The sequence below is a fragment of the Abramis brama genome (genome assembly GCF_963993115.1).
Source record: "Abramis brama genome assembly, chromosome: 10".
Taxonomy (NCBI): Eukaryota; Metazoa; Chordata; class Actinopteri; order Cypriniformes; family Leuciscidae; genus Abramis; species Abramis brama.
In genome coordinates, this window is record NC_139972.1 from 17,922,038 (window position 1) to 18,066,216 (window position 144,179).

Here is a 144,179-nt window from a genome sequence, read left to right on the forward strand (position 1 = left end):
AATTCGTACGAATTCATACGACCTCACTCGTGCGAATTTGTAAGATTTTTGCTAAATCGTACATATTTTACGAGTTGCCCAATTCATGTGAATTCATACGAATTACCTACCCCTGACCCCGCCCCTAAACCTAACCGTCACTGGGGTTTAGACAAATCGTACAAATTCGTACGAGTGTGGTCGTACAAATTCATACGAATCGGTCACATTTTACTCACTCGTACGAATTTGTCCGAATTGGTCGTGAGATAGCGTTGTCAGTGAAGTGCTTTATTTGATTGCGAACCTGCCTTAAGTTTTTTGATGTGCGCATAATACTTTTAATTTGATTATTTAATCATGTAATTATTCTGATGATTTATTTAAAAAGTATTTATTTAATCCATGGAACAGGCTACCTTTTCCACATAAAATAAAACAAAATTAGAATTATGTTCTGACAAACACGTCATTTACTGAACTGCAAACGACACTTTTGGAACTCTTGAATGAGGCAGAACTCAGAAAGGGAAAATATGTGGGAGGTATTTCATTCAGATTCATTCGCTGGTCATTCAGTTTACTGCATCGGCCTTTGAGAGCAAAACAAAATGTTAGAGTGGCGAGTGACAGGCTGCTACACAGGTTGCAGGTCCTGAACGGCTTCGTTCTCGAAGCGGCGTCTGCGTGCCCAGCGCTGTCCGGTCACCGCTCAATCGTTTTTGTCCACTAGTGGCACATTCCTTCCTCTTGGCCAGTCTTGTGTTTATTTCCAAGGAGCAGTCTTTTTCCCAGGTCCCTCTTGGCCTCTGAGCGAAGGCTTTTGGCAGAGATCCACGTTGCACAAAAGGCCCGGGCATTCCAGCTGTCTGTCTCTAATCCCTAGTGTCAGCTCATGTTAATGTTGCAGCGTGAAATCTGAAGGCGCAAAGCGGCGTGGAATATTAAAAAACCATCGTCAGAATTCCTCTGGAAAGGCAACTAGTCTGTTGGTGGCATTAGCGAGGGCTGGTGCGTTGCCAATCTTGAAGATGAGGGTTTTTCGAGGCATAGGAAGTGCTTGCTGTAGGTGTTTGAGGTGACGAAGGACAGGAAATTGATGAACGCTGTCCTTGGTGACTTGCTCCGGTTCAAGAAGAAAAGGGAAGAAAGTGACTGACGCAGGACTAAAGCAGCATTTCCGTTTTTTTTCTCTCTGCCCCATCAGCCTGGAAAAACAGACAATAGACAAATGACACGGCTCTGCGGACGGCTGATTATCTCACATCCCTTCGCCTCATATCTCTCCCTCCCCACCCCATTGCTCTCTGAATCCTCCATAACACCTTCTAGAGCGAATCAACCTGCGTGCTGCTCCAATCACAGTGCAATGTGCTTTATTTATAAACAAATACATTATTACAAAAGTTAATATAATAATAATAATGTAATGCAATCATTTCTTACAGTTTATTACAATTTATATTATAGTTTTTATCCCAACTGGCTGCAACTGTGACAAGAATCAGGGCATTTTGTCAATTATTGTGGTTACAATTGTGCATGGTAGTCCCGTCCACAGTGAAATCTCATTGGTCTACAATCCCATTCCTCGTAACTGCATATTAAACATCAAAAAGCTTCTGATTGGCTGCATGTCACACAGAATTTGTGCCTTTAGAGTTGACAGACAAATTACTTGTTGCTGGAAACTAAAACCTTTGTGTTAGGACAGTGTTCTACTGTCTAATAATAATATAATAAAACATTAAAAAAAAATATGATCAAACTCTTCAGAAAGTAACACTATTATTAGTATTATTAATAACAATCAAAAAAATTACAAGATTACAATAATAATATGATTTATAATTAATTTATATATAGTTGTTTTTCTATGCTGAAAAATCCCGTCCCTCTTGTCTCACAGCAGATTGAACACTGGAGTGCAGCTAAATTGACATTTTGTGTTTGTCGGCTGTGTTTTGATAGCAGAGCTGTGTGGAGGATGATAAAAGCGGGCTGCTCCGGGTGGTCAGGTAGAGTGGAGCACAGGGGCGTAATGAGGATGACATGCAGGAACAGGGCACAGAGAGAGAGAGGTGGAAGAGATGCAGCTGAGCTGCCGCTGACTGCTTTCTGATGACTTGTCAGCTTAGGAAGGACAGGCTGTGTGGTTGGGTGGGTCTCATTATCACATCAGTGTTATCTTTCTCTGTTTTCATGCAGCAGGCAGATCACACCCCTGTGAGAGGATCAGACCTGACACACACTCACAGAGGCATGGTGTGCTGATACATGTATATTTTCTCTTTATTTATTTCCTATGAAATGCTCTTCCTTCCTTGTTAATTTCCTCATTCCTCGTTTATAAGAAGAGTGAGGTAAGATGTGTCACTGTAATAGCACACTGCATAATTTTGTTAAAAGTTAAGCAGTTTTTTTTTCCTGTTTTGCAAGTGAATTTTCTGCATGGCGTAATTTGTTGTCACGAAGTGATAAATTAAGAATTTTTCCTAAAAACTGGGGTAAAGTGTGTCAGATGCTTTGGGGTAAGATGTGCCAGTGCCTCAACTAATAGTAAGCTTTGCTTCAAAATGTAGTAAACACTCGTAACAGTTTACTATATTACAACAAACAACCTTTGAAAAATGTTTCAGTACATTCACATATTTTGAATATTAAACTTTGTACTTGCTAATTTAGGAAAAATAATGGCCTGCAAAAAAAAAAAAAAAAAACTTAAAAAAGGGATTAATAAGTAGTATTAATTTGAAAAGATAGTTAGTATCTTATCGTATCGTATTAGTCATTTTTAAAGATATGTTTCTATTGTTGATGTGAAATTTTAAAAATACCCCTTGACATGAGCAAGCTATCATTAGACTTTTTTTTGTTTTGTTTTGATAATTCGTATTTCTACGGTCTTGTTTTATAAATGCTTTCTTCTAATTTCAGTTCATAACAGACATCCTGAAATGCATTTGTTTTATCCTGAAATACCTTGCCTAGACTTGCCTTACACACTGTAAAAAAAAGTTGCTGCCATACATTTTTTAAGTACAATCAACTTGGATATTTAAGTCATTTCAACTTAAATCACATTAAAGCAGCGCTATGCAGTTTTGGCAATTTCTTCGCTGTTTTCTCGCTTTTTGCTCGCAGGTTTCTCTATAGAGCTCCCCCTACAGCTTCGGAATAGATATTTGACAACACTGTCGTCAAAACTCGTTGGCGACTCGCCCCCCTCCCATCTTCTCCCTCCTGTCAAGTGCATTTGTTTTCAAAGAAGCCGGCGAACGCACGGAGCCATGTCCACTGAGGTATGTATGATACACAGAAGGTTAGCATATAAATGTTTATATAGTGTATGTGTGCAGTGCCGTAAAGCAATTTGTTACATCGCGAGACCTGATATCACGCGATACTTCCTGACGCTGAGGCCTGCCGGCCCGCCGGCCCAAAGTTACAAGCAAAAATTGCTTTACTTATTTTGATGAGTTAAAGCAACGTAAAAACATATGTTGTCATAACTTACTGATCATATATTTTTTTTACAATGCAGTAAGTACTGTAAAGCATGGCACAATTTACCCCACTCTCCCCTGTGATTTGACCTAGACATGGTCAAACTGTAAGAGTGCCATCATGTATGTTTCAAACACAATCCTTTCAGTCGTTCTTGTCTCATGATGGTGAAGACAGTAAAATGAACAAAAGTCAGCTTTTCCTTTGGAAGGGGTTTCAGAAATGGGATTTGTGCCAACTTTGAGACTTGGAGGTGCATTCACAGCAGGTAAACATAAGCGGACAGATGTCCGTTGGAGCGAGACTTCCCAGCAGTCTCAGACGGGCGGGGCAGGGGGCGTCTCTGCTCCGCGCACGGCTTTATCATGTTTCCCTCCGGCTCCAGGTCTTTGTGTGGGATGTTAAGAGCCTAAGTCTAGAATGCCAAACTGTGTTCTTTACAGTCAGCTATCTGTCTCTCTCATCTCTGGCCTAGATGAGAGCACCATTACTACCTGTTCGAAAACAAGAAGAAAAGAGGGGAGGGGGGGAGCGAGGCAGAGCGCAAGGACAAAGCTGGGAGCGGAGCAGCAGAACACAGTGTCTGTTGTATATGGGTGCAGGCTTGGCACAAACAGTGGCTTTTCTGTAAAACTATCCCACTCCTCCCAGGCCTCTGACTGGGCTCTCAATACTGCCTTTGTCCTTTCACATCACCAGTGACATTGAGAAGCCAAATCTAGCAACACCTGGCCCCTCGCAGCCTCTCTAGCGCACGCAGTCCAACACGCAGCCCGGTTTCACGTCGAAAAAGACGTTTATTTTGTTAACCAGTTGCAATATTGTAATGGGATCGAGCTCTGAAAATCTTGTTTTCCTTATGCTAACTTTGCCATCTCATCTTAAAGGCAGGATATGCTGCATAATTGATGAGCGACTTTCTTTAAATCTATTTAAATATAAGATTCCAGTATTTCTAGGAAGTCCCAGTCCAAATCAAATATTCGTCGCCGTCACAAGGTTGGCCGCTGAGGCACTTTCCAGGTCGGCTGAAAGTACATTTGCATATTGAATGTCTTGTGTCCTTCATGCTATGTCATATGTCGTATGATTTTTTTTTTTCTTCAAAAATGTTGCAGAAGAGCAAGGACAAACAAAATTTAATTAGGCCTACATTTTTATCATAGTGCCGCTTTTCACTACAGATATTGTAAAACTTTGATCAGAGTGCCAAGAATGGGTACAACACCAAGGCCAAGAACTTGAATTATTTTCCAAGGTTGCTTAGAAGAAATAATATTAATAATAAAAATATACTTTTTATACAGCGACGAAAGGCTCAAGGCGATACAGATACCTTCATTTAGAAGGGTTGTTTTTACAAAAAAAAACGGAGGAAATTCAATGGAATGTGGTGCAATGCCAGATGTTCAGCATTCCTGAAACCGTTGCATCAGTCTCATGTAACATATTTAGGGAATGTACTCTTGATCATAATTGATGGCATACTGGAACAACTGGAACACAGCCTGTATATTTCTTGGAATAAAACTGTGTTTTCCCTGATTAACAAGGTAATTTGGTCCTGTAGCTTATAATAAATTGGAACGGCTGTAGTGCGAATGCAAAGAACTTTTGTATGAAAATAAAATTATTGAACAATTACTTCAAAAGAGTTCCCCCCCCCCCTCATCTGGTTAGAACGGCTGCAGGAGGAAAGGGGGAGAGTTAACCGAAGTTTTTGCTGTGCAATCCGATCTGTTGAACACGGAGGGAAGGAAAGATAAAAGGAAACAGAAGCGCTGTTAGAGTCTGTCTACAGGAAGAGCCTGATTAGAGGTGAGTCTGCAGCAGTCACATTGGCTGAGGAAACAGCCAATCACAAGGGCAGAAGCCGCTCTGCCTGTGGCCAACCGTCTCCCTGCGTGTCACTTCACTCAGAAACACAATGTGTCTGCTATCAACTGTATTCTTGATCACAGTACGAATTTACTTCATGTAATTCATGTCACATGTGGTGTTTCTACATTTCAGGTCACGTACTCTCAGTGCATGTATTATTAATGGATTTAATAGCTCACTGGTGTTTCTTGCAATATGCATGCTCATGAACATTAATAAAGCAAACACACGTGTTTGGGAGTGTTCTTCATTGAACTGTGAAGGAATTAATGACACAAGGGTCCCTGTATATCACACAGTTTTGACAGGACTCGCAGGCATTATAATTACGTAGTTATGAGTGTTTCTTCAATTACATCTCCCAAGGGTTTTTTTTTTTCTTGCTTAAAGATCACATTAAAATAGTTTTGGAAACTTTTTACTATGCTGTCATTGCTTATTTTTGTTGCCTTTTATGTATAAAATATGAAAATACATCATAAAAGTATTAATTATTACCTTTTAATTTGATTAAAATTATATAATTTTATAATTATATATAGGCTATTTTAAGTATGATCATCTAAAACAGTGAAATGATCATGAATATTAAATTAAAATTATTCATTTAAATTATTAGGAGTAATTGTGAAAATAATAATACAGTCACTCAGTTTTGTAAAATTGTAATATATATATATATATATATTACGAAAATACAGTCAATCGGTTATAGCATCATTTCCATCCCAACAAACAATTTCTCCCATCCAAACACTAGAACATTTACATACATAAAATTCTAACTATGAAATTAATCTTAGCGGAAGCTTTTATTCAAAACAATCTTTAAAATTGTAAGTTCCACCACTAAAATGTGATGGACATGACACTGTGATGGAAACTAGGAACTGCGGAAAGTACTTCAAGAGGGTTTGTTTTCATAAAAGTGCCCATAGTTTGCAGAAACGATCTTACAGTTTCATGTTTTCTGAAAATAGCAAACGTCTGCTTGAACAGTTAAACAACATGTCACATAGAAAATACTTTTCTGGTCTGGGAGGATATTTTTGTCAACCCTTTCTTAGAGTTACATAATCCCTCTTTCACTTATTGTGTATAATGTTGTTCAATGGCCCACTCTGCTTTGCCAAGAGGCCATCGAAAAGTGTTCCCTTCCAGCTTTGCCATGTCAAAGTGGGAGCTTTGCTTAGGGCCACAGTACACCCATTCATGTGGCAACCGAAAGTCTAGCCAGCAGACTGTGTCGGCCTGTATCACAATGCTGGAGTGAGCACACATGTCAGCTATCAGTCTCCTCTCTCTCAGGCTCAGAGTTGGCAGTGCTGAGCGAAAGGGTCAATTTGCTGCATTAATGCCATCGGAAGCTGGCGCACACTCATATGGCACAGATTCCAGCCCCACTCGCTCCCGAACACTGTGCGGGCTCAATCCCCCCCCCCCCCCCCCCCTCCCCCCAGACGTGGCCTGCTCACTGCTTCAGTAAGTCGCTGGAATTAGGGGATCAGGGGAGGCAATTTGGTGTTTTCCTAAAACTCGGAAGTTGGCAGCAAGAGCTGATAAAGGGAGTGCCGGAGATATTAGTGAGAAGCAGAGGCCTCAGACGCAGGTGTTGTTGGAATAGATACACGCTCCTGCTCACCTTACAGATGACAGCCAAGGACACTGGTGGAAATGGACGGTTATATAAACATTATGACTGCGATTTTATCCACAGCTCATTCGGAATCGCATGACCCCCTCTGAACACCAGCACAAGGCTGCAGTTTGATCTGTGGGTCAATGGCATTGTGTTGTTTTTCCTCCGATCTATTAATTTTTTATTTTATTTTTTAAAACATTAAAAATGTCATTCTTACATATGTGAGATGAATACACTATTATGCGTATTAATTAAAAAAATATTTTAAAAAAATTATATTTTGATTTAAAAAAATGTCAAGGTGATCCATTATCATAATGAAGACTAAAGCCTCACTAAAAAAACTAAAAGATAATTCAGGCAGAAAAACCTTATTGCATAGTTTGGCATAAATATTTACAATAATAAATATTTGGAAAAAAGGTCCACAAGTACATGCAAACATGCCAGACAAAAACAACAACAGGAAACAATGTCATACAGACGACCCTATCAGACCCTCATAATCATCAAGGTCAATAAGTCTTCTCAAATATCAGATAATTTAACATTTTTAAGACAAAGCAATGTGTCATCTGGTGCGACTCTCTGAAAATGTATGAATTAATAATTCACAATATTTGTAAAAAATAAAGTACTTTGAAGAAACATTTTTGAAAACAATCATGACCAATAATCAATTACTTGATGGTTAGACCACAATTTTAGAGTCATTAAATTGAAAAACTGTATGAAACCAGCATGAACACAAAAAGTACATTTCATGTTCTTCATGGCACACAAACAATTTCTTTTTCTTTTTTCTGTATCATGGATGACCCCCTGTACCAGCCCTGGGCTGACCCTGTTGAAAAGACCCCTTTAAACCATTTGGTTTAGCTGGTGAACCAGCACAACCATGTTGTTTAGCATCAATAAAATGGTTAAATGGCTTGCTGGTTAATCTAGTTACCGTACCTCCACCTGATGAAACTGCTTTCTCACAGCAGATCATATTTATAAATCACTCTTGCACTGCACACTATCCCCACTATCATATTCATAAAAACTGAGATGTTTCCAATGACTCTGTCTTTCCCATCTCGCTTTCATTTGTTCTCCTTCACCTGCTCAAAGCAAAAGCCTTTGTGTTGCAAAGAATCAGAAAATTGCAACGGAAATGCTTTGCTGACCACAGAACAATAGCAGACCACACCATGAGGGTTACAACAAATGTGTCTTTTATGAAGTGAGGGTGTCATTTGCTACAGTAGGGTGGGGGAGACGGAGTTCAGGCAGTGAAGAAATGACAATATCTACACTGTCCCGGCAGCGGCAGCAGGGCCGAACCAGGCGCCGCCACGGCTGAGCACCAAAGGAGCGACTCATAGGAAACATCCATCAACACATTCACTGAGAAGGGGAAATAATCATGTTTCCTATGTGTTGCTCATAACAATTTGTCGAAAGATGGAGGAAGTTAGGCTACATCCGGATATATTTGTTTCAGGACACTCTATGTCCACACCAGCATTTTCTACTTTTTCCAAAAATTGCTTGTTCACACTGAAACATCTGAAAATGCTTAAATCATCTTACTGCTCTTGTGTAAAATCTGATAAAAGCTCACTGAGAGTGGTGCAGGTATAACGTCAGAACCCGGAAGTCTATTTCTCCGCTGGTTACTTCAAGATTGTCCTATGCGGTTTTATAATGGGGGTTTTCAATTTATGAGTAAAATAAAGCCTGTGGTAAACATAACTTGACGATACTTTGACGTTTTGTTCTACAACGTACACTACACACTTTTAAACTGTCCAATCAAGTGAACATAACTGTTAAAAATTCACGTTTACACTATGGGCGTGTAATTTACATTGTAGAACAAAATGTTACAGTATGGTCAAGTTATCTCTAGGCTTATTTTACACATAAATCGAAAAAAATAACATTATAAAACCCCATAGAAAAATATTTAAGGAACCAACGGCGAAATAGACTTCCGGGTTCTGGCGTCTTACCTGCACAACTCTATTCTTTTGGTATTTTATTAGCAAAATATCCCACCACTTACTTAAAATCTCTATTCCATGTATGGTCTAAAACGCAAATGTCATCACGTTTTGACGCAGGGCAGCAATTACAAGTAAATATTCTGTCAACTTAGCAGAAATGTAATAAGAAGATTGAAACATTTGTCTTTTAGCAAACACTATGAAAATAAATAACAGTGAAAACAATGGAGGTACAACCATAGATATATGGGTACAATATGCGCCATCGTTTTCAAATACCTATTTTCACAGTTACAATGCGAAAACAGCATTTTCAAATGTCTCCACTTGGGGAAGCGTCTTCAAAAAGCTCAGTTTTCGTTGGACAAAAATGCGGTCACAGTGTGGACAAAAGGCCAAAACGTAGAGAAAAAGTCTGCAAAAAGGTCCTCAAACACTAATCCACGTCACAAATATGTCTGTATGCATCAATGTATCGCACATTCTGGAAGAGAAATAGAATGTGCCAAAAACAGACAGTAGGCCTAAGTGTTGATTTTTGTTCAACATAATGTGCTATAAGAGGCTGAAAGTGGCTGGGGGTATTTTTGGCACCACATTACATCCTCATACTGCGTGTTAAAGAGGTGCTAACTATACCTCCATTTGCCAGAAGTCCTCTGTAAATATTTACAATTAATAATAAAAAAAGAAGAAGAAAAAAATCTGCAGCCAGCCCAATAAACACAAGATGCCTAATACATGGGAAAAGCTTACAGAAGATTAATGTGCTTTTGAAAAAGTGTAAATAGCAAAGAGACGGCTGTTTGTTTGAGAAGTCATGCCAACGGTCCAGAAAAGAGGATGGAGCTGGTATCAGGAGAACAGGCTCTTGTTTGTCTTTCTCACGCTCGTCTGCGAGCTAGCAATGTCCCGAATGTCTGGACTCATTTGGCTGAACCTAAAAGGGACAAATAATGCTTGAAACGAAGCACTCGCCAGTGTTATTTCTGGAAAGTAGCAGGTAAGGCACACAGGCATAATGGTGTCCGCGGTACCTGCCTGCACTTCAGACGGGATGTCGGGATGTCGGGATGCCACTGCCTGAACCCGCAGCTGGGCTGGAGGTGGTAAGCCAGCTCAACTGTGCCCAATGTTTGTGGAGATTTGGCCGGTGCTGATGGAGACTAGGTGACACCTCTCCCAAGCTAAACATAGCAACCTGAGCGGGGCCACGTGTAACAGGAGACAGAGCAGCCCTGTGTGCGCTTCAAAGCTTCGCCATATGTCGGAGAGGCCCGAAGAGGGAGAATTTACAATTTGTACGTCAACTAACCAGTTCATCGACAGTAGATGAATCAAAACTGATTTTGCCCCAGCGTCTGTTCCGATACAGCTGCTTTCCACGTTGCTTAGCTTTGTCCTGGGAAGCATTCACTAAATCGACAGGGAAGATGGGATTGAAAAGAGAAGGAGACTTAAAGGGGGGGTTGCAGTAACTACATTGTTTGGGAGTGTTAAGTTCTTTTTATTTTGTGATGTAGTTGTCCGTAAGCTCACAGTTTGCACTACTAAGGAGTCCTGTTGCTAGGAGAGGAACAGCGCCGTTCACTTCCATTGGCTGCGAGGACCTGCGCGATTGTCCAATAAAAATCGCTAATAGACTTGGACAGAGTTGGCTATCCAGGCACAATTATGTGTAAAAATAAGACTTTAGGGCAGATTTGAAAAGGGGAAAAAAATGTTTTGTTTTGTTTTTTTCATTCAATGGTCAATTTTGAGATTTTGGTTTATTTTGCTTCCCAAGTCTTCTTTCAGACTATAGTGGAAAGAAAACATCCAAAATACACATTTGACTGTTTATTTGATTACATTTATTTACATATCTTTAAAAACCTCAGTAGCACTTACACCAAACTTTACAGTTTTATTTCTATCCATTTTCAAGGTTTTTACTGAAGGGTTTGTTCATATAGCATTTGCCTCGTTTATAATGTTTTCCTAAAGATATGTTTTTTTTTAATGGTGGTATTTTCTCTAAAAAAAGAGATATCCAAACTTCCCTCTGTAAAAGCATTTAACTCGGATTTAATCAGATGAAGCCACATTTGCTTATTTAAACATAACGTTTCGGAAAACTCTTATAGATGGTCGAAATTTGATATGAAATGGGGAAGGAAATCTGGTGATATAAAATGTCGGGTGTTTCAAAGCAAACCCTTGGAAAAGCATTTTCTCCATCTCTTATACTCCCAAACCCAATGCCAAATCCTTTCAGACTTGCACTTAATGCCCCTTATTTGGTGTTGTGACAGCAGAGCTCCCAATCACAAGAATTTATATGAAAGGGTCAAGGAAGTTATATCGCTCTTGAGCCGAGAACAACCGCCTCCAGCACTAGGCACAGAGGGAAGTCATGGCCCGTGAGACGAAGGGCCAAATTCCTGTCAGAAACACTAAAAGTAATTTATATTTAGATTTGAAAATGTAAAAGAAAAAAACCTTTTTCCAGAACCACTTAAACTGACATAACACAGAAGGTCTCCTACAAATTAGCCCTATACGACTTACTTGGTAACTTCTTGTGCCAGACCTGCCCTTGACCTTCTTCTGCCACCTGGCTGGTGACCTTTCACCTCTAGGAGCATGCGGTTCAAGAGGCTCCTGGTGTTTTATGGAAGGACTGGATGCTGAGCACACAAACACAGGACACATACAGGCACACAGGGACCATCAGACCTGTGGAAAGAGCTCTGGTAAAAGACCAACCATCAGTAAATCTGAACAGGTGCTTCGTTTCTGCAATATCATTTCTGCATTTCTTTTTTTTTTTTTTTTTACAATAAAATATAATATTTTATAAAAAAAAAAGTACATTCAAATGTTTTATTAAAAATAAGTGAAATAGTGTGCAAAAATGATGAACTTTGAGTAATAACTGCTGTCAATAATGAGCATTTTAAAATGTGTAATAATTTTACTATTCTATCTTTTTTTTTTTTTTACAAAATTTGATAAAACCACAAACAGCTGGTCTGGTAATGAACTTATAACTTAAGAAAAATTAGATGTCACATTTTATTTTTAAATGTTGGTAGAGGTATAACAGATAAAAAACAGTAAATTATATAATAATCATTATTATTCATTTTTAAATTATCTGTACATTAAAATATGTGACCCTGGATAACAAAACCAGTCATAAGTTGAGCCAAAAATACATTGTATGGGTCAAAATTATCGATTTTTCTTTTTATGCCAAAAATCATTAGGATATTAAATAAAGATCATGTTTCGTGAAGATATTTTGTAAATTTCCTACTGTAAAGATATAAAACATTTATTTTTTGTGAGTGAATGCAGCACAATCGTGAACATAAATGGACAACTTTAAAGGTGATTTTCCCAATGTTTCGCTTTTGTTGCACCCTCAGATTCCAGATTTTCAAATAGTTGTCCTATCCTAACAAACCATAATCAGTGGAAAGCTTATTTATTTTGCTTTCAGATGATGTATAAATCTCAATAAATAAAAAAATGTACCCATGTTTTGTGGTCCAGGGTCACATATCATTAAAATGGTTTGCAACTTTTTACAACATTTAAGCAAAATAAATAAATAATAATAATTAATTAAATTAATTAATTAAATTAAAGTCCATTAAAAATAAATCATACAACATTCATGATTTAGTGCAAAGGTTACATCTCTCAAATCCTAAAAATATCTTACATCTGTTTTCATAAATAGACTTTTTTGTTGTTATTTTTTTAGTTGTGGCATTGTTTAGTCTCAGATCAAAAACATATTAAACAGTATCTCTAATGAAATGATGAAAGCTGAAGTCTTGAAACACAATCCGCACTCTAAGAGTCGAAAAGTGACCAAACAAGCAAAGGAAAAAGTGAAATGAAAACAGCGTGTTTTGTGCTGGTGCACCCACTGCTGGTGTTTCCTTTTAAATGCAATGTCTAGTCATCTTTATGATCCTTCTGCCCTGATTGTTGTTCATAGTCATATAGTTATTTTTAAAAACATTTATATAGTTATTTATGAAAACAAAAACAATGCACAGTAAAATCAACAACATTTTAAAGGGATGGTTCACCATCATGTCGTTCCGAACCCGTAAGATTGCAGTTCATCTTCATAACACAAATGAAGATATTTTTTATGAAATCTGAGAGCTTTCTGTCCCTCCATTGACAGCTATGCAACTACCAATTTCAAGGCCCAGAAAGGTAGTAAAGACATCATAAAAATAATCCATGCGATTCCAGTGGTTTAACCTCAATTTTATGAAGCGACGCGAGTGCTTTGTTTGCGCAAAAAACAATATCTTACAGGGTTGGAACGGCATGAGGGTGAGTAATTAATGACAGAATTTTCATTTTTGGGTGAACTATCCCTTTAAGTGTCAACATTTAAGCAGAAACAGAAAACAAGACAGAGTCATTTCCACTTTTTCAGAGGATCTATTTTTAGACGTGGACCTTTCTGTCTGACCTTTTCTCTAAAGACACAGATCCATTACCACATTGACCTCATGTAATTGTTTGTCCCAGTGCAGCTTTGGCATTGTAAAACTTAACGGTCCTTATCTGTACACACTAGACAGCTCACATCAATTACCTTCCCGTTACAAACATCAAAGTAGCCACTACATTACGCTGACAGTGTAGCACCAATGGAAATCTGCTCAAAAATCGTCAGCTTAGAAACATTTCAAGAGTTTGAGCTTTCTAATAAAAGAGATCACAGCTTGTCAGCTAATAAACATTAAAAAAAAGAGATAATATTAAATGTCAAATAAAAATTTAAGAAATGTCTTCTGTTTACTGTTGGTAAAGGTATTATGCAGGTAAATATTAATAATACTAAATTTAAATATTATTATACATTTTTAAACTCTGGATGCATTTAATAACAGCTGATACTTTAGATGAAAAAATGTTAGTCATTTACAAATTTGTTTGAAATATAGAAAAATATGCATATCTGTGCAAATGTTCACAGATGAAGATGTTATGCTTTCTCTCTTTTTTTCATGTTGTCTCGGTTTAATTGTCTAGCTATGAATAATTCTGGTTTTTGTGATTTGTATAAACAGAATAGAACAGATTGGTTCACACAAAGCACCAAAGTTCATACTCCTATGGAAACAGTTAACTATATGTCTTCTTTTGGTATGCCGGTAGTTGTTCTCACCAAACAGAAGGAATAACAGTACAGTAAGTACGTACAGCACATATTAGAGTGAAGGTGAAAAAGTAAACTGAGACATGAGAGACATCTGCTGGTGGATAAGGGACGCTGCAGCATTATTATTTAGACTTTTTTCAGGCCCAATTTGATAACATTTCATGTAATTTGCTTTTTTATTGTTACACTGTCATTGTCACATGCTAAACTCATTCTAGAACCCAAATCAGCTGTCTGAATACCTGAAGGGCTGCATTTAAAACAAAAAATAAATACATAATATATTTAGCTTTTTTTTTTTAATAAATATAAATTTTGAACCAAAAAAAGAACTCAAAAACATTTAATGCAAATAAAAGATTGAAATATTTCTATATTATCTAATTATTGAATTAGACAACATAATTGTAGTAGGTTATGTTAGCTGGTTTAAGCTAGCTACACAACGCTGGCAAAAATGGCCCTCATGATCTACAGTCAGAGTCACTATTTTAGCGCATGCATGTTTAATTACTCAGAGATTAATTGTTCTGACAAATACAGGTTAAAGAGAGCAGCTCATTGAGCAAACGAAACGCTCTCTGAAGCGTTGAGCTGTGAAACCGCGAGCTGCGCGCTCACCGTGACGTCACGAACGCAACATCTGTGCTGGAGGAGTTTGATGTGAGGATAAATAAAGAGTGACAAGTTCAAATAAACAGAGACAGGAACATGCCTTGCATAAAGACATCCCACCTCTATAAACATGTCTAATTGTGGTTCAAATAAAGCCCACACATCAATAAACACCGGGCAAAAGGGCCAGAGGCTGAGGCAGGGAAATGAAGCAAACTGTTTTCTTTAGGTTTACTTATTTACAGAAATGACTTATTTCATATAATGTGTCATCAAGAATAAATAAGTTGATTTGAGTCGATTTTTCTGGAGATTCCTAATTATTCCTTTACAGCAAGTTTACTTATTCACACATGCACATTAAAGTCGGCATTAAAAGACAAGAATCTTTTCTCAATATTTTTCCGTTGGGAATTAATTGGATGGTTGGATCGTTGTGGTTTGCTATTTAGAGGTGCAGGTGTGATGTAATTTTGAAGGTCAACCCGGAAGTTAGTATCACCCTGGTTCCCTCCACAAAAACCCATTAGGATTTTTCCATTGGCTTTTGGATTTTTGCAGAAAATAAGGTCTGTGACTAACAAAAGCTTATGATTCCTCCTCGTTATGTTCATCATGATAATCTACACAAATGAACAACCTTTATTAATTTCGAAGCGTAAACCAGCAGAAGTCTATGCTAAACGGCTATAAACGAACCCTATGTAAACACCAGTCGCATGACTTCAACGTCACCATCCTAAGCTTTTCGACAACAATTTCAGTCTTTGTATTAAAAAAAAAAAAAAAAACAAAAAAAAAAAAAAAAAACCTTTTCCTTGAGTTCGAATCATATTAGTTTGCAAAAGCGTGATTATAAACCCATTGAGTTACACAAAGCAAGAGAAGTCAGATTTAACATTTTCCACATTTATTTCAGCATAAGTGGTTCATAAAACATCTCATACTGTACCACTTAAAATATTCTTATCTTTAAAACCCTCAGTAGGCAGGCAAGATTAAATATTTAAACATGGCGGTGTCCAATGTCACTGCTATGTAAAAATGTTTACATCTTATTGACCAAAAAAAACAAAACAAATGGGTTTCAAACTGGGCATGACAAATATCGCCACAAATGGTTGCGAGTAAAGAATACAAACAAGACAAAATAAAAATGGTGGCTCAGGATTCACACAAGTGCTGCACTGGAACTTTTAAAACATTATACAGTGGTAATTCACAATATGTCGATACACACATTTCCTATCGCACTATTCCTGTCTTTATACAATTTTCAATTTCCTGTGAGTGTGTACATGTGTGATCACATTGACATACTGCTACATACTTTACTCAGTGTGTTGTAATAAGGCAATGTGGTACTGAAAGAAACAGTTTTACTAAAAACAGCCGCATCTACCAACTGAACAGTTTTGCTTAATGCCAATTAACAATGGGTGAGAGTATCATTAATAATGACCACAAGCATTTAATGTAAACTGGCCATAAACCTCATTTAAAATCCTTGAACACAAATAAGCAGGGGGTAGACCGTAACCATTTTCCTTTTTTTCTGGTCACCTCAATACAAGATACAAAAAAAGAAGAAGAAAAAAATACATTCATAAACAAATCTTTAAGCAACACCCACAATTCAGTTAAAATGAAACATGGATTTAACACATGTACCTCTTCACAACTGTTCGGGAAGGCAAGACGTCTGCGCTACCCTCTGCTTTTCTTAAGCTTGGCACAAGAGACTAAGATGAAGCCTTCTGGTTCGCTCAGACAAGAGCTGCACAGGCTTCACTGCAATATGGAACTACTGTACAGCACAATAGTCTCCGAATTAAACACACTGCGCTGCCTGTGGCAGTGTGACTGATATCGCTGGTACATCTACATTAACCCAGTTCCCTGAGAACACTAAAGGACTAAAACCATGGCAGCACACAGGATATGCAATAATATTCTTTGCTAGATAAAATGCGTAGGATAAATCAAAGGAAAAAAGCAGACAGTGAACATAAGCAATTTTTATGGACTGAGCATATGACTTAATGTGAACTACACTAATAACCTATATTGTCTTCATTTTGGTCATTCTTTTCTGAAAATAGCTGATAAAACAACCAAAATAGGTAACAATTTTCACATTTTCAAAAAGCAGGGAGAATTTTAAACCTATTGCTGAGCAAGGAAATTAACAATGGATACAAAGTGTAAACAAGGTACCATGGACAAATGCAGGCCTACTGACAAAGTGACACAAATCGAGCATACGGTATGCAACAAAAAAATTGGATCCTGTGCAATTTACTGTCAAGAGCCTACGTACCGCCTTCCCTTTTTATCAGCATTCATTGGTCCATTTTCATCTGTATACATATGAGGTTTGCTTTCTAGTTTTTTTTTCTTTTGTGAATTTTTGCACTGATGTACCCATATCTAGATACTTGTTTTGGCTTAAAGCAAATGTAATGCTCGTGTGAGAGTTTGTACAATAAGGGTCTTTTCCCTGTTTAGTAAGTCAGCTGACAAACTCCTTCACAGTTTGCTTCAGTTAATGCCTACAAAGTCCAATACCCACATATATTATATATAAAAAATAAGTTATTGCGCATCCGAAAAAAGTGCATCTTATATTTAAAAATATCTCTTTCGCTCCATGCTTTCTTTTCTTCCTCGGGGTCCAGAAACATAAATCCAGCGTTTTTCTAAGTGACGGGGAGAAGTCAAGAGGAAGGGAGCTCTGCAGCTTGAAGGTGTGCCGGATGGGCACGTAAGAAAACATGATGAGGATGAGGAAGTGGAGTGGGAAGTGAAGGAGGAGGAGGAGAGAAAGAGTTGTCCAGCTATGCAATAACCATGGGAACGTCATCTGAAAAGCCACTGATCATAGGAGCGTCTTCATCATCGTCACCTTCAGAAGAGAGGGAACAAAGAAACAACATTAGCAGCTAATTTTCATAGTGTGGAAAAGTTTGTGCGCCTAAACTAAGCTGAATTGAAATCAAGTAAATGCTACGGAACTAAACTGAATTGAAGCGATCAGAACTCTTATTGAATTCAGCTAAGTTTTAGCATGTAAAACTTCGTGCTTAATAAAGTGAGCTGAAGTGAAATAAACATTAGTCATGTGACCTGAACCTAATTAAAAGGGACCAGAACTGAATTGATTTGATTTGAAAACAAGTTAATGCAACTGAACTAAACTGAATTGAAGTGAACAGAACTGAATTCAGTTGAACAAAGTGCTTAAGTGAACTAAATGGAAATTAAATTACATAAGTGAACTCAAATAAAGTAAACTGAATTGAAACGACAGAATTTAACTGAACTGAAGTGAAATTAAATAAATTGAACACGACACACCTGAAGTAAACTGACCTGAATTGAAGTAAACAACTCAAGTAAACCAAATTGAAATAAACTCAATTCAAGTAAACTGAATTAAAATTGAGGCAACTAAAAAGTGAACTAAAATGAAGGCAACTGAGCTAAACTGAATTACAGTGAACTGAACAAAAATGAAGAGACTAAAAGTCAACTGAGCTAAACACAAGTGTACTAAACTAAACTGGAGTCAACTGAACTGCAGTGAACTGAACTAAAAGAAAGTCAACCGATTTAAACACAAGTGAACTTAAGTGGAACTGAACTGAAATGGAACGAAGTGAACTTGAAGTTAACTGAGCTAAACTGAACTGAAACAAAATGGTCAACTGATCTAAACACAAGTAAACAGAAAAACAACTGAGCTAAACAGAATTAAAATGGAGTGTAGTGAACTGAAGTGAACTGCATTGAAGCTAACTGAACTAAACGGAAGAGAAGTTAACTACAGTAAATTACACTTCTCTGAAGTGCACTGAAGCAAAATACAGACTTCATGAACGGTATAGGACTCAAGCTGGTCTTACCCAGCTCATCTCCTGAGGAGAAAATGGCAGAGCCCAGGCGAGAGTTGTAGTGGCTGTTAGCGAAGGCGGTGAAGTTGTGCTGTAGCCGACGGTGTCTGAGATAAAGCACCACCAGGCCTCCACACACACCCACCAACAGCAGGAACAACACTGGAACAACCACCGCCGCCATGTCTTCGGATTTACCCGACTGAGATTTGGCATCATTCGGCCCTGAACAATGACAAATGTGTGTCAGGATCAACGTCTGGCCAAACAAACAGCCACAGATATATAGGCAAAAATGTTTAGTGTGTAAAAGCTCATGCCTGCTGCTTTGCCCAGTTCGTCATATAACAGCACAGCCGCCTCTCCACACAGCTGGTTGTTGAGCAGGCAGCGCGCCCGCACTGAGAACGTGTAGTTATGGCCCACCAACAAGCTGTTGATCCTGAAGAACGTCTCCGTTGTGTTACCCAGACACATAGTGGAGTTGGTGACACTGTCATGCACATACACCTCATAGCCCTGAAGAGTCAAGCGATCATTAGCGAAGCCAACAAAAACAAGGAAATGGAAAAAGCCAAATAGGAAAGATGTTTCAAACATGTTTCTTTGGGATAATGTGCACCAATAAATCATGCACAATAAAACCAGAAATGTTAATTGAGTAAATAGTCAATGTGGATTTTATGTGGACTTTAAAGGTGGTTTCTAACCCTGCTTTCATTGAAGGTCCGGTCCTTCACAGCCAGGCTCTTCCAGAAGAGGAACACATGATCCTGTTCTTCTAAGATTTTGAGGGCTTCAGGTGCAGGCAGAGAAACTGTGTGGAATGGATAAATATAGGTTTAGAGCAAAACAACAACAACAACAAAAACACCATGAAATAATTTATTTACTTATAGCATAAATACACTGCCATTTAAAAGTTTGGGGTCAGTAAGATTCATACTTTTATTTAGCATGTATGCATTAAACTGATTAAAAGTGACAGTAAATACATTTATAATGTTACAAAAGATTTATATTTCAAATAAATACTGTTTTTATTAACTTTCTAATCATAAAAGAATAAATGTATTAAGCAGCACAACTGTTTTCAACATTGATAATAAGAAATGTTTCTTGAGCAGCCAATCAGCATATTAGAATGATTTCTGAAGGATCATGTGACACTGAACACTGGAATGATAATGCTGAAAATGCAGCTTTGTCATCACAGAAATAAATTACAATTTAAAATATATTTAAACAGAAAACAGTTATTTTAAATTCTAATAATATTTCACAATATTACAGTTTTTACTGTATTTTGATCAAATAAATGCAGCCTTGGTGAGCAGAAAAGGCATCAGTCAAAAACACAAAAAAAGAACCGACCTTAAACTTCTGAATGGTTGTGTAGTGATGGGAATGGAGGATTTGGTTTAAAAAAAGTTAATGAAAATGTGTGCCCTTAATATTTTTATAATGAAGAAATTGTGTTATAAACGCAGGCTCTGCTACATCGTGGGCTGAAGAGGTTGCAGGCACTTCACTGTGTGCCACATTATATGATTGCCTCTCATACCGTAAATTACATAATAAAGTGTAAGTACTATACAACTAATATTAACACATTAAACACATTTAGATTTTCACTTTTTTCAGTGGGGTCTGACCTAGGAAACTGTTTCTGTGAGAATATTTCAGCAGTTATGTGTGTCCTGTATGTCGACTGAACCAGCAATGCTGATCATTGAATTGAATTAATCATTTTTTTTTAGTCAGTTCTATTGGCCAAATGCGTTTGCATTTGTTTTTGCTAAAATCTCCGCCTCTGTGTGTACCGACAGATGAAATCCTTCAGGCACCCATGACCTTTTTTATGATACAATGTTTCAGGCAAGAAAAGAGATGACTCTACCCGTGTTGAGTGTGTAGCTGGCCTCTTTGCTCATGTTGAGCAGCCTGATGGTGATGCTGTAGCGTCCTCCAGGCTCCAGACCCTTCAGCGTGTACTCCACCGTGTTGTTCTGAGTGTTCACCTTATAGTCCCGCTCCGTTTTACGAACCGTATCTCTCACGTGCACTGCATACGTCTGATATACACACAAAGATGCTTGAAACACCCCCATCCGACATAACTAAATCATGAAAACATTTAAATTGACTTTGTTTTCATACCAAAGGACTGCTGGGAGAATCGAATGGCGGCTGCCACTTCAGAGTGGCCTGCGTCTTATCCACTCGCACTTTGTGCAGGTTTCGAGGTGGAAGTCGCTCATTGGGGATCATCTTCACTACAGCAAAGTCTGATGGAGGACCCATGTATGGAGAGATCACCCTCACCTGAACAACACACACAGTCACTTCATCTGGACATCATGGTGCCAAAACGGATCTTCAAAGTGAGGGCGGATACTAACCAGGAAGAGGTATTGCTCGTCGCTGTCAACGATCGCAGTCAGACTGGTGGAGGTGGTATTCACCCTGTGAGGTCTGCGGTACAGGTCCAGGAAGGAGGTGGCGTAGAACACTCCATACACCTGCGAAATCAGAAGATGGTGTCTCACTAGCCTCTTTTCAGCTTAACGGTGTGGTCACATTAGCGCAATTTCAGCAAAAAAGGTCCATTATCTATTGCCAATAGTGAAGCAATGTATGAAGCAAAAGCTCACACAGAAGCCACTTTCAAACCAAGCAGCTTTCTATTAGTCAACGCTGCGAATTTGCGTGACTAAACCAGACGCAAAATCTGCTTGAGGAAATCTTTGTTCCTCAAGTGATAATTTAAATCTTAGTACATACTAGTTAGACATACAGTTAGTGTGACCAATGAGTGCTTTACTTGATCTCATATCTTACAGTGTTTATAGTTTTCTTTTCTTTTCATACTTTTAAATACACAAAGTAGAGCTGCATGATTAACTGTTAAAAGACTGTGATCTCGATTCAAACCACGCAATCTTATTCCTAAATGACAATGATTCGACTATGTCCATTAAACCTTGGAGAAGTACGATCAAACAGCGAACATTCGTAGGCGCTGCCTGCAGTTGTCATGTATAGGTATGAAAAGGCTTCACAAACAGACTTTTCAACCAGTTACAATAATTCAATTTATCACATTAGTACTGGGATAAAAGTTTAGAGTAAATCACCTTGAACTTAACTTGACACTTTACAAAGATTGTATTAACTACATCGTTACACCACTAGGTGGCGATAAGTGAATGTTAAAAATGTATGTGTCATTGGATCATTCATTCATTCAAGAAATTTGTTCAAAATCGCTGATTCATCCAGTAAGAAACAAGTGAAGTCTTTATGATTGAATCATTCATTTAAACAGATTAAAAAAAACAATTCAAATTGACTAAATATTTTTATATAGACTGCAGCAATTAATATTTTGTCAGAGCCTCTAGGAATTTACGTTATTTTGTTTGTCTATTCAGAATCGTGGGAAAATCGTGTTCTCTATTTTAAACAAAAAATCGATTCTCAATTTATCCAGAATCGTGCAGCTCTAACACAGAGCTTGTATGAATTTGGAGCTAATCCGTGTAAAAGTCTTATTTTTTTATTAAAAGTGAGCAACTCAATAGTCTGAGTTCATATGAGCACCTTGAACATGAGCGAAATCTACATAGTGAACTTTTTCACCCTAACGCACAAATTCCTATTGAAATTAGTGGATTTCGGCCTTTAAGTTTCACCTATAAATGTGACCACACACTTTTATGAGCGTTTATTAAGTGTTTATGAGTTAGTCTCACCTCAGCTTGAGGGCCGGTCCAGTTGCAATCCACAGCGGTCTGGTTGAGCGCTCTGGCCTTCAGTGACGGCCCGGGAGGTCTTGTGCCTTTGGTCTGCTGGCGGGACAGAGCAGTAGGACTGTCTCCATCATCCGTGTGAGCCCACACCGCCACCTCATACTCCATCCCTGCTGTCAGGTTAGTGGCTATACAGAAAAGAGCACACAAATTGTATCTTCTTCCAGAAACACTGACAGGATGTTTGATGACTGTGAGGTGTTTTACCTTTCAATGTTCCCGAGACAGTGTAATTCCAGCTCTCCTTCACATGTTCATCAAATACCCACGAAATAACGACAATGTAGTGCTTCAAGTAACAGAGAGAGAAAGAAAGAGATCAATATTATATTTACATTCGAAGGAGGTCATAACATAATCCCTGCACAGAGAAAAAAAACAATCTAACCAACCTGGACCTTATAATCATTGGTGATTGACAAAGTCATTGAGTCTTCTGTGATGCTGGTGATCGCGACATTAGGAGGAGAGAGAGCTGAAAGACACATTATTAAAGAGTCATGAAACACTACAGCATTTTTTTGTCAAAACATTAAGATAGATACAACTAGATATTTATGCAATATATAAAACATTTGAGGGTAATATTTCCAGTAAAATATCTGTATCGAAATACACAGTCACCAGTCTACTCTGACAAGATCATTGAGATATAGTGATATAATGTGAAAAGATATTGTAGGATAAGTCTTTGATCATACCACTAATCCTTATTAACAGATATGCTACCATTTAGGCTTGGTTCAGTATGTTTTTTTTCTTCTCCTATTCAGCAAGGATGCATCAAATTGATCAGTAATCACTGAAAGTGACAGTAAAGTAAGTGACAGATATCACATCACATTTCCAGTGATATTAAATTACAGATACATATTGACCTGTTTATATTTATGCTGAAATGGGAGTTTACATGACACTCAATCTTGTTCCAACCATCCTATCCACATTTTTTCCTGAACGCGGAAGTCTCGCAGCGAATTTATCCTTTGCATTTCCAGTTATATTAGCATATTTTCCGAACTGATAATGCAACATTAAACCTATGAAAATGACTTTAAAAAGCACATGGCTTCATAGTGCCATCACTTTACAGTGTCGCAATGACCGTCTATTGTCAGTCCCTCACTCGTCGAAGTTTAATGAGTGCGTAGATGACATGAATCTACATTTAAAACAGATGGGCGCTAATATCATACATACAGCTCCCGATCGGTGAAGTTCGGGTTGGTTTTGTCCTCAAAATGATGAGCACGCACATAACTTTTATGGGGAGTTTTTTAACTTAAGTGCTTCAAGCCATGGTCGTAAAATGCAAGGCATATGGCGCAGTATATGGACATTCTTTTCAGATTTGCTGGTGCTCAAAACACATACTTTCCAAGGACTACTTCAGTCTATTGCTGATCTTGTGGCAGTCAACAACAGCACAGCTTGCAACCCTGCGCTCATTTTAATTTTTAGTAACAAAAAGTTTCAGTTGAATTAATTCAGTTGCTCTTTTTACCCCGTTTTAACAACGGGTTAACTTCCTATGAAGACTGGAACAGGACAGCATACAAACAGTTAGAACAACAAGTTAGAATCCATCATGTGCTCATCTTTTGCTCAGGAAAAAGGTGGATAAGATAAAACATGTCCAGCAGGGGGAGTCAGCACTCTTCTGTGAAGGTTGCTTTTATATAGTTTCCTTACCTTTTTGAGGAACTATGGATTTAATTTCTGTCCAGTTTCCTACGCCTCTGCTTGTGACGGCAGCCACCTGAGAAACAACAGATGAACACAGGTTAGACGAAGCGATCTAGATGATCTTGTATCATCAACAGAAGTCCACATAAAAATAACTTTATACAAGTTCTTGAGTGTCTCACCCTAAATCTGTAGAGCGAGCTGGGCTGCAGGTTCTTCACTTCTGCACTGGTGCTGGTGCTACGCTGGGAAAACCACTCAGCGCTGTCCTTTTCACTGTACTCCACCTGCACAACACACACAGCCAGTTAGATGCAAGTAGGCGTTGATAAATGCTATAAAGAACTGAAGACATCTTCCTCACAATATACTCCCTGACGAGTCCATGTGTTTTATCAGGAGGGTTCCAGGAACACAGTACTGTCCCGTCCTCAGCATTGTCACAGCTCAGCTGCAGACCCTGAGGAGGGTCCGGCACTGCCATACAAACACAGACGTCAGACACAATGAAGCAACGGAAGACAAAACATATCCCCTCCATGTAAATCTGAGTTGTTCTATGAGTGATTTTAGTGACTGTGCTGCTAATGTAGACTTACATCCTTCTGGTGTGCGTAGTGTGAGAATTTCATTGGTCCTGTGCTGTTTGCTGAGACACTGAGTCTGAACCTTCACCTGGTAGGTGGTGTCCGGCATCAACACGGTCAAAACGGCACTGCCCTTATTGCTGTTCGTGTCCATAGACGTCCACTGCTGGATACCCACCTGCCTAGAAAATAAAATAAATACAACCTTTGTTATTGTCCCATGTGGACCCTAGGTCTGTTTCGCATATTTGATGTCTACGTTTGTTGATTGATTTTAATGTAACTTAAAGTTAAAAGTGATTTTAACTATAATGTACTTAAAGTGTGCACATAGCACTAAGAGAATACAAGTATTGGATCAGGACTCAGGGTCGGCAGATATTCAATATTAAATGACTCGGATCGGGGGCACAAAAAACTTAATTGGGACATCACAAAACAAAACAAATAAAGGTTAATGGTCTGTGATATTTGGTTCACAGTTGAAATGGTCCACCACCTGGAAAAGCTTAATAACCACAGCTGTAGATGAAAGCTAAATTTACCTGAAGTAGATGATAAAAGAACAGGATGTTGTAGGCATATTTTTGGGTCTTGACCAGGTGAGCATCACAGCACCGGAGAAGTTGGCGCTCCACTGTAGATTTTGAATCTTGTACACCAACATATCCACTGAGAAGGGTAAATCAGCATGAACAGTCATTACTGTGGTACAATGCAGTCAGCAGATACAACATGAACATCTCTCAGTGTCTCACCAGTGCAGTTATTCTCGTCACTTTTGTCAGAACAGTCTATGAAGCCATCACACCTCTCACTGTTCAGCACGCAGGCCTCGCCATCCGCACAGAGAGTACCGTTCACACAGAGCAACGGACCATGAGTGGCTGAAATATAACGGAGAGTTAAGAAAGAAAAGGTTGCAGGTACAAGGCATTTTTGGTTGAGGCTAAGCAGTGTAACAATGTTTGTGTTATTTCAGATTTAAAGACTTTATTTCTATTCCAAAATGAGGAAAACGGTAGTAAAGAGTGAGTAGGTGTGTCAAAATGTTACGACACTTACGGCAGTTGGTCTCATCAGATCCATCCTGGCAGTGAGGGTGTCCGTCACAGCGCTTCCAATCAGCGATACAGGTCGCAGGCTTCAGGCACAGGAACTGATCTTTAGAGCAGCGGCCCGATGGAGGAACAGTTGCCACTGGAGTCACAGAGCCTTTGACTAAGCAACAGACAGAAGCAAGACACCAATATAATAAGCCATGAAAAGAGGCAAGGGTTAAACTTATTTTACATTTAAATGCCTCCCTATGTGAATTTTTTTCCCCATTCAATAAATCTCATTCTCTACGCTGAATAAGTATTAAAATACTAGCTTTTCTAATACTTGTTCACTTGAGATCTGGTATTAAGAATTATTTTATTTTAAATTTTGAGAACTTTGAGAGCACCAAATTAATAAAAAACCATCCTGTTTTCCATCATGTGCCGTGCATGTTTTCCGGGAACAATCATGCTCCGACTCAGACCACAGCAAACATGACCATTGTGAAAGCCCTCTAAGATATTCACTTATTTATTAATATGTTTCTAGGGACAGTATTATTGAGTTACAACACTTAATATAGTATTATATATATATAGTTTATAAGTGAATTGTATAAGCTCTGGGAAAATGAAATGTGGCGCTCTGGGACTGTCCTATCACCCACTGAACCAGTTTGAGCTGAAGAGCGTGAATTTGCATGTATGAACATGAGTGCCGAATGTCACATTATTTAAAAAAAGAGTTTAATTAAACTAAGCTTAATTTATTTATGCAAGCTAAAACATGTTATTGATGCAAGCTGAAACATTATCGGTAGAAGCTAAAAAAAGCTAATATATAAAACCAATATATTATTAAATGAACATGTCTTTCTGAAATAAAAGAGCAGAGAAGGCACCTGTAGGACAGCCCACTTCATCGCTGCCATCAGGACAATCGGCGTAGCCGTCACACACCCAGGTGTTCACAATACACGCGCCAGAACCACAGCGGAAACGATTAGGAGCACAGGTAGCTGGACCTGGCGCAGGTGTGTGAGGAGATCCGCCACCTGTACACAGACACAACATAATGCATCGTAATTAATCCACTGAGCATGTGTCTTTTGTTGGCACTTTACAAACTATACAGGTCTAAATTATGTACCTGAACATTGAGATTCATCAGACCAGTCACCGCAGTCATTTTCCCCATCACACTTCCACCAGGCAGGCACACAGCGGCCGTTCTTACACTCGTACTGAAAATAACGTGAACAGCCAGGCTCCTCGGTTGGGGAAGCTGAAACAGAAAGCACACAAACTCATTAGAAAACAAGCGCAGAAACTAGGTGAACAGTCCTGTTTGAAACTAGTCCCAAGTGTGACTGGATTGGACCTACTGATTTATTTTACTCTCTGACTGGAAGTCTGTAGCCTTCCATAGCCAAAATTCTGTCTAACAGCATGAAGTCAATGTGCAGCGTGACGCATATAAATTCAACCTAGAATTTGACTTTTGGCCTCTTGATCATTGTGGGAGTTATTGCTCACCACAGTTGGCCTCGTCCGAGTAGTCGCCACAGTCGTCCATGCCGTCACACTTCCACTCGAGGGTCACACACATTCCATTGGAACACTGGAAGTTGTAGCTGTCACATGTTTTCTCAAACTCAGGGTTAGTTGCTGTGGAAGAGAAGAGAACAAATCAACTCATTACAAAACACTGCATTGGCGTTCTATCCAAAGTCCACGTTTAGGCCTGTCAATTGATTAAAAAATGGAATCATATTAATTACATGATGTGCTGATTAATTTAATTAAATGGAAAGCACGTACATATTCTTGCTGAGATATTATGAATAAATTATGAGACAATAAATTGTGGCAGACGAGAAAAAAGCAATAGACATTGCAAAAAGTGGCATAAGTTGTAGGTTGATTGCTTTTTTTTATACACAATTTAATAAAAAAAATTATAATTAGTTTATCAATAATATAATATACACTCAACCGTTCAAAAGTTTGGAGTCGGTACGATTTTTTTACAGATATTGCATATGATGCAAATTGTTAAAAAGACTTTTATACTGTTAAAAGATTTATATTTCAAATACATGCTGTTCTTTTTAACTAACCGTCAAAACATCCCTGTTTCCACAAAAATATTAAGCAGAACAACTGTTTTAAACATTGATAATAATAAGACATGTTTTATGAGCACAAAATCAACATATTAGTATGACTTCTGAAGGATCATGTGACACTGAAGAGTAATGGCTTTGCCATCACAGGAATAAATGACATTTTAAAATATATTAAAATAGGAAACAGTTATTTTAAATTGCAATAATAGGAATATCTTAAGGTATTTACACTTGGAGCATGATTAAATGGGTACATTATGAAATGTTTATTTATTAATATAATTAATTGCACTAACTTAACATGTTAAATGTAGAGTCTCCGTTAGAACACATAAAGGACTTTTAGCTAATTCCTCTAGTGAACGGTTTATAATAATCACATTTCAGTTAGCAAATTGTTGGACTCACGGCAGCCAGCGTATGCTGCGTCCTCATCAGATCCATCAGCACAGTGTCGTGTACCGTCACACACCAGAGACTGGAACAGACACTGCGCTCGGTTTCTGCACACAAACTCCATATAGTGCGCACAGAGGGGACCTGCAGGAACAGACCCTTAGTATTACCTTTATCTAGTTTCAATGTCAGCACAACATAAAAAACAACCTCAATTAAATAAATAAGGAAGCACATACCGCAGTTTTGCTCATCAGCGCCCCCTGGACAGTCCTCCACACCATTGCAGTGAGCACTAGCGGGCAGGCAGGTGCCGTTAGCGCACAAGAACCCGCTGCACTTTTCACGCCCTGCCGGACAAAACCAATAGATGTCAAATTACACAGAATCATACATGAGACTTTACATCATACATGAGACTGTTCAGACACTTATGTTATTTTTGGAGCTTGACAGAACATTTGATGTTCAAAAATGCACTGTCTTCCAAAAAAAAAGAATAATCATATAGTTTACTATGAAACAAGTGAGGTGAGTACGGCAGTGTTTGTGACTGACCACACTGGGTAGGGTCCTCGTCTGAGCCGTCCTGGCAGTCATCATCTCCGTCACACACCCAGCGCTGAGGAATGCAGTGACCCGTGTGGCACTGGAAACTACTGCTCTCACATGTGTGGTGACCCACTTTATGAGACAGAAAGAGGAAAAGAAAAAACGTTAAGGATGTAGACGTGACATATTTCACTGCATATTTTATGCACCTGTGAGTAAATGAGTCTCTCTCACCAGTACAGTTGGCCTCATCTGACCAGTCCCTGCAGTCGTTGTCCCCATCACAGCGCCATGCGTCCCGAATACACACGCCTCTTGCACAGGTGAACTCTCCCGGTCCACACTGGTGAGACTCTAAAAAGAAGGCAGATAAAATATCAGCGCTCCATCCAAGTTATTTTAACTGAACAAGATAAAACATACATATACAATATAGCTAAAAAAAGTCTCTCGATGATGTTTAACATTGCAATGATTTTCAAGATATTATTAATATTGATGTATTTGCTCTGGAAATGTGTTGTGATATATATTTTTTTCAATCCAAGGAAGTCATATCAAACTATGGAAGCCCTGAACCGCAATGGAAAAAAAGAAAAAGAAAAAAAAATCCATAAAACTTTAATCTCGAAATGCTCTATTTGTTTTTTAAATTAACAGAAGAATATTTTAATAATTTGTATTTATATTAATATAACAATTTATACTCATGGACAGCAATATTAATAAAATACAAAAAAAAAATTCCATGAACATACACCACATAGACTTCCCTGAACTTCAAGTGTTCACAAATTAATCTTTTAATCAGATTTATTATTTCACTGAAACAAACAGTTGACAAATAAATTACACTAAAAAAAACTTTTGCTACTGAAGTTAAATTAATTAATTTATATATTATATTATATACTATTATAGTATGTACACATTTTTTTGAATTAGCTTTAGTTTTTTTATATTTTCAGTTTTTATTTTAATTACGGTTTATGTATTAGTCGTTTTGTTTTAAAAAAATATTTCTATTTAGCTTACTTTTTTTGTTTCAGTTTCAACTAAAAACATTTCAATTAGTTGACAAGGAAACATTTCTATTTTTTTATTAATAAAAATCGATTACGTATATTAGATTTTATTTCAGCTTTATTTCAATAACATTTTTTAAAGTTTTAGTTGACAAAAACAACACTGATTCAGAGACTATAATTTTTTTAATATCATAACGTTTTCATATTTGCAAGATGGGGCGTGATCTCTAAACTGGTCTGTAATGCGCTGTTAAGGAAACTTAATGATCAATTACAAAGTGCAATAAAATATCGCAATACCACTTAATTTTAAACCAACAGCAAAATCCTCTTAGATACATCTTGAATATTGGATATATCACCAAGCTCTAAACACACGCATACCACAATGCTCCTCGTCGCTGTTATCACCACAGTCATCCTCATGGTCGCACTTGAAGGCCAGTGGAATGCAGGAACCTGAGGCCACACAGCGGAACTGAACCGCAGGGTCACAGGAAGTGGAGGCTACAGAGAGAGAAAGACATGAAACTCAACATTCGTACATTAACGTTGTTTTATATGAGACAGAGGTGGCGGGGCTGATGATGTCACTCACGGCACCCCTGCTCATCACTCATGTCGCCGCAGTCGTTGTCACTGTCACACTTCCAGATGCTGCTGATGCACTTCCCATTAGCGCAGCGGTGCTGGTTCGGCAAGCAGGTGTGCTCTGATGGGCAGCAGACAGAAAAACATCAATAAAATCAAACTCACTTCATAAAAATGATTTACGATTTAGAGCTATTGATATCTGCCACTTTTGTTTCTGTCAGACCTGTCTTAACACATGTATTATTGTGGAGCTGGTATCCACTGGGACACTGACACTGAGGCTCTCCTGAGGGCAGGATGGTGCTGGAAACTCCGTCGGGACAAACACAGTGATGCTTGTTTCCAGGCTGGGGAAGACACAGAAGACTGCATGGCTGATCCACACAAGCATTCTGACCTACAGGGGAGAAACATTTTTTTTTTTTTACTATTTTTATATTTTATGTCAAAACAGAGTTCTGTGGATTTTTGTGTCTGTTAGGTTTAAGGCCATCAAAGTTATAGTTTACTCCTAAAATACTCCTGAAAAATAGGTCTGATATAGGACGCCACGGTTTAATAATAATAATTTGTTACATTTATATAGCGATTTTCTATTCAAAGTGCTTTATATGGAAGGGGGGAATCTCCTCAACCACCACCAATGTGCAGCATCCACCTGGATGGTTGCGTTGTTTCTGCTGCATATTAGTTCATTTAGTTTTAGTTTTGTACTTAAACTAAATGAAAATATAAATGTTGTCTTAATAAAATATGTTTTCAATATATGTTTTTTATATATATATTTTATTGAAATTTAGGTTTATTTCATTTTAAGTGATGAAAACTTTTAGATGGTTTTGGTTTTTGTTTTAGTTAACGATAATAACCCTGTGTTCTTGTCCACTAAAATGCAAGAACTACAATAAAAATCCCCCCGCCCAATTATAAATATCACTGAGGAATTTATTGGAATTTATATATTTTAAAATCAAAAATTTAAAATTGTTTTTATTTAGCATTCATCAACAATACAAGCTGACAAGTGTGGTTTTGTGTAGCTGTTATATAAATTAAAGGCTACTGGCTATTACCCTTTCATGCCGTAATAATTAACATATTTTCCTTATGTTTCAGGACGACTGTGTCTCCTTAAGAACTGACCTTTGTTCTTTCCCTTGTAGAAGATCTTGAGATCCATCACTCCTGTCAGTCTGCCCACTATCAACTCACTGTCTGGTGAGCCTGATTTAGGTGCTTTGAAGATTCCCATTCTAGACCAGTCATCCCAGTACAGGTCATTCTACACCAAGACCAGTTCAATAATGAGTTTATGATTATCAAAGAAGGTTTGATAGAATACCAGTTGCAACATTCCCAGAAAGTGATAAGACTGGGCCTACCTTAAAAACAGCAATGGCATAAGGATGAGGCAGGCCCTCCATTACCACAGTGCGGTGGCCTCCATTAAAGTCTGCTCTTTCAATGCGGTCTCCATATGCCTCCGTCCAGTACAGCCATGATTCATCTGCCGTTATGCCATTGGGCCAGCGAACTCCCTCGGACACGATGCAGGAGATGTTGGATCCGTCCATCCAGCTGCGGTAGACGCCCGCCGCGCGATCGCCCCAGTCTGTCCAAAACATCAGGCTAAGAGAGACAGCACATGCAGCTTAGTACTCAGGGAGCAAAAGTTCGGCTAAGGAAAACAAAGGGGATTATGGGAACACCGTACCTCTCTCCTGGCATGAGAGTCAGGGCTCGAGGCTGTTCCACCACTGAAGAGTTGACCAGAGTGCGTCTCAGGTCTCCATCAGAGTTGGACACCTGGACGAGAGACAGTGTGAGGATGACTACATGAACGAATGTCTGTAACTGATGTTGCTGTAGTTGTTTTAACATTTGATTACCTCGATTTTTTGAGCACCGGCATCCACCCAATACAGCAACCGGCTGATGGGGTCAAATGACAGCGCCTCCACGTTTTGTAGGTCCTTTTTGACAATCACTTCTTGTCCAGAGCTTCCATTCAAACACAATCTCTGCCCAAAAACATACAAAATGCTTATAAATTGCTTTTAAAATTTCTCTTATATATATATATATAAGTAAAAAAAAAAACAATTAAAAATTGTATAAAATTGGGAAAAATATTTTAAAAAGCTGATAATTATTTGTTATGGACAACGACTGAAATGTTAATATTTTGTATTATTTTGTATTTTATAATACAACATTACAATTTTAAACTATTTTGTCTTAATACATTAAAAATAAGACACTAAATAAACTCATTTTAAATGCTTTAAATATTTATGCTTTAGGCATCACAAAGTTATAATGCACAGCATCAAAAATGTATAATCATTTTGAGATCTGCTATTTTACAGTTTAAAGACATTAAAGTGTCAATAAATTATAAGTGTTATTAAAGATTAACTTTAAGCAAAGGTCATCTAAATATAACAAATAGGAGAAATAGATGTAAACAACTGAACACCAATTAAATATACAATATCAGCCAACACAATAAATAACAAATTCTCAGTATTCTCAAATAACAAAATATCAGTCAATAATAACCAATATATGGCACCGATATATTGTGCATCCCTAAAAAGATGTTTATTCACCTGAATGGTGTCCAGCGAAATATCAGCCCAGTATAGGCAGTTCTTCTCATAATCAAAGTCCAGCGCCACCGCCTCATGGAGACCCGAGAGGGGGAGCGGCTGGTCTGTGCCTGTGGCCAGATCAAAGCGGTGGATGGAGTTCCTCAGCGCATACAGGATAAACTCATTACTCTCTAAAAGAAGAAGAAGGAGGCAAGAGTGTTTAGTTAAGAGATTTCGTTGAGCATTTCATCTCAAAACCACTGGCGCTAAAATGTTGTTCCTTGAGAGTTGTTCCTTGCTAACAGCCTCCACTCTGGGAAGACTTTCCATTTTCTATTTCATTGATAATCTTAAAAGAAATCTGATGGCACATAAGTCACATCACTTTCTTTTTCTTCCACTGCTTCAGATTTGAGCTTTCTGAAAGGGCCCCTTATTTATTCCCAGCATCCTCTAGTCTGAGAGGCAAGCCAATCAACACAGCCACTGAAGCGTGGTCAAGTGGCTGAGCACCACAATGCCAGAGAAAAGAGGCAGTCTAGACAGTGACGGCTCTTGAACAGCTCGGTGGGAAGATGGGTTTTTGATTACACTACAAACAATCCTAATTCGATTTTTAAATCCCATCTTTAGGACTGACAGTCCACATTACTGTATGCAATGTGTTAACGGGATAGTTCACCCAAAAATGTTGTTTTCATTTACTAACCCTCATGTTGTTCCAAACCTGTATGAGTTTCTTTCTTCTGCTGAACACAAAAGAAGGTATTTTAAAGAACGTTGGAAACCAGACAGTTAACGGCACCCATTGTCCTCCATAGTATTTTTGGTAACACTTTACAATAAGGTTCATTAGTTAACTACATTAGTTAACATTAACTAATAATGAACTGCACTTATACAGTATTTGTTCATCTTTGTTAATGTTAATTTCAACATTTACTAATACTTTATTAAAATTTTGTTAACATTAGTTAATGCACTGTGAACTAACATGAACAAACAATGAACAGCTTTATTTTTATTAACTAACATTAACAAAGATTAACAAAAACAGTAATAAATGTATTGCTCATTGTTAGTTCATGTTAGTTAATACATTAACTAATGTTTAATAAAGGAACCTTATTGTAAAGTGTTACCGTATTTTTTTTTCCTACTATGGAAGTCAATGCCGTCAAATGTTTGGTTACCAACGTTCTTTAAAATATCTTCCATTTTAAAAATATCTAAAATGTCCATTTCTGGGTGAACTATCGCTTTAAATCTATGAGGTGCCAGAGTAATGACTAGGCATCATCTTGTACAACAACAGAGTAGCTTTCAATGCATCTGTCCATCATGACATCTCACTGCGTCATTACACATTTATGCATTTATTATGGACACACATTCAGGTACAGTTGCAGACATTACTGTGATTTGTATATGAAATGTCACATTGTGTGCTTACAGTGAAATACATTTCCAATGTATTTTTTATGTGTTTTTTGCTACCAAACAACTAAACAGAATTATTATGAAAAATTAGATCAAGAGAAAAAGTGAAGGTCTAACATTATTCTATATCTTGCATCTGGTTACTATGTCATAAGTGAAAACAAACGACTACATAACACAGCATTTCGAAAAAGTCCACCAGTGAAAAACAAGATGTTTTAACTTCAAAATGGAAAAATCAAGAAAAATATATAAATCTCATTTAAAATTTGGTCAGTTTTGATGTTTTGGTTATTGCTGTGGTTGATATAAGTTAACAAGAACTAACAATGAAAACTACTTCTATAACTTATAGTTAAGTCTTGTCTTACCATGTATTTGTGGAAACGGTGATAAAAATAATAATTCTGAGTTCTTTGATGAATAGAAAGTTCAAAACAACAGCATTTATTTGAAACAGAAATCTTCTGTAACATTATAAATGTCTTTACTGTCGCTTTTGATCAATTGAATGCATCCTTGCCTAATACAAACTTTTAAAAGAAATCTTACAGACCATAAACTATTCATTTATTTATTCATTTACAATTTCATTTCTCTGACTTGAGGTTTTTCTGTGAAGTTCTTTTTTTATAAGTTTGAGGCCATGTTATGAACTGTGACTCTAGAACTTCCTGTTGCATCCCATAGGACTGTGTGGTGTTCCATAAAAAGAGCTCAGATAAGATGATTGTGTAAGCTGAGGAGGAGGTTCTTACTGTACCTCCCACAGGACAAGGCAGCATTTCTCCATCCAGCCGAGCTTCGACATCTCCCCCGCTGCAGCTGTCTCCAGACACCTTCCTGTACCTAAAGCGTCAGATCACACAACTTGACATCAGTGGAAATCATCTTCGAAATTTCAAATTTCTCTTCTTGAAGAATTTAGTTCAAAAAGTTGACACTAGGTGATGCTGTAATTACACATCAATGAATTTCGTTGCTTCCATATAAATTCACCTCTTTCTGTCCAGATGTTTAGGTAACATTTTGAGAAGTACCAATGTTCCAAGCTTATTTGAAATATGCTAATTCTTGTTTTTCCATGATTTGAACTGTAGGAAATTAAATAAATAACCACATAAATAGCAGTATTGATGGATTTTTGTGTGCATAAGAATCATTAAATATCTTTATCAGCACAGATCTATGTTTTCATAAACATGCCCTTAAAGGGCAAGCGATTTTTTTAGAGTGGTCTCAAATGTGTTAAATCTCAGTAGTAATTTTTCAATATCCCTTTAAATAGATCTAGATTAAGTTCCACAGTGAAATACAAAAGATAAATAGCATAAATTGTCCTAAATGTTAAATAACAAAAATGGTTGAAAACAGATACAGTCCTAATATATCTGAGCGTCCCTAAATAATCGTAATTAACATTACTTCCCCAATTTCCCAGGAATCATTTTTAATAGTAATTAACCTCCTCCAGCTCACATCTCAACTGACTGAGCAAGAGATCTAAACTCATCCAGCTAAATTCGGTTCATGTCCATGTTCTAAATAAATCCTCTCCTCTCGACTGCAGATAATGAGAGGAGAGATGCATGGTGACACAGCAGTGGCAGATCTAATAATGCTCCCGGGCTGCTGCTGATGGTGGCGCGGCGGCTAACAATCCGTATCCAGAAGGACACAGAGCCTATAATGAGGATTCACCCCTTTGGACTCTCTTTTGTTTCGCTGTTTTACAGCACTGAATCACAACAGATGTGATTTGGCTTTATAGAGAGAAAAATGCTCTTTAAAGTGACCTCTACAATCTAATAATAATAATAATAATAGTAAGCTCGAAAATATATAATATATATATTTTGTAAGTATCCACCTAATTTAATATAACAAAAATACTGTTGATAATCAGCCAACTCATTTCAGAAGTTACATAAAATACATAGAATACAATTTTCAGGAAAAAAAAACAACCTGGTAGAAGTCTTATTTTGACGAGACAATGTTTATCTGTGACAAAGTATATTAGTGACAAGGTGGAAAAAACTAATTAAATTCGCTCTGGTTCAGTATTGTAAGATAATACAACATGAAAAGAGGTGAATATTTTTTAATTGGTAATACACTAACGTTCAAAAGTTTGGGGTCGGTAAGATATTTTAATGTTTTAGAAAGAAGTCCCTTATGTTTACCAAGGCTACAATTTACAAATTACAATTGAAAATAACTGTTTTCTGTTTTAATGTATTTTAAAATGTAATTTATTCTTGTAATGGCAAAGCTGAATTTTCAGCATCATTACTCCAGTCTTCAGTGTCACATGATCCTTCAGAAGTCATTCTAATATGCTGATATTTCTTATTATTATCAATGTTGAAAACGGTTGTGCTGCTTAATATTTTTGTGAAAACTGTAATATATTTATAAGAATTCTTTGAGGAATAAGAAGTTCAAAAGAACAGCATTTATTTGAAATAGAGATCTTTTGAAACATTATAAATGTCTAAACTAACTTTTGGTTAATTTAATGCATCCTTGCAGAATAAAATTATTAATAAATAATTTTTTTTTTTTTTTAAATCACCCAACTTTTGAACGGTAGAGTACATAATCATAATGGTTGTTAGCAAGGATGGATAACCACATTCTCACCCTTTGCTGCGGCGGTAAGTTGTGCCCACCGGACAGGGAACTGGTGGGGCATACACGTTTCCAGAAAACTCAGGATCAGGTATGCACACCTCGAGAGCCAGATCCTCGCTCAGCTTAAACCCGTAGTCACTGGGAACAGAGAGAGATGAGCCAATAAAACAGAGAAAATTGATTGCGTATTCAGGTGAAGACAATGGCAACATGAGATGAACGTAGACCGAGGGGGTCTCAGCTCATACCACTCGTAGTCCTGACGAGTGCAGGAGCAGTTGGACAGAGTGACGGGCCTGTCGAAGTCCTCGCCGTTGAAGCAGGTGGCGTGAGGAGAGCGGCGCTTGTACACCATCTCTCTGCCGAGCAGACAGCCATTTCCTCTCTCGTCAGAGGGAGACCACCGTTTATAGTCACCCTCGGAGCACGGCACACCTAAGCACACATAACATCACATGTAGAACCACAAAAAGGAGTTTGCCAAAACAAACTTTGAATGTTGGCTTGACAAACCATTGACTGAAAATATAAAAAGACTTAACTGAAACGAACAAAATATAATTCGATAACATGTTGGTTATTAAAATTGTAAACAAATGAATTAAAAGATAATATTGAAAACAAAAACATATATGAAGTTTTTCCCAGTACTGAAATTTACATTTGTTGTTATCAGAGCGCAGCCGTGTTCAATGACGTCACTGGCATGGTACCACTGTAGGCTACTAACGTTATGTCAGGCTACTCTACTGCAACTCTGACTGAACTGACTGATTTTGACAGTGTGGACAGAGAACTTTACAAGTTAACACTAAAAATAGCATTTAAGTAAGAAATTGAATCATCAAATGAAATAATAAAACTGCATATTCTTCACTGTATGAATGAAACGTGTACTGATTCTTATATAGACTGCTGTCACTTTAAGAACTACAGTAATGCAGGGATCTAGAATACACGATTTCTTACAGATGTTTACATTAACTTAAGACAAAACTAACTGTTTAAGTGAACCTTGTGTACACTTTAAATGCAATATGACGATAAAGAGAATTTAGTTTAGTGCACGCCCTGTGACAGCTGGCTGTCTGTGCATTGCCTTTAGGCGTGTGCGCTCGTCAAATTTAAACTGGCAAGGCATGCCGCCGCGTCTCTCATACAGTTTGAAAGCGGCTGAAATCACACTAACAAGTATCTTGCGGGTGTCGTCGATGGATATTGCTTATATTGGATAACATCCTCGTTGTCGGATTAATATAGCAAGGTGATCTACGGTGAAGGTGAACATCACGATAACCATTCACGGACCGTTGAAGCTCAAAGATGGCTGCGCCCTAGTAACAAAACAACAAACTAACATCACTGTTTTCCCCCCTTGTAACTACTTACGCAGTTTTAAGTGTCCTATCACAAATAACAATGATAACACATCACCTTTACTTCCTATTTCGTTTTAGTTCCCCTTTAAATTTGAAGGTTATTTACTCTAGATACAGTTGAGGATCTATTTAGTGTTAAGTGTTGGATACTACTGTATATATAACATTGCAAGTGTGGTTGATTGGCTGTTAGGCAGTTGCTAGGGCATTCTGGGTGGTTGCAGGGGAGTTGGCCACTGTTTTTGCTAAACAATTGTTTTGTGGTTGCTATACTGATGCAATGGTGTTCAGAGCGGCTCCTTAAAGGGATAGTTCACCCAAAAATCATTTACTTCATTTACTCACCCTCAAGTTGTTCCAAACCTGTATGAATTTCTTTCACAACTTGGAACAAATTGAGGGTGAGTAAATTATGACAGAATTTTAATTTTGGGTTGAACTAACCCTTTAAAAATTAAGTCATAATTTACTCACCCTGTTGTTGGTATAATGTTGTATTGCCCTACTTTCTTTTATGGACCACAAAAGGAGTTTTTTTTTTAATGGATCTTTCTGTGATACTTTTGCATCTTTTTTTAAAAGCTTGATGCTGGTCACTATTCACTGCCATTATATGGACGAGCACAAGCACAAGGGACATTTTTTAAAAACCCTTCTTTCGTGGTCCATTAAAGAAAGAACGGCATTCGGCATTAGAACACCACCAGGGTGAATAAATGATGGCTTAATTCTTTAAGAATTTTTCTGTTTATATAGAGTATTCAGGTTGGCTGATAGGGATTTTGCTAGATGTTGTGAGTATTTACAAAGTGGTTGCTAGGTTGCTTTGGATGGTGTACCAGTTATAAGTGCATTGTTCTCTTACCAAGCACATCACTAGCGTTGACCTGCACAATGAGCCAGCTGTGTTTCTGGTCTGCATAAGAGCCGAAGACAGTGAAGATGGTGCTCTTCTCACCCGGTTCAGTCAGCAGTTGGTACACATATACATCCTGCTCGGAGAACTGGAACTCCTTCCAGGTTTCCCCCTCATTAGTACTGAATCTGAGCCAGCAAAAGACAAGACACAGCTATCAGTAACATCCTAAAGCCGGATAATACTCAATTTTACTAAAAGAACAGCGACATTAGATCCTTAAATGCTAACTGACTTGAGTGTTCTGGTGGAGCCGCCCTGCGCGATAGCCATCAGGATCCCTCCGTGATCTCCCCAGGTGTAGAAATGAGGACCAGTCAGGGCCTAAAGAACACACATATCTGTTACATGGAACAACACACGCTGGGCAGCAGCGTTAAACATTTTTTTTTTAAGGGGGAACCAATGGCATTCTGGCTCAAATGGTGCCCTAGGTAAGATAATACATGGCAGAAAAAGTCCTTAATGTAAGATAGGATAGTCTAGAGAAAGGGGAAATGGGTTCAAATACTGACTTAACATTTAAAAGCAACAAAAGTTAAACCAAAGTGTTGTAAAATTAAAAGTAATTAAAAATAACATCAAAACAGAGGAAAAAACTCAAAGAGGAGAAATGAAAGTAAAATATACATAAATAAAATATTAAATAAATGCAAAAATACTATCAAATCAGAGAAATGAAAGTAAAATATCTAAAACAAATCATTTATTAATTGAATTAATTAATCAATTGGATAATACTCGGACAGATTTTGAAAGTTGCTGACTATGACGGAGAAAGGCCCTAGTGTGTGATAAAACTAGTTCTCACCTCTCTCCATCTGACCCCTGCACTGCTGGATACATACACATTGGGTTTATTGGCCAGATTCTTTCCCACAGATCCTGTACAGAAAAAAAAGTAGAGAGGAAAAAAGACAGTCAATATTTACACAGCATCTGGTGTCATATCTCACAGGCCCCAATTACAAATGATATCAGGTGACCAGCTGACAAAAGGACAGCGTTAAATACAAATGTAAATGAGGTATTTATGTTCTGTGATGTAAACCGAATGAGAAATGGTCACAAGCGCATTTGACCACACCATAATGGTGTAGATGCTAATGCGTCCCTGTAAACAGTGAAAGACAGCCTACTCAAGATTCAGATCAAAATAGCAGGACATTAGCACAAACAAAGAGAAACAAACCCAGCAAAAAACAAGATGTCAGATGCTTCAGTCTTGCCACTGTGACAAGACGCCCAGACACGGATACTGTCTGTCACCTTCTCTCTTTTCGCAGCACTGCAATCAGAACCCTAGTTGTCCTTTTCTCAAAGACATTGTCATTAATTAATTTGGGGTGTAATATACTTCATTTACATTCATCTACTTAGGAGATATGCAGCACTTAACTTTTTTTTTGTGCAATGAGAACAATGTTGAGGTGGCGAGACCGCTTTCGGCTGGCTAAGACGAGGAGTGCGAGGGTGTGTTTGTATGTGATAATTAGCCAGTGGGTGAAGTACAAATAATTATCACATCTGCGCTGGAGCGATAGCAGCCGAAACGGGCAGACATTTTCACAAGCCTCCTGTGCCTCTCATCTTCATGCATGCACATTATCTAATAATCATTTAATTAAAGGTCTGGCAGTGGCTGGCAGAAGGAGAGAGAGGGATACAAGAGGGAGGAAGTGCCTTCCAAACTGTGCAAAGAGGGCAAAAATCAATGTTTTTTGCCAGGCATGAACTCAAGAAGTCGGGTTCATGCACTTGCTGCCTATCATTACAGTGTGTACTGCATTCTCTGAAGGGACCTATATGCACTCGGTTAATAAGAGCAGAGCAGAGCAGCAACAACAGGGACACTGTGGTGCTAGTATTTCCTCTTTCTTGCACATACGAGAGAGGCTTTAACCACAAAGCACAGAGGTGGTCATGTGGCCCACCTGTTGCCATGATGAGGCCAGGTGCAGACTCTTTAGACAGAATAGGGATCCTGCGCAGCTGAATATTTAGCAGCTGACTCCACCGCTGGGCCAAGTGCAGGGAACAGCCATTGTCCAACTAAGAGATGGAGAGGGGGGGAGAGAGAGAAATAGTGAGCATGGTTAATGCTAAAGATAAAGAGCACAAACAGCTCACTGCAAGCATTACAAAAAAATTCTACTTCCTGCTGCAATTGAAAAACTTGCTACTCTAACTCACTTTCTGCAAACACAAAACCACAGTGTCATAAACATGCTTGGCGTCACGTATACAAGAAGCATGCAAAAAGAGGACATGGTGGGGATGATAATTTAAAGGGTTTTATTTAAAATAATTTTTATTACATTTTTTTTTTTTGCCAAAAGAACATACATATATACACATACATATACATATTAGGGGTGGGCGATATGACCTAAAATTAATATCACGGTATTTTTCATCTTTTGAACGGTGACGGTATAATATCACGGTATAACTTTTTTTTTTCACCAATAAAGAAATTTTCATTGATTTACTCCTTGATATTTATTCCTTTATAAGCAGTTATATATTACTGTATTCTAAATATAATTAGCCTATGTTTTATCCACAACTTTAAATGCTTTAATTTAGGCTATTTTGTAACAGCGCCACAGTTTAGCGCACCACGTAGAACACTCGGGAACCGCACCTGTGGCTGGCTGCACTGCTGCTTCGTGCTCAGTAAGGAATATAGGTAGTAATCTCTATGTGTCTGTCTGTCCGTTTGCATTTTGATTATTTCGAGAACCGTTCATCCAATCGACTTCACAAGGGAGTGCAGTGTCGCATTTGGTGCAATATAGACAGACACGCGAGACGCGACACGTTCAGAATTAATAGTAAACTACAGAACAGCGCGAGCGGGAAGCGGCGCACCTCACGCGAGCAGGGCGGCTATATTCTCCGAGAACGGACACTGCACTAGTGATATAAAACGCACACAGTCTGTTAATTAAGCAATACTTTTAAGGTAGTCTAATATTTTTCTGACTAACAAATTACTGACACAGTAAAGGGTAGATTTAAATAAAGAAAAACGAAATTTAAATAAAGAAAAACGAAATTTAAATAAAGAAAAAAACGAAATTTAAATACAGAAAAAATGAAATTTAAATAAAGAAAAACGAAATTTAAATAAAGAAAAACGAAATTTAAATAGGCCTAAAGAAAAACTAAATTTAAATAAAGAAAAAACGAAATTTAAATAAAGAAAAACGAAATTTAAATAAAGAAAAAAACGAAATTTAAATACAGAAAAAATGAAATTTAAATAAAGAAAAACGGAATTTAAATAAAGAAAAACGAAATTTAAATAAAGAAAAAACAAAATTTAAATAAAGAAAAACGAAATTTAAATAAAGAAAAAACGAAATTAAGTTTGCCTAAATTAAAAACGAGATTAATTTAGATTGATAATAACGGGTAAAAAGTCTAATACATTTTGTTTATTCTATTTTCCACAATGTCAAAGCAACAGCAGCAATACAAGCTCAGGCATGCACTTCGGTTCATACAAACTCCGCTGTTCTGCGCTCTAGCCAGAGAACACTCTTGTTGCAGGAACACTCAGGCGTCGGTTCTATTTCTAGCATGCACGCGTTTTCCGCGTGGCTCGAGCCGCGCCTGAGACGCGTGTCTCACGCAGGCAGTGTGCAAACTCCAACCTTTTAACATGGGAGCCGAAATAAAAACAGACACCCAACGCAGCTGAGACTCTCACGCCAGCAGCCAGTGTGTCGCCGGCCTTATTCAAGCGCGAATGAGAACCGTTTCGCGGGGGATCCCAGGTGTCAATAAAACAAAAACAAAAACGTTTTTTCGTTGTTGTTTTATAAATGCTCTGACAATTGTTTAATAAATGTTCAATCAAAATGCAAAACATCGCGTCTTTTTTTTATTTTTATTTTTTATTTTTATTTTTTTTAGTCGACTAATCGTTGTGCAGGACAGGACTTTGGTCGACTAAGCATTTCTTTGGTTGACTACAGCCCTAATGTAAATGCAGCCGTTCAAGGAACATAATTGATTTATTACGGTATTGACGGTATTAGAAAATCCATGTCGTGGCGCAATGTCACACCGGTGATGACTATGACACCGGTGTACCGCCCACCCCTAATACATATACATATATATATTGTCTATATATATATATATATATATATATATATATATATATATAGTGTATGTATGTATGTATGTATGTATATATATATACATATATATATATACACATACACATGTCAAATTCATATATATACAAAATAACCAAAAATTTAAATGACTATATCAACCCAATATTTAATATCTCTGCATTCCTAGTAATCACATATGCCAGCAATGATCAATCATGAATATTTGTAACTGTGGCATTTTGGGTAGTGAATGGTCTGAATGGTCAGAGGGAAATCACAACTTGTGCTGAAGAGCAAAAAGTGAGTTTCAGAAGCAAATCTGTATAGAAAGAGCGTCCACATAGGATGTGCTCTGATGTGCAGCCGAACGGGAGCTGAATTAAATGGATCAAATCACAGGGGTCACAAGGATCATACTTTTATATGTTGGACCATTATTAATAAATGAGAAAGCCGCAAAACAGTGAAATCCTCCTTGCTCTTGAGTACTTGGCTGATTTATCTAGTACCAAAGTGGCCAAAATGACCAACATCCCTAATACCTGGCAGTCTATGGTTCCTCCCAGGCTGTCGGCCTCAGGTGGCTGCAGAAGTTCCCAGGTTCCTCCTTTATCAAACGTGATGACCGATCGCATGTTGTCCTCTGTGACTGATCCATTGATCAGAGTGGCCACAAACACACCCCTAAGCCCCTCGACCCGGTGGAGATCTGCAAACGGCTCGTTGGCAAAGTACCTTTCAAATACACAAAAACAAAAATTTAATGTGCCATGCCATTCATATCTGCCAAGAGAGGCGCTCTTTGAAAATGCCAATGGCACGCGAGCCAAGCGCATCTCATCTGCATTCCGCACTGCAGTAATTGCGTCTCTGCTCTCAGGCGGCCGTGCTGAGCTCAGTGGTTTGGCTGTGGGTGAGATCCCGCTCTGCTGCAGAGTTAAACAATAGCATGTCCTTGGGAAGCCGTGTAGGAATGATGGATTGCTTTTCTACTGACAGTGTGAGTGGAGGGACCGGTGGGCGAAGACATAGTTCTTGCATTATAGAGACGAGACCTCACTAACCTGCTTATGGGTTAAGACGTGGCGGAGCCAAAAACAGATTTACAGCACCGATGAGGGGCCGTCACTAAACCGAGAAGAGTTCAAGTAAAGGTGACGAGACCAAGAGCTGCGTAAGACTTAATGTGAATTAATGAAGTGGAATGTGTTCCTGGCTCACAGGCCCTGTTTACACCTGGTATTAAGATGCATTTTGGTCGATCGGATCACAAGTAGACGAGGTAGACACATGCCCGTTTACACCTGGTGTTTTAATCCGTCTCTTTTGTCCACTATCGATCACTTCTGTCCTGATTACTTCTAGGGACGGTCTATGGGCGGGTAAAAGTATGTGGGTTTTTTCAGATCTTTCGATCTAATGGACCAATTAAGCTTGCGCAATTTACATATGAACGTGCCAGGAGAAGACAGAAAAACACATGGAGAGCAGCAGCTTTCGTTTCAGCTCTGAAAGCCGCAAGACTACATCGAACGCGATGAATATGTGTTAGAAATCGGGAATGGTGAGAGAACATTGTGCTTGGTACATTTTTCATCTTCAAACCAAACTTGGGTCTCCAGCCAACAAAGTTTAAATCCTGTCTGGCTAGCGTGCTTCCCATAATATTTACACATTATGTCAGTAGGCGGAGAGTTAGGCGTTCTTTTGTGGCTGTTCGAACGCATTTAGCCACTACAGTCCATAGTCAGATTGTACGGTTAGAGAGAAGTCAGTTGGTCTTTTTTCTTTTCTTTTTTTTGCAGTGACACTAAAAGTAGAAAAAACTTTAATTTAGCTGAAAGTTTTCAATATTAGCTAATTTTGTTAAAAGTTTTAACTGTGGGTCAGTATGAAGGAATTATTACTTTTAATTAGCAAGGATACATTAAATTGATTAAAAGTGACAGTAATTTTTTTTAATATTACACACATTTCAAATAAATGCTATTCTTTTGATCTTACCTCTCATCAAAAATATTAAGCAGCAGAATTTTTTTTTTACCCCTGCAGCAAATCAGCATGTTTTAATTATTTCGGAAGGATCATGTGACAGTGAAGATTAAAGTAATGATGCTGAAAATTCGGCTTTGCCATCAAAGGAATAAACTACATTTTAAAATATATTAACATGGAAAACAGTTATTTTAAATTCTGATAATTTTTCACAATACCTTTTTTACAGTAATTATGATCAAATAAATGCAGCCTTGTTGAGCATAAGAGACTTCAAACACATTTTTAAAAATGAGGTCAAAACCATTGACCTCTAAGGCAATACAAAGCATTTAGCATTTAGGAGTAGGGTTAGGGATATGATTGTTTAACAGAAATGTTGTTCCAGGACCAACAAACAAATGTCCTTCTTGGGTAAATCACATTAATGGTCACCGTGTCTGTGGGCAAGCAGTGTTTAGCAGCTCAAACAAATGCACACACACTGTGATGTTCAACTGTACCTGATAAGCGTGTTGCTCCCAGAGCCATCAGGGCTGAAGTACAACACATTCTCTAGGGACAGAGAGAAGGACAGGCCCTGTGTGTCGGAGATGTACAGGTGTGTAACACTATTATTGTGGTTCACACACACGAACACCTGGTCCTCAGAAGCATCTGCTATGTAGTACTCCTGGCAGAGAGTGGAGAGCAGGGAATCACATAAGACAGGTAAACAAACATGAAGCTTTAAAAGTCATGGCCACAAATCTACCCGAGACTAAACGAAGCTGACGGCACTCACCGTGATAGGGTGGCGGGTGTTAAACTGAGCTGCTCTCATTGGCTGCCGGTTGTAAGAAACCCACAGCTGGACAGACTGAGACTCATGGCTCCCAAACAACGTCTGTGGAATGACACAATAACTATATGATCAATAAACTACAAAATAAGCATTTTAAATATTTTATTATTAATTTAATAACATTAACATACATTTTACTGAATAATTTATTATTATTTTTTAATATTCTCTATATTTATTCTAAATGTAATAATTGCTGTTTATAGCATTATATTTATGCAGAGATGTTTTGGTAACTGAATGTTAATTTTTTTTTAAATAAATTTTTAAATGTAATATTTAAAATGTATAATTTGAATATTGAATATATAAAACTTAATAATAAATACAATTATTTAAGTTTTTTTAATTAAGATTTAATCATTAGAATGATTAAATTAAATAAAAAAAAACTGAGTACACATCCAAACAATAAATGAAAAAATCGACTATTCAAGTGAATATCGTTAATCGGTCGAGTGGAAAAGTGTGAATATCTGCATGTTAAAAATTTGTTTTGGGTTAAACAGATTATCATTATATATCTAGTTCAAATGCAGCAACAAAGTGGTTTGTTTTCCAATGCTACACAAAACGGGGACAAGTTGCAATAAAATTTATTCAAATTAAACAGCAGAGAGTCATAAATATTTTATAAGGTAATCTAACACCATCAGCTACCATAAACCATGGGCCATGGCATATATTCACTATAAACAAGGTCTGAATGGCAGACAATATTAGCATGGAGGGATATGCCCCATCAGCACTGTATTCACTAGGGTCCTGTACCTGATATCACTTAATAAGGACTACTGGGGATTTGTCAGTCACTCATTTGTACTTCTAAAACTGCTGGTTTTCCAAAGATAAAAGAGATAGAAAGCTGGTGCTAGCAGCACTAGTCTAGTCAGTGTCCCAGCAACCTAGTTATGTCTCTGTCTAGCATTGTCTTAAATGAGCAATGCGTCATGAAGGGACGAGTACTATCACTCGTTCTTCCCATCTTGAAGTCTTTTCTTTCTCTTTCTCCCCTCAGGAAATCAAAGCTTCAATCAATTTTGAAGTTCAGACTGCTCAATCAGTCTTTCCCTTGTACTGTCACTGTAATCAAGCCATGGGCGAGTAAGAGTTACTTACATCAGCCCCACAAACACAGAAAAATAAGCTGTAAATTACTCTCTATAATAAACAGATTACATACAATCAGACAAAACCTTTGAGACAAAAGATATGTCTGAAACCACTTAGTCAAAACCCCTCATTCAATATCCACTACATAGTGAATGAGTGAATTCAAATGACAAAAAACTACTTAAAATCTGATCAGGCCATTCAGACTGAAACGCAATTTCAAAAACTGCTTCTTTAAAATGACCAGATTTCAAAGCAATTGTTTTCTTGCTGTGTAGACAAGAAGTAAAGAAGTAAACAAAGACGCCATTAGAGGTGATAAGGCAGTAATCGGAATAAAAGCAAATTATATTGATTATATTGCAGCAGGGCCAAAATTGATCGCAAGATGGAAGCAGTAACGGGGTAAACACAGGGCAAGGGATTTACTGGGTCAGTGTAAGAACAACAGGATGTCAGATAAAAGTGTATTTATAAGCACCATCATCCTGAATAACAAGTTTAACCACTTCCTTGTTTAAATGCACAAAAGCTCTGTGTTTTCCTTCTCAGCTCTCCGCACTGCCTCGTTTTTAGTCACACCATTCATGGTATTGATTTATCTCGCTGTTAACGGCTGTCTCCAGGAACAGACTGCAGTGTTGTGGAAGGAGCCAAAACACAATCTGGCATTAGAGAGCAAAGGCGAGGGAGATCTCTCGAAAACAGACGTGTTGCCGGGAGAGCTTAAGAGAGCAAAGTGTGTGATAACAACAATCAAATCACAAAGCTGCAACAACCAGATCCAGATGCCAATACTTGGACACAGTACCATAATACCATAATAATCCCATGTTATAGTGTAACCAATACATTACATACATACTGGTTTAAAAAAATGATTGATTAGCTTATAAATTACTGATTATTTTATATAAAAAGATTTAAACAAACATGAAATAATAAAAATATGTAGTATACTTGGGCTATATATGAAAATACATAATTTATTATATACATGCTATACAATTTATTATACAAATATTTTTATTTATTAAAAAAATTCTAGCCAATTAAATATTTCAGGTTTTAAAAATATTTCAGTAAAAATATACAATTATATTTGCTATTAAAATTTTAACTTCCATTTCCATTGGTTTTCAACTTTGGAAGTCTGGAAATCACACATTTAAAACTATCTGAATCTTATTATTATACTTATATAAAATATTACGGTATTTTTAGGAAAACATTGTAAATAAGACATGGAAATTTTAACAGTAATTATAATTTTGTCTAGTTTGACTCACCTCTATATAATATAATATAATATAATATAATATAATATAATATAATATAATATAATATAATATAATATAATATAATATAATATAATATAATTAGGGCTGTCAAAAGATTAATCGCGATTAATCACATCCAAAATAAAAGTTTGTGTTTAAATAATATATGTGTGTGTACTGTGTAATTATTTTGTATATATAAATACACACACATGCATGTATATATTTAAGAAATATTTGCATACATATACTGTATATATTTATATATAATTTATATTATATATAAATATTTTTTTTTTTTATATATAAATAACACATTTTTCTTAAATATATACATGCATGTGTGTGTATTTCTAGATACAAATTTAATTATACACAGTACACTCACATATATTATTTAAACACAAACTTTTATTTTGGATGCGATTAATCGCAATTAATCTTTTGACAGCCCTAAATATAATATAATATAAAAAATTAATAAATAAAAAAAAACACCACATCATACTGCCACAATTTAAGCAAATGATATGCAAATAATGCAAATAAATTGTATTTCGATAGCATCATAACTGCCACCTTCCAGGAAGGTGCAGAGTTGCTACACAGGTGGATGCACAGTGTTTTTGTGTGATTGAGCTGTTAACCAATCCTGTCAGGTGGTCAGAGATCAGAAATTTCCCCTCAAATTTCCATTTGCATCTGACACTTAGATCCAACCTCCAATTTTAGCTCTTACAGAATCATTAGGCATTTACAGGCAGTTATCCACAAACAGCTCCTCTGAGAAAACTGTCATCTCTCATTCTGCTGCCATGCCATCCAAGTGTCCCTGACTACAAACTTGACAGCAAAAATTCGCCTATAAAAGCCTTCTATTCTTACATGGCAGCATGAATGGAATAGTTTCTGGCACATCCGGCCCAATGAATATTTGGCTTTGGAGTCACTTTGCCTTCTTTGTGGAGAAAGCATTTATCTCTGGAACAACAGCCGTACTGTGCTGGCAGTCCCTCTCATCGCTTAGTCTGGAAGAGAGATCAGACTTTCAAGCATGAGTGAGAATGTGTAGATGCAGCAATGTTGAAGAACACAGTGTGGGAAGTTCTGCATTCTATAGTGTCACAGCAAAAAGTAAACAATATTTTGTCCAAGTTGTGAGTTTGCAGTCTGCAATTAAAAGATAATCTAAACAATAAAACTTGCTATTACGTTGTATTTGCTGGCAGCATGCAAAAACATAGGCAGTACAAAGAATAAATTACTATTTAGAGTTGGTTCTTTTAAATGAATCAGTCATACCAACTTACAAACTTTGGGTTTGGCTGTTTAGCATAGCTAAATCTATCCCTTCCTGTATTACAGCATTAGTCCTCATTTGAAGCAGTCTAACTGAACCCATCAAAACGGTTATCAAACTGACATCTGATTCATACTGACAGGATGTTTATGGAAACGTGTGGTTAAAGATCTACATTCATAAGAGTTTTGTTATGAATGGTATTTTAATTAAACGCATTAAACTGAGACCACTTTAATGCCTACTGACACGCCAAGATCGTGTTTAAAATCACTTCCCATCCTTCTCCCATGAGCATCTTTCTTTATCAAAGTTCAGATTACACCCTGAAACCAGGTTATCGCTAAAGCAGCTTGCAGGGCTACAGGGAGGTGAGGATGTGAGAAGAGAAAAGACTTAATTATTATTAAAGATTTCTATGACATTATGGATAAATCCCTCAGATGAGAGGACCTTGGTTTCCACGGCTTTAATTAGTCTTAGAAGCTTCTCACTGCCAAAGGCTCTTGTGATATTCATTATGGTAATCCTATTAGCCAAGCTGCAGATAGAGGGACTCAACACAATGAGAGCAAAAGAGTGAGTCAGAAAGAGACACAGTGACGGAAAGAGAAGAGGGTAAAAGACTGAAAAAAGAAAGAAAAAGACTGACATCAATGTCGTCCGACTGGCAAGACTGGATATGGTCCAAAACCTAGTGAACGGCCTCACTGCCTACCATCTACATCAGGGATAGACAACTCCGGTCCTGGAGGGCCACTGTCCTGCAGAGTTTAGCTTCAGCCCTGATAAAAACTCACCTGCCTTTATCTATTTAGTAATCCTGAAAACACTGATTGCCTTGTTCAGGTGTGTTTAATTAGGGTTGGAGCTAAGCTCTGCAGGACAGTGGCCCTCCAGGACCGGAGTTGTCTATCCCTGATCTACATAAAGAGCATCCTAACTAAAATGGCATCTCAAATGACTAATTTAGAACGTTACACAAGCAGCAACTCACAATTGATTCAAATAGAGTTTAGTGTTAGCATGTCGCTAAGCTAACCAAATGATAATCTAATACGAAAAATATACATACAACACACAAACATTGGGTAAAATAATCAGTTTTTAACTATATCAATCTTTATCAACACTTGAATGATAATTGAATATATATATAAACCTATCCTGCACGGGTCCGATTTTGTAAATCCGCACCCGCCCGTACCTGCAGTGCTTAAAACCGCATCCGACCCGTTTTCCGACAGCAGCACTAATTAAAATCCATACCCGACCCGCTTAAAATAGAACCGACACCCGACCCGCACCCGAAATAAATTCAGTTTAGCCAATCACATTAGACACACTTACAAAAATGTTTGTCGCCAGGTCATACAGAAGTTATTACACGACAATTAACACAAGGACAACTGCCGAAGCTGTCCAAAGCCCGGTACATGACCACAAAACTGAGTAGCCTTATAACATTTTACCAATTGAACAGACGCGGCTACAACACTATATGCCACGCAATTTCGTCTAGCCTACATCAGACAATTTTGGGTTCAAACACGCCCTGCACACCACACATACTTAACAGTGTTAAATTTGAAAAATACTGTTCGATAGAACTGCTTTGTTACCACAGTTATCTGCGTGCTTCCTCAGCGATGAAGTTCCACATCTGCAGCTATCCAACACGAAAATGCAGCAAAGCCTTTCAAGTCAAGTCAAGTCAAGTCAAGTGTATTTATATAGCGCTTTTCACAATACAGATTGCATCAAAGCAGCTTCACAGCATTAAACCAAAATAACACAACAAGGTTGTTTCTAGTGTAAATTTATTGATTGATAAAATTAAATTAATATCCCCAAAATATCCCCAACTGAGCAAGCCAAAGGCAACAGTTATTTCACAATAATTTCTTCAGATAACTCCAAATTTCTCCCACACACTGGACTTGAATTTTGATGACGTACTGTCGACAACTTTACAATCTCCACTAGCTATTCTTTTCTTCAACTCCTCAGCATCCATCTCGACGACTGCAAGCAGATCGCGCGCGGTTATGATGAATTTTTAAAACTGAAAGTAGCCTAGGTAACGTTATAGATCCTGGGAGGGCGTGGGCACAAATAAACTGATGTGGATTTTAAATTATTTTATCAACTTGAAATACAGGCATATTGTTGTAGATGTGTTCCTAAAAATATGCATATATTTTTACGTTTGCATGTGATTGTTTTAAACCCATGTTTAGACCCCGTGTTTCCCCCGTGTCCGACCCGACCTGCACTCGAATCCGATACGGTTGGATATTTTTCACCCGTTTGAGCAAAATTTGCGGGTACCCGCACCCGTGCAGGACTCTAACAGTGTGTTCACAGTCAGTCAGCGTCAACGCTTCCCATTGACTTTGAATGGGTGACGTCAAGCGTTGCCGAAAAGAATTGTGGATCCGTCGGCGGCGCTTCACTGGCGTTGCTCGAGGCAGAAGTTGAGAATTTTTCAACTTCTGCCGCGAGCAACGCCAGTGAAGCGCCGCAGACGGAAGCGTCAGCCAATCAGGATCGCTCTATGCAAATACAGTAGCCAGGCGGCAGCCAATCACGTTCACCGTAGGCCGGTGACACACTGGCTGCGTGGCGTGAGCGTGGCGTTTCTGTTGCGTGTCAGCTGCGTGGCGTTTGCGAGGCGTTTTCCATGTCTTTGCACACCAGAAGCGTGTCTGACGCGGCGCTGCTGCTGCTAGGTGACATATGATAAGCCTCATTGGTGATATATTTGACATATGGGGAGAGAGTTGTGGAAGGCCTATACTTGATATTAAACAAATATATAGCAGCAAAGACAACGTCGGCAGTGTTGACGGCAAAATAGGCTACAGAATATTTCGTTCTGTATTGACAGGTGCAGTATTTGAAAATCGATCATATTTTTTTTTACATTACATTTACATTTGCATTTGTCAAAACCTAGACACTTTCAAACATCAAAATGACATGTATTAATATGTATTCGTGTCAAAATGACATATAAACATCTTTTCCTATTCAATTTTGCATGGAAACGCTTCCAAGACGCTTGCGTGTCGCGTGAAAAATAGGCGTCGGTTCTATTTCTAGCATGCACGCGTTTTCCGCGCGGCTCGGCAGTGTGCAAGCTCTAACCTGTTAACATGGGAGCCGAAATAAAAACGGACACGCCACGCAGCTGAGACGCTTACGCCACACATCCAGTGTGTCACCGGCCTAATATAAACATTTCTTCCTCTTCTTCTGCCAGAGATTTTTTTTCATCTTAAAGGGATAGTTCACCCAAAAAATGAAAATTCTGTCATTAATTACTCACCCTCATGTCTTTCCAAACCCGTAAGACTTTAATTCATCATCGGAACACAAATGAAGATTTATTTGATGAAATCTGAGACCTTTCAGATTTTGCAATTGACCTCCATTGACCGCTACGCAACTGAAACTTTGACGCTTCAAAAAGTTCATAAAGAGATTGTAAAACTAATCCATATGAATTGAGCGGTTTAGTGCAAATTTTTCACATAGTATGAATAAACATTCATCAACTCACAAATGGAAATGGAAGCTCAAGCACGTTCGCTTGATGTGAGAGAACCAATGAGGTTCATTCTCTTGTGTTATGCAGCACGTTTGAGCTTGTGCAAGAACCAATGAGGTTCAGAAAATTTGGACTAAACCGCTCAATTCATATGGATTAGTTTTACATGAACTTTTCGAAGCGTCAAAGTTTGTTGCATAGCTGTCTATGGGGGGACAGAAAGCTCTCAGATTTCATCAAAAAGATATTAAAGTCTTACGGTTTTGGAACGACATGAGGGTGAGTAATTAATGACATAATTTTCATTTTTGGGTGAACTAACCCTTTAAACCAATTAGACCCAACAAACCGGCTTAGACTAATTTAAGCTGTTTTTTTTCCAGCAGGGGCAGCTTGTGATGTCTTAAAATGCTGTCTCTGTATAGGCAGACCCTCTAAGAATTGAAAGAAAGTGTTTGTTCTGTAAGTGAGCGAGCGAGAGACTGAAAGAGAAAGGGGGTTGCTCTAGGGGTACGTCTGGCCAGCAGGGTCAGGGCCAGGACACACACAGGCATCAACAAGCCAAGGCTCTCAACAAGCCTGTCACTTTCTCTCTCCTCAAGAGTAGAGATATTTACAACTTGCCCAGCCAGACAAATTCCAAAGAGCTGTTGCTCTGGCCTATTTACTATTTGTCTGTCTTGTCATAAACCTCCTTAGGATAATTTTGTTTAATGCGCTATGTGGACAACCAACGAGCACTGCAAAGAGTTGAATGGTCTGACCATGAAAACCACTAATTATCCTGTTGTAAATCCATCCACTCAGCAAGTGAAATATCCAAATCCGTTAAAATATTAAACTGAAATGTGGCTCACCAAAACACAGGGAGCAAACTTCCCACAGCCCTTTGTGGAAAATTCAGAAGAAAAAAAATCACTCAGAAAGCGAGTGTATATTGCTCCTTTCGTATTTTCGTCTCGCGTCAGATGGCCTTTGGACAGTTTAGCCTAAAATTTTAATTCTGTCAATTTACTCACCATCATGCTGTTCCAAACCAAACTTTTATATTTTATACTTTGGACAAAAACAGTTTATATCTTCTTCTGTGTTCCAAACCAGAAAGAAAGTCATATAGGTTTGGAAGGACATGAGGGTAGGTAAATGATGACAATTTTCATTGATGCATTTGACATCCCTTTACTTCAACAAAACAAGAACAATGGAAGCAATTATAAAACTCTTTTGGTGCCGTTAGTATGGCGCAGTGTTGAAGATGGGACCATATGGCGGCACTGGGCAGCAAAACGCATACAAGTGGTGCATGAGTGGTTAGAAGCACCCGAGGGAAACCTAGCCACAACTTCATTAACGGAACATAGATCAGAGCTGTCAGGCAGGCACGCCGTCCAGGGCCGCGGTTGTGCCATCCGCGCAGCAATGCTCATAAACAGCCCTTAAAACTCCCACGGAGTCTCTGGCTTTCTGAGGCCGCAGATAAATTACACATTTCTTTCCAATTTAATGGGTGACTTGGGTCTGCTTCTGCTTTACGCAACCTGGCAGTGCCATGTGTGACCTGACAGATGCCTCATCCAGTTCTGGGCAGTCAGACGTTTGCTGTGGGATGAGGTTAGTGAGATGCCAGCTGATGTGGGGTGGAAATGATTAACCACTGAATATACTCAAGGGTGAGCGCTACACTGAAATATAACACTAGCTGCGGTCAGCATAGACATGAGGTCTAGACAATCATTGTTTCAGAAACCAGGAACTATGCAAAACTTTATGGAGGCATATTAACTGAAAACAAATACTTTAAGCTGTATTGTGTTCCCAATCTTGGATGTGATGCTAATAAGAGTTTGACAGATACAGCTTGATTGATGACCTGTGTTGCAGGGCTGGACTTACAATACAAAAAAACAATCACAATACATTGTTTCTGCTCATGACAAATTCTGAAATAATGCTAGAGTTTACCTTAACTAAATTACAAAAATATATAAATAGTCCAGAGAGAGTGAATCTGCAGGATTCACATTTTCAGAGTTTCGGCTTGTTTAGATGACATTCTTAATTCATAGATCTGCAAGGAATTATATAAACGCACAAATAAAAATTAAACAAGGTCCATGGTTTTAAAATTCCAATGAATAGAGTGTTGCAGGGATGATGTATTTTTGTAGGAAATCCTAGAAGTTACTGTAGCGTCATCCTAGGTTCCTTCGACAGAAAGCCAATAGGATTTTTCCGTTGACCACTGGACTATTGCAGAAAATAATCTCTTTTACCAACAAAAGTTTATGATTCTAACATGGTTTGTTCATAAAGATAATCTTCACAATTAAAGAAAGTTTTTATGAATTTTGAAGTCTAACAATAGGAAGAAGTGAAAAGATAAAGATATAAACAATCTACACCACGGTTGCATGACTTCAACGTCACCACCTTTGCTTTTCCCACAACTCTTTTAAACTTTATAATCTTTAAATTAGAACGTCTGAGTTGGAATAGTTCACAAGAGTGCAGTTATAAACATAATGAGGCTGTAAAAGTGGACTAGCGAGTAGAAGAGTGATGACGTTTAATGTCCCTGACAACCTCATTAGTCCCATTTCAACACTTGTTAGCAACTGCCTTTTCAAGAGACAGTATATATATATAAACGTGTATTTAGTTCAATACTGCAACTAATAGATAAAAATAGTTCAGTGTAATTAAAATTATTGGATTAAGTTGCACATAAAAATGTGTGAAATATATATAAAAAAAAATAAAAATATATATATATATGTATATAACATGTGCAACTTAATCCAATAATTTAAATTACACTGAACTATTTTTATCTATTAGTTGCAGTATTGAACTAAATACACGTTTATATATACAGTGAGGAAAATAAGTATTTGAAAACCCTGCTATTTTGCAAGTTCTCCCACTTAGAAATCATGGAGGGGTCTGAAATTGTCATCGTAGGTGCATGTCCACTGTGAGAGACATAATCTAAATAAAAAAATCCAGAAATCACAATGTATGATTTTTTAACTATTTATTTGTATGATACAGCTGCAAATAAGTATTTGTACACCTGAGAAAATCAATGTTAATATTTGGTACAGTAGCCTTTGTTTGCAATTACAGAGGTCAAACGTTTCCTGTAGTTTTTCACCAGGTTTGCACACACCTTAGGACTGGTGGCTGTAATGGGTGTATGATTGATTGAATGAATTAATAGTTGCATTTGAGTGGTCAAATACATTTTTTGTATATTTTGTATTGTAATTCACCTGCTCAGGGACTGCAGATGGAAACTAGCTTAGGCTAAATCTGGTGCAAGGCATCTTTAATTAATGTTTTTTGCACATTGTCCCTGTTGAAATAAAATAAACAAACAAACAAACAAACACTGCAGGAGGGATTTTGGCCCACTCCTCCACACAGATCTTCTCTAGATCAGTCAGGTTTCTGGGCTGTCGCTGAGAAACACGGAGTTTGAGCTCCCTCCAAAGATTCTCTATTGGGTTTAGGTCTGGAGACTGGCTAGGCCACGCCAGAACCTTGATATGCTTCTTACAGAGCCACTCCTTGGTTATCCTGGCTGTGTGCTTCGGGTCATTGTCATGTTGGAAGACCCAGCCTCGACCCATCTTCAATGCTCTAACAGAGGGAAGGAGGTTGTTCCCCAAAATCTCGCAATACATGGCCCCGGTCATCCTCTCCTTAATACAGTGCAGTCGCCCTGTCCCATGTGCAGAAAAACACCCCCAAAGCATGATGCTACCACCCCCATGCTTCACAGTAGGGATGGTGTTCTTGGGATGGTTCTCATCATTCTTCTTCCTCCAAACACGTTTAGTGGAATTATGACCAAAAAGTTCTATTTTGGTCTCATCTGACCACATGACTTTCTCCCATGACTCCTCTGGATCATCCAAATGGTCATTGGCAAACTTAAGACGGGCCTTGACATGTGCTGGTTTAAGCAGGGGAACCTTCCGTGCCATGCATGATTTCAAACCATGACGTCTTAGTGTATTACCAACAGTAACCTTGGAAACGGTGGTCCCAGCTCTTTTCAGGTCATTGACCAGCTCCTCCCGTGTAGTTCTGGGCTGATTTCTCACCTTTCTTAGGATCATTGAGACCCCACGAGGTGAGATCTTGCATGGAGCCCCAGTCCGAGGGAGATTGACAGTCATGTTTAGCTTCTTCCATTTTCTAATGATTGCTCCAACAGTGGACCTTTTTTCACCAAGCTGCTTGGCAATTTCCCCGTAGCTCTTTCCAGCCTTGTGGAGGTGTACAATTTTGTCTCTAGTGTCTTTGGACAGCTCTTTGGTCTTGGCCATGTTAGTAGTTGGATTCTTACTGATTGTATGGGGTGGACAGGTGTCTTTATGCAGCTAACGACCTCAAACAGGTGCATCTAATTTAGGATAATAAATGGAGAGGAGGTGGACATTTTAAAGGCAGACTAACAGGTCTTTGAGGGTCAGAATTCTAGCTGATAGACAGGTGTTCAAATACTTATTTGCAGCTGTATCATACAAATAAATAGTTAAAAAAATCATATATTGTGATTTCTGGATTTCTTTTTTTAGATTATGTCTCTCACAGTGGACATGCACCTACGATGACAATTTCAGACCCCTCCATGATTTCCAAGTGGGAGAACTTGCAAAATAGCAGGGTGTTCAAATACTTATTTTCCTCACTGTATATATAAAATCAACATTTCTCGTCCGCCTTGTATTTATTCTTTCATCGAGCTTGTCGCAACGCATTCTTGGTTCGCTTTCTCTGTGATGGCTACAAACAATGCTGCCTTAGAATCTGGCCGAAATTTGGCCTCTTAGGAGGAAGCATAACTAAACCGCCTACCTTCTGGAACAGTCTACGTACAACTGCTGTTCACAGACACATAATCAGCAGATGCTTTTTTACAAAAAAACTTACAGTTCATGCATTACAGGCTGTGCCTCCTGGGGTAATTATTGTGTTTGAGGGCACAATGACCCAGTGGGAATCTAACCAGTAAGCTTTTGGTTACCAGCCCAGATTAATAACTAGAGTCACCTGTCTGAATTACCCTTCTGTCATATAGGGCAGAAGTTCAGTGTTGGCTAAACACACCAGGAATCCTCCTTATCCGATTCCATGGCTTTACATAAGCCTGTTATCACTGCCTGTTCATCTTGAGCGGGATCGTTCCTCCAGCTCTTCAGAGGAGTGTTTACTCACACTCACAGGAGAGGCATTCAGCTGGAGTTGGCACGGATCTGACTCTCGGCACTCTCCACATTTCCAGTTTTTGAACTCTAGCTCAGCGCTGCTTATTCTACCCTTCTTTTGCTATTTAAAAGCATGAAGCTACAAATTATTAATGGTTGGAATGTACCCTTACCCTGGTTGTGGTGGCAAACATGTACTTGTCCCGTAACTGGAAGCTGTCCACCTTCTCTAGGATAACTTGACGGTTTTGCTCGAAGAAGTCCGTGCTGCTGAGGATGATGGAGTCTCCCTGGGGCTCGTGGCGCTGGACAAACACTGTGGTGGGGTTGTCATGTGGCTCTACACCCCTAGGGGATTAGAAAGACTTGGACATTCATATTTTGGACATACATTAACACAATGTTTTTGTTTTGTTAAGCATACATTTATGTTCCATTTTATGTTTAAATGGTTTCAGAGAGCAACCAATTCCATATTAATGTGTCTTAATATAAAACACTACACTTTCTTGAACACCAAATCAGTATATTAGAATGAATTCTGAAGGATCATGTGACACTGAAGACTGGAGTAATGACTGCTGAAAAATAAGATTTGTCATCACAGGAATAAATAATATTTAAAAAATATATTAGCATAGAAAACAGTTGTAATAATATTTCGCAAAATTACTGTTTTTACTAACATTAAAGACTTCTTTCAAAAGCATTTAAATAATCTTACTGACCACAAACATTTGAACATTGCTTCAAAAATAATATACAATATTACAATAATAAAGTAACATGTTTTCTATTGTATTTCCTAATGACATGCAATGTGCTACAATGCAAAATCCGTACAGGGCATATGCAGCTACATTTATCATACGTGATCAATAGGTACTTCCACTTGCCAAGCCAATTCAAGCAACTTCACACCTAACAACTTACACTGAACCAAATTTCCTCGCCTGTTTTCTGCACAATGTTACTGATAAATTATTCAGGGTGCGTGTGGGAGATCGAGACTACAGACGAAGGAATGGGCAGCAGTTTCAGATAAATGGATGAGAGAATCTCTCTCCACTCTTGACCAACAGCTTGAATTCCCTTCCTCTTTGAAAACACAGAGAGGTGCTGATTGTTCAGACTGGCTCTTAAATCACCAAGCTAGAGGATAAAGGGATTATCTCGCAGGGGAACACAAACACAAACCTCGCCCGCTTGCTTTCTATTTCACAACTGGGAGTTTAGCACGTCGAGCAGCGGAGTGAGAGACGGATAAAAACAGGGGCTTACAGCTCTTTTAACCAGCCCTGCAGCTCCGCCTTTGGTTTGTCTAGATTAAAACTGAAAGCCAATTGAGAACTCAGAGAATACAGTCAACAAACAACACAATTCACACCCAGAAAAACACAAACACAAACTGAACTGAAGGTCTGTTTGCTGACCTTTAAAACAGTAGTTAAGCTGTTTGGCAGGACTTCCTTATTCCTTCTGACTGCTACAAAGCTAGAAATGTATACGTTTAATTACGATGCAGCAATATTACAATTCTGGCCGACACCAATAAACCAACAATTCTTAGGCTAATAACTGACACAAAACACAAGCCTTCAAAAGATTGGAGTTGACGAGATGTTTTTGAAAGAAGTCTCTCACGCTCAAGGGTGCATTTGTTTGATCAAAAATACAGTAAAACTGTAATAGTGAAAAATTATTATCATTTAAAATGACTGGTTTCTATTTTAATCTAATAAAAATGTAATTTAGTCCTGTGATGGTAAAGCTGAATTTTCAGAATCATTACTCTAGTGTTCAGTGTCACAATAGCCTTCAGAAACTCTGATATGCTGATTTGCTGCTCAAGAAATATTTCTTCTTATTATTAATGTTAAGAACAGTTGAAAAACAAGAAAAGTTCAAAGTAGTTCAGATTCATTTAAAATAATGTGTCATTGCTGAAAAAAGTATTAATTTATTTCCTTAAAAAAAAAAAAATCTCACTGAACCCAAACTTTTGAATGGTACTGTAATTTAGTACTGTATGTTTAAAAAAAAAAAAAAAATTAGACTGTTTAAATGCTACAATTGAATTTAGGCATCACAACATTATAATGTGCTGTATAAAAACTGCATATTCATTTTGAGATTTGCTAAAGATTACATTTATCAGTGTACATTTTTAGTGCTTTTAAAGATTAATATAACTAAGTAAACTAAATGTTAAAAAAAGTAAATGAGCAAGAACAATTACATTAAAAAAATTCTTATTATCAGGCGATAACCGATATGGAACTGATATATCATGCATCCCTAAAAGACATCCAACATCTGACGCAGGTTTGATTCTGGCTCGCAACACTCCCTGATCACCCTCTCTAAAGACCCTCTCGAGGAAAAGAAAACATCTGTCAAATCGGAAAAAGGGAAGCTTGAAATGTGACAATCCTAAGCCGGGCACAGTCTGAGAGAGCTCTCAGAGCAAAGAACAGAAGGGTTATCGCTGCAGTGATGGTGCAGTCGGTCTCTGAGCTCTCGAGTCATTTGTGTAGGGCCATCGCAGAGGGTCTTTGATGTTGTCTCCACAGTCACTGACTGCCACTCCAGCAGATGAAATGGGTCACGGCTGGTAGACACAATCAATTATTCATAAGGCCGCAGTCTGAGAAACATCCACAGCCGACTATTTCCCAATCAAGCAGTCTGTCACTCTGGACGGCAGCCCACATGCTTGAAAACACTGACCACTTCCTTTATATCTTCGACTATTCTGTTGCAATAATGTGCAAAACAAATTTGTTCTGGCAGAGACACTTAAAGACATAATTTGAGCTAAAGTAAAAAAGAAAAAAAACGATAATCCCGTCTGTGATGAATTGGAGTCATAACATTCTAATTAGCTCCGGTCTTCCGATTGGATCATATCCTATGGCATAATGTTTACGGAACAGGATAGCAATAAGAGCCACTCTGTTATTTCTATTTGCTGCTTGCTTTCGATGCCAGTGCCTGATTGTGCAAACACTGAGTGCTGGCTGCAATCCAAAGCAAGAGTTTCACATTCCTACATAAACCTGCAAATTGAGTGAGACAGCACAGAGCATTGAACCCTCTTCAAATTACAAACACTGTTGCAAAATTCCTGTATGGAAGAATGTGGAAAGCAAGAACTGGATTTGCCATTTCGATTGCTTAGGATATCAACGAGCTGCAAACTCACACCCTGTTCTTTTAGACAGCAATCAAAACCACAGTAATGAGCCATGTATGAAATGCTATCTGCGCAGTGGGTTGGAATATCTCACAGACAAAAGGGGAATCAAAGCAGATCACACGTACATGTAGAGAACTGTATGTACAGTATGTCAATCCACAAGCTGCTCATAAACGAAAGTAACTAAATTACTATCGCTCAAAAGCCATTACTCCAGGTTTCAGTGTTATTCAGAAATCAGTGTATACTTAAGCTACTACTTGAAAAAGGATACTAATAATAAGTGGTCACACTTTAGATTAGGGTCCGATTCTCACTATTAACTAACTATTAATTACGACTTTTCCTCAAACTCCTTATTACTGCTTATTAATAGTTAGTAGTTGTTACATTTAGGTACTGGGTAGGAATTGGTTAGGATTAGGGATGTAGAGCAAGGTCATGCAGAATAAGGCATTAATATGTGCTTTATAAGTACTAATAAACAGCCAATATCCTAGTAATATGCATGTTAATAAGCAACTAGTTAATAGTGAGAATTGGACCTTAAACTGAAGTGTTTCCTAATAAGTAGATAACTGCATTTAAGCTATTCACAGCATTCAATTCATACTAAATATCAAATATATATATCTGTGTGCATGTGTCTATCTATGTGTCTATCTACCTATCTGTCCATCCATCCATCCATATATATATATACATATATACATACAGTAGTCAACAATTGAAGTGGATCAAAAAAGTTAATCAAAGTTGTCCTAAGACAAGACCATGTATTGTTCAAAATTCATGTATAACTTTGACTTAAAATGTTGACTACTGTGTGTGTGTGTGTGTGTGTGTGTGTGTGTGTGTGTGTGTGTGTGTGTATATATAATTTTGTACATTACTACAATCATGGTGGAATAAAAGAATGTATATTGTTTTTTTAAACTGGTTCGTTAAAAACGAATGAATTGTCGAACTAACCATTTTGTTAAAATGAATCAAAATTCAAGGCAAGCATGATTAACCATGATTATTTCCTTAATTTGATGAGACAAAAAACAGCAATGTAGCATTTTGTTACCGCTGCTTGCAGGAAAAATAAGTTTTCTTCTAGAAAAGCTAATATGTTTTTAATATACAAAAACAGATTTTGTGATGGACACATTCAGAACACCCTCAAGGTGTTTGATCTTACCAGAAGTAGAACTTCACATGCTCCTGAATCAACACCCACGTCTCACCAAAGTCATCTGATTTCCACAGCTGCCCAATGGAAATTAAAAAAAGAAAACAGAAAAAAAGAGAAGTCCTTAAGAGTCAGCAGTTTCGGTTATAACATTTAATATCTTTAAACATTTGTCATGAACCAGCTTCTCACATGACAATTACGGCTGATTTCCTCAAATCAAAATATGCTGCTTAGTGCAAAATTCAAAAGGGCAATCTCCACAAATAGCTGAAGGCTTAAATGGCAGTGCCATTCATCTTATTAAAACTGGACACAAGATATACAAAATAGCACAGTACTGAAGGAAAGCATCAGTGATCATACCTGTTTATTGGGGTGAGAACCGTCATAACCAAGGACCAGGTTAGGCCTCTTACTGTGCAGCAGTAAGTCTGTGGGCTTGAACAGGATGGAGAAACCCTGAACACTTTTACAAAAGTCAAAGGTGTTCCACAGGTAACCGTTCGTGGTGTCAGTAAATAGGTACTGCAAGGGGAAAATCAGAAAAGACATTTAAAAAAAGAAAAGTAAATTCAGCACAAACAAAACAATTATAGGCATAGTTCATCCAAAATAAAAAATATTGTCATCATATACTCAACCTAGGCCTGGTTTCAAAGACAGGGCTAGATAAAGCCAGGACAAGGCCTTAGTTCACTCCGGACATTCAGTAGCTTTTATAAACATGCCTTAGAAAAAAACATTATTACTGGTGTGCATCTTGAGACAAAACAATGGAACTGGCATATTTTAAGATATGTCAGTGCAAGTTGTTTTCAGTTAAAACAGCCTTGTCTGTGAAACCAGGGGATTATGTTACAAAAAAACATTTTATTGTATTAAAAAGAGATGCATGGCATCTATTTTCCATACAATGAAAGTAGATGGTGGTTTATAATGGCAAGCACCAAAAAGCACAATAAAAGTAGTCCATTTGACTCAATGTAAAAAATGTGCAATGTAAAATGACCAGAATATGGGCCTGCATGTCTTAAAGACCTAGAGTACACAACTCATATAGACTGTTTTTATGATGCTTTTTTGTCTTTTTATAACTTGGCATTAAAAAAAAAAAAAAAAAAAATCACCATCCACATTCATTGTGTGAAAAAGAGCAGCCTCTACATTCTGCTAAATGTCTTCTTTTGCTTTCCACATCATACAGGTAGGGAACATTAGGGTGGTGTTTAACCTCTGTAGTGGTTGATGACACAACAGAAGATCTATAATTAATAGATATTTATTTCAGGCAACTGGCACCACGAGAACATCAAAGCATTTTAAATATAGTAAAAAACATATTTTTTACAATATGAATTATTCAGATTATGCACTTCTGCCATTCTAATCTCCCTCCCTTCTCTTTGATCTTTCATTTAAGAGCCTTCCCAATAAACTTTGTCCTCTCCATGGCCTGGTTATGGAAGCAGGGCACTTTCTCTCTCCAGATTCAGAGGCAATGAGGACTGGGACTGAAACAGTAACACTCGACTTAAAAAGAAACCTAATGCTTTACTGAAATATGAAAGAATAGGTGGAAAAAGAAGAAAGAGAAAGTAGAGCATATGGATCTCCAGCATTAACCGTGACCATCATCAGACTATGTGACACAATGCCAGAGTGTTCTGAGTGGTTGCTTAGCACAAGGCCAGGTCAACACAGCTTCGAGAAGTAATAACACACCTCTTCTCAACAAGCCAAACGATAAATAATAATTCATAATTATATTCAATATTATAATAATAGTTAAAAAGTAAAAACAGAAATAATGTTGGTTTTAATTATTAATATTATTACATAATAATAGTTACTAAAAATAAAGTGAATACTATATTAATTGAGATCAATATTCATGTTATAATAATAAGTCAATAGTGAATCATTAGAAAATCCAATCACACTTGCAAGTCAAAGCCACTATAAAGAGATCAATCAAACAAACAGGTCCAGTATGTCTTCAAGGACTATCAGCTCATTATTTACAGTTATTCACATGAGATTTTACGTCAGGATTATTACTTTAAATGCATTAAAATATTCCACAACAAACAGCACAAGCACGTAGCCAATATCTCTTTTAATTATCCCATCGAGACTCAGAGTTCTTTCTACAGTGGACCGACAGTGCAAGTTACTCTGATCACTCAAAATGTAATTAAACAGCCCTGTTTTGCTACTAAGAAGTTGTAAGCTTTGCAAATGACACTAGTAATGCTTTAGCTTCAATCCAATCCAATGCAGCAGGAGCAAGCGGCAGCTGCAGTGCCAGCCACATCATTGACTCCAGATGAATGGTCACCGTCTGCTGCCGTCAGCCCCTGCAAAGACGCAATGCAGAGTCCCACAGCGGTTCTACCACATCTGCAGCTCCTCACTCCAACTCCCATGAGCCTTTGCACCCCCGTAAAGTCTCAATGGAGCAGTTAGTTACGGTAGGTGGCAAGGGCAAAGACTAAGGATGCAGCTCGTATTTTTACCCAGCCCTTGGAGTTGCTCTCTTGGATAACACCATCTGTGGGTGTATATCCGATTGGAGTGGTGGAAGGTCACAGCTGCAGATGGCCAGGAAGCGGTTTGTGTCACAGCGGTCTTGCATGACCTCGGCTTAAACTCACAAAGACAAGACAACTCAAGTATGTCACACTGATAGTCCAGCTAATGTCTCTCACACACTTACTCGTTTGTTGTCAGCAGGGCTGTGGTAAAACTGTGAGATGACCTGTTTCTTGCCCTCCTGGTCCCCAGGCATTTGAAATTTCTCTGATACGTCGGTGAAGGTGGTTCCATAGTCATAGGACACGTACACCTGTTAAATAAACAATATCAAATTTTAACCACATACACCGCAGAAATTGTAGCTCTGGTCCAAAACCTAGGAAGCTGCCTTGTTGTTTACTGTCTGTTTACATAGGCTGCTGCCTTCTAAGTCAACATGGCAAATGAAATGAAACCATTTCATATGAAACTAATTTGGTACTTACTTAGAAAGCAACTTCTTATGTCACAAAAATATCACTTTATAAGTTAGCTACAAATGAGACACTGTTTACAACTGAATCCAATAGTTTGATGTTAGCATGTTGCTAAGCTAAAAATATCAACAACAAAAAAAACAAAAAAACTCCTTTCGTCACAAAAATAATGCTCCTTAATTTAGCACTGAATCCAAGTTTGATATTAGAATGTTGTTAAGCTAATAGCTTGATTTTCAAATAAATAATTCATATGGTCAAAAATAATGTTCTTTGTGTGAAATGTGAGACTCTGCTTACAATTGATTTCAATTCAGTTTGATAGTGTTGCTGAGCCTACAGTTTGATAATCAAATTTTTCTTGGGCACAATAATCCATTTTAATTTGATTCAACTATGTTTATCAATATTTGTCAGTATTGGTTGTTGTTTCTTCATAATCAACATTTCTTTCATCGCTTTTTTCGCATGTTAGTTACATTTTTATTGTTATAATTATATTGTGAGATGGTTTAGGTGGCATTATTGTTCTTTTACACATTTACAATTGGCAGGGGAATGTACGTTTTATGAGACCATGACAAATTTCCCTCCGAGGACAATAAAGTGAATATCATTTCATTTTATTTCATTCATGTCCACCACCTTGGATGCAAAATTTCACAGATTGCATTGCAGTGCATTCTGGGATTGTATTCTCCAAAAGAGGATACATGTGAATCTGCTAGAATTTGGCTCAAAGAATGTAGCAGTTAATCTTTTAAAAATAAACCATCATCTCAGTTCATACAAGAAACTCGTCTGCATTTGGAGTTCTTTTTGCTTTAATTTTCTTTGTCTTGTTTTTCACAAAGAACACCTGTAGAGCACTTCAGAGATGAGCAGATAACCGCTCCAGCACCCCATAAAGTATAACCGCACCACTTTTGTTCTCGCATTTCCATTAGATAACACTTTACATAAAAGCTTTGCAATTATTGAAAACTTCGCAATTATTGCCATGCAGATAGAAAAATACCATTCAAGGTCACAAAACAGTCTTTTTAGGCCTTGAGTTACATCAGCAGGATTTAAGATGATATAATAAAAGTGCAGGGAACTGAAGAACAGAGGGAGGCCTTTCATCTGTATGACTCCTGTAGATATTCTTGGTACCTTATGGCGCTTTTCCACTGCATGGTACGGTACGGTACGGCTCGCTTCGGCTCGCTTCGGCTCGCTTTAAATGGTAACACCTCTGTTGAGGTTCCAAGCGTACCGTACCTATACTAAAATGTGACGTGAAAACACTGCAGATCACTGATTGGTCAGACAGAATCATCACTACCAGCGTCCGCTAGATTTAAATAACCAGTAGACAACAGCCAACGCTGTAGCGCCTGTTTTAAAAGTATTTGCTTTAAAAAAATTAAAAAAATTTAAAAAAGAGTATAAACTTCAAAAAAAGAAATGGCTGAATCGTGGTCAGTGGACGAGGTGCAGACGTTCCTCTCGTTGGTTGCCGAGGAGTGGATGGGGAAACACGGAATGAAAAATTCGCATTTAATATGATGATATCATGGCAGTAGAGACGGCAACTATAACGATCAGTCCCACCCACTTTGAAGCGGTACTAACTGCAGTGGAAAAGCAACCGAGCTAAAGCGAACCGAACCGTGCCGTACCGAGTCGAGTCGTACCACGCAGTGGAAAAGCGAAGCGAGCCGAACCGTTCCGCGCCGAGTCAAACCGTACCGAGCCGTACCATGCAGTGGAAAAGCGCCATTACAGCATATAGTGTATATATATATATATATATATATATATATATATATATATATATATATATATATATATATATATATATATATAGTGCCTTGCGAAAGTATTCAAACCCCTTAATTTTCATCAGACCAGAGAGAGTCCTTAAGGGAACACTTCCCATAAATCCTGATGTACTTGTTACATCATAAGAAGGATGGCGTCTACGCTAATATTAGTCTCTCTGTTTATCCCGAGGTTTACTGCAGTCCGCAGGATCCAGGCCGTATCCAGATCTGATGAAGGACCTGCGCCTGGACACGACGACAACGCAGTCCTGAAGTGTCAACTAGTCTCTCCCCTGTGAAGGCCTCCTTCCCTTCACCTCTGTACAGATAAAACGTTGTCAGGATAATTACGGTTCACGTGGCTACACGGAAGCGATAATTAATTCTTTATTATACATTTTTAAGGCAAGACAAGTAGTTTGTTGAGGGCTGGTTTGTAAAGGACTACACGCCTGCGCACATACATATTCAAACGCGCATACCTATAGACTAAACATGCGTTTTTGAGGTTTGCGTAGAGATAACCTTTTTAAAAAAAAAATTAGGCTTGCACCTTGGAATCTATTTCAGGGTTTGCATTCTTGAGCCACCAGGCACTGTTTTGTGTGGATGAGCATTAATAACTTACTAAGTTAATAACTAATGATCTTTGCAACGGAAGTGAATCAATCAATCAAAACAAACTTTAGCTGGACAATAACTTTATTCTAGAGCTGCTGTATAGCCAAAACAATCTCTGTTACTGTAATTTCCTATTATCACTGTAAAGCTGCTTTGAAACAATCTATATTGTTAAAAGCGCTATATAAATGAAGGTGACTTGACTTGACGTGCTTTTTTGCAAATTCCAAGTGGGTTTTCATGTGTCTTCACTGAGGAGAGGCTTGAGTCTGGGCACTCAAAGCCCAGATCGGTGGAGTGTTGCAGTGATGTTTGTCCTTCTGTAAATTACTCCCATCTCCATATATGATCATGAAGCTCAACCAGAGAACCATCAGCATCATGGTCACTAGGGATGTATGATATTTCGGACACCATATCGATATCGGCCAATATTTTTTCATTTTTAATGCATTTCAAAATGGCTATTTCAATGTAAGGGGACCCGCGGTGTATGTAGATAGAAATGGCTCATTCTAAGGTAATGCAAACATAACGGTTCATTATGTAAGGTCTTTATACACCACTGAAAACATAGTTATGATATTACATTTCTGTCAACAGATCATCCTAAATATTACACAATGCACCTTTAATGGTGAGACTTTTGTTTTTGTAATCAGTCTCTCAATCTAAAAATAAGAATTTAGATTTATCGGCCAATATATCGACATTCGAAATAAAGAATTATCGGTATTGGCCAAAATATCCATATCGGTTCATCCCAAATGGTCACCACTCTAACCAAGGCCCTTCTCCATCAATTGTTTGGCAAGGAGGCCAGCTTTAGGAAGAGTCCTGGTTGTTCCAAACTACTCCCATTAAGGATTACGAAGGCTACGTGCTTCTGTGAACCTTCAATGCAGCAGATTTTTTTCATAGTCTTCCCTAGATCTGTGTCTTCTTGATACAATCCTGTCTCTGAACTCTAGGGGCAGTTCCTTTGACCTCATGGCTTGGTTTTTGTTCTGATATGCATTTTCAGCTGTTAGACCTTTTATTGAGAGGTGCATGCCTTTCCAAATCATACCCATTGAACTGAATTTCCCACAGGTTAACTCCACTCAAAGTGTAGTAACATCTACAAGCAAAATTGAAATGCTCTCGAGCGAAATATGTCCCAGAAAAGGGTATGAATACTTATGCAATGTTATTATTTCAGCTTTTTATTTTTAATACATTTGCAAAGTAATCACAAATCAGTTTTTTGCTTTGCATTATGGTGTATGGAGTGTAGAAAAGGTAAAGTAGTTTAACATAAGGCAGCAGCAACATAAAAGAAAATGTGAAAAAAAAACTAAGAGGTTTGAATACTTCGCAAGCCACTGTATATGTCGGAAGTAAAAAAAAAAGTAAAAAAAAAGAAGAAAAAAACATTTGATAAGAAACTTTTCGAAATGATCTAGGATAAAAATGGTATACTCACGGAGCTGGTCTTGGGATCGGTGGCACCAACGCTGTCTCTGGCTAACGCTACTATGACGTTGCTCTTTTCCCCAGCCCAGTGGACGACCATCTGATTATGAGAATCGTTCAGGTTTGCCTGTGAATGCAAAATATGATGAACAACTAATCGAAATGTAGCTGACTAGCTTTAAGTGGATTTTGCTTTAAGTGGAGCTTTAATTTATTTTGCTGTGGTCAGACAAGCATCCAGGTTTCCACAGTACAAATCAAGCTGTCAAGGCATAACACATCACAACTCACTCAAAGCTTATTTTCAAAGACGTGTACCAGTTTCTGGTTCTCTCACTGGGTAATTATCCACCAGAGTCATACTGCATTTGTAATATCAGCTAAAATGAAACTGTATTTGACAACCTTGAGTTTGTTGTGTATACTGTTATAAAACACTACAGGTGTGTCTCTGGCACTTAAGGCTGACAGCCTTTGAGAAAACAAACACAACCTCAAATACAAAAAAAAAACAGAGCGAGCTGAGCTAGACCACAACGGCAGGGAAACTGAAACTATTGGCTGCGGTGTCCCAATCTGATCTGCTGAACAAAGAAATGTCTCTCATCTTTTCATGTCCATCCCCCTCTTCTCTTTCCACTAAGAACAGAACTCATCTTTAATTCAAACTTCTGCATGAGGACTATGGCATCCTCAAATGGGTTCTACTCCAATATCTCCTGTCAGACATAAAAGAGAAGCTACAAAAGGTTGTTTATGTAAAGGAACAAAAAGCTCTAACACCACTTATTTTCCTGTCTGAGGAACAAGTTGTGGATCACTGGCAAACAACAAGTTTACTTAACATTATAGACAGGTCACATTACAGACGAGACAACCAAAAGCAGAAGACATTCAACATAAGAAAAATACTTTCATATGCTATAGCATTTTTTTTTTTTAACACATCATAGGCAAAAGAGGCATACTGATATTCATTTGGGAATGGTTGTTTTTGTAACGTACAAACAGTGATTCCTCAAACGACCTCACCTTGAATGTACAGTCATATTTTTATTCACCATGACAAGGCAGTAAATCTCCCTGTCTTTTAGGCCTGCTTGGCAAGCAGCATGTTAGTACAACTGAGAGACTTTAGGAGACTGACAGAGCTGTTACGAAATCTTACAGCAGTGGTTTTACATATAGCCTCAAAGACTAGTTTTATTTTACCTCTATTCATGAAATATGACAGCTGTATAATCCATATTTTTCCTAAAAGGTATTAAATTTAATTTAACTCGCATAATAAAGTATGTTACTTTCAAAATGTGATGCGTAACAACATTTTTCAACAATGTTCCAGTTTATTAACCTGTCCAACATATTTATTTTAAACTCTTCAAAGTAGAGGTATATTTAATCACATTCTATCTGCCACCAGTCAAACAACCAGTTTGCCCAGTTGTCCGAAACTCGTACCATTGCTGTAAATGTTACAGTTTAATTTTTGCTTAAACAAACAGAACAATGTTTAGATGATACAGTTTGGGAGTTTCTGGAGTACTAAAAGCGGCACTTACAAATAAAAAGAAGGAATCGATCAATTTATTATTAAAAAAAATGCACATTGAAAAGTAAAAAACTTTTAAACATTTAAAATGAATTAAATATAACAATAAAATAATACATTGATAACTCATTTTAATGCAACCTTTAAAGTGCTTTTTTTTTTTTTTTAAACATTGGCTTTTCTTAATCCATTTGCCAACTCTTTTCTTTTTTTAAATTACCTGTGTGCAAATGTTTTTTATTCATTAATTTGTTAATCAATTAAAAAAAAAAATGCCATTAGACAGTTCATTGAACACCCATGGGAAAAACCAATGAACGTTTGACCAAATTAGCGTGGAGAAAATGTCAATTTGTACTTCGAATGGTTTATGGTTGACACTTGGTTTTATAACAGCTGATTAATCTCTACAAACAGTTTCGTTTTCATCTCATCAGTACGTGTAGAAGAGCTTTTCCCACCACTTTGCCAACAAACACTGTAAAAGAGCAAATGGTTGCAACCTGATCCATTTCGGCCTGGCAAACTCTTGGGTCTGCTTATTCAAATAGAGTTAAATGCCTGTCTGCAACTTCTGGTTATCTTGCAAATGGACTTTCTGCTAATCTAACAGTGCCCTCTTTTAAACTGACACCGTAATATCCTGAAAGCATCAACAGTAAGACGAGTGCAAATAACTTAATATTCCTTCTCGCTAGATGAAAAAGCAATGAGAGACAGAAAAAATTAAATCATTGAATTTTTTTCAGTTTCTTATGTATTATTCAGCAGGGAAACAGAAGGAAAGGAGGCAGAACGAGAGAGTGGAAGCACTAGAGCACCTTGGCCCATCGCTTCAAGCAACGCACAGCTTGAAACCATGACATCATCTCTGCAGCACTAACGTTTGGGCCAACAGTTCAACAACTTGCCTTTCTGGCAACCAACCATATGAGTTTCACTTTGAATATGGGTGAACCACACATTTAATAACACTGTGGCCGTAACCAAAGGAAAACCGAGGAGTCATTATCCTGTTAAAGGCTTAAAGTACAGTTAAAGGACTGTTTCATTATTGCAGTATGGTTAAGTTATGGGACCATTACAGCGATGTGTTATGCTAATGAATCAACATACTAAATCCATTCGCACATAGTAAATATACTGAAAAGAAAACTTTTCATTCTCCTTTGATTTTCACATAAAACATAATAAGTCATCTTAAACCAATAATTGCTGACAAGAAATTATATTAGGTTCATCTATAATTTTCTTGTTATGTTTATGTTGTGTTTCAGGTTGTGTTCGTACTTGCCAGGTTTGGTTTGACTAAAACAAACTCTGGTGCGATTGCTCTGTTAGTGCGGTTCATTTGAATAGGTGTGAACGCTGCCTTCCTAACAAAAGTGGGTCTCGGTCCGCTTCAAAACGACCTCTACTGCAGAAAGACTGAAATATGAATATATATATTTTTCGCCCTGTAATCGGTACAGTTATAACTGTAATCGGTACAGTTCAGTTATCGGTACAGGCAACGAAAACGCTGTCTCCTTGCAGCAGATCTTTGTTTGTGTGTGCACAACGGAGAATTTCCTGCTGCAATTTTGACTCCTTTACACGTTTTATAAGCTCTTCACGAGTTCTCAGCTGGTAAAAATTCCATCACATGTACGCACATACAACAAGCGCATTTATTCCAGCACAAAAGCATTGTATTGGATGTTCCGTCATAAAATGAGTTTTCTTTTTTTGTATCTTTAGGTTTGGTCTTAAAGGGGTCATATAATGGTACATGCACTTTTACAAGTTGATTGTACTGAAATGTGTGTTGGCAGTGCCTGTACACAACCATCATAAAATGATAAAAATCCATCCAGTGTTTTTTTTTTAATCTTCTTATATGTTTCCTCCTGTCTCAAATCAAGCTGTTCGATATTGTGACGTCACAATATCGACGCCCCTCCCACGATGGCTGATTGACAGAAGCGTTTCAAACACAGACCCGCCCTCGCGCCCTCGTGAGCGAGCTGTCAATCATAGCACGCGCCGCACGCTTCATGATGAATGCGGCTATTTTTACACTCAGGGTACATTACGGCATGTTTTCTATGTACGACGTTCTCAATATAATTCATAATCCCACGTTTATAATGAACAACGCGTTATGGTTTTTGTATTATTATTTTAAACGGTGTAAGCACAGAACAGAGGGGCGGGGTGAGCAAAGCTCATTATCATTTAAAGACACATGCACTTAAACGGCGTGCTGAAAACAGAGCTGTTTTTGACCAGGTAAAATGAGTGTTTTCTTACAATACTAATGAGAATTTTTAATTAAAGTATATTACAAACTTTTAATTTAGACCCTAAAGAATCATATTAGCTTGTACAAAAATGACATTATATGACCCCTTTAAAAATGACAGTGTGAACTGTCAACGCTAAGCGAACCAGAACTAAATGTATCATTTTCTTTTTTGGTCAGGCCCAAAAGAACCAAAAAAGATTATATGACTCATCTGTGTCCGTTTGGTTTCACCTCGAGTTTAATGCAAGAAGACAACTTCAGGAAAACCGAAAGTAAACCAGCAGGCTGTTCAGAGAAGTTCCAGTAATGCTCCACTAATTATAAACATATCCACCGCCCTCCATCTTACTTCCCTAGGGTTTTAAACTTTCTTATCACAGAAAACAAAACTAAAATACTCTGCAAGTAAGGCTGCTTAAATGTCGTACGTGTTTGAACAGGAATACTAATGGAATCCAAGTTGAATTAGGGTCATTTGCATCATTATTTACAACAGGAAGGCACATAATACAAAAAAATATATAATATTGTTTTACCATAACTGGCATACTGTCAAAAAAAATATTACCAAATAAGATTAAATACTGACTTTACATGACTCATGAAGTAAGTCCAGGCTTATCCTGCGAAAGGTGAGGGAATGTCAAGTCTCATTTAGATTCTGGGTAGTACTCTATGGTAATGATTCTGCATTATACTTTACACATACTAGAACAAAATTGCATTTGCTTGCCAGCAGTTTACTTAACGTGGCTTAATATACAAGGGAACAGAATGGATCAAGATCCAAGGCCCATGAAAAGAATTACAATTCCTGGAAATCTTGTTTTGAATGTATAACATTCTTCTAAGAACAAGTATTGCTTAATCAGGGCTGCTGGGTCAAGATTTTGAAATATTTCCCATTCAATTATGAAAGAAGAAAGTCTCAAAAAAGCAATAAATGTATAACCAAATGTGTCAAATAATAAATAAATAAAACAGATGGGACTGATAAAGGCTTTTATTTACGCAATAAAAACACCCATTGCTACAAAGTTCGCCAAAGGTCAACTCTTGGGGTCTGGCACTAAACTGCATTTTTGATAATGATTCTGTCATAATTCTCTAAACTTGGTGAGTAATTGTCCGTCACAACAGGTCTGCAAAGATAACAACAAAAAGACCCTTTAAGACAGAGTATATCCTTTTCTTGGCAGAGCATGGGGACTTTTTCTAGGTTACTTGAATAGACCAAAAGAGTGGATTGATGTCTGTTACTTCTTACCTAACACTGCTTTTCCCTATGTGCCAAAAACAACACATAAACCAAAAGGTCTGAAAGAGAGAAGGAAGGAAGGGGGGGTCACAGATGGGAGATCTTAATTGGAACATCTGAGGGGGGTAATTCACCTCATATCAACTGCTATGGACTACATCCAGGACACTAATAACACTTCATAGAGGATTTCCTGTACGCACTACAGGGTGAAAAGGGGAAAAGTCACTAATCTTAGTGGCCGCCCACTGCTTCGACTGCATAAGCATTAAAGAACTATAAAACAGTATAATACCCTCCTAAGAGTTTGACGTTTTTGACATTTTGAGAAAAAAAATTTGTACATCATACCTCTACTTTACATTGTATCGCCACAAGTGAGTCACAAAACCTCATAGCTTGGATAATAACATCACATGCTGTGGTAGATAAGTGTGTTCTGAATCTGAGGTCATGATCTGAAGTCAGCGAGCTCTTGCAAAAACCCAATACCTGTATTTACGCTACCAACCACAATCCTGTTCTGTAGACGACTATTTTTCAGACAAAATTCAGTGGTTTGACCCATTCAAGGTCTCAAAGGCACAATTGAAAAAGCAAAACTAGGAGCTGCTGCATGGCTGACTTAACAAACATCTCGAAGCAAAATGCTTGAGGGGGTGAAATGTTTGGTTGGGAAATTTCCCAGCAAGACTGTGTAACCAGTTATGCCTCTCTGGTTGATTGCGTAATAAAGCTGCATCCTGACGGTAAACAAACAAAGAAACACTGTGTCATACATTTAATAGGAACACAGATTTTTGGAGTCTGTTTCTAATTCCCAAGACACTGACATTAAGGATAAACCATTCAGTGTAAAAACAAACAACATTAGTTAGTTTAGTTAGTTGTCAAAAAACACTTACCTTTTTGTTCGGGGTTTCAAAATCATTTTACCATCTAAATGTTGCCCAAAAAACCTACAATAGGCTGTATAGTGGCAGGCTAGGTTGTACCAACGTAGCCCACATAACGTGACAATGTGTTCATGTATTTTCAATTTATTTATTTTTTCTAGTCAATAACTGTGAAAATGTTCAAAGGCTTTTTAGGCAAGATTTTAGTGTTAGTGTTTATAAAGAAATTTTCGTTCAGAATTAAACCTACCCTGAGAAATATTCACTGGAGGGAAAAAAACAAAATAACTAGCCTCAGTCTCCCTTATATTACGCAATATTTAAACACATAAAAAAATCTCAATCATTATTAGATGCTAACTGAATGTTTTCTTATTATTCTAGAAGGAACATCCGCAATTAGCATCACCAAAAACCAAAAAATAAAAATAAAAGGGAAAATGGTACTGTATGTTTTATGACAAACATAAACAAAACTTAAAATCATTGACGTGTGATTCAAAATACTGCATTAAAATTCACGTCTCGTTGACCACACTGTTCAGCAAAATATAACATCTCTTCTTATAAGCATTTATTCATTTTTGTCATAATGACAAATTATTTGTAGAATATAAAATGTAAAAGATTTCGTTTTTATATAGTACATTCAAAAAAAAAAAAAATAGATATCAGGTAAAACACGTTAACGTTACTCATCGGAGAAGTAATATTTTATATTTCAATCATGAATGGACATGCGAGAACCCTTCATCTGACAAACAGGTCAATTACACTTCTAGGTGACTGCGTGCAAACCAAAGGTGAATGGTGCACAACAATTGGGAATACTGAATTCAATATTTTATGAGGTTATGCAAAAGCTACGTTTTTGCCATTATTGCCTATATGCAATCACACCTAATGAATGCAAACCTCGCTTACCGTTCCATAAACCGTTGGCACGGGTGATCCAGCAGCATTCCGCCGAACGCGAAGCTGGTGCGCGGCTGAAGCCTCCGTGACTTCTCGCTCCAGACGCACGACGCGACTTTCTGCATGTTCCAGGTGTGCACTCACTCGGGAGAAACCCCTGTCCTGTGGTAGCATGAATCTCTGGTCATGGTGAAGACGAAGCGTGGAGGAGATCGCGCCAGGAACGAGTAATAATAACAGATACATGGCACAGCGACTGAGCGGCAGCATCTTGCGTGTCTGCCCTGACGCCATGTTTGTGTATGACTGTGTTCAACAGTGTGTGTTGTGTGTGTGTGACAGGGCGCCTCTAGCGGTCAACCACATTCACACTCATTACCATGGATACAGATCATGGCACATGATGTTTTGTTTTTGCTGGTTTACATAAACTGTAGATTGGCAAGACCAAAAAAAAAAGAAAAGGATTGATTCGGGCGGGGACGGTTTCACAAAAAGAACATTTTACATCAACGCCATCCCTAAAATCGGGGTAAAATGTGTTAGGGTAAATTAATTAATTTTATTATTAATGATAAAGGGTTCTTTTAAGTAAAAAACTAGGGGGAAAAAAAACATATTTTACTGTGTTTTATTGTGAAAAGGGTCACAATGTCCCAATGCCAATACGCTTTTATATTTATAGCACATTCTTTACCTAAAATTCGTTTATTAAACCATACTGACATGAGTTCAGAAAAACATTTTGGGCATTACTTACGCTTTCAATTAAATAAGATGATGTCCTACTGTATTCATAACGATCACGAGAGCCCCACCTCATCACCTATTTCGCAGGATCTTTTTATCACCTCGAGAGATCCGTTTTGAGTTCGTTTGTGTAAGTTAGGCCTATATTTGTCCAACACCCCCATCTGCTGGTCAGAATCTGTAAAGACATGATATATTTATAAAACATATATCTAATTTTGTGACTAATAATTGCATAGGTTGTAAGAGGCGTGCACGTATTACGGGAAAGGTTAGAGTACTGTACATACAATCCAGTTATATCCAGTTTGCACGCGACGCGAGACGCACACAGACTGTGATGGCGATGTGTTTTACCGGTCATCAGCATCATAAACCCTGCAACGTTTTTATATTTTAATTTTTTATGTATGTATATTTATAGCACTATACTTTGTAATATATTATCTTTGCATCAAATTACAACAACAAAAAATAGTTAACGCTGCTGTGAGGGTGTTTATATTTTTTCCTCTTTTTGAAAGTTGTGAAAACACTACTGTGGAGTTTTTCTTTTATTAATTGAGCAAATGGGAACACACACACACACACACACAAAAATTAATGTATTCTCTCTTTATAGAAGTTGTATGACGACATCTGCTTTGAGAAACTCGAAAATGTGAAAAAGGTCAGTTGCGCGCGATTATTGCCCGTTCAAAAGCAGTGGCGGTTGGTATGTGATGTGAGAGCTGAACTGTGGCGACCGAATTTATCGACGGTAACGTTAATTTATTTTCTTGTATTTATTTTTAGCTCTCCAACAACTGGTATTCCATTATTAACTAACACTTTTCTTTAATCAGATTTATTGATATTATGTAAGTAAGATTTATCGCTTGGTTTAATTTAAAAAGTTGAGCAGGTCAACTCTTGTGTTGTGTAACTTATGTAACAAACTTGTGGCGACTAAGGACTCAAGTTACAGATGAAATGTACACAGATGTTTGTCGTAATATTGATGATGGTTAAGAAGGCTGTGATGTATTGAGATTATGAGAATATTGTATTGTATATGAGAATATTATCTTGACAGACTTTCTTCTTCGGCCACAGGAAACTAATGACACAACGCGGTCTCGAGAGCACCAAAGGGGAATCTATGGCGGTCAGAGGAACAGAAATGAAAAGGTGTCAAGCAAAAATACGCGAGGTGAGGATTTCGAGGTCATCAGGAAATTAACTGATGTGACTGATTCAGTTTTCTTGCTGAGTAATTTTCCCGACTTCTAGCTTTTCACTAATGCTCACAAATATACATGAAGGTTGAAAATGCACCATTTGCTGAGACATCTCCAGCAAAAAAGATGAAGACACAGCATTTCAGATCAGCAGCTGGAGACATGGCTTATGGTTTTGAAACAGCATTGGCAGGCAAGTCCTGGTTTTTCTCTCTCATGCTGTCAAATTAAAGAACTCTCTGTAATATTTGACATGTTAGGTTGTGTAGCATAATATATCATGACAGCTATTTTAGTTACCTCAAGTTTTAAACACAACTATTATCTTTCACAAGGATTCTTGTAGACATATTACACTTGTGAGGCACCTTACTTCTTTTTCTGTATGTCTTTTCATTTTAGAGGCTAACCAAGAAGTCAATGGCATTTTTTCTAAGTACTCTGAGGTCTTGAGGTAACTTAACTGGATGGATTTGTTCTTCCACCCCTCATCAGCAGTGGATCTACAAAGTTTATACTCAAGCATTAATTTTACATGGTATCTTCTAAGGGAAAGAGCTGCTGTGGATGCCTCTCAGCTTGGAGAACTGGAAGATATACTTACTGAAGCCAGGAGTTTGGAAACTCATCTCAAAGAGAAGAAGGAACACCTGAGACGATCTTTGGCTTTGATCTCTGACAAACTACAAGGATAGGTGTAGATCTTTGATGTTATGTGATTTATATAATGCCTTTAATTTGCTCTACAAGCATCAATCTGTAATACATTGATTATACATGTTCATATTATACTTTAATGATTAATAATTATACATTATAAAATTTGAAAAATACTTTAGGTGTTATGCTGAAATAAAGCTAATATGTGGTGACAATTCTAAAAAACATTTGCAGATTTGTTTTAATAAATTCTTATAGCAGACACTAATTCAAAGTGACTTACAATTTATATAATACAAGTTCGAGTGTTTAATTAAAGGTTAATTCAAGGGAGAAAACAATACAAGTAAAAAGTTTAAAAACAAATTAGAAGCAGGTTAATAAGAGATGGCATGATCATCCTCCAAAACATTTGGGCTTTTTAAAAGTGCCTTTTAGTGTCCATCTTGGAAAGTCCCATGGAATCCATATGGAATGTTGATAGGTACTTCAGCGCGGCCCAATTCTTCGAATGTTTTTCCGTCTAGCACTAGAAGGAAGGTACTCTTGTCCTGGAGGGAGAATTACTCATTAGTCCAGAAATATATTTTCTCTCATTTTTAAAAAAGATAACAAGCCATTTTTGATACCACTGAAGAATATGGCGTGTTATACCTTATTAGGGGTGATGACCACAGACAGAATGACTCCATCATCCTCTTCTACAGCACCAGGTGAAGGGACAAAGATTGGTTCTGAGGGATACATGTCTGCGTGTTTCCACACCTGTCATAACATAAGTTGAAATATTAATTCAAAAGACTAAACATTAAAAGTCACTGACAATTTCTGTGTACATAAACCTACTAATCCTAACTAACCGTTATTTGTTTGCCTTGAAGATCCATTTTAATAAGGGAGTCCCCAACCAGGTGTCTGAAGCCACATCCGTAGAAATAACGGTAGGGGTGGGAATTGCACATTGAATAGTTGATGTGTGGGAATTCCAGACCTCCATATTCATGGAGATCATCACCATGGAGATCTTCATGTGTGCAAAACACCTGCATAAATACACATGGAAAATCATTTACAATACGTTATTTGGATAGCATGCAGATAAATTAGGAAAAGAAAGAAAATAAGTTAACCACATAAACCAACCTTGTTCTTGTCTGTCTTGATGGCTGTCGCGGTGCTGTTTAAGCGTGTGTTGAGATTTTGCCCACAGGGTATGTCACTGTCCATGTTCAATGGCAGGACAAAGCGGCGAGGGAACACTCTACACATTGTGTTGTATATCTAGCAAAAAAAAAACAAGTAGTTATGTTGAAGAACAAGGGTGCGTTTACACAGAAAGAATTTACTTGTGGAAGTAAAGTTTTACCTCATCTAGAGCATCCCCAGACTTTTTCAGATTCTGAATCATGTAGTTGTTAATTGCTTGGCCATCATCAGAACAGCACATGTCCATGATCAGGAAACCATTTTCTTCATAACAGTTTATCTGATGGAATGTTGAGAGTGGCTTTGCGTAATATTTGACGAGGCTCAGCTAAAACAAAATAAAGTACAGAGTCATTAAGGCTTCGCAGGGAGCCAAAGCAGGAGCATTTTAAAATGAGTTATATAAAAAATTAAAAAAAATGGAAAGAAAATGTGAACATGCTTTGAATTTATTAGCAGCATTTACCTTTCCTGTGTGCTTATTGATCACATGGAAAACTGTGTTTCGTTTGGGGTCCCAGTATACACCTTCACTAATCCCCTTTCCACGCAGTTTGCTTGTCACAATCTTCAAGAGATCCATTTTGATCGGCTGCTCGATGAATACTACGAAGTTCTCAGACATGGCTGCAATAAAATAATAAAAAATTTCAACCAAAATTGATGTAAAAAATCACTTGTTTTTGAAATATTATACTCACAATTATAAATATATACACACAACAATTTAAAGATCTGAGGTCTGTAAGACTTGATTTAGAAAGAACATTTTAAAAAATTTATATAATAATAAATAAATAATTTTTATTCGGTACAGATGCATTATATTAAGTCACAGTAAATACATTTATAATGTTACAAAAGATTTCTATTTAAAAAAATAGTCATTAAAGACTTCTGAAAAAAATATGCATCACTGTTCCACAAAAATATGACGCAGCACAATATTAATAATGAAATGTTTCTTGAGCACTAAAGCATATTATAATGTTTATGTGACTGAAAACTGGCATAATAAAAACATCTTAAATTGTATTTCACACTGTTGCTGTTTTACTGTATTTTACATTGAACATAAGAGACTTCTTTAAAAAAAATTTTAAAAAGTATCTTTCCGACACCAAATTTTGTACGATATACAGTATATATATATATATATATATATATACACACACAGACAAACATACTTTAAATATTTATTTACTTATTTATTAGCAAATATGTTTGTAAATAAAAAATTGCCAATAAGAGATTGTAGGTAATGCTCTCTTACCGAAGCTGTGATAGTATGATGGTTTGGACTTGTCCTCTGAGGGGATTGAGCACACAACTGTGGCTCCTTCCAAGGTATCCTTTTGGTTCACCTTCTTTGGCGGCACCATTATTATATTATAGAAGGCACCTAAGAATAAAATTGAAGAGGAATACTAATCTTTAGACATTTCTGAAAATCAATCAGTGTTTGTTTTTTTAAGTTACATTTCTGACTAACCTTTTGGAGTGTAAGAATTGCCCATGTTGTATGTAGTTCCATCAGGATCCACATGGGGGTGAGCAGTGGCCCCATTAACCGCAATGAATTTACTCCAGTCCACCTGAGCACAATGATTTCCACATTTCGGCTTGTTCTCCATACAAACATATTTTATACATTTAAAAAAAAAAATCATAATTAGTATGTACTTTTTCTTTTGTTTCAAGTGTCTCTGGGTCTATTTTGTGCATGAAGTTGGTCTCTGTGCTGACATAGTAGTCTCCTTTATACTGAACAAAGCTTACATTTGCATTGTCAGTTGGCTCTGTGGGAAGAGAGAAGTGACAAGTTCACATAGACAAAACATAATTCAGACCACTTCAATCAGAACCAAAGACATCACACTCACTCGGCAGCTCAAAGCGTGAGAGGAAGCGCTGGAAGAAGTTCTTGCATGGATCTGGCATGGCAACCGTGCCGAATTCAGACATTATAATGCGATTATGCTCAAGGTTCGCTGTGTAGCAATCACTGTTGAGGAAGCGGCTCATGTATGTCACCTTTCCATTCTCTATGTGGAATTGGTGCAGAAGCGCCATCCCATCAAACCAATGGTTGAAACTGAGGAGCAAATACAGCTCATTTACTTTCCAGTGATGATTGTGATCTGTTCAGTTCTCAAGGAACCCAAATGATACTCACCTGCTTCTTCCGATCTCAAACTTTCCAGGTCCATTCCTGAGGAAATTGCCTTTGATCCAGGAGGGAATGTTACCTGTAATTGTGGTTGTGATGGGCTCTGGGGTTTCATCTACAGAACAAACCAGATTCTCAATGCACGGCAGACCATGAACATCGGTGAAGTGTTGATCTTTATTATTTGACCTGGTCTTCTTCCAGCCTGTTGGGAAAAGAAGAATTTCAGATATGAAGTTTTGTGCACTGCGTACTTCAGACTTCAGATTAGAACGGAATCTTAACCTACCAGTGCTACTGTTAAGATGGTTCATAGAAGACATGCTGGTCTGCTTGCTGAGTTGAAGATGTTTTAAGAGCTGTCTTTGAGAGACTGCCTTGTCTTCCACTGCTGCCTGGACTTATAAAGAGATCCTTTAGGGTCACATGGTGCTTATGCAATACCAAATCACATACCATACCAACTGAAGGTGTTTTGCCTAAAGCAGCTTACTGTTACATTGATATGCATGGTGTTTGGATTCCGCTCAGGGTTACTATTAGCTAAACCAACTGAATTAACTAATTCATTACTTTGAGTGCTCCAATTCAATACATTTTTAAAATGAATACCTAAATTGAACACCCAGTCACATTTTATTAGCAAAATTAATCTTTTGAACATCCTATGAAATCGATTTAATCGGTCTGGGAAATACCCAAGTCAACAGCAAATGATGTAACTATCTCCTCACTATAACCTCAAACTAAAGAAGGGGAAAAAAGTAATGACTCTGAAATCTTTCTGTTATGTAAGAAAATTAATTTAAATTAATTAAAACCATAAAATCTAATACTGTAAACCACAGACGTCCATTGAAATTAGAGAAATGATGAGGACAAAGAACATTTTAGCTCATTTTGGCATAGCATATGTTAGCCCTTGACTTGAAAAAAATGAAAACCATCAAAAACAAATGTATTAAAAGCAAAGACCCTGAGGCAAATTGCAATGAAATGGTTTAGGTCAGGTCAACTCAACATCTTTCATGAAGAGATTATTAGATTCAATAGACAGTGTTGTTATATGTTGCTATAAAAAGTTTTCAACATTAGTTCATGTCCCATTTTAGATTAACCAAAGATACAGTCCATTAAAATAGATTTTGCATGGGGTGAAAATGTATAACTCAAACAAAAAAGGTTAGAAAAGTTTATAGGGAATAGCACAAATCCTTTAAAAAAATATCTGGATTAAATTTCATCCCAAGAAAAAAAGAAAGAATTGAAAATTTCTTGACAATTAAACACATTTCCTTTGACAGTTAATGTAAAATGTGATTAGTAATGAATGCATAAAATATAGGCAAGAAATCTTAATGGTCCAAGACTTTTTCTTTATGCAGAATATAACCTCTTATTTTTCTCTTTTGAGTTTGTGAAACCCTTTATTCGAACTGAGTTGAATACAAATGATAAAGTACAACAGAAGTCTTGGGATTTTTTTTAGCAAAATAGCAAAATCTCTCCACTAAAAGAAATGTGACGTTTTAACTAAAATTAAAAGAAGGTTGTTCTATTATGGCAAAAATATATATATGATCTAATATATCACATTTCATATCAGCTTTTTGTTAGATTTTTGAACTTTGCTATCTGCGATGCTATCTAGCTTGCCTTATGTTCTCACCATTAGTGTTTTATTGCTTTATCATTTACTGCGCTGGTCCAGATAGAGTCTGTTCCAAATACTGGTAATCAGTCCAGCATCTGCCTTGTAAACTATGGTGAGATTACCTTTGTCGGGATAAGTTCCCTTCAAATCACTGACACTACTTATGTACCTAAAAACCTCCACCAATGGCTTGGAACAGAGCAATCCTGTGACCTCTGCGGGACCATCAATGCCTCACTCCAGCATATTCTGTCGGGCTGTAAAACAGCACTGACACAGGGTTAGCTCAGAAGGCGGCACGACCAAGTGCTCAGGAAGCTGGCAGAGGTGCTGGAGTAGAGTCGGCAGGAGGCAAACAACCAGAGTCCATCAGAGAGCTGATGCAGGATCCACTTCATCAGGCAGGGGGAACCCGCAATGCATACCAGCAAGAGACCACCCGCCAAGCTATTAACACCAGGGGCGGTGTGGAAGATAGAAGTAGACCTGGTAAGGCAGCTCCAGTTCCCACAGGAGATATGCAGCACCTCCTTAAGACTAGATGCTGTGGTCTGCAGCTGTGAAGTCAGCAATACTGATCGAGCTGACAGTGCCATGGGAGGAGTGACTGGAAGCTGCCTACGAGAGAAAGAAGGCGAAGTATGCAGACCTGGTCGCGGAGTGCAGAGAAAGTGGATGGAGTGTGAGGCTGTACCCGGTAGAGGTGGGAGCCAGAGGCTTTGTGGGCAGATCAATATCCCGTCTGCTCAAGGACCTGGGACTACGGGGAGCCACACTGAGCAGATCTACCAGAGAGCTCTCTGAGGAAGCTGAGAAAACAAGCCACTGGCTCTGGCTGAAACGACGAGACAAGGCTTAGGGAGTAACATCTAATTAGGTTTTGCTGCAGGGGGTGTCAGGGAGACATCCCTGTTCACTGCCCCGCCACCAGGAGACGTTCTGGGTAAAGGGGCGAAACGTCAATGAGCAGTGGTCCCCAGCTGAAGACCCTGCAGAAAAACCGTCAGGTTTAGGCCTGCCTCAGGGAAGAGGACGCCCTTGCCATGCATAGTCCACCACAGGCACCGTTGGAGGTGCGACAGGCCTAAGGCCCAGCAGAAAGACCATCTCGCTGTAATGAATAAAGTAATATTGTCCAAAAATAACTTTTTATCATGCATCTGACCTCTTTAACATCAAGTCCTCTTGCTTTTGTAGAAAAACAGTATGTTCTTAAAGTTGAAATGAATAAATGGACTAGTATAACTGTATGACAAATGTATTGACCTTCACAACAAAAGCATGTATTTACTTCTGTGCCTGGGAATTTCCAGGAAAGTATGAACAATTTTCCCCATGAGGCATTTGCTGCTATGACTGAATACATGAGCTCTTTAAGATCATATCAGTGCAGGGAGCTGGCATAAAATTGATCTCCCCCTAACCCATTAAAACCGGATCACACATCTGTGTGTGTTTAAGTCCTTTTTTAGCAGGCGTTTTAGGCCTAAATGGGCTAAAGACTGTTTAAAGAGGTTATTTATTAATCATGGTTATTAAAGACTATTTGGCGTGCCAGTTTTGACTGTCTCTTTTACATGCATGTAGCCTATTTAAATCGCATGTTAAGATGCGGCTTAGAACTGGAAACCTTAATAATTCAAGGTTTTTGCTTAAATTACCTCATAGAGACAAGTGACACACACACACACACACACACACATATATATATATATGTGTGTGTCACTTGTCTCTATGAGGTAATTTAAGCAAAAACCTTGAATTATTAAGGTTTCCAGTTCTAAGCCGCATCTTAACATGCGATTTAAATAGGCTACATGCATGCATTCAAGGTTGCATTCAAGGTTGCACCATGCATTCAAGGTTTTTGCTTAAATGACCTCATAGAGACAAGTGACACACACACACACACATATATATATATGTGTGTGTGTGTGTGTGTGTCACTTGTCTCTATGAGGTCATTTAAGCAAAAACCTTGAATTATTAAGGTATAACATTACTGTTATATATATATAACGGCAGTATATATATATATATATATAATGTATTATAGAATAAACATTCAGATTAGTTTTTCATCTTCAGAAAGATCTTTCTTCCTCCCCATATTGCATGAGAACTGTGACTTGCTTAATAATGTAAAACAACCTCTTTAAGTAGGTTTTCCTGGTAAACAACCCTGTCTGAGACTGATACCAAATATATAAAGATGAGAAATCAAACAAATAAACACTTTCTTTGAAAAATGATTAGTGTACTAAAATCTAACTGACAAGTCACTTGCATAATTTGGAACAGTGTGTGTACATATAGTCATAGATAATTTTACTTTGTATCGAATCAGTATCTGAAATGTCAAAACAATAATCAACCAGCACTGACGACGTCCAGTTAGATACAGTTTTTCCATCATTGTGATCATTGTAATGATGACACCTTTTACAATGCTTATCACGGATCATATCAAGAACTTCACAGTTTACACGACATTTGATTTCATTACAGTTTTAAAAAATGCATAGGCCTATTCAAAGCAATATGTTTTCATGGATTTAGAATGATTACATGCTTAACCTGCAAACCAGATTACATTTTCAAATATATTATTGTTTAAGTGATCTTTGACTCCATCTAGTGTTAATAAATAGCATATTAAAACAAAAATGTTGTTTAACCAGATCCTGATTTGGACTTGATAGCCTTAACACTATAGACCTTTTCAGCTACACTGTAAAATAATTGCTGTAGTTTTGCAGCTGTTTGCCAGTAACTTACTGTAGATTTAAATTGATGTTATTTACTGGCAACAGTTTGTTCAAAGTTAAATGAACATTAAACATTAACAAGTCTTTGTCTTTACAGAATAAAACTATAAAATAACAATCTAATGCAAAGCATTCTGGGAACCAGAAATCTTCATCAACCTTTTTCTGTTTTTCCTTCAGATTTTGGTTCCCAGAATGCTTTGCATGAGGCTGTTATTTTAGTTTTATTCTGTAAAGACAAAGACTTGTTAATGTTTAATGTTCATTTAACTTTGAACAAACTGTTGCCAGTAAATAACATCAATTTAAATCTACAGTAAGTTACTGGCAAACAGCTGCCAGTAATACTGTAATTTCTACAGATTTTTTTTACAGTGTAGTTTTGAAGAATGTTTTAGTTTTTAGAACATAATTTAGTTTTTCTTTAAAGTAGCAATTATAAAGACCCTTGAAATGACACTTACATGGCTTAAGCTAGTCCCGGACTAAAATGCATGTTTGAGCTGTCTTAACTGAAAGCAACTTGCACTGACATATCTTATAATATGTCAGTGCTATTTTGTCTCAAGATGCACACCAGTAATGTTTTTTTATAAGGCACATCTATAAAATCTACTTAAATGCCCTAATTGAACTAAGGCCTAATCCTGGCTTAATCTAAACCCTGTCTGTGAAACCGGGCCATAAACTCTGTACCTGCAAAACTGGAGAATCATTTATTCTTTTCATTTTGCCTGTTGCAACATAGTACTTTGGAAAATCCTGTTGGCTCCATAAGAAACCAAATAATCCAAAAACTGCCTTTATTATTAAGTATTATTATTATAATTCACCCAAAGCTTCAATCTGCATAAATATCATACAGATTACACAAATCTCCATAGCACTTTAAACAGACACACTCAAGACAGCCAGACTCAATCACGTCTGAGCGGTTTAAGATGTCTACAAGAACATAACAGGATTTACAAAATCTCTGTCCAAAATATATTCCCATCAAAATCAGTCAGAAAAAAAATCCAAAACTCATTTCAGTTTGATTACCCACACAAGTTCAGTTTACTGTAACCAGTATCACAAGCCTGTTTTAAAGACATCTAAGCAATTTAAAATGAAAGACGGAATTAAATAAATTGTTTTAAATGCAGAGCATTCAATTACAAATTGCTTTTCATAAATTATTCCTCAGGAGAGAAGAAATACAGCCATGCAAAATGTAAAGTTGAAATACAGTTAATGTGATAACTCCCCAGATGTTGTGGTCATTAATGGATCTGTTTAATATCTGTGCACCACAGTACAACATAATGTGCTCATGATCCAAGTTAAAATCTCTTCCTGTTTACACAAGGAGTCATTAAAGATAAAGTCAGGTAAATTCTGCATGTCATGCTGACATAAACAGCAGAAGTCAAGATGTTACACTTTGAAGCATCAGATCCTGGCATTAAAAAAAGGCATTATTGGATAAATATGTCCAAAACATGTAAATACATTAAAACGTGTTTGAACTTTAATATTACCGTAGTGATTTTTCAAGTTCAAATACAGCAACCAACGTCTAGCCACAACAATTAGTTCATTTTGCTGCATCAGAAACACTGATTTGCCAGACAAGAGAGAGGATGACATGCAGAATATTCCATCTTAAACAAAAGCTGAGCATGTTCTGAATAAACTGACAGCATTTACAAATAAAAACACCTGCAAATCGACACCATGTGTTGTCAAAAATTATATATTCATAGAATTTACATATGTCACAACTGTATACAATAAACTGGAACTCTGATGACGAAAGCGGATCCCACACCACCCATATCCCTCATCTCAGTCCAGTCATTTACTCCACAAGAGGGCCACAGCTTTACAAATCCCCACGTCATGGTAGTTGAAGTAGCACAGGCCGGCGAAGGTGACGGTCGACAGAACAAAGAGGCCAGCGTTAGCCATCTTGACTTTAAAGTCTCCATGAACGTAGTCTGTCAAAACCTGGCCAAGACCCCTGGAGAAAACACAGTTATATGCAATGCTGTCCTTTTCAAACATGACACAATTATGTGTACTAGTGTTAATGATTAATCAGCAATCTTTCTTTTCCTCAATGTAATTAATTGAGCTTTTAGATTTTTGACTGATGTTTCAGCTCAAATGCATTTAGAAATCATCTAAGACATGTAAACTTGGTTCATAAGAAGCCAGACCTATCAGGTGTTGGATAATGTCTATAAATAATGATTATGTCACTGTAAACACTGTAAGAGGGTGTTAAAGGCACAGTATGTAAGTTTCGCCACTAGAGATTCCTTATTCAAAACAATAACAAAGGTGTAGCTTTATGATGCCATATTTTACTTGGTCAAAACAATCATACTAAAAATACATAGTGTGTTGAAAGTTATGTTAGAACATTACTCTGTGTGTTCGCTCTGTGTCTGCTATGAGACATAACCTCAAATAATAATAAATGAGATCAATATTAGAATATCATATTAATAAAAACTGGATGACTTGTGTTGCTAAATGGCATGCAATTAATTGATGCAACGACACAGGCCGTTACACTGGTTAAAATTGATTTCTCTGGATTTAGGCTAAACATTGTTGGAAACATTTGGGATAATGTAAGTACACAAGTCAACAAAATATATAACATTGTTCTAGTGGTTTTTGGATATTTTAATATAAAAAAAAATCTTACATATTGTGCATATAGTACAACAGGACAAGAAGCACTAAAATAATCCATTAATTTGTCTGAGATTGTCCAATCCACAAAATGCAACATGCATATGGTATTTGTAGATATAGCAATTATTCTGCTGTATTAATGTTCAATTGGTCTTTTTTATTTTATTTTAAAATTATTGAAATATGACATTCCTTAGATGTGGGTTAAAACATGACAATATTATGATGCTTATTAAAGTTACAGGTGGGTGATGTACCCTGATGCATAAAAACTGACAAAATTCTGTAAGACTACTTAAAAACCAAGCTGTTACAGCTAGTACTTTACCACATTTACACCTGAATGTAATACATTTTAAAAAGCATGTGTATGCAATATGTACGTCTGTGACCCCAATGCCTAACTAACAGCTTAACTAAAATTAGAAGTGTGGCCCTGAGTGCTCATGTCCACAGGGCGGTTAAATCCTTGCATGAAGGGTATTACAGCCACCCATGACTTGGCTTTGCAGACCAAAGTAGACACCTTCATTTTGTGTCAGAAACAATTTTATGGAATAATGCAACAGTGAACTGTCAAGGTTAATGTGAAACCTAATATGGAATTACACCAGGCACTCCTGAATATTTACAACTGACTGTGACATCTACAGATAATTGATCTGGATTTTTCCCAAACAGTTTCCATTTTCAGAAAGAAAAAAAAGAAAAGAAAAGAGTCAAGCAATAATAACAAAACATAAATTCAGTTACCAGTGACCGTGTAGAGTAAGGGCAGCTGCTAGAGAGTAGTCAACAGCAGGGCCGGGGAAAAAATACGCAGCGGGTGCCAATCCCAAAAGAGCTAAGCTCAGGATCCGCTCTCCGGTCCAGTGCAAGGAAGCGGCTTTGGACCCAGAGCCCGCTATAAAAAAATAAATAAATAAAAAAACAGTAACACGTCACCAACTGCTTCTTCAAGGGAGAGCATCTTCATCAACACATTCATTCTCTCTACAGACTAATTCTCAAGCCATCACTTTTATTAACAGTTATTGCATGCATTTAAATCATCATGTACCCCAACAGATGAAAAAAAATTTTTTTATTGTTTAGTCTATAGCTCTAAATTTTCAATGCTTTCATTCTCAACCATTATGTCTTTACCAGTGATTATCTTATTTGACAATTCTTCAGAAAAAACCTGACACAAATGACAGAAATTTCCATCAATGGCAGGGAATGAGTTAAAACACTTGTATTCAGACGCAATAAAAAAAAGGCTCTAGTCCAGGCTTGACAGTACCATCAACAATCTATTATGCTTATAAAATGGAAGGAAAAGACAAATAACATCTGCCTTGATTTGCATTGCTACAAAAGCAAACATAGCATATAAATCACTAACCATAGTTGGAAGGTGTGGCATGTATCTTTGCTGATATCAAGTATGGATAATCATGATCCTTCTTCTGTATGGCCAAAGGTCTGATGAGGGAGGAAGAGCGAAATAACAGAGCTGTGGAAAGAGACAAGCATAAAAGAAAATAAAAAATACAAGAAAACATACGTAGTTAAAAGGACAAATGTATTCAGAATTAAACATTTTAAGCAATACATGTACGAATTTGATGTTCATCTGTAACGAAGAAGGTCATTGTTGATGTTGTACAATGCTTCAACTTGACAATTCATTTAAAAATATACCACATTAAATGGATAAATTATGAGAACATGACTTTTCTTTACAGCCTTGACAACATGTGTAACTAATAAAAATAGATAAATACAGTACATAGAAATTATTATACGATAATAAAATCGATGTCATCCACTAGTCTCTGTCTTACTGTGTTCGTTATTACGAACTACTTTACATAAATATGAAGTTAACTGATCAACTTAGACAAAGAGAAGAGAGACCAAGCTGAAAAATCTCTGACATGGTTAAGTTACGTTAGCATGCTAGCCATAAACTACGAGTACGCGTGCTGCGATTAACATGAAACGTCAATGAAGCAATGACTTCTTTTATAGTAGACCTCAAAGATAACCTATTGTGATACAGGCTGATGCGACGAGAACAAAAACCTGAAAAACGCAAACTTACGGCTGACACCTCTGTGGCAAACAGAACTTAACCTGACAAGAGCCGCCATGATTCTCACAACCAATCCAAGGTCACTGTCTGTAATCACCCGGATATACTACCAGTGACCGTTCACTGTTGTGATGAAATGAACCTTTTCACGCATGAGCTAAATAGACTGAATGCATGTAAAACATAACAATGCAATTTAACAAAAATACTTAGATATATCATTTTAAGTATATATAAATATGTTTAAAATATTCACATTTAGAAACGGTTTCTCTTTGTCAAGTAGGTCGATTTGATATCATTTTAAAACAGATTACAAAACTACCACATGTTAAGCATTAGTTAGGGTGTCTGTTTAGACTCTTATCTGTTGCAAAAAATAATAATTTAGGTAAATGAATAAATTAACTCACTGTATTCCAAAAGAGTATAACAGATGAACAGAGATGGATTATTACTCATCATCACTATGCCTCCTTCTTTTCAGATATCCGAAAAATGCCAGCAAATTAAGTCGTCTAAGCAAAATGTGCATATGAATAAAAAGACAACATTTTATTTTTACTTTTTTAGCAAATACAGTATTTTATTAATCTATATAACACATTTTAACAAATACAGGGACGTGACAAATACTAAAAAATTAAGGGACATGACAAATACTTGAAAATTAACATTTATTAATGCATTCACTCAACTTAAACTAAACTTATACATAACTTATACTTATGTATATTTATATATATATTAATAATGTTAATAATAAAATAATCGTACAAATAGATTACCAGAAAACTCAATAAGGAAATTAACATTTCAGTAAAAAAAAAAAAAAGCATTTAAAAATATTATGAATAAATGTAATGTCTTGCTTTTGTGTAGTTTAGGTGCATTGTTACATCATATGTTGACTGTTTGCAATATAATTCAGAATAATGGTTAATATTACATTGTATTGAGTGTCATGATTTCCACATAAGTGCTTAAATAATTACTATATATTTACATAAAATTCCATTAAAAATCAAATCCTGCAACTCAGTTTACTCATTTACTCCAAAAAAGGGTCATTGGGATTTTTTTTTTATATAATTGACTTTTTGCAAATGGTTTCATGGCAGTGGAAGGAATAAATCTGATGATGAAAAGTTGACAGGGTGATGATATCTAGCATTTCAAGTCATTTTTGAAGTCTCTAAGAGTGTCTAACTTGGTAAAGACAGAGAACAAAAGGATGAGGCAACTTTAGGGTTAAAAAATGTCTTCAATCTATGATTAGACATCCCATAATTTTTCGTTTCCTACTTTACATCGTTATTTATTTTATCTGACGCTCGTAAAGCAGATTTCATGGCAGTCTCGATCCAGCCATGAGGTCTGGCCGTGTGCTCTCCTGCAAAGTGAATCCTCCCCTCATTCTGGACTATAGACACACTATAGTCTCTCATCTGAAAAGGAGTGAAGATAACAAAGGCGCCGTGGCTGTAAGGATCTAGTCCCCACTTTTTCACAACACCGCCGGTGCAGAGCTGGCGGATGTGTTCTCCATGGATCTTCACCAGGTCATTTAAGACCAGAGCCTTCAACTCCTCATCTTTTAAAGTCTGCAGGAGTGCAGCATCATCCGAGGCTGTGTAAGAAGCTAACACAGCCCCGCCTGATATCCCGGGGAACTCATGACTGGGGTAGTAGATGAACCGGGATGGGAGATCTGTGACGCTTTTCCCACCCTTGATGCCGTCATCATTCTCCCAGAACTTTTTGCTGAAACTTAGCACTACTTTTGTGGAGCTGCAATAGTGCAGCGACCGCAGCGCTTCCATCTTTTCGGCAGACAGAGGCGGGCTGAAGTCAATGAGGAGTGTTGCTTTGGCTGTGGCCGTCACCAAGACATAATCGGCAGTAATGTTGGTCATGGTGCCGCGATTACGCCAGTCTTGGTATGAAACTGTCACGTTGTCCTGCGTTCGGCTGATGGCCTGGACTTTTGAGTGCAGAAGGACTGTGGCATTCAGCACAGAGTAGAATGTGTCTGAGAATGTTTCAAAGCCACCTTCAAATTCGAAATACCTGAAAAAGAGCATTTATATGTTTCACATCTTTTTTTTAACTGATATACACTACAGTTCAAAAGTTTGGGGTCAGTAAGATTTGTTTTGGAAAGAAATTAATATGTTTATTCAGCAAGGACGCATTAAATTGATCAAAAGTAAAGACACTAAAGACATTTATGATTACAAAAGATGTCTATTTCACATGAATGCTGTTATTTTAAGGGGGTTTATTTATCAAAGAATCCTGAAAAATCATGGTTTCCACAAAAATATTAAGCAGCACAGCTGTTTTCAACATTGATAATAATAATTTAAAAAATGTGAGCACCAAATAAGTATATTAGAATGATTTCTGAAGGATCATGTGACACTGAAGACTGGAGTAATGATGCTGAAAATTCAGCTTTACCATCATAGGAATAAATTACATTTTAAAATATATTACAATAGAAAACAGTTATGATTATATGTAAAACTATGCTTGCCCCTGAACAGAATGCATACCCCCCCGTTCTATTGATTGCTTCTTTTTTCTTGTCTTTCTTTCTTTCTTTTCCTCCCCCCTGTCTTTCTTATTGTTGAAAGCTTGAAAAATCTTCAATAAAAATACAGTATATAAAAAAAAGAAAACAGTTAATATTTCACAATATTAGAGTTTTTACTGTATTCGTAGGTAACACTTTCTTTTGATGGTGCCTTGTAGACATTCTGCTGAGTGCTGACTATGAGTAAAGATGCACCTGCATGTCTACTAACACTTGTTAGAGTATTTGTGATGCTCACCCGACAGACATTCTACTGACTATAAGTAACTTTGCAAGTACATGTCAACTTATTCTACTAACCCTAACCCTATACTCGTGACAGTCTACTATTACTCTAATAAGAGTTACTGCAGTATACATGTACTGTAGGTGCAGCGTTACTTAGTCAAGAGAATGTCTTATAAGGGGACCGTCAAAATAAAGTGTAACCTAATTTTGATCAAATAAATGCAGCCTTGGTGAGCATTAGTTTGGGGTAACCGGCGTAATATCTTACGTTTCATCGTCTTTTACATCAGACTGGATGTAGAGCATTTCAGTGAGGGCTGTGTAGAAAAAACCATTCTCATTCAGGACATCACCAATCATCCGCAAAGCTCCTCTACTCAAATTTCCCACGTTCACCAAGTACTCCTGTTGCCGATCAGATTTAGAGACATTCAGCCATTATTACTCATATCTGGACTTTAAAGAATTTCTAAACGAACTGTAATGCATTGTACAGATATGTTACCTTAACTGAGTATGAATCATATGTGTTCAACACTTTCTCACAGCCCATTTTTTGCAGATCATCTCTTAACTGATAAAGAAGGAACAACAAAATAAACGAGCAAAGCAAAATGGGGGGAAAAATGTCAGTGGTTGTAACAGCATACCATTATTCTATATGTTTTTGAACAAATAGAAAGTTTTTCTTCACTCACCTTGCCCAATGCTATGTTGAACAGTTGACTGGCATTTTTCCCCTTTTCCCAGTCATATACGGGGTAGTTCAGTACGTCTGGGTTCTGTCTCACGGTGTAGGTTTTATAACGGAATCCGTTTATATAATAGTACGCGTTTTCGTCTTCCTGTACAAACGGTTGAACCTTCAGGCCCAGCTTTTTTGTGAAATTCAAGAGAATCCTTAAAAGTAAAGTGATATCAATAAACAGGTTGATCAAGTTGTGGCCTGCAGCTGCACCTTCTGACCAGCAGGGGTCATTGTCACTTAGCATCAGTTTTTGATGACCTCAGTTTCAATCTTTATCTTTACTCTCATGTGGCTGTGATACAGTTTCACACTAATGACTGTACTTTCACATGAGGTGAATAAGAACAATTATGATCTGACTTTAAAAATTAGAGAATTAATTAGAGATTAAAAATAACTTAACTTACCTGTGGAAACTTGGGATCCTCATGGCACCGAGTTCTGCAAACCAGCCCTCTCTTTTGTCCCTGTGTGTTAGAATTCTTCCACCTATACGGCCACTTGCCTCGATAATTGTCACCTATAAGAGCAGAGAAAAAAGATTATGCATAAGCAAGAGACAAATTGAAAATACCCGAATAGAGTTAGAAGGCTAATATTTGGCTTAGTATTATAATGACTTATATTAAATAGAAAGGGGATTCTACAACAAAAATGTTCTTGAATAAAATGAAATAATTAAGTGCTTCAGAGAAATCACGTGCATAGCAACATTTTCTCTGCTTTACCAACAACATATAGGCCTACTGTATGTCATTTTTTTCATATAAGTTGCAAAAATTACTGACTTCCTCAGCATTGTGTGAGCTTGGAAATGCCAGGCCACAAGATTGGAATCGTCATCTTTGAACTAGCAGAAAGTTACTGTTTGCTCACATCCTAAATCATGTGGAAGTGGTTAGGACTAGGATTGAGAATTATGGATGTGTCTGTACACTCGCACATACAGAAAGAGTTAAGGCCGGCAATTTAAAGATAACAGTTTTATTCCTGTCATTTAGTAAGAAATGGGAAAATATATTGTATTGATCTGCTTTAACATTTCCAATTATTTCTAATTATCTATCAACTGACAGAAAGACAATATTTGCTTCCTTTTTGTAGCCCACCTTATGACCTGCATCCTCCAGAAACTTAGCTGCAGTGAGTCCAGCAGCTCCTGCTCCAACAATTATCACATGTTGAGGGGTCTTTGCCGGAGGAAGACCTTGTTCCATTATCTTCAGAAGGTAATCATAATCAGGGTCTTGTAAGCATTGGAAAAGAGGATCATCCGTAGTTCCAACAGCATGGTAGGCAGAAACCAAGATCAGTGCCACCACAGATACTGCAGAAAACAGTTTGAGGGAAGTTTGAAAATCAAATCTATTCTAAGTTGTAAAATGTAGATATTTGAGTAGAGGCAATCAGGTAATCAGTTGCCTCAAAATATTTAAGTAACATTGCTACTACAATTTAAGTTATATGAAATTATATAATTTAATTTAATACAATTTAAAGTGACTAAGTTTAGATAAAGTAAAAATTTTGATATGTAGGCTATAAAAGGGATATTTTAAGTTGCATAAGTGAAGTAATTAAAGTTGTCAGTACTTAAGACTTTGAGTTGCATTAAATTAAGATGAACAAAACAGTAAGTATATATATATTTTGATTTAAATTAATATTTGTAAATTACAGATATTCAAAAAAAACTAGCTATGCTTACTGATGATGTTTAAGTTTGCAAACTTAAAAAAAATACAGACAATCAGTTGTTTACAGTGTAAGGTTGCCTATTCTTCTAAGTTTGCTGCTAAGGTTTCAACATAGAACATACTAATTTGTCCAAAATTAGTTTTGGATAAGTAGTCAGAAAACTGAACAGCAGCAGAAGATGCTTCAAAAGTGCTGTCTAATTCTAAACTAATGTTAAAATATTCAGCAGCTTTGAGTTCTGTTTTCAATTTCCAGCAAAAGGTTCCTATTTTTCCATGTACTCAATACAGGAATATTTCTCCACACGTGCTGGTGGTTTCGGTTTACTTTCTTATGAATGAGAAAGACATAGGCTTACATGACAACCCTTACGAAAAATTAACCATGGTTTCACACACACACACACACACACACACACACACACACACACACACACAAAACCTTGTTAATATAGGCTATAGTCTAGTTAAACCATGATAAAAATAAAACTAACCATTGTTTTGCTGCACTAACCATATTTTAACCGTGGTATTTGTAAAACTGGTTATACAAATGAAAATCAATCTGCCAAAAAAAACCCAACAACATACTTTTAGGCTATAAAAAAAAAAGATGTATAGTCAAATTAATTTTCGTAATTGATTCAGACAAAAGCATTTCAACAAATCAAAAGGACATTCATCCAGTAGGCTAGGCTACTCACAGAATTTACACAGGCGGAACATTTTGAAGTGAGCGCGCCAGAAGCTGGAGCAGACTGCGCCCGTTCCCTTGCGTGAAGTGGAAACTGAAACCTATGGAAGAACAGAAACAGTCGGGTAAATTATGGAGAAATTTTAGGAGCATAATAATATAGGCTATAACTATAACGCTATAAAGTACATACTAATTCAAGCTATAAAAAAATCAAAATAATACTCACACATGCAGTGCACTTGAATAATTGACTAGCCTACTCACCTTCATAATGAAAAAAATGGTTCTAAGTGGCCCAATGCATTACTTAACCGCTAGGCTATATCTAAGAGTATAAATGCTAAAGTTTAATTGACTGAAGAGACGAAGTAGACGGATAAAGTGTCTGGACAGTGTATTCCAGCTATAGCCTAAATGTGTCTAATGTCTCTCTCAGGATAATGAATCATGTGTGGGCTCCTCTATTCTGCAAGAAATATTTTCCCACACAGACTCAAGATTCAACCACACTGAACAAATTAGATTAGTGAGCTTTAGTATTCATTAACATACCTAATTTTCGCCAGAATCAATCATTTCTAACCACTCATTTAGGCTATGAATGTATCCTTCTGGCTACCAGTGCAAGCATTCACTTTTCTTTCTGTTAAATGTCTATCAAATTTACTTCTGCCTCTTTAACTTTCAAAATCGTATACTGTAGCAAATGGATAATGCATCACTTACCAAAGATCCAGTCACTCACTCTGACCGGTCTGCCCAGAATCTGGTCTGGTTTTATAGGCTATAGAAATCGAAAGAATGCATGATGGTGATGCATTAAACCACAAAGTTTCCGAGGTGGTCGGCCATGATTGATGTAGGTAAAGAAAAAAATGTACATCTTTATCTCCATGATATGCCTTTTTATTGTGAACCTATGGTAACCTATTTTTTTTTTTTTTTTTTTGCTCTAGTCACAGCATATTTATTCGTTTTAACCTCATCCCTCTGTTTCTAGCGCATATAAGATCAAAAGGCTGGTCTATACAAATTCTCCTCTTCCCTCATATGACATGACTTTAGCATTAAAGCTGCAGCCTGTGTGAACATGTCAAGTCTAGTCTGCATCCTGAATGAGATGCTTCTGACCGCATGCTTGCAAAATGTAGCCTAGGTCACCTAAAAACCTGTTTCTTCTTTCTTAACTCGGCAAAATACTAAATTATGGTCTTCATCAGGGTGCTAATTATATAATTATAGGCTCGATAAGTACGTCTTTACTTAAAAAAAAAAAAAAAAAAAAATCTGTGATTTGAAAAAACCTTTTCAAGAATCAAGAATGTAGGGTTGTTCACCTAGTGGTGAATCACGGAATTCGCGAACTGTCTCGCTTGCCTGAAGAAGTAGCCTAACTAGACCACTCGAGCACTTTTCTAATTTGGACGGTAATTCGACAGAAATAACGCCTTATGTCTTTATGTATATAGATTTGAATTGTAACATCAATTTATTGTTTAAGATAATTTGGATGAACTGTATGGAGAGGTTTGTGGCCTATTGTTCTCATAGCACATTTCACATAATGTCTTCACATTTCACACACAGCATCTATATGCATGCTATAACACTATTACTTTTGTCTGTGTGTGTGTGTGTGTGTGTTACAGTTACTACAATAGCTCTGGCTGAGATGTTCTTTTTATTTCATCAGCAAAGAGAATTGTTGTGTTTTTGAAGATAGGCATACCATTACTGCTCACATGAAACATTTTTTTCCATCTTGTCATCAAAAAGACACTGCATGTGAGTGTCTTTTCCATCTTTGTTTTACTATTTAATATCAACTCTGTTGTTTTTAAGGTGATGCAATGACTGCCCCTTCTTCACAATATTGTTGTTGGGTACTGCAGCTCCTATGAGAAGATCCACATCTGCTGACTGTCAGTCATCATATTCTGTTTCATTGAGCTCTCAATAAACACCCTGACACTGAATGTGCTTCTTGTGATCTTAGAACTTTTTCTCATGAACCGATTTCATTTAGCAGACTTACCAAGCTTAAGTGCGACAACCACATATCCTGTGCTTGCACAAACCTGCAGATAAACATATCCTGTTTGCATCTTTCTATATTGTGAAAAAAACTTTTTATTTTATTTTTTATTTTTATTCCAAAGACAAATGCTATTGTTAGCACAGAGTTTGCATTTTTTTTTTTACATTTTCAATCCCTCCCCAACCAACCCAGAACAAACTGCCTTAGATGATGTTAATGAACAGTAATGGTACATAAAATAAATAAATAATTAAACTAATAACAATAGCAAGAATAATGCTAATAATGACACAGCAAAATTATATTTTAAAAATAAATGAATAAATAAGCAATAGTTAAATAAATAAAAAAAATATAAAAAATGTAGAGAGAGAAAAATAGTTGGACACCACAATCAAAGGTGTAACAGTGATACAACAGTTAATGACATAAACCCTACATATTAACACATGTAAAGGTACCTATAGCATCAACCACCACAAGACTACATATAGAGAGGTGTGTGGAAAAGAAAAAGTCACAATATCAATGTAAATTCCATTACTCCCCAGGAAGCACGTTTATGGCAGAGAAATATGATAATAAGGGTTGCCAAACATATATGGGAACCTCTAATTGAATATTTAATCGTTTCTAAGTGAAGGTATAACATCAAATCCTGAAGCCAGTCTGATGCTTTTGGTGGGTTTGTAGATTTCCTATGTAAAAAAAACCCTGTCTGCGAGCCAATAAGGATGCAAAGGCAATAATGTTTAGTTGTCTTTGAGTCAGACTCGTTTCATCACCTGGAGTACCAAATATAGCAAATTCAGCACATGGCTTCAATTATACTTCACATACTTAAGAGAGTGTATCAAATATGCTGACCAGTAAATAGTGAGTGTGGGGCACATCCAAAACGTGAGTAAGATCTGCTTCTCCAGTGTGACATCTTATACAGGTCTTGTCGATAGGATTAAAAGAAGCAATACGTGTTCTGCTTGCACACGGTGCAAAACCTTGAACTGTATTAAACTCAATCGTGCACAAGAGGTACCATTCACTCTGCGTAGGGCACTGCTCCAAAAATCCCATCCACTTTTGCAATATCTTTAAGCTTTACATCACAATGGCATAGCTTATACTGATGATGCAGGTATTTGTTGGTTTCAATGTACAGTTTTTAATGAATTATATATTTCTTATTGGTTTCAGTCATTTACAAATGAAGCCTATAACCATTACAATTGAGTTGACCCTTTAGATGCATGTTTCATTTAGACAGATTGATATACTATTAACTTTCAACAGCAAGTGTAAGAACAAACATGCTGTTATACTTTATTATGAAGGCATTTCAGTGTGTTGCCATGACCAAAACATTGTCAGAGACTGCCAAACAATATACAAAAATGAGGTTGAAGTGAATAACCTTAATTATATCAATACAAAAGCACCTGTCAGGGGTAGGGATATAATAGACAGACGTGAATAGTCCATTTTTGAATTTAATTTGTTGGAAGCAGGAACATTTTTGACAAGGGCCAAATAGTGATGGCTAGACAACTGGGTCAGAGCATCTCCAAAACAGCAAGTCTTGTGGGGCGTTCCGGTAGTGGTTACCTATACCAAAAGTGGGTGGAGCAAGGAAGAACAACCGGTGAACCGGCGTCAAGGTCATGGGCATCCAAGGCTCATTGATGCACAAAGGGAGTGAAGGCTGTATAGCCCGTCTGGTCCAACCCCACGGAAGAGCAAGTCTGAAAAATCTGCCCATGATAGAAAGGTGTCAGAACACAGTCCATCAGTTTGCTGTGTATGACTGCGTAGCTGCAGGCCAGTCAGGATGACTATGATGACTCCATGTCCACCGCTGAAAGTGCCTACAATGGGCACATGAGCATCAGAACTGGAGGTCCAGAAGGTCATCTGGTCCGATGAGTCCTGTTTTCTTCTAGATCAAGTGGATTGCTGTGCATGTGTCATTTACCTGAGGATGAGATGGCAGGCCGGAGAAGGCAGTGTGATGCTCTGAGCAATGTTTTGCTGGGAAACCTTGGGTCCTTCATTTGGATGTTACTTTGACATGTAGTACCATGTTGCAGACCATGTACACCACTTCATGGCAATGGTGTTCCCTGATGGCAGTGGCTTCTTTTAGCAGGTAATGCACCCTGTAAAGAATTTTCAGGAATGGTTTGAGAAACATGACAAAGAGTTCAAGTTGGCCTGCAAATTTCCCAGATCTCAATCTGATTAGAGCATCTGATGTTCTGGACCAACAAATCCATGGAGGCCACACCTAGCAACTTGCAGGACTTAAAGTATGTCAATTGTCAATGTCAATGCCAATTGACTTAAAGGATGTCTTGGTGCCAGATACCACAGGTGCACGTTCAGAGGACTTGTTGAGTGCATGCCTGTTTTGGCAGCACAAGGGGAAACTATACAATGTTAGGCAGGTGGCTTCAATGTTGTGCATGGCTGATCTGCGTATATATCATGAAATTCAAAAGAGAAAGTGTTTCTCTCATATTTTAGGACAGGTTAGTCAACATGTTTGCATTTCTTGTCAAGGCATGTCAGCAAATTGTTTACTTCCTTGTTTAGTCTTTGAATGGAGTCTCATGTTTTTGTTTCCAAATTTCAATAAATGTTTATACTCTACTGTCTACTACATGTATATCTTAGTTTTTGTATTTGTTTTAAAATGAATAGATATTACAAATTCTCACATAAAATCATAGGAGTACATATATATCTGTTGATTAATGAATCTCTTTAGTAAGGTTCATTTCATTAAAGAGTTAGTTCACCGAAAAATGAAAATTATGTCATTAAAGCTACAATATGTAATTTTTTCAAAACATTAACAAAGACGAAGCTTGATGACGCTATGAAGGAGAGTGGAACTATGGGAGATGTCGTTTTCACCATCCAGAGATGTATAGAATTCACGAATCATATAAATGATATATCAGCTAATAAATTAGTTTTTGTATTACCTGTTCATTTGATCACACTATGTTATGTCATCGTAATGAATTAGCTGCCAGGAACGTGAAATGTAATGCTATATTAGCCTGTTAATAATATGTGACTATTTGTCAAATGATTTGGGTTAATGCTGTTAATGCTGCGCAGTTTTACATGTTTAAAACAATCCTACTAAAAGTACATTTGAACAAACCCACAGTATTTGCAAGTAATGGCACTAAATATTACACTAAAAACGGCAAGCCGATATTAATCATTTTTTATTTCTCCCAAAGCCTGCTTGCCTAAGTTGATCTATGTTTACGGTGTTTTGGATTTTCTGTACTCGCCTATAATTCTATAATTGTGAACCATGATGATCTCTTGGGATAATGTAAGTACACAACTGCATGAAATATATCACACTGTTTAAGTGTTTTTTGAATATTTTATTATAAAAATCTTACATATTGCACCTTTAATTACTCACCCTCATTTCGTTTTAAACCTGTAAATCTCTCAGGTTTCATCAAAAAGATCTTCTTTTGTGTCCCAAAGATGAGGATGAGTAAATAATGACAGAATTTTAATTTGTGGGTGAACTATCCCTTTAAATCATGAATATAGGTGTTTTTGCATTAGCTGAGAGGTAATTTCTCTTTCTTAGGTCTCAAGGAAGTAGGGTAAGGAAAACGCAACAGAAACGGTTTGGGGGATTCCAGTGTAATCAAAATTTCAGTTAAAGTTTTGTGGCCTTGCTAAAATGCAGTTTCCACTGGATGAGAATGTGGAGTGATGTATTTCTTCATCAAGGGTATGTTGATGCCATTGTGCATGCCATTATGCACCTAAAACCTACAAATCAAATAAAATTGAGAATTTCCATAATATTTTGCTAATGTGTGTCATTTTTGTTTATCATAGATGTTTATCTTTGAATCAAAAAACTTAGTAAAAAAATAATAATTTTCAGGTAACTTAAATAGTTAGTCAGGTAACAGATAGTTTCAGATAGTTTTCATATATTTATATGTGTATAAGAGTAAAATTACGACTTTTATTATGAAAGTCACTTATTCACGACTTGTATTTTGAAGTAACTCACTTGCGTAGGCAGTGCAGGAAGTTATCTACATGTTTTTGATGCCACGGTCACGTCGCTCACTACAATTCAAATTTATTGATTAATAGAAAGGTCAGTTCATCCCTTACTTTGTTTTGAAACATAGTGTTACTTAATATGGACAATTGCTTTACTTTTCTTTTTTTAAACTGTACTTTTACTAAATAAGCCTTTAATTGAACTGAACGGTTGTGTTAGCTAGTAGGAAAACATCGCCAATAGTGAATGTCAATAGAGCTGCTGCCATACTCATGTTTAAAGGACAAAACATGACAAGTATAATGTTTATTTTGACATTATTTTACTTTTTTTTCATATCCAGCTCATTTGCTTGGCCTTTTGAATTTAGGAAAAACGTGAAAGTCAATAAGCTTCCTAAATTAGTCTAACAGACATAGTCATGTTTCTAATCATAGTTATGTAGCGTGTATATATATGAAGCTTTTGAAACATTAAACTCTGCTGTGGTATGTTGTTTAAAGGTTTGATAGCATGTCGAAGGTGTCTATGGGTAAACTGCTGCTCCGAAATGTCATCAGACACACAGATGCCCATAACAAGGTGTGAACTTTTATGAACCATTTTTATTTCAGATGTATATAAGCTGAAGTCTATCATGAAATTAATCATGGAATGATTAAACTTATAACTGCAGATTCAAGAGGAGTCTGAGATGTGGAAATTGAGGGATCTTGAACGCCAAGCCACATCCACTCATTTCCCAAAGCACAGGTGATGACTGATGGCTACAAGCATCACAACCTTTGTTTATTGCTCCTGATGTCTTTTTCTCTTTAGTGACAAATGTAATTCTCACTTAGGGGCCGCATGCACTGTGACCGCAATTTGGACAACTCGGAGGGGTCCATGCGAGACCGGCTTGGAGACAGGAAAGATGTGATGTCCGAGAGAGATGAGAGGGAGGCACAATACTGGACGCGAAAACTATATGAGTTTGAAGCCAATGATCCTGACAGGTATTGCTGCTTGCTTTTGTTCTTGTGGTGTTTTAATTATTTTGTATGTTTGAAACATGAAACAAGAGGCATTTCCTGTGATCACAAAGCTATGTTCCGTCTCCTCAGGTGGGGCCACAGTGGCTTTAAGGAGCTTTATCCTGAGGAATTTCATTCTGATGGGTAAGGTGTCCTTCCACCTCATAAATGTTTAGCATATTGTTGTGGAGTTTTTAAATAGCAGGGGTCTTTAACGTGGTCTGTGGTGTTACTGCAGGGGGTCCATTATTGTTTGATTATTACATTGGCATGCATTTTTGATCTTGGATAAAAAAAATGTAAACGATTGTACCTTTTTTTTTTTTTTTAATCAATTAAATTTAATTGAAAGTACAATTAAAATGCAATGTACAAAATATCTCTTTACATCAGTCATGGTTATTTTAATAGCTATGCAATGTAACTAGCTTGTAAATAAAAAAGTTAAAGGGTTAGTTCACCCAAAAATAAAAATTCTGCCATGTTTTTTACCTTGAAAGTGGTAGTTACGTATGCTGTCAATGGAGGGACAGGAAGCTCTCACATTTTATTAAAAATATCTTCATTTGTGTTCCAAAGATGAAAAAAAATCTTTACGGGTTTGGAACGACATCAGGGTGAGTTATTAATGACAGAATTTTCATTTTTGGGTGAACTATCCCTTTAAAGATCCCTGTTATAGAGTCATTCATTTTCATTTGATCTAAAAAATAAATAATTTTAAAATTATTCTAAATATTCTAGCAGTAAAATGTAATATACAAATATATGTACATTCTTAATGATTGTTTTTGGTGGCTTTCCAATGTAATCATCATGATAAAGGTTAAATACAAAGGTTAAAGACCCCTGGTTTCATTCTGATGTTACTTAATTTGCTTCTTTAATCTAAAATATAAAATAATCTTAAATATAATGTAATTGAATTGAATTATTGATTTAAAATAAATATATTAGATTATTGAAATATTCTAGCAGCATATTTTTTCATTTAATAATATATTATATTCATTTATTCCAGAAAAAAAGCCTGCAGTGATAGTAAACACAGAAGGAAAAAACACAAGAACAAACTACACGATGACATAGAGAAGTCTTCCAAGAAGTCATCTAAGAAGAAGAAAAAGAAAAAAGAGAAGAAGAGGAGGAGAACTGTGGCCTCGGGCTCTGAGAACTGCAGCGATGCGGAGGACACCGCGAAGAGGAAACAGAGGAGGAAGGGAGGTAAAAGCAAGCGTAGCAAGAAGGAGCACAGAGACAGAACAGAAGACAGCAGCACGGAGGACAGCCGTTCAGACACCAGGACGAGAACGAACAGGAAGAGAGACTCCCCTGAAATAGACACACTGGCCGAGCCTCAGCGGAAAAAGCGGAAAAACTGGAAAGTGGCGACCGAGGAGAGATCAGAGGAGAGCTCTGATGCTTGACTTTTCAATCTACCTACCTTGTCAATAACTTGATCTTTATACCTCTCCAAACAGACACGTGATGGCTTTTTCAACATGTTTGCATCCATGCGAATTTGTCTAATTTTATGAGGTTATATTTTCTGAACATTTTAAATATGTTTGAATGTTTTTTATTCCTTGTGAGACTGAACGATTTTTATTGCCATTGAAAAAACTCAGGTATTTTTCTGCCATGTGTGTAACTGAATTAAGTGAAAAGATATTTTTTTAATATACTTGTATTCTATGATACCTTATTCTTTAACCTACCAGTTACAACAATCGTATTTGTTTTTTTTTTGTTTTTTTTGCCAAACAGCATTTGTGTGTTAAGTGCAAAGTTGCCCAGAAGGTGGCACTTTTGCACTATCAGACGACAATGTCAAAGCGTATGGCAAGCCGTTTTAACATTTAATCCTTAATATGTACTAGTATCTATTTTCATGCTACTAGTACTTATTTTTTAGATACTAGGATCTATTCCATTAAGTTCTAGTACTTATTCATTAGGTAGTTATTCTTTAGGTAGTAGTGCTTATTTTTAGGTACCAGTATCTTTTTAAAGATACTAGTACTTATTCATCAGATACTAGTTCTTATTTATTAGATACTGATACTCATTCATTAGATACCAGTACTTATTTGTTAGATACTAGTACTTATTCATTAGATGCTAGTACTTATTTCGATAATGACTATTACTATTCTGTTGTGACTAATAACACATTTCAAATGTTTGCCATTGACTTGTATGGGAACCTGTCATTCATATATCAACTATTCAGTTTTGACTAGTATTCCAATTATGATTAGTACATATTTTTTATAATAGTCATTAGGTACTAGTTCTAATGAATAAGCAACTAAAGAATAGGTGTTAGTAGGCCTACCTAAAGAAATTGCACTAGTGAATAAGCACTAGTACCTGGAATAAATAATACTCGTATCTAAAAATCAAGTAGTCTACTAGTAGCATGAAAATAGATATTAGTACGTATTAAGGATTAAATGTTAAAACGGCTTGCCATACAAAGCGAGGCTGCCTGATTGTCTTTTCACGACTTGTTTTGTACGTTCGCTTGTAAACACCTACAGTAAATGATTTCACTACTGTTTACTTCCGACATTTACGGATAATGGCTACTTCCCTTTGCTAATGTGTGTGTGCTTTCACTGATTCATTTGCACTAAACTACCAAAGGTCAAGCATTCATATCATATTAAATGGAATTATATAATTAAAGTTGCCTTTGGAAGCAACGGTTATTTTACCAGTAGTTAGTAACTGTTAGAGTTCACTTGTTGTGTCAGTGTTTACCGTTATTGTTGCTCACTTACACCGAGTCCACGTGAGCTGTACGAGCGGTGTGTGTGTGGGTGTGTGTGTTTTATGTATGTGTGTGGGTTGAGTGACCCCTCATTATTCTGATCACCGGCTGCCATCTTCCGCTGTAAACACGGAGCAGCCGCCGTAAAGAACATTGCGTCTCTATGGCAATGAACAGCGCCCTTTCCTATCAGCCTGGCTGCTGGCACGATGACTCAAAACAACTCTGAAAATGATCAAACACTTTCAAGTTGCCAAGCTTCATAATTAAATCAAATTAAATGTGGCTAGCTTTCATCAGCCGAGATTAAGGTGTTCCGTGTCTTCGGTAAATACGGTTACTAACACGCGCAGCTCAGGGGAACACGCTGTTCTGACGGTTCGTTTTGCTGAGGGCAATTTCATTCAGGCTGATCCGGTAAAGGTTGTGCCCTTTTGGTCTCTTCCGATTTTACTGCGAAGTGGTTTTTGTCCAATTTAATGCCCCTTTGACATTGAACCAGAAATATATATCAGATATTAGAATGGTTAAAAACAAATACTGTGGGAGGAAAAACAGACTAATCAAGCCGTTTCAAACTGCAGCAGTTTAACTAAAGCAGTGAAAATTTAGCTTTGCTTCACAGGAATAAATTACATTTTAAAATATATTAAAATAGAAAACTGTATAGTAGGCCCACTGCTTTTTCCGTATTTTTGATCAAATAAATGCAGCCTTGGTGAACATTTTAAACAGTAGCTATAACTGAACATGTTCAGTCACTATTCAATCTTTTGACATAATGTTTTGATTAGTAATAATAAATAATTGATCTTTAAGTTTAACAAAGAAAAATCTTCCCCTGGAGGATCACTTGCATACTTTCTGTTTGTTCAGTAAAAATCTGCACAGTTGAGGAAGAACCTCAGTAAGTTTGCCTAGAAGGAAGAACACTGATCTCACATGTTTTTATTTGATACATTTCACATTACTCTTCAATTACACAATTATGTGGGGTATGTTCCTTCTTTAGGTTATTAATGTCCAAACCATCTTAGCCATGCAGGTAAATCTAATGGGCTTAATCATTCTTTATTGAGTTCTGGCGGCAGAGTATTTCATACTTACGTCATATTGGCGTAGAAAGAGATAAGATGGCATTACCAGAAATTAGGTTGTATTATGTCAAGCTATTCCTTGCAACAGTTTTGAGTTATATATGTATGATCTATTGGTTTGGCAGGGATTGTGTGACGTTAGTATTATGGTTTCCATAGGATCTGTGTGCATCACTGTGTAAATTAGGCTATAGAGATTTAACTAAAGTCTGCATGTGCTTTTAGCTCTTCCTTGACATCATATCTGTGAGTCACCAGTCATGTGAAATCCCATTCAGGTTCGTTGTTGGTGGCAGCTGATAAGTAAGCTATCATTTATCAGACCTAGAAAAAGAACTAGACCTGAACATGACTACAATAGACCAAACAGAGGAAGTGACACATCCTCAAAGTTGATATTGAAACGGTGATTCCCTCCAGTAAGTTTCATTATGAATCACTTACTTTATTGCATGTGTTCAGACTCCAGACCGACCAGGTCAGTCATTCATTTTGCATCAATAATAGTTTCTCACCGCAACAATAAACGATGGCAAACATTCATTATATTTGTTCATTCTTTATCCAATGCAGCTTATAAACTAGGTAAAATACTATTAAAGGTGTGGGCAAAAGGGTCAATTGTCCATAGTGTAACAATGTATGAAGCACAGCTCACATTAGATGTCACTTTCAATTCTAGCAGCTAGCTTTCAGTTGGTCATCAAGCCAAAATCATGTGACCAGCATGAACACATTGCAAAATTAGCAGAAAACAGCAGTTTAAAACTGTTTCCCCTCCCCCTTTAATTAGCAATTGAGCTGGTTTAGTTGTGCAGACCTGGCAACCCTGCCGGCTGTTGAAATTCCTGATTGCATTGATTACAATTATAAAAGTGCAGTAGGCTACTGCATGTTCAGCGAATTTTCGTGTACAAAATCCAGTCAGTTCAATAGAAATCTACACAATTATGAATTTCGGTTGAAAGCGTAAGTTTTCTCATTGCAGATTTCGCAACAGGTTTAAGCTGTTTGAGTATGGTTTCTGTGCGAGTTGTGCTTCATACATTGCTATTGACAAATAGACAATCAGGGTTGCCAGGTTTTACCAAACCCGCCCAATTGCTAATCAAAACTAGCCCAATCAATAAAAATTGCATTTGGCGGGGGAGGGGGTGGTGGTTGGTTTTGCTTCAACTTGTGGATTACAAAAACTACTCTCAGCAACAGTGTAAAAGTAAACCAAATCCGTTTGAAAACCGCAGACTTGGCAATGCAGACAATGGACCTTTTTTGCTTGCAAAATTTTGATACTGTGACCAGACCACATCACCTTTAATGGATTTTAAAGGGATTTTGCACTGAAAATTTCCCAAACAACGGTAAATGTGACCGCAATTTAATACTTATTAACTTACTGTGCTACGTCCATACATACTGTGGTACTGATTGCACTGTATTTGATTTTTGAATTCTTATTCTAAACTGTTTTAATATATTTTATATTATTTTTAATTCTCACCATGTTTTTTTTATTAGGCTACTTTAATTCCTTCTATGTAAAGCACTTTGAATTAGCAGTGTATGAAATGTGCTATATAAATAAACTTGCCTTGCCTTGCCTAATACTATTAGTATCAAGATGGTCATAATAGGCTTTCTAAAGTGCAGAAGTGAATGCAGCTAGCTAGTTTAGCATAGAAAACCCATTCAGACTCTTATTATACTGTTTAAAATACCACAATTATAGCAAATATATCTCAAGGTGAAGTCAAATGACGTGGTTTAAGCATGGTGGACCCCGTGGTGCTCATTAACATGCCCCTCTGCTGAGAACCTTTCAAGGTTAATCGACAGCTCCTGCAGCCAGTGCTCTGAACACACGCTATTTCCCGGACTGCTCTCCAAATCAGTTGTGCATCCAGGCTGACCCTCTCACAGACTTTACTTCAATTAGCCACCAAGTGAATCATGGGTCAATCTGCTCCCGTTGCCATGGCAACCTGATGTAAAAGATTTGGATTCTCTTGACAGTACTGGAGGCTACACCAACATCTCTGCTGAGGATGTGCATATTATGTGGGCACGCATTCAAATGAAGCATTCTCAAATGATAATATTTTGAAATACTCTAAATGTGGGGCATTTATCTAGCAAAACTAGAAAAAGAGCACTCACTCAAGTGTCCTCAAGTATTCATCATTAGATGTGGATAAATATTGAGCGTTAAACACACAATAACTTGACCCTGACATCAGTTAGAAGCTGCTTCATATAATTTCAAATTTGATTATAGTAACTAACCTAATTCTGAAAAAACAAAAAAAACAAAAAAAAAACCCTGCAAAACCTGATGGTGGAATATTTTGGGTTGTTGCCAGGGTGTTTCTATGTGGTTGTTCTAAAGTGTTTTTGTATTTAAATGTTGCTATCCAGTTGCTTTGGTGTTCTGGGTGGTTACTAAGGTGTTCTGACTGTTTTTACCATGTTTTTATGCAGTTGATACAGTGTTCTGGGTGGCTAAGATGTTTCTAGGGGATTGCTAAGGAGTTCTGACTGGGTTTTGGCATGTTGATGTGCAGTAGCTAGGAAGTTCTGGGTGATTGTGAAGGTTTTCTGTGTGTTTATTAGTATGTTTCTATGTGGATTCTACAGTGTTCTGAGTGGTTAATGTATTGCTAGGTGGTTATTAAGGTGTTCAGAGTTTTTTTTGCGTTTACTATTTTTCAAAACACTTTATTTGTCCACAAGGGGCAATTAAACGAGGCAACGTAGAGTCACGTAACAATATACATAAAAACATCATAAATTAAAATAACACAATGTGCACGGTATACATATTAATTATAATCTACTACAAGTGGATACCTAAAAAACAAGTCCATACCATGCATAAGAATGAATAAATACGTAAATAGTGATGTACCAACTAGGTTCCCTGTAGAGTTTACACCATTAGCTGAGAGATTTTTTTTCCCATGTACATGGTAGGCTCCAATTAATCTATATCGAATGGATTTTAAACGAAAAGCTTGTGAATTGACATTGAAATCAAATCGAATCGTGCAATTTGTGCCAATTCCCAGCTCTAGTTGCCACAAAGACTTCTGAGAGGTTTTAAACATGTTGATGTACAGTATAGCATTTTTATTCATCAGTTGTTATGCGATTGTTAGGGCGTTCTGAGTGGTTAATGCATTGCTGGTTACTAAAGAGTTCTGAGTGGTTTTAACATGTTGTTAGGCAGTTTCTAAGGTTTTCTGGTTGCTTGTTAAGGCTGACTAATATAAATGTTTTAAATTGTGTAATGAAAGTCTACTGTAAAAATTGGACCAGACCGATAACCTCATTACAGCATGGGTTTCGTAATAGCACTTGCATGACCTTTGCCTCAAAGATCACACTCTGCTGTGTTGTTTCATAAGATAAAAGGTTTTTGAGCAAGCAGTCCCTTGTGTTCAGACAGTAATCCAGGGCACATTCAGGCCCAAAAAACACCATCAGCACCATGTTTCTTCATCGCCTTTGTTAAACACTTATAGGCCTCACGCCGTGACGTCAGTGCAAGTCTTTGCCATACTCAGAAAAAGGGGGGGGGAAACAGCTTTCAGAGCTTTCAAGAAGGTTTGATTTGAGCAGTCAACCCCCTGCCCTCCCTCACTTTCACATCCCTGCTATCACACCTCCGCCTGCACAGCCTTATGGGACGCAGGTTTGACGTCAGCATGTGTCAGCTCAGCCCATAGTCTGCCTCTGCTGCTAAATGACTGCAGTAATTGATTCAGAAGAGCAGAACGAGCCTCAGCTAATTGGACTGTGGCAGCAGCTGCTCCGTTTCTGGTCTCTCCTCAAATCTTCTCCCAGTTCACGTCAAACATAGCAACGCACTTTTATAAGCTGTGCAAATATGAGGGGGAGGTTGGCCGCACATCATCTGATGGATGATTGAAAAGTGCTTTGCTCTGGAAGGTTCTGCAGTTTCTGTCATCAGCACGTCACTGAGGAGAAGTGGCATTTTTGCTTCAGTGCTCTTGGAAAACTAGAACAAGACAACATAGTTTATTTGCTTTTGTTGATCTTCAGTTTATATCAACAACTTGCAATCTTGTGCTCATCTTTTGCTAAACAAAAATCCTGTTGTTAAGTTGCAAAATAGTTGCAGAATGGTTTGTGTTACCACTGTGATAGTGGAACATTCTTTTATTTCCACAAAAAACCTTTTCTGGTTAACCAAAAATTGTACATTGTAGGCTACACTGAATTTAATGTGCAACCGTGTGTCTTTTTTATAAACAACAGACCAATTAATTTTTTAATTTTTTTAGTGCTGTTGAAAGGCCATATAGACCTTATGCGCCAGAGAAACGAGGGCGCCGCCATCTTTAGAATATTGTCTTTGAACTTCCGTTTTTGCAGTCGCTCTGTATATTTCTATGGCATTGCTGTTCAGAAGTAATTAGCTTTTGAAGTGGATTTACTTAATGTTAACGAAAGTTATCATGAGGATTGTAATGTTTAAAGCAGATGTCTTAACAAATGTCAGTAGACCGGGAAGATTTTAAAACGAGCCGTTCATTCATAAATATGCAAGATCGCTGTGAAAATACAGACCGGAAGTCAAAAGACAACGAGCGCAGCGCTGAAAAAGGGCGGGGCTACATAAGGTCCCTCCCTTCCGCTTCTGGCTCATGGGACCTTATGTCGGAAAAAATATGTATGGAAGTCAATGGCGAGAGACAACTTATCTTTTTATTCCGTCTGAACTGTGCCCTGAATTACACATATGATGTTTGTCAATTTAAAAGATAATTATGAAAGTCAAGAAAGTCGCAGTTTGTCATAAAACAGAAGAGTAACATTTAGTTTTATGTGAAGCTCAATGAACTACATCTCTCATCTCGCACCCATCCGTTGCTCGTATGTGTGCAGTCTGGTACAAAACACTCAGCGTGAGTGTAACGGCGTAACGTTACGATTATAATGTAAGACTATAGAAAAAATGACAGACGTTAGCTTCAGTAAAGTTAGCTTCATTCATTGAGAGAAAAGGTATGACGTCACAAGTGCGCCTTTTGGGTTTGTAGTCTTTGTAATTACGCATTTTCACAGTCTTATACCTCAACAGTTTTACATCAAACTGCGACTTTCTTGACTTTAAAATGTATCTTTTAAATTGACAAACATCATATGTGTAATTCAGGGCACAATTCAAACGAGATCAAAATATTTGTTGTCTCTCGCCATTGACTACCATACAATATTTTTCCGAATTAAGGTCCCATGGTGTTCCACCGGAAGGGGAGGGACTTAGGCTCTCTATAGGCTATGGATTAAAGGCCCAACTATAATGATATTAGCATATCGTTCTGTTTATTCTACGTGCGTGCTTGTCTGCCGCTTTAAATGGTCAAGCTCGTTACCGCAGGATGGCTTCTGATTGGCTGTCAATATTTTTATCGTTCATCAGCTGAATAAAATCATTCTGAAAGTGATTCCAACAATATAGTTTCTCTGTGCCGTTATCGTTCTAGATGTGGTGTGAACTCTGCTATTCTTTAATGAGAACACTTTTTTAGAACTATCGTTATCTTTATAGTTATCGTCCTTGGTGTGAACAGGCCTTTAGACAAAATTAATTAGCCTAATAATTTGTTGTTCTTAAATTCCTATCAACAAGTTTCAACTAGCTGTTGCATTCTTAAAAATGGTTATCTTCCGATGTAAAAAATTATGTAGTGAATCTTATTTTGTTGTTAACATTACAAATGAAAACATTTAAAGTGACCATATATTTTTACATAATCCTTTGCTTATTGTACATAAATACAGTAAAATACTGTTCAAGTTTCAAAAATCTTTTCTTTTTTTTTTTCTTTTTTTTTTTGGTAAAAAGTTGCAAAATTACAGAATGGTTAAGGGAACTCTCTTCTTCATTTCTGTAAACAATCTGTTCCCAAAAATTGTACAGTGGGATAAGTCTACTGTGAAACTATGTGTCTTTCATAAAAAAAACCCAGACCATTTCAAATCTGTACATTGGAGCTGAATGCTCAAGATTTGGTCTACAATGAAGAAGGGTTGCAACAGCAAAGGTTATTTAGAATAAGGACAGTACATAATATTTTTCCACTAACTGCAAATGTTTTGTTCATTTCACAAATGGACCATATGGCAAGTCAAGCATCCTCTTGCTTGAATCTGTCCTTCTTTTTCTGTGACCCTGAGCCACCGATCTCTTCCTTTGCTTTGTTTTCCCTCACTGTGCCTACATCCATGTGCTATTTGAATGGTGACCATCTAAATTGTAACCTGTCACAAGCCCACATCTTCAGGCATGAGTCATTCATTCTAAGTCGGTGGTCCATGGTCTAGAAGTTGATCGGACGAACAGTGATGGCTGTGGTTGAGGTGTGAGGCTAAATGTATTTCCACTGGATGAACATTCATCCAATTAACTGCTGACATCATACCCACCAGGATAAGTTCATCTGCTTGCAGTTAATATGTTTATGCCAGTTTGGCAAATGTACTGTGTTTTTAGCAATCTTTTTATTTTCAAGGTCATCAGTGTATATGTAATTTCCCATACACTAAATGAAATCTTAGCTGTGAAAATTGAACTGTAAAATTGCAGAAAATTGCATGTTAGGAATGGATTCTCCCATGTATTTTTGGGACAATACATCAGGGAACAAGACAGCAAACGGAGATTAATTCAAAGAACAAATGTTCTTTTCCAGGTAATGACTATACTTTTGAAGCAACAGCACAAGTATAACATCTAATCAGACATGGTGAAGTAATTTATGCAAATGCAGCTTAGCCAAGGCGCTTATGTGTCCTCATATACATAGAGAGAAGTAAAAATGGAAATACATTAACAGATTGTCATGTAGGCATAAATGTAATGCTGCTCATTAAATATAATATCAGTAATAATTTAATGCACATACAGATCCTTTGCTAAAATACCCAGTACCAATTTATTATTATTATTTTTTAAATGAAATGTCAGTCCAAGATAGCAAAATATTTTCTGAATAAATTTGCAAAAACAAAATAGTGTCATTATCCCTGCTCTCCTGTAGTATAAAGTTATATTCTGGTTTTGTCATACAGGTATGTGAAACAGGCACCGACACTATGCATACAGGCTTAAGTATGCATGTACTTAAAGATCATGTTTATCCTTGAGATGAGGGTGTAGGGGGTGCAGGCTGAATCTCTTTCTTCCTGGTGCTTCCTAAAAAGTATGGAGTATACATGAAAGAGCTTAGCTTGATGTTATATAAACAGCAAGGGCCAAGGGTGGTCTGCACACACCTGGAGGGGCCTGGACCTTTGAGGATAGAGTACAGGAATCATGTTCTAACATTAATAAGCTCAGAGTGGAAAATATGAGGGAGGCATCTGAGGAAAGAGTATACAGGCGATCGGAGGCAGGGCTGGATCTGAGAGAGCCTGATGTGAGCGAGGAATGCTTGACGTCATTCGGAGTGGCCTCCAGCTACTTGATTATTAACAGCTGACAGCCCCCCTCTGCATGTTCTTTAGGGTCATATACCGAACCAAACAGAATGTAGATTGCCCAGAATGTGGATATTTAATCATATTTCTGTTTTAATATCATTGGACTGGATGGAAATTATAAAGCTTTGTCAAAATAAAGAATTCCAGATTTTGTTTTTGTATAAATAAATAACTCCAATATATTTGTGTTTTGGGAGATATTAAATCAACAATAATGTGTTTCCCCCTAAGATTTCTTGGCACCCTAACAATAACCTTGAAACCTTTCAATCAATTTTTTGTACATTTTTAGTAATTCACACAAAAATAAACATTCTCTCACATTCTTTACTCAACTTCACTATAAAAGTAGGCTATTCTAAAAATACAATAGTACATTTGACTCATGCACTTGTACATTCCAATTATTCTGAATCTTTCCCGTCAAGACTAGAAGCAAATTGCCCCCAAAAGGCAATTTTTACAAGTTTTTTTTTACACAGTCTATGGTATTTAGTTGCTTACAAGTTTCTACAAAAGATGACAACTACCACATGAATTTAATTTTGTGCTTCGGGAATCAGATGAACGTTTTAGCCTAGTCCTTACAAATGTATTAATAACATATAAAGTAGGCCTACTGATTTCAGAATTTACCTTTGAAGTATGACTGTCTGAAATTCATGTTGTAAATCAGCTCCATATTATGTTACTCATTAATCCAAAACTGCCTTTCTAAAAACCCATTGGAAATTCCAGAAGAAACCCAATATTAAAGGAATAGTTCACTTTAAAATGAAAATTCTGTCATCATATACTCACCCTCATGTTGTTTCAAACCTGTATGAATTTCTTTCTTCTGCTGAACACAAAGGAAGATATTTAGAAGAATGTCAGTTTCTGGGTCCCATTGGCTTCCATAGTATATTTTTTTCCTACTATGGAAGTCAATGGGACCCAGAAATTGCCTGGTTACTGACATTCTTCTAAATATCTTCCTTTCTGTTCAGCAGAAGAAAGAAATTCATACAGGTTTGAAATAACATGAGGGTGAGTATATGATGACAGAATTTTCATTTTAAAGTGAACTATTCCTTTAATTTGCCTCTGACTTTAAATATGAATCAATATTATTTATTATATTACAACCAATATATACTTTTTTGTTATTTTTGAGTTTTTATTTTTATTTTTATGTAGGCCTGTGCATGGTTATAATTCGTTCTCACCAGACGGGCTCTGTTCTCACTCTGTAACTGAACTTTAAATTTGTTGGGTGTTTTCCCATCAGCCTTTGCTCCGAGCGGAAGCTTCTCTGAGTCTGAGGTGATCATCATCCAAGTCTAAAATGGCAGGAGCAGACGGAGACGATTCGCTTTATCCCATCGCGGTTTTAATCGATGAACTGAGGAATGAAGATGTTCAGGTATACATCAGTCTAAGAAAATTTGTGTTTAATTCATATTTAAAAAAAAAATATATATATATATATCGCGCTTTATTAGCATCCTCTATCATTACGCTAACCGATTTTCTCATACAGCGAATCATTTACAAAAGAATTCGCTTTTTCTTCTCCTTATTGTTTCCACCTTGTCTTGTAGTATTTTGTTTTTGTGCAGAAAATGCTCAAATTGAATGAGACAGAATGAAACCTGTGTGTGGATAGAAGTTGGCCGTCATAATAATCATGAAATTGACCGGCTGTGTTTCAAAACGTAGTGGGATGCATACTTTGCGTTTTTGGCGGCCTGTTAAAAGATGAACACTAGGATGCGAGTTTGACACCAATTATTATTTTTTTTAGCGTCTATGGTTTGACATGATCCAGACTATGGTTCTAGATACTGAACCGACAGACCTGGGCACTGCATATTTTCTGTGTCCCCCTTACCTGACACACCCATGGCAGGTCTTGAAGCCTTGAATGGTGTGTGTGAGGAATCATCCAAATGTGTAGTGTTGAGTTCCTCCTGTACTATGAATTAGAGCCACTGACCTAGATCTCTATGCTTAAAGCAATGAAACAGAATTGCATCTTTTTTTGTGACTATTAATGTAATTCTGTGCACATCCTCAGTTGCGGTTGAACAGTATCAAGAAGTTGTCCACTATTGCTCTGGCACTGGGTGTGGAGAGAACACGGACTGAACTACTGCCCTTCCTCACTGGTAAGAATTCAATCCATCCATCTGCATTTGCTCTTATTCAAAAAATAATAATAATTTCTTTTCTTTTTTTCTGATACAAATGAACTACTTAATAGCTTTTGTTTTTCAATCATTGCACATATTTTTTTCCTTCTGATCTGCTATTTTTTTCCTATTAGATGGAATATATATTTAATATTTGTTTGCTATATAAATTATTTAACAAATATTGTAAAAAATGTATTGAGTTTTTAAATTTGCAATAATAGTCATGATGTAGCGACAAACGTTTTCTTCCATAATCCATCCGAGTTAAACAGATTATCAAAAAAGAAGACAAATTTGTTTTTGTTTTTTCATATTAGATTTTAGAATATATTTACAGTGAGGAAAATAAGTATTTGAACACCCTGCTATTTTGCAAGTTCTCCCACTTGGAAATCATGGAGGGGTCTGAAATTGTCATCGTAGGTGCATGTCCGCTGTGAGAGACATAATCTAAAAAAGAAAATCCAGAAATCACAATATATGATTTTTTAACTATTTATTTGTATGATACAGCTGCAAATAAGTATTTGAACACCTGTATATCAGCTAGAATTCTGACCCTCAAATACCTGTTAGTCTGCCTTTAAAATGTCCACCTCCTCTCCATTTATTATCCTAAATTAGATGCACCTGTTTGAGGTCGTTAGCTGCATAAAGACACCTGTCCACCCCATACAATCAGTAAGAATCCAACTACTAACATGGCCAAGACCAAAGAGCTGTCCAAAGACACTAGAGACAAAATTGTACACCTCCACAAGGCTGGAAAGGGCTACGGGGAAATTGCCAAGCAGCTTGGTGAAAAAAGGTCCACTGTTGGAGCAATCATTAGAAAATGGAAGAAGCTAAACATGACTGTCAATCTCCCTCGGACTGGGGCTCCATGCAAGATCTCACCTCGTGGGGTCTCAATGATCCTAAGAAAGGTGAGAAATCAGCCCAGAACTACACGGGAGGAGCTGGTCAATGACCTGAAAAGAGCTGGGACCACCGTTTCCAAGGTTACTGTTGGTAATACACTAAGACGTCATGGTTTGAAATCATGCATGGCACGGAAGGTTCCCCTGCTTAAACCAGCACATGTCAAGGCCCGTCTTAAGTTTGCCAGTGACCATTTGGATGATCCAGAGGAGTCATGGGAGAAAGTCATGTGGTCAGATGAGACCAAAATAGAACTTTTTGGTCATAATTCCACTAAATGTGTTTGGAGGAAGAAGAATGATGAGTACCATCCCAAGAACACCATCCCTACTGTGAAGCATGGGGGTGGTAGCATCATGCTTTGGGGGTGTTTTTCTGCACATGGGACAGGGCGACTGCACTGTATTAAGGAGAGGATGACCGGGGCCATGTATTGCGAGATTTTGGGGAACAACCTCCTTCCCTCAGTTAGAGCATTGAAGATGGGTCGAGGCTGGGTCTTCCAACATGACAATGACCCGAAGCACACAGCCAGGATAACCAAGGAGTGGCTCTGTAAGAAGCATATCAAGGTTCTGGCGTGGCCTAGCCAGTCTCCAGACCTAAACCCAATAGAGAATCTTTGGAGGGAGCTCAAACTCCGTGTTTCTCAGCGACAGCCCAGAAACCTGACTGATCTAGAGAAGATCTGTGTGGAGGAGTGGGCCAAAATCCCTCCTGCAGTGTGTGCAAACCTGGTGAAAAACTACAGGAAACGTTTGACCTCTGTAATTGCAAACAAAGGCTACTGTACCAAATATTAACACTGATTCTCTCAGGTGTTCAAATACTTATTTGCAGCTGTATCATACAAATAAATAGTTAAAAAATCATACATTGTGATTTCTGGATTATTTTTTTTAGATTATGTCTCTCACAGTGGACATGCACCTACGATGACAATTTCAGACCCCTCCATGATTTCTAAGTGGGAGAACTTGCAAAATAGCAGGGTGTTCAAATACTTATTTTCCTCACTGTATATACTTCATGTTTTTTTGCTATATATAAATTATTAAATTAATATTTTTAACAAATTATAGGGTTTTTATTTTGCAATAATAGTTGTAATGGAAGTATCGCTATTATGCATCATCTTTTCTTTTGCGTTGTGAAATGGTTTATCGAAAAAGAAAAAATGATTGGATGGAGGCAGATGTGAATGTAAACTTGCAGCAGATTGTAAGAAAGAGACGGGGATTCAAAAGTATTTAAAATGAATGGAGTACTAAATGCGTCACCAGACCTGAGTGTTGTTTCACTAGATCAATATATGAGATTTTAATTATATTTAATTAAGTATTACTTGCCAAAATATCAATTAGCTAACTGACACCCCTTCATCTGTAGACACCATATATGATGAGGATGAAGTTCTTCTGGCCCTGGCTGAGCAGCTCGGGAGCTTCACTGTACTTGTTGGAGGTCCTGAGTTTGTGCACTGTCTCTTGGTAAGTGATAAGAGGCAAATTAATCCATTAAATAATTAGATGATGACCAGATGAGATTTTAGCCATGGGTTATCTGGTGTGGAGACGCACCTTACTGCATGTTTTCATCCTGCACTTTTCCTCCTCAGCCTCCCCTGGAGAGTTTGGCCACAGTGGAGGAGACGGTTGTGCGGGACAAGGCCGTGGAGTCTCTGCGAAAGATCTCTCAGGAACATTCCCCCGTAGACCTAGAGGTGCATTTTGTGCCGCTTATGAAGCGCTTGGCCAGCGGCGACTGGTTCACCTCCCGAACGTCTGCGTGCGGGCTGTTTAGCGTCTGCTACCCTCGTGTGTCCAGTACTGTTAAAGCGGAAATCCGTCAGTAAGTTCAAATGATGCCTTGTCTTTATGACATACTCATAAAAACATCACCTTGATCATTGTGGTCATGTTCAGTATTTATTAATATGGTTGTCTTCACAGGCACTTCCGCACACTTTGCTCAGACGACACTCCCATGGTGCGTCGTGCCGCCGCCTCTAAGCTAGGCGAGTTTGCTAAGGTTCTGGAGCTGGACTATGTTAAGAGTGACATCATTCCTCTCTTTACAGCACTAGCATCTGATGAGCAGGTACGCTGGTACACATTTGCTTACAGAAAGACTGTTTATTGGGGCTGTTGGTTGGTCAATGGCATGATGCTTGCTTTTTTTTCTTGCTTTTTTTTCCAGATCTATTAATTTATTTAAAAATGCGATTCATTTTAATACATACTTAAACTAAACACAATTATTTAATAATGAATAATATTTTTATATTTTTAATTATAAATATATTTATTGAATTTATTTATATAATTGTGGTCGTGTTTGTTTATAATATATATGTATAATAATATATTTTATTATCAGGACCCACAAATATTTCCCCATTGCATTATTATGCGTTATATTCAACATATAGTAGTTTAGTAATGCCACTGAAACTCCGTAAACGTTCATTTTGTTCCTCACACAGTACTCGTGCTTTCAATGCAGGCATTCGTTGGGTCTCTTACACAGATAAGCCGCGCGCACATATTCTCCTGGTGCTCGCTATGCTAAAACATGTCATTGCTTGTGCATTACCTTTTTACTTGGTTTACACCACGCATGACATTTTTAGAGTCATTAAATCAAAAATTTTCCTAATGGTATATGCATTTTTCAAAGATTGTTTGGTAACACTTTATTTTACAGTGTCCTTGTTACATGTACTTACTATAGTAATAACAGTAAATGATGCATAATTACATGCAACTAACCGTCAACCTAATCCTACCCTAACCCTATAGTAAGTACATGTAGTTGCTTAATATTACTCAGTACTTAAATATATAATTACACTGTAACAATAACACCTTAAAATAAAGTGTAACCGTTTTTTTTTTTTTTTCGCATTCTTATGTCATTAACCCAGACGTTTACTTTTCTCTGCAGGACTCTGTGCGTCTTTTGGCGGTAGAAGCTGGTGTCAGCATTGCTACTCTCCTGCCACAGGATGACTTGGAGGCTCTGGTCATGCCCACTTTACGTCAGGCAGCTGAGGACAAGTCCTGGAGGGTGCGCTACATGGTGGCAGACAAATTCTCAGAAGTGGGTACTTACGAAACGCATATTTGGCCGTTATCCACATTTCCTCTGAGACATAGATTAAGTGGATGTTTTTCTGTTTGTGTAAAGTTGCAAAAAGCAGTTGGCCCAGAGATCACCAAGAATGATCTGGTCCCGGCCTTCCAGAACTTGTTGAAAGACTGCGAGGCAGAGGTCCGGGCTGCTTCTGCCAACAAGGTGAAAGGTGAGGTGTCCCTCTGCCAACTTCCCAAAGCTTGATTTCTCTATGAAAACAGCCACACAAAAACAACATTATTTCATGGCCTGTTTATCTCTGCAGTATTCTGTGAAAATTTGCCTGAAGACAGCAGGGAGACCATCATCATGACTCATATTCTGCCATGCGTCAAGGTACAAATTTTAATCTCGCCCACTTGTTTATGAAATTGCGTGTGGCTGAACAGTTATGCTGCACGGTGCCGGCCAAGTTCTCTGGAGGGGGTACTTAGAAAACTCAAGCTTGTTTTTTGATAATGTGATATCATATCTGGGAAGGTGTCCAGGTTGTCTCTGCAAGAGATCTTGTTGTTTTTGTGTTATTTTGGGGGGTGTTTACATCTTTGCCATAAACAAGTGATAGATTTTTTTAATTAATGACAAAGTAATTGCAGTAAAGTAGCTCATACTTCAAACATACATGCATATACACTAGGGGTGTAACGGTTATCGGTAAAAAACTGAACCGTTCTCCACCCACGGTTCGGCACGCACTTGTACCGCGGTTCATCTTAAATCTGATGACACATCTATAATATGGTTTGTTGAAAATAACGTGTAAAACAGACTAATGTATGTTTCTGTTGATGGATGCGTATTCTGGCTTCCCAATACATTAGAACAGCGATAGTAAAAAACAAAACAAACAAAAAAACACCTTGGACAAAACAGTCACTCTTTGTAAACTTTGTTCAATACAAGTGCTGTATGATTTAATATGACCAGTCATTCACCCGTCATCACTCGGGTGTTGATAGTGCGCGAGCGCAGGTGGGACCTAAACAGCACACGTTGCTTTTTGTGTTTAAATTAAATAATTTAAGTCTTTACAATTTAAAAATTCAAACGCAAGAAGATGTGTAGAAAGCTGCCTCTCAGACAGCGCGCAAATATTGAGTTCTCTTTCATGTCTTGCGCTGGGCTGAATGGACAAATTCACACACAAATTGTCAATGCCGTCTTTGCGAGTATCCTTGCAAACAAAGTAGGTTATGTCTTAAGTGAATGTAAACAGTCAAGACAGACAACGCATGTGTATCAGTATTTTAGATCTGTGCATTGTCTTAAAGTGACAGCAGCCTAATATTCCTGCTGTCTGTTTTTAATGTTAATGAAACAACAAAAGTCAAGGAAATCACTCACTGCTCTTGACTGAATAGCTTTTGTAACTTAAATAATGATTAATCCTTATTTCATTTATACAGTGAAGATTATATGGTTATTTTACTTTTGATTACTTTATTCAATTTTCTGTACCTGAAAACCACTTTAGATGCCTAAACCTGATAAGCACCATTTATTTTATTTGTATATTTTCTCTATTGTATGTTTGTGCTGTTGCTTGTAGTTTGATTATTTGTTCTTATTTTCTTTATTTTTATTTGACAGTAGTCCTTTTTTCCCCCTGAACATAGCACATATCGAACCTTACCGAAACCGTGACATTGAAACAGTGATAAAAACCGAACCGTGAGTAATTTGAGCCGTTACACCCCTAATATATACAGACTAAGGTTTATGCCCCATCTGTACTCATTTATTTAGGTCATCATCAGCAGGTGAGTTAACCTTGTCATTGAACTGTCCATCCTTTCTGAGGTCATGGGCAGCAGGGGTCACTGTTGTTATCCATTACACCCTTTAGTGATCCCATGTCAACAGTCTGTCTCTAGGTTTATTGTAGCATCAGGCTAGGGTTAGGTTTTTATTATTTTTATTTCCTGGTATATGCATGTGACTGACTAAATCATGGTTCTAGAGGGAGTGAAATGGCATTATATAAATGAAGCTGCAAGGCTTTAAATGAGAGCGAGAAAGAGGGACCATATTACCCCTGTACTGCAGTCCTTACATTGGCTTCCTGTTAAATTCAGGATTGATTTCAAAATTATCCTGTTTGTTTACAAGGCACTATCAGGTCTTGCCCCCCAGTATATTAGTCATCATCTTATTTTCTACTCTCCTTCTAGAGTTCTCAGGTCTTCATATCAACTACTTTTAAAGGTTCCTCTCTGTAATTTTAAACCGAGGAGATTGTGCTTTTTCCGTGGTAGGTCCCAAACTCTCCCATTCCACGTGAGGTCAGCTCCATCAATTGCCACTTAAGTCTTATTTAAAAACGTATTTAATTTCTTTAGCTTTTGTCTTGTTTGCTATGTTGTAATATTAAATGTTGGTTTTAATGTCATCATTGTTGTAAAGCACTTTGGGGCAACGTCTGTTGTTTGAAAATGTAAATAGTTGCTTGCTTGCAGTTCAGTACAGTTTTACTGAATTAAGCCTGAGTTTACCAGAAGAATTAACTAAAAATGTGTTTTACTGCTAAATAGAATTTGTAAAAATGCTGTATTGTCTGGAGAAACAAATGAATCAAAGAAATTCTAATTTAAATGTCTTTCTTCCTTTTCCAATTCAACCAATTCACTTAATAAAGACTAATACAGCAAGTCAAGATGAATCAAATTTAACAAACAAACAACTAAACAGCTAAAAATTATCTGATATATTAACTTCATTTTGAATTCTTTTTTCATTTAGATTCATTTTGACCTTTTGATATTATTCATTTATTTCCTAGAAGTCCTTAATAGGCATTTGTATATGTGCCACAAGTAGTTAAATACATTTGTGGCTAAATACTGCTGTTTAGCATGGTTTTAATTAAGGGATAATCATGGTATAAGCGGTATAATCCACGGCTAGCTGTACATTAAATTATTTGAACTCCGCTTCGTGTCGGGTGGTTCTTTGCTTCCATGTGGTGCATTAAAATCATTCAATGGTCATTTTCCAGCATTGACAAGTTAAAGCACTAAATTTTACTGGAAAGGTTAAAATGGCGGTTGTTTTATTTAGCTACTACTCGTTCGATCTAGCATTCTGTCCACCTTAAATCAGACACAGAGACAAAGTAGTGTGGTAAGGTTACATTTTTAATTAGCCTAGAGAGAGAGAGAGAGAAAGAAAGACAGACGTGTGAATTACCTGCGTCTGTGCAGCTTCTCTTTAGCAATGATGCTATCAGTTGAATTGAATTAAGTTGAATTGCTGAAAAACAGTGACGTTACCACCTCCTTGCTGAGTAATATAATGGGGCAATTCAATATCGAAGTTACTTTATTAATGAAAGTTGTTGGGCAGGAACAAGTTTCTGTGTTCCTGTTCCTGTGTGTGTGCTAATGAAAGCCACGCATTACTATAGAACGGTGATTAAAAGGTTTTATTGCACACCTTCCAGCCAGTTAAAATTGAGTATTCAGACAGGCCATGGTATAAATTAAAATATTAGATAAAATGTACAGTTTAACTATTTTCTGCCAAAAATACTTTGAAACTGGTATCCTACCAAAAAAGGTTAAACAACAAAATGACAACAAAGCTTCTTATACATTTTAAAGGAGATGCCATATTAATGTATCAGGATTTTACTGTAGTAAGTAACTATTGCTGCCATGGTATATTTTGTAAGGCTGTAGTTCAGGCAATTTGTGAATTTAATCAATCAGTTTATCCAGAGTTCTGGTTCAATGATTCACCTGCCACATTTATTCATTTAGCAGATGCTTTTATCCAGAGCGTCTTACAAATGAGAACAATAGAAGCAGTTAATCTAACAATAGGACAACAATATGCAAGTGCCATGACCCTTCCCAGTTTAATCAATTTAAAAAAAATAAAATAATTTATATATAAAGATAATAGATATAGAATAGAAGATAGTATTAATGGATTAAGTGTTGCCAAAAAAGATGCGTCTTCAGCCGTTTCTTGAAAATTGTGATGTTTCAGCGAGTGGCTTGTATGGATCACATCTGCTTCACATATGGTGTAATAATGATTGGCCCTTAATTTTTCCATTTGTAGTTAGTGTCTTATGGAAATAGAACTTGAGACTAAGGCCCCATCCACACTACTGCGTTTTAGTTTAGAAACGGAGAATTAAAACGAATACGATCTCCGTCCACACCAGCGTTTTAGCTGCGTATTAGAATTGATCTCCGTCCACATTAAAACGACTGAAAACGCGGATCACGTGACCATTCACCAACACTGGGCATGCGCGTGCCGGTGTAAACCTAGAGACTTTCAAACATAGACTGTAAAAAATGCTTTCAAACAACAAAATGTCATTTATTAATATGTATTTGTGTCAAAATGACATATAAACATCTTTTCCTATTCTATTTTGCCTGGAAACGCTTCCAACACGCTTGCGTGTCGCATGAAAAATAGGCGTCGGTTCTATTTCTAGCATGCACGCGTTTACCGCGCCCGAGACACGGCAGTTTCTTACTGTAAGAAACTGTTCCAGTGGGTGGAGTTTACTGGTACTGAATATTACCTGTGTATACTCCATGCCTGATGACACCCAATCATAGAGCCGAGCGTGAGCCTCTGTGTCATCGTCTCTAAAGTCCTCCGTTTTGACCCGTCTTCACTAAAACGCCCTCCGGAGATTCAAAACGCAAAACGGGGTCGGCAGTGTTTCTAAACTTCTCCGTTTTAGGTCTTCGTTTTTGCCGTTTTAGTCTGGACGGGAGGTGCAAACGTAGCAAAAGGTCTCCGTTTCTAAACGAAAACGCAGTAGTGTGGATGGGGCCTAAGCAGTCAGTTTAGGACAAGCCTTTTTTCTGATTTGGACTACAAAGAACAGTGAAACAGCCTTCGGTCTGCTTGCTTGGGCTGCACAAGGTGTTCTTTGCTCTTAAGTGGCCTGAGAGTCTCATGACCTGATGTTTGATGTCTGTTAATAAGCTTATGCAAACGGATTCTTCCTCACAGATACAAACAGCTTTCTGCTTACTTTGCCGGCTGGTGTGATCGGAAATTAGCTTATCCACACAAGCCACCCGCTGAAACATCATCAGATCAAAGATAATTTAGGTTTTTGGACCCTCTGCAACGTTTTACAAGCAAATAAATGTCCAGGTTTACAGGCTCAAATGGATCCCACCCTGGTGCTGCTTTTCTTCAAAGACTACAGTGATTGGTTTGGAAATGTTTAGGCACCAAATGAATCAGTATAGGGAGCCATGGTATGATTCTAAAAGAATTTTAGAAGCATTTTTTTTTTTCAGCAATAGTGTAGGTGAGTAGTATGGTTGACTCGTTGCCAAATTGTCTGTAAAGTAGACATAATTATTTATTTTTTGGGATTGATTTGTATTTTCTGTAGATTGATTCAGAATTGAGATGTGTATTGATAATTTTTTCCACCCCATCCTACAATCACCATCTCTCTGATTACAGCTACTTGTAAAATAAAAACTTGATTTCAAAGCCCTCAAGTCTCGTTCTCTTCCCTTAACAGGAGCTGGTGTCTGACACAAACCAGCATGTGAAGTCTGCCCTGGCTTCTGTCATCATGGGTCTCTCTACCATCTTGGGCAAGGACAACACCGTAGAACATCTGTTGCCCCTTTTCCTGGCCCAACTGAAGGATGAGGTAGGTCACCTTGTGTTGAGCTTAAGGGATGTTTCCTAAATGATCTTCACTAAAGTCCTTGATTGATGTTCCTTTTATTGGGCTCTCATCCGTGAGCACTCTCTGAGATGTATTAGCTTTTAAATTGTAGTAATAAACTCTTAGTCTGTTTTTAAATGAAGTTGAACTTTGGCCTCAGCTTTCAGCTAGGCCATGCCAAAACCAAAACCCATCCAAACGCTTTCCTCCTGTGTTTGTGTTCCCTTCTGTTTTATTGGACTCCTCTCGATTGTCAAACACACAATCTGAAAATGTTAAGAGCTGGGTTCTGTGAATTCTGTCCTGAAGTGTATTTCCATTGGCCGCTTCTCCGTCCGGCTCTGTTTGACTAACAAACTTTGTTGTTTGGATTTTAGTCAGTCATCACCAAAGTGCACTTGCTCAAGCAGGTCATCAAATATTTGGCAGCATGTATGCATATGCTGTAACAATATCACATGAGTGTGGCGTCCTCCTGGAGCCTTTTAAGGAAATATAAAAAGAGACCTTTTCCTTTTCAGTAAAATTCATACATGTGACTTTTACTCATATAATTACAAGAAATTATGATTACTTTAAAGCCATGAAATGAATGTTGCCTATGTTTACTTTCTTCAAGACATGTTTAATACACCAATCTTATTACTGGTCTTATTATGTCTGATTCATCTTTCCATGTTATTGTAAAGGAAATCTTTTTTTATTTTACTTTTTGGTTGCTGTTACCAGGCTAGCCTTGTTTAATCCTTCCTTGAAAAACAAATGTATTTAAATTGAAATAATTTAAACCAATTAAACATTAAATTAATTGATTAATTTAAAAAAAAATTATAATAATTGATTATTTGACTAATTATTTATAGATTAATATATTTAATTTATTGATTGATTTAATCATAAATATATTGTACTATTTCCCTGTAGTGCCCTGAGGTGCGTCTGAACATCATTTCTAATCTGGACTGCGTGAATGAGGTGATCGGGATCCGGCAGCTCTCTCAGTCTCTTCTGCCAGCTATAGTGGAGCTGGCTGAGGATGCCAAGTGGAGGGTTCGACTGGCCATCATTGAGTACATGCCATTGCTGGCTGGCCAACTGGTGAGTCTGTGCGCCACTCTTGCAGATTGATTAGATGGATCTGGACTGAAGACTAGTCTGCTTTCTTCCTTGTACTCAAAAATAAATATTCTGTCATTTACTGATGTTTCAAACCTCTTAATGGTCTTTATTCTGTAAAAAAAAATTTAAATAGGATTTTTCATACAATTTAAGGGAATGTTAACCAGATCTCCCAAAAGGAGTGTACAAACAAACTGATTTGCAAATGTTTTTTTTTTCTTTTCTTTTCTTTTTTTTTTTTTTTCCAGCTAATTATTCTTTTTAACTGCATGGAATGTAACTGTTCCTACTTTGTTGCTAGGGAGTGGAGTTTTTCGATGAGAAGTTGAATTCCCTGTGCATGGCGTGGCTCATTGATCACGGTAGGTCTTCTGGGTCCTCTTTTTTTTCAGTGTATGATGATTCAAAATGATGTGTAAAGATGTATTGAGCTATTGACAACAATGAACCAAAACCTTTAAACTGTATAAGTTCAACCAGATGCATTTGCTTACATTTGAAGATAGCACAGCCAAGACGTGAAGTAGTTGTCTGCCTCTCTTCTGTCCTACTCCTTCCCCAAAAGGGGAAAGAGAAACACGCATGTATCTCTAGACTTTTCTGCTCTGCTCTCTTGGACAATTACAAGAGATTGATAAGCCCACTGTTCATCATTCTTGCTTTATTTCCCCTTCTTTCTCTTTTACCTGTGTGTCTTTGTCTGTCTTTATTAGGGGCCTTTCTTTTTATTATTCTGCTCTTGAAGTCTATGGCAACCCATAAAACAGCCTGCTGGAAAGTTATAAAATTTGGCACATAGGTAGAGGACAGTCTGAACATTTAACCACAGCGATTTTGGAGTTTTTAACTCAATCTCTAATGCCACCAACTGTCCATAGTTGCACTCATGTTTATGCTAATAACTTTTGAACCATAATTATAGCTTTTGATGAAATTGTTCCTATTGTAATGAAATGGGTTCTTAAATGGGTGGTTGACTATGATTTCACTTTTCTAACTTTAGTTAGTGTGTAATGTTGCTGTTTGAGCATAAACAACATCTGTAAAGTTACAATGATCAAAGTTCAAAGCAAAGGAAGATATTTGCGTTTAAAGAAAACGTTTTTTTAAGGACTACAACAAATGGCTGGTAGGGACTACACGACATTCCTCCCGGGTTAGTGACATCACTAACCCTTACATTTACATAAACCTGCCCCCAGGAACACAGTCCATGTTGAGAAGTGGAAGAGTTGTTGTAGTTGAGCACATTTGTGAGTCTGCTCAAACTGTCGCATCCGTCTTTTCACATGCAATACAGTACGTAACATTGCACGTAAATGCAATAGCATGTCATGCTGTAGGCTTCTTACAACAGTTCCCACACGAGCAATTTATAGATTATGACAGAATATGCTAATTGAAGATAGTTAACTCCACATCAGCAACATAAATTCATCAAATAACCATTCAGAAACATCCTGTTGCATTCTTCATGTCGTCACTTCTTGAGTCTCTTCATCATTGTCCGACTCCAGTTTAAACAAAAGGCAGAACAGTTTCTGGCATTTTAGTGCTTGCCTGCCTGAGGTTATCGGAGCTGCTAACACACACAAGCTTTTGAAGCTCCGCCCTCTCTGCCGGGAGCAGCAGCTCATTTGCATTTAAAGGGACTCACGAATTGACGTGTTTTTACTGAACCTCAGAAAGGGACAATTTTAACATGCTGTAAGAAATTATCTGTGGGTTATTTTGAGCTAAAACTTCACATACACACTCTGGGGACAACAGAGACTTATTTAACATATTGTAAAAAGGTGCATTATCCCACCCCTTTAATAGTTTCCTTGGGTAATGCCGAGAACATGGATACCAATTTTGCCATAGTCGGTTGAACTTCCTGTCCGCCATTTTGTTTTTCTTTAAAAACCTACTTTTTCAAACTCTTAGACCGTTTGTCTGGTTTTCACCAAATTTGAGTCAGGTCATCTTCATACCATGCTGGCAAAAAGGTAGGGATTTCATGTTGATAGACAAAACCGTATTCGTATACCGCATCAATGAATTTGACTGCATAATGCCAAACTGCATCTGAGGCTGTATAGATTTGACATTGACACCAAACTTTGTTTGTAATTGCCACCCAACACAGACCACATCAGATCAATTTGTTTTCAGTGCCATGTATTGGTCAAAAGTAATTATCACATTACAAGTGATTGTATTGATGGGCTTTCAACTATTTTGCTTAAAATCGTCTCAATGTCTTTACTAGTGCTGTCAAAATTAATGCATTAATGCATGTGATTTTAAATCTTTTTAACGCGTTAAACTGAAAAAAATGAATGTAATTAACGCAGCATCTGTTTTTTCCTGGCATCCTTTGGCTGGCGTTACATTAAATGATCACGCCATCATTCATTTAAGTGCCATTAAACAATTCAAGCACGATAAGATGCAAAAAAGAAATCAAACCTGTACTAGCGGATCTTAAGTACATCGGAAGTATCTTCACTGTCTGTGAAGCGGCTCTCTGTGAACAAATGCTCGAAGCGCGCGCACAGAATGCTGCTTCAGACAGCACGGCAGTGCCGCATCGAGTTCTCTTTCGCACTTGAATGGACAAAAATGCACAAAATTATGCTGAAATGCCCGTTATTGGCGAGTATCCTCATAAGCATGGTCTTAAATTGGTTAAGAAAGTGTTAAATGAATGTAAAGAGTTGTGAGAAAATAGAATGTGTGTCAGATCCGGATCATGTGCAGGTCTTAAAGTGACAGCAGCCTAAAAAAACCACTGCTGTTTGATTTTAATGTTAATCAAAGAACAAAAGACAGAGAAAATCACTCACTGCTTTTGACTGAATCACTTTTGTAGCTTTAATAAGGATTAATCTATATTCAAATCATAATTTTAGATGTACCTATACCTGTTAGACCTAAAAACTTAAAAAATGTCTTAAAAAAAAAGGGAAAAATCTGAACCGGTCTGACTGGACCAATAAAAATAAATAAAAAAAACTCTTAGCGTTGAACCTTTATATATTTAAAGCACAGTTAAATGTGACATTTATTACAATGGGTTTACGTAAAGATTTTTTTAAAGTTTACTTAAATTAAATGTTTTTAAAAGCCTTTTAAATGTTACAAATTATAGCTTACAGTTATAGTTACAAATTATAGTTACAAATTATAGCTTTCAGTTATACTGTAATGTTGATTGGCTATAATTAATGGCTATGTTAATAATTATTATTATTATTTTGAAGTAGAAAAGGTACATTTGCACAAAGATCTGAATCTTGTGTCGAAGTACAGTCTATAAATACAGTAATAATAGACTGTAAGTTATTGAGATTCTGTTTTTCATGTATTAATTAAAATTACACATTACATATACACTACCATACAAAAGTTTGTGGTCAGAAAGAATTTTATACAACAAAGGTGCATTGAATTAATCGAAAGTTACAGTAAAGTCTTTGAAAACTTTTGTAAAATTGTAAAGAATTCTGAAAAAAGCACTAAATCAACATATGTGACCCTAAAGATTGGAGTAATGGTTGCTGAAAATTCAGCTTTGCCATCACAATATCTAATATACAGCTTCATAGCTTTTTTTTTTTTGAACAGATACAGATTTTAAACTGCCTGCTGATCTTGTTTTGAGTGACATGTCAATGGTAATGAATGTTTCAGATTGATGAGCCTCTTAGTAAATCTTCAATTTAATGGTTGTCAGAATGGTTATGATCTTACTCTGAACCACGCGCTGAGTAGATCCAGCTGTTGAGGTGTTTTGCATGGTGATTTTCAGTGAGGAACTTGACCGCACACACACGCGCACAATTACACTCTGACACAGTTGTAGACAAAGGGCCAGATGGGTTACATCACTGGAATGTTCCTGTATATCCTGTGCTGCTGGGCCAGTGCTGTTGTCTTACATAAGAGCTCAGAGCCGAAGCGGTGCTATTATCGGTCCTGTCATGTGTAAATATGAACTCATCTTTCTGACAAATACACACAGGCACATATGCAGAAGGTACACAGTGTCAAATGGATTGTCTCATTTTGTGTGTGTTTTATAATCCCCTTCTTAAAGCCTGACCTACTTCATGAAAGTGCTCATCACATTTTAGCTGACTTGAAGTATTTCTTTTTTTTTTCTTTCATAAGCTCTGTGGAGACTATGGGTGGGGATTTGTCATGAATTTTAAACTCTAAATAGGATTGTCTCAGGCAAATTCCCAGCCTTTTGAGAAAGGGGGTTATGTCATCATCAGACTGATTTGAAAGAGCCGCCCGTCTGATGTTAAGCAGATTTGTGATGCACAATTTCACAGGATGTTTGTAGATATTTACTCTTCCCAGAATGAAGGTAAAATGGCTTAGATTGTGATCTCTGTTGGAGTTATTGTGAAATCAGGTGGGATGTAATCTGTGGAGGTAATGCTGAGCACCAAAACAACGTTGATTTAACCCCACTTAGGTCCAAATCTCATGCCAGAAATCTGATCAAACAAGCGGGGAAAGCTGAAAATAGCAAAGTAAATATTACAGATGTAATTCATGTCAAGTCGTCTTTGAGGAGAAAAACGAGGGAAATGATGGACCTCTGTTTGATAAAGAGTGTGGTGTACTTTAGCGGATAAAATCTGGACTGGTAAAGTAAAGATTGTTGTCTTCAACCCTTAAAGGGACAATCCATAAATCACTGTTGTGACTTTAAATGGGGATTTAACTTGTACATGAAATAAAATTTCACATACTTTCCTTCTAATTTCTTAATAAAAGTTCTTGCTTTTATTGTGTGAAATTTAATGCTAACAGGATACTAGTGAATCTTGCTCAGTTTAAAAAAGAAATCCAGTTTTCACAATCTATTTAATATATAGCAGAAAAAGTCCCATTTTATTTATGTATACGTGTTTTGTATGTATATGTTTATTTATTTATTTATTTATTTGATCAAATCTATTTATGTATTTTTAATTGATCAATTTGAATGTATTACTATTTTTTATATATATATATATATATATATATATATATATATATATATATATATATATTTATATTTATTATTATTATTATTATTATTTTTTTATTTTTTATTATTTTTTTCTCAATTATTCAGTTTAATGTCACATTTTGAAAGTAAAATGGTTTAATTCTATTTTATATTGAATTTAAGTACCAACTAGACAAGAGTTGTGGTATAGTGATAGTAAGGTTTTACAATAAGATTTTTGTTCTGTCCCTTTAATGAGTGAATTTGTAAGTTACTATTTGGATAAATGTCTAATGGATAAGTGACTGTGTGTCTTCAGGTTGTATGGCAGTGGACTAAATCTGGCAGCATGGACTGAAATATTTGTGATTGCAAAGTATCTAAATGGCGTTGGCCCACAGCATTGATTTTAGTATGCGTGTCAACAGAAGTATCTTTGCCGTGTTTTGCAGTGTATGCCATTCGAGAGGCTGCAACCTGCAACCTAATGAAGCTGGTGGAGAAGTTTGGAGCAGAATGGGCCGAGAACACCATTGTGCCCAAAGTCCTTGGCATGGCCATTGATTCCAACTACCTGCACAGGATGACCACTCTTTTCTGCATCAATGTAAGTATGGATGGTGCCTGCTCCAAGTGCTCATCCAGTTGGTAGTCATTTCATCAGTACCTGGTGTGGCAAGATGGGAATAACTGGAAGCCTTTTTTTCCTTTTCTTTATTTTGGTCAGGCTCTGTCTGAAGCATGTGGACAGGAAATCACTACCAAGCACATGTTGCCTGTTGTCCTCAAGATGTCCACTGACCAAGTGGCCAATGTGCGCTTTAATGTAGCCAAGTGCTTACAGAAGATCGGGCCAGTTCTGGACAGCAGGTTTGTTTAAATAATAGCTGCCTATACCCTTTTGTTGTTCTTGGTATAAGCGAACATACAGCAATACTAACAATGATGTATCCCACAGTGCTCTGCAGGCAGAGGTCAAACCAGTCCTGGAGAAACTAGCCACGGACCAAGATATGGATGTGAAGTACTTTGCTCAGGAGGCTTTAAGTGGTACATATCCTTTAATCTCTTTAACCTTCAAGCATAAATTTACTTAGAACATTTTCATTCTCCTTTTTTTTTCTTTTTTTTTTCTTCTCTCTCCGTAGTTCTTGCATTGGCTTGACTGGCTTCCTCTCCACATCCAGTGAAAAACTGACAACACAAAACCTGTTGCATTCTATTTATTGTTCTTTTTGAATGATTAAGTATTGTCTGTTACTTTGTTTACTCTCAAAGATATTGAATGTTCAAAGGATGGACTTTTGGTTAGGTTTTACTTCTCAAACACTGTTAGAGCAGCTCAGTTCTGCATGCTTGTACAGTTTGAGCTTAGATCTTCTCAAACATCACCCTTGAGCCATTCCTGTGCATTCGTTTCATAATCTGTACATGCCTGCTTCAGCATGCCTTTTGATTTTCTTAGACCGGAGCTCATCCTGCCAGTAGCAGATGGTGCAAAATGCCTGTTTATTTGCTTTAGTAGATTTGCTAGCACACAGCACATTGTTTACATGCGTTCCCTCTCCGGAGGGGAAAAAGTCTCATGTGCTCACACGGTTTAACCGTAGAGTCCTCTTTGTGCACTGAGTGAATGGTTAGATTACGGGCTCTCTTGAAATTTGCTTTACACAAAGATGTCACACCTTCATCACAAGCTTTTTCCATCTAGGGACCACGTAATTAAATCAGTTGTGCTCTAACACGGGATACACGTCTTAAACGGCATCACTCACAGGTTTGTGCCCATGTTGGTCCTGAATATCCCCCTTTATTGACTTGTAGACTTGCTCTAACTTTTGTGCCAATGAAATGTCTAGTTATAGTACAATTTCTAAGTTTTCTTTTTTAAGTGGAGGGCATGTTAAAAGTGTGGTCATGTGATCATTGGGCTGGCATGGAGGAAGTTTGTCTCTCGTGGAAGGTTATAGACTTAAATGAACAATATTCATTGCTCCAAACAACTTTCACCTACTGCATTCTGAGGAAACCTTTCGTTCATGGTCAATATCATGAGAACTTGTAGCTCTGTTTTTGTTTAATTAGTTTGGGATATTGGTGTACCTTTAGGACTAAATAAAGTCATTTGAACCACGTATCTTGCCGTTGTCATCTTTTGCGCACTCTCGGCAGACTAATCGTCGCATGATTTAACTGGAACTGGGTGTGCGTCACACCTGTTAGATATTATCTCTAAGAGTTTGTCATCCTATATAATTTTAAAGATTAATGTGGAATCAGGTTTTTGGTCTCCTGATGAACCGTTTTCTACAGTTACCTGGACAGTGATCCTATCGACCGCATTGGATTGCGTGCTTTCGTCACTGAATTTGGCAGGAACTGGTGGTGCTGCACTTCTCCTGTAGTATCAGATGACTTATTTAACCTGCATTCTTTTGAAGACTGTAAAAAAAGACTGGATTTCTGACTAGATCTTAAAATTTGAACCAATTGCATAGTTAAGGGTAACACACTATCCTGTATCATTTGAATTTAAACCCTGACAATTCTGAGGGTGTGTAGTCGTCGATCAGGCAGACTTTAGCTCAATGGTTTGCATGGGTATTTAATACCGTCTCATTACTTAAACCTAAATGTGGAGACGTTGGACCATTAGTGAGCTGTCTGAACCTCAAATTAATGCTTTCTGCAATTACTCTTATAAATGACCACATGGAATATCTATAGATATTAATATATACAGCAGAAATAAATGTGATGTGGACCTCTGTTTTGAAGAAAGAGGATGTGTTCAAGTCGCTCATCTCTTTTGTGATAAGTCTCTACTAGTTGGAATGGGTCATGTGGCTAATTGTTTTCACATGTTCCTGCTTTTGCTTGAACAGGATTATGCAACGGCAGCTGTGCTGGAGATGGATAATAATCACTTTGTTTAGACAAATCAAGCTGAAATTCAAAGACTGATGGCACGGAGATGGGGGTCATCTACTCACAAAATGCTATTACGTCTTGTGTTTATAGTGTCCAAAATATGACATCATTCAAATGCTTCTATTGGGTCTTTGATGAAAGTACAGATCTACCACTTCTCTCCTCTTACATAAGATGTTCCCCAGGGTTCAGTATTTGGCCCACTTTTCTTTTCACTTGCCTTGATATCAACTCTCACTACTATGCTGATGATGAAATTCAGATCTCACCACCGGCTCTGAAACACTACTTCCTTACTGCACCTATCTAGGCATCAAGTACTGGATGGGCTCTAACTTCCTGAAACTCAGCTTTAATAAAATGAGGTGATGCTAATTGGACAAAAACAGCATTATTTTTTTTTTTTTCATCAGCACTTGAGTTTAAGCCCTCTGAAACTGTCTGTAATTTAGGTGTCTCATTAGGGTGATTCATCCCTCTTTTTGATGTCACTTAAAGGCAGGGTCGGCAGTTTTTTTCTAAATTTTTTTTTTCCAAATTTGTTTAAACTTTTATATACCAATACATAATTAAAATGTAAGTACTCTGAAAAAGAGAGTATAAAAATCGAGTGTCTCTAGTCCTCTCAGGGCGCAATAAACAGCTACTTATTTTCATTCGGAACGAATGAAATGATTGGCTGGGCGACTGTCACTCTCCCTCGCTACCATGGCTACCACCCCTGCCGCTACAGGAGCTGCCCACATGCGCGCACCTGTTTGGCTCGAGGAGGCGAAGAGGCACGGAGAGAGGCACGGAAGCTAGGAAGAATCACAATTATGGCAGAGAAAGAGCAGTCAAAATTCCCAGTACCTGCATATACAGTCAGCGAAGGCAAACAAGGCAAAAAAAAGGAACTAGTAAGGTAGAAAGGTAAGCTACTTGTTGTCTCCGGAGTGTAACGTTAGTCCTCATCAGAGCCACCAGTGCTTTCATAGTGGAAGATCTTACATGCAAAACACCGTATATGTTATGAATCTTACACGAAATTCACCTTCATCACAGTGTAACTGATGGTAAAGGGAAAACGTGCATCAATGCAACCTGTTTTTAGCTCGTTACCGAATCAAACTCAATATATTTTAAACTTTACCAGTATCGATATTCTAGCTTGATAGTGAATACTAACAGCCATGTTAGTTGTTTATATTCATAATGATAAAGTTAGGTATTTTATTATATGTGATTCTGACATGATGTCACTACATGCACTGCGCTCCTCTCCGCTCGGCGCTGGTAAACGCGTCCTCCAGCTGGCAGCTGAGCAGTCGGCATCGCGCGTTCATGTGTTTTGGGGGCGTGGCTTTGGAAGGAGCCCAGAAGGGAGGGGGTGGGAGTGAATGGAATAAGTAGCTGTTTATTGCAGACCTGAGAGGACTACAGACACTCGATTTTTATACTCTCTTTTTATATAAATAAAGTTATAAAAAAAAATGGACCTTTTTTTTTTTTTTTTTTTTAAACTGCCGACCCTGCCTTTAATAAGATTACATTCTTTTAATCAACATGCCATTGTCTCAAACTCACCAAACTTCAGCACATGCTTTTAGTGCAGCATCAATAATATACTCTAGGGTTTCTAAATTCTGTCCTTCAATATCTACTGTCTTGCAGAGTTTAGCCAACCCTGATCAAACATACCTGAACAAGCTTCAGGATTACTAGAAAATTACAGGCATCCTGCATCAACAATGCATTATTGTTTGTTTAAGGACACGTACAGTGTATCTCTGGTTGCAGATTTGGCCCTGGATTCAATTTAATGTTAAATTTGACTTCAGTCAGAAGACAAACAATGCAAAGGACCTACATTGTTGTTGAGTTTCCTTGAACCAAGCTGCCAACAGAACGAGCAGCATTTTTCAATTTATACAGTTTACAACATTATAACTGTAATGTTGTTATATAAAAAAGCGAATTTACGCTGCTGCGAGGGTGTTTTTGAAAATTTGTGGAACACTCACAGATTTTATCTTTTGCTATTGGAACAAATGGAAATACAAAAATGATATTTGCTGTCATCTCCCGTTCACCACTATAGAAGTTTCCCCAACTCTGATGACTTCCGCTGCTTCTTTTCTCTTGACTTCTGCTTGAGAACCCCGAAATGTGAAAAGGGTCAATTTTTTTAGTAATCTGGAAGAACTTGATTGGCTCATTCAGGTGTGTTTGATCAGGGTTGGAGCGCTTGACTGCCTTTGTTATATATTTCTAATATTCCATATGATTGCCTGGTGATTCTCTTTATTGAGACTAATCAACAGCATTGAAGTAATTCAGTCCAGTTCTTTGTGAAGTTTTGCCTCTTATGGATCTAATGGAATTGTATAAACCGCCTCTCGTTGATGACCTGTTATAGACCAAGGAAAATGCTTTCCTTAATATTGTGGAAATTCCTGAAAATGTTTCTCAAATATCAAAATGTTTAGTCTTCCTTTATTAAATTGAATATTTTGATAAGAAAGGCAAATGCTTGTGGAGTGGTCAGTCCTTCAGATTTAATTGTGTTGTAACATTGATGCCAACATTTAAGTGCTAAACTGAATTAAGATAGATGTATAGTTATTATAAAATGATCCATCTTATTTTTCCAAATGTGGAGACAAACTGTCGTAGGCAGAGGATGCATTTCAGAATTCCAGCCCGATGAGAGAAGCATCATTTGGAAACCACAATTCCATGAAAATGAGGATTTGATGTGTTTCTGATGGTTTGAGGGGATTAGAAAGCTACACAACATGGTCAGAAACCAATCTGACTCAATAAGAAAGGACTGATTGTTTCATGTTAAATCATTCATTGAAATCGAATCATTGGTGTGTGAGATGTTTCTACAACACATTAGCACAGTACACTCTGTGCCTGAGGCTTATTTACTGGTCAGCCATTACTGACTTCATTGGATCAGTTGTTTCTGTCCACTTTAGCTGACTAAATTATTCTGAGACAAATTACTGATCATGATGTTCCTCTGAGGGTAAGCTGTCTGATAACCACCTAATTATGCTGTAATAATATGATTCTACAGCAATGGGAATATTATTGCATTAACCACATTTGTCTCAACTCTACTTCCTCAAGATTCAGGAAAGATGGGGGAAGATGCTCCTCTTAAGAACAATGTGGATTTACTTTTAAACTGTAACATATAGATGTGGTTTAGGATGTGCAGGATGATGATGATGATTCATATACTTTAAAGTCCGCGTGAACCGGAAGTTGCAAACGACTTTTCTCCAGTGTTGTGACGTATTTCCCAGTAAAAAGGAATATTGAACAGAGGGCAGGGTTTTACTCTAGCGCTCCTCCTCTCCATCTCTCGCTCATAACAGACTAACGGTTTGAGGGGAGTGGTTAAGCGTTTCCCAACCCAAGTCCTCAAACCTACGTCATCAGGGAAGGTCCTCCAATGCAGAGGGGAGGGGCATTTTCAGATTTTGATTAAAGATTACGAAGCCAAAAAATTTTTTGTGTGGATTGACTTGCATGGATGAATTGTTCACCACAAAACGGCAAACAAAGTAAATATGGTCAATTTTGATTTCATGTGGACTTTAAGTTTACTTTACTATATTACAATTAAAGAGGCTATATGCAACTTTTTCCCCAAAATAAACGTAACAATAGCCTTTTTATTTGACCATTTATGACTCAAACATCTCCTGAAGAGCATACTGACACCTTGTCAGCTCACAGTGGGTGCACCTATAAGCCTGTATCCTATTTTTCCTATTTTTCCTATTTTCTGTCGGGTCGGATTTTTCGCGCGCTGTCTGCGGATGTGACATCAAGCGCGTTCATGTTAAACGTTTCAGATCACTCTGCCACCACCGCTAGTCAGCAAACAAACTTAGTTTCTCAAACAATATATGTATTTGACTGTTCTTACCTCTGTAAACATAATGTTGACTTCTTTGCAGCGGATGACTTGTGAAGTGTGCACGTACGAGAGCGAGCAGAAAGGAAGAGCAGTTCCGTTTTTTGGCCACAGGTGTCAGTCGCGAGTTTAAATTTCAGAAAATCGCATGTAGCCTCTTTAAACCCTAATCTAATCATGACAAACTATCCCCTGGTTTCACAGACAGGGCTTAAGACTAGTCCTAGACTAAAATGTAAGTCTGAGCTGTTTCCACTGAAATAAACTTGCACTGACTGATCTTAAAAATATATCAGTGCCTTTTTAGTTTTAAGATGCACATCGGTAATGTTTTTTTCTAAGCATGTTTATAAAAATTACTTAAATGTCCTAATTGATCTATGGTCTAATCCTGGCTTAGCCTAAGCCCTGTCTGTGAAACCGGGCCATTATATCGTTGGAAAGGTCTAAGACTCCTAAATAGATATTTTAGCACCGTTTTTTGTTACAAATGATGTAGGAACAGTAATAGATGAATTTATGACAAGAGTGCACCTCAAAAAATCTACATCATAACAGGATTTCTGACCTGTCACAAAAAGTCGACGCACACTTAATAATTGAAACTTTGGTTTTCATACTAAAAGTTCATAATAAAACATATAATCTAGTATTTGTCAATAAAAAATTATAAAATAATATTATCCTCTATAAAGTATAATATGTATATTATCCTCTAAAATATATCTTTTTTATCACCTTTTTTTATTACATCACATATTTTAGTAGTTATCATAAATTAGGTATCATTTGAAAGCTTGCGAACTTAGAATTCATCCTGTGAAAACCGTTTTGAAATTGGATGTTACATTACCATAGAAACGGTACTCTAAATTCTTTTATCAGGCTCCTCCCCTTTTTGGCTGTCATCATGTTTCATAATTTATGATCAAAACCTTTTCTAATCTTGACAAAACACATATTGTCAGAAAGGTCTGAGTCTCAAGGTTCCATATTGTGTGAGAGAATGGATATTTGGACAGAAATGTATTAATTTGTTATGGCAGAATGCATACAATTAAATTCAATGGAATTTATGTCGCCGGTGGCTATTTTTGGTATTACGCCTAAACAAAATCTCATGGGAACTTCAATTTTTGTGATATCAACTTTAAATTTGAAACACAACTTGGTTAGATATATAGCTTTGATTTTATAGTAATATTGGAGTAATACATATTTTGTAAAATATATATTTTATATATAAGAAAAAATATTAAGTACAGTATATTTGATTTACTGTAAATTTAAACTTCCATAACTTTTTCATACTTTCATTTTTTGAAGTGCAATAATCTGCTGAGTGTTTTCTTTAAAACAAGACCAAATTTAGGTCTATATTCCAAAGCATTCTTGAATTACAACCATTTAAGTTTGAATAGTTCATTTTAATATCCATTCTCAAAAAGGGTGGTGACAGTTAATAAGGGGTTAAATTGCCCATATTTTAATTGAAGAGATGTCAATATCAGACATGCAAATTTAAAGATTTCACTTTAACCTATAGGTTTTAATGAAAGCAAAGATGTCTGAACTGTACATCTAATTCATGGAAGTATTAAATAATAACCCCATTAATTACAATAAGCATTAAATTGAAAAATAATGACAAGATGCCACTTGGGGCCTTCTGTGCCAATTCTGAAGGGGTCATCTTACCCCAAGGGTCTTATTTTATCTTTTTACTTTAAACTTCAACTTTTACTCCACACATCTACAAACATGAATGTGTCCACAAATCCCTCATTAACAAACAGACACAAAAACAGTTTTCCAGAGACAAAATTAGATCAGTTAACCTCAAAACTGTTTCAACTGACTAAATCTCACAAATGTTGATATTCAGATGATTCAAGATTAAAAATAGTGTAGCCATCAAAAGTGATGTGAGATGAGATTTTGTGGCATTTATGGTCAGGAGAAAAATTTAAGTTGGTACCCTGAGTAACAATTCCACCGTAAACCTGGCTGCCATAGCAAGACATCAACTATATGGATGGTGTTTATGCTTTATGGAGGTTGATCAGTAACCCAAAAAGAGATTTTATACCATGGTTTTACACTTGCTCATTGTTCCAGATAATAATGAAAAGAAACAGATTCAACTGAACAGAACTGCAGTGGGCAGATGGCACGTGTGAAATATACATTTTTCTATCAACTGGAAACCCCTTTCACTCACAAAACAGCCTCATTTGAGTTGGGTAAGAGAAATATTTAGTAGTTGTTGATTTCGAGAACAGTGGAAAAAAAACAGCAGTTTCTCCGCTTGTGTAATTTGTGAGCATTCTTGTGTGGTGAGCTGTCTGGAAATCAGGCTCTTGCCTCATCTGTGATCAGAATGAGTGAATGAGAGTGAGAGGGCGAGAGCGTACATGGAAGTGTGAATGAAGCGAGTGAGCTCGGGGTCATGTGAAAATCACAGCTGAAGAGGAACCTCCCTTTGGGAGCGAGCTCTGAACGCTCTGCTGAACGCATTAACTGAAATGTTCTAATAGATAATTGAAAGTTTGGTGAGCA

General features: G+C 37.2%; 6 protein-coding genes across 7 annotated transcripts; 2 read left to right on the top strand and 4 right to left on the bottom strand.

Annotated features, from left to right (window-relative positions):
• Window positions 1–15,693: 15,693 nt before the first annotated feature.
• Window positions 15,694–77,411, bottom strand: sorl1 (sortilin-related receptor, L(DLR class) A repeats containing). Its single transcript, XM_084126550.1, has 48 exons — window positions 77,112–77,411; window positions 70,205–70,321; window positions 66,016–66,144; window positions 63,663–63,824; window positions 63,306–63,373; window positions 59,094–59,268; window positions 46,399–46,500; window positions 46,118–46,287; window positions 44,162–44,354; window positions 41,421–41,538; window positions 40,298–40,371; window positions 39,722–39,810; window positions 39,436–39,614; window positions 37,440–37,626; window positions 37,201–37,329; window positions 35,318–35,403; window positions 33,133–33,305; window positions 32,410–32,541; window positions 32,235–32,326; window positions 31,903–32,149; window positions 31,664–31,802; window positions 30,744–30,917; window positions 30,525–30,638; window positions 30,311–30,433; window positions 29,133–29,252; window positions 28,905–29,030; window positions 28,586–28,696; window positions 28,359–28,490; window positions 27,358–27,489; window positions 26,972–27,106; window positions 26,724–26,876; window positions 25,844–25,999; window positions 25,537–25,665; window positions 25,324–25,450; window positions 24,791–24,960; window positions 24,556–24,668; window positions 24,374–24,478; window positions 24,198–24,264; window positions 22,898–22,980; window positions 22,713–22,794; window positions 22,449–22,633; window positions 21,096–21,215; window positions 20,854–21,018; window positions 20,594–20,768; window positions 19,404–19,510; window positions 19,014–19,212; window positions 18,706–18,918; window positions 15,694–17,705 (listed from the first exon to the last, which is right to left on the bottom strand). Exons 1-48 carry the CDS (start codon window positions 77,394–77,396, stop codon window positions 17,638–17,640), a joined length of 6,630 nt encoding a protein of 2,209 aa, XP_083982676.1. The 5' UTR covers window positions 77,397–77,411; the 3' UTR covers window positions 15,694–17,637.
• A 2,368-nt stretch (window positions 77,412–79,779) lies between these two features.
• Window positions 79,780–83,498, bottom strand: bco2b (beta-carotene oxygenase 2b). Its single transcript, XM_084126553.1, has 12 exons — window positions 83,398–83,498; window positions 83,115–83,313; window positions 82,822–83,033; window positions 82,622–82,737; window positions 82,431–82,533; window positions 82,212–82,340; window positions 81,405–81,565; window positions 81,099–81,266; window positions 80,876–81,013; window positions 80,593–80,775; window positions 80,387–80,497; window positions 79,780–80,283 (listed from the first exon to the last, which is right to left on the bottom strand). The coding sequence occupies exons 1-12, from the start codon at window positions 83,429–83,431 to the stop codon at window positions 80,167–80,169; spliced, it is 1,671 nt and encodes a 556-aa protein (XP_083982679.1). The 5' UTR covers window positions 83,432–83,498; the 3' UTR covers window positions 79,780–80,166.
• Window positions 83,499–88,316: 4,818 nt separating this feature from the next.
• On the bottom strand, window positions 88,317–92,425 carry sdhdb (succinate dehydrogenase complex, subunit D, integral membrane protein b). Its single transcript, XM_084126562.1, has 4 exons — window positions 92,311–92,425; window positions 91,609–91,719; window positions 90,975–91,125; window positions 88,317–89,535 (listed from the first exon to the last, which is right to left on the bottom strand). The coding sequence occupies exons 1-4, from the start codon at window positions 92,357–92,359 to the stop codon at window positions 89,370–89,372; spliced, it is 477 nt and encodes a 158-aa protein (XP_083982688.1). The 5' UTR covers window positions 92,360–92,425; the 3' UTR covers window positions 88,317–89,369.
• Window positions 92,426–93,387: 962 nt separating this feature from the next.
• il4i1 (interleukin 4 induced 1) lies at window positions 93,388–98,362 on the bottom strand. Its single transcript, XM_084126554.1, has 7 exons — window positions 98,278–98,362; window positions 96,986–97,203; window positions 96,284–96,396; window positions 95,827–96,028; window positions 95,634–95,702; window positions 95,397–95,533; window positions 93,388–94,371 (listed from the first exon to the last, which is right to left on the bottom strand). The coding sequence occupies exons 1-7, from the start codon at window positions 98,297–98,299 to the stop codon at window positions 93,603–93,605; spliced, it is 1,530 nt and encodes a 509-aa protein (XP_083982680.1). The 5' UTR covers window positions 98,300–98,362; the 3' UTR covers window positions 93,388–93,602.
• A 5,994-nt stretch (window positions 98,363–104,356) lies between these two features.
• nkapd1 (NKAP domain containing 1) lies at window positions 104,357–108,072 on the top strand. Of its 2 annotated transcripts, XM_084126560.1 has the most exons (6): window positions 104,357–104,458; window positions 104,869–104,947; window positions 105,042–105,118; window positions 105,208–105,363; window positions 105,472–105,525; window positions 106,403–108,072. In XM_084126560.1, the coding sequence occupies exons 2-6, from the start codon at window positions 104,879–104,881 to the stop codon at window positions 106,806–106,808; spliced, it is 762 nt and encodes a 253-aa protein (XP_083982686.1). In that variant the 5' UTR covers window positions 104,357–104,458; window positions 104,869–104,878; the 3' UTR covers window positions 106,809–108,072. The 2 variants fall into 2 exon arrangements, with proteins under 2 accessions (XP_083982686.1, XP_083982687.1); XM_084126561.1 differs by lacking the exon at window positions 104,869–104,947 and having other exon boundaries at window positions 104,372–104,458; window positions 104,980–105,118.
• Window positions 108,073–118,028: 9,956 nt separating this feature from the next.
• On the top strand, window positions 118,029–136,910 carry ppp2r1bb (protein phosphatase 2, regulatory subunit A, beta b). The gene is made up of 15 exons (XM_084126552.1): window positions 118,029–118,168; window positions 118,823–118,913; window positions 121,251–121,351; window positions 121,480–121,712; window positions 121,814–121,961; window positions 122,808–122,963; window positions 123,051–123,165; window positions 123,262–123,332; window positions 128,509–128,643; window positions 129,586–129,759; window positions 130,082–130,142; window positions 135,226–135,380; window positions 135,501–135,643; window positions 135,732–135,823; window positions 135,922–136,910. The coding sequence occupies exons 1-15, from the start codon at window positions 118,091–118,093 to the stop codon at window positions 135,936–135,938; spliced, it is 1,770 nt and encodes a 589-aa protein (XP_083982678.1). The 5' UTR covers window positions 118,029–118,090; the 3' UTR covers window positions 135,939–136,910.
• Window positions 136,911–144,179: the final 7,269 nt, after the last annotated feature.

Bases quoted from the DNA above. Each gene is read 5' to 3' on its own strand.
- sorl1 (XM_084126550.1), bottom strand. From the start codon at position 77,396: ATGGCGTCAGGGCAGACACGCAAGATGCTGCCGCTCAGTCGCTGTGCC. The intron at 31,803-31,902 runs GTAGGCCCAGTC...GTCTTGGTGTAG, and splicing joins ATGCCATTGCTGTTTTTAAG to AATGACCTGTACTGGGATGA. The intron at 28,491-28,585 runs GTATGTGCTTCC...CTGTTCCTGCAG, and splicing joins CGCTGATGAGCAAAACTGCG to GTCCCCTCTGTGCGCACTAT.
- bco2b (XM_084126553.1), bottom strand. From the start codon at position 83,431: ATGTCTTCTATGAACCATCTTAACAGTAGCACTG. The intron at 83,314-83,397 runs GTAGGTTAAGAT...TTTTCCCAACAG, and splicing joins CCATCTTAACAGTAGCACTG to GCTGGAAGAAGACCAGGTCA. The intron at 82,534-82,621 runs GTACATACTAAT...CATTGTGCTCAG, and splicing joins CACTTGAAACAAAAGAAAAA to GTGGACTGGAGTAAATTCAT.
- sdhdb (XM_084126562.1), bottom strand. From the start codon at position 92,359: ATGGCGGCTCTTGTCAGGTTAAGTTCTGTTTGCCACAGAGGTGTCAGC. The intron at 91,720-92,310 runs GTAAGTTTGCGT...CTCTTTCCACAG, and splicing joins TTGCCACAGAGGTGTCAGCC to CTCTGTTATTTCGCTCTTCC. The intron at 89,536-90,974 runs GTAACTGAATTT...TGTTTTCTCCAG, and splicing joins CTTACTCTACACGGTCACTG to GGGTCTTGGCCAGGTTTTGA.
- il4i1 (XM_084126554.1), bottom strand. From the start codon at position 98,299: ATGTTCCGCCTGTGTAAATTCT. The intron at 97,204-98,277 runs GTGAGTAGCCTA...TGTTTTCTGCAG, and splicing joins GTTCCGCCTGTGTAAATTCT to TATCTGTGGTGGCACTGATC. The intron at 94,372-95,396 runs GTAAGATATTAC...GCTCTTTTTCAG, and splicing joins GATGTAAAAGACGATGAAAC to GTATTTCGAATTTGAAGGTG.
- nkapd1 (XM_084126560.1), top strand. From the start codon at position 104,879: ATGTCGAAGGTGTCTATGGGTAAACTGCTGCTCCGAAATGTCATCAGA. The intron at 105,119-105,207 runs GTGATGACTGAT...ATTCTCACTTAG, and splicing joins ACTCATTTCCCAAAGCACAG to GGGCCGCATGCACTGTGACC. The intron at 105,364-105,471 runs GTATTGCTGCTT...CCGTCTCCTCAG, and splicing joins GAAGCCAATGATCCTGACAG to GTGGGGCCACAGTGGCTTTA.
- ppp2r1bb (XM_084126552.1), top strand. From the start codon at position 118,091: ATGGCAGGAGCAGACGGAGACGATTCGCTTTATCCCATCGCGGTTTTA. The intron at 129,760-130,081 runs GTGAGTCTGTGC...CTTTGTTGCTAG, and splicing joins CATTGCTGGCTGGCCAACTG to GGAGTGGAGTTTTTCGATGA. The intron at 135,381-135,500 runs GTAAGTATGGAT...TATTTTGGTCAG, and splicing joins CCACTCTTTTCTGCATCAAT to GCTCTGTCTGAAGCATGTGG.